Raw genomic sequence first — 113,206 nt, forward strand, 5'->3', positions numbered from 1 at the left:
ATGACAGCAAAAAGCAAATCAGACTCACATGCAGTAATCTATACAAACAAAATGGTAAATTGTGATGCTCAAAGCATGAGATAAGACAATTCCGTATCAAACTGCACATTATATATGTTAGTACTGCTATCCAAGACAGGCACAGAAAACTTCAAACATATACCTGTACCACCGCTTTTGCTCCTTATCAAATAAATTAATAAATAGTATTGATATCTTGAAGTTTCCGATTTTTTTTTTCGTTTTCTGAAACCATAATGCAGTGCTTGATGGTACCTAGTTTTTCAGTTCTCAGTAATTAATAATACCTATATATTTTTAATTAGTAAAGATAAAACACTACAAAGAAATAAACTTTGTTAAAAATGTTGTACATCCATATTTATTTAATAAACTTCATTACGTAAGCAATTATCATGCCATGCGATCGATGCATGAGGTATCTGTGTAGTGTTTTGTCAAACCTTTCATTGACACGAATAAACATTTCATATTGTCATACTGTAACTCAACTATCTTCGCATCTTTGAATCATATATGGAATCATTTAGTAATATGTTTAAATTTTACTTATTTCATTCTCTTGAAAATTGCATGTTCTCCTATTGTTTGTTATTTTTGCAAAACATTTTCAGCTGATCAGCCCATGTCGGCTATTTATATGCATCCTTGGGCAAGAAACTTTACTCTAATTACCTTGGCACTAAATGACCTACTTGTGCTGATCTGCTGTGAAACACCAAACCCACACGATACCTTAATGAAGCATACTCATGTCAATACTTCTGGAACACACCGTAGATATTCCGTAACGGCATAATGAATGAAGGAAAGTATATTATTTTAATTCCAACCATTGACATTGTCTAAAATACGAGATTGGACAACAACATATATTGCCAGCACACTATAATCACAAATGTTTCCCAGCAAACTATTATCTGAAGAATAAAGAGTATCTCTTTTAACTTACTTTCCGTTGAACATATTCAGTATTTGTACAAAGACCAATGGCAAGTTGGATATCTCAACTTTCCTCTCAGAGAGACGACATGTATGCATATGCATTTATTTACAATAATAGACGGCTCCAGAGAGCAATTTCCCAAATATTAGCATCTTGCGTCAGTCCCTGATGGGAATATCGAAAATATGTTAGTATACTAATTAGGTATCTGCCACCTCTCATGTGTTAAATAATCCCATAGTTAGATATAGCGTAATCCCTGGTTCACAATACTAAAACTTACACTGAGTACTCAGAATTGTTGATGATTGTCAGTCAAATAAGCAAAAATAGTCTCTCTCTGGTAGGCACACTCAAGACAATTTATTTTTCTTAAACATTTTTGTTTCCTTGATACAGTAATTTATGGCATAGGCAACGTTTGCTTTTTTTCCTCTTCCGTTTCCACCATTATGCAGTTGTTCACGGAGTCTAACAGTCAAGAAAGGATCGAATCATTTAGGAAATCCTACAAGTAAATGTTTCGTCCGATCTTAATGATAAATTAGCACCCGATACGTCCATTGTTTCAGCCTACAAGCCTTGAATTGTTTATATTGTTAAGGCCTTCAACCCTCAACAACAAATCCAACATCAAAATCTATAACAAGTTTGGGAATGAAGCCATACTCACGATATACAAACCATGAACAAAGGGAAATTGGCCCATACAAACCGAATGTTTTAGTTTTAATAAATTTCTCACATGCGCAATAGAGAAAATATTCCAACAACATTGTTAAGGTTTGGTAGCGACATAAAGTATACTGCATCTTACGAAAATATACGTTGTTACGGGTTGAAGGCATTAACAATATCAACAATTCCAGGCTTGTAGGCTGAAACTATGGACGTATCGGGTGAAATTAGAGTTGAATCTTTCAACATCAGATTTTTCACGGTGTTTGACCGCATTTGTAGCATTTCTGCAGGTGTTCAGACTTAATTTCGTCCTTAAAGACCAGAAATTACCGTGACCGAAGATAATCGTTTACAAAGGACGCTCATTTCTTCCGTCCAATTTTAATGTTAACAATGGTTATCATACATCCTTATACATCAATATTTGCTCAGATATTTTTTTATCATACCAACCTGCTTTGAATAGATAGATATGGTTGGAAATTACCGTATTCAATTTCTGACCATTTTATAGCCTTTTAGGTATTGTTTGCGGCATCTCATAATATTGTGGTTTTCTTTTCATGTTAATTTCGCTTCACTCATGTGCTTCTGGTACAAACTGTGCTGAGTAGAGGAATTGGATGGGGGTGGGGAAATTGAGGAATTGGATGAGTGTGGGGTGGGAAATATGATATGTGCTCTAACGTCAACAAAGGTCAGATAGGCACAATGTCATAAAAATCAGGCTATAATCATTTCCTGTTACTGTTTTCCATTAAATTTTTAGATATTTTCTTCAACGACAACGATGAGCTGTTTATTGCTTTTGCGTCATTTTTGCTAGTTCTTCGTTGCTTCTGCACAAATGTTACATTTTCCGTACAGGGTTCATGTATAATGCTAAACAATGACAGCAATGTAATTGTAATAGAAATAATACCTTTCCTATGGTTGTAGGGTTGTAGGGGGTTGTAGGGTTGTATGGTTATAGGGTTGTTTGTACGATACCAGATTCAGCCCAAACATAATCATTATCAAACATTTAATAACATAAATAATATATCCGAACATATTCGTCATGACAGTCCATAAGTCTTGTTTTCTAATGACCAATTTGTCCTTAAAACCATACATGCCTTATTTGTAAAGTGTTTTGTTTCTAGCATGCAGTTGTAATTATTTTATGAAAAAAGAAAAAAAATTAATTTACATTCGTATCCGGTTGTTTCGCTAACATTTTTAGGATTGTAAATTTAGTATTGAAAGGTCAGACTATTATTTTGCTATAGGAAGAAAACAGTGTTAAAAGAGATATAGTACAGTTTTTTTTTCCCTGTTAGACAAGAAAATAATGTAAGCATTTCATCTTTTAGTCATTTTAAGGACAAATCAATCTATTGCTAATGTCGTTTTAAATACGCGAACATCTAGTAGCACTAATGCTTTTGTTGAACATTCAAAAGTAATTAGTTTTGATTATATTTCTACGTACATGCATTTAAAAAAAAACCCAAAAAACAAACAAATGAATATATGTTTCAAACGGAAATTAGTCTGCTTCATATCAATGATATATAATGACTTCATTCATACATCTCAACAAAGATAAATTGCAACAGCCAATTTATCAAGGTTATATATGACAAAAGGTAAACCAGAAAACAATCAAACTTACTGTCGTCATCATCATCATTATCATCATCGGAATACATTTTTAGAAATATGTTTTTATCTATATACTGTAATTTTAAAAAGATACTATACAGGTACATATACAGGTACATGATAATTTGGGTGTTTTGTTTGGTGTTCTGTGGAATAACAACACATAAATGATACCATTGTACAAGATCTACTTTATAGATTATTCTACAGAACACTTCGTTATTTAAATCATACGAATTGCTTTTTTTATTAACTTTTATGCTCACTGATTAGCAAGAACTACTTCTACTCTAACGACCATTACCGTAGCTGTTATTGCTACTACTTCTACTCTAACGACCATTACTGTAGCTGTTATTGCTATTACTTCTACTCTAACGACCATTACCGTAGCTGTTATTGCTACTACTTCTACTCTAACGACCATTACCGTAGCTGTTATTGCTATTACTTCTACTCTAACAACCATTACCGTAACTGTTATTGCTATTACTTCTACTCTAACGACCATTACTGTAACTGGTATTGCTATTACTTCTACTCTAACGACCATTACTGTAACTGGTATTGCTATTACTTCTACTCTAACGACCATTACTGTAGCTGTTATTGCTATTACTTCTACTCTAACGACCATTACTGTAGCTGTTATTGCTACTACTTCTACTCTAACGACCATTACTGTAACTGTTATTGCTACTACTTCTACTCTAACGACCATTACTGTAACTGTTATTGCTACTACTTCTACTCTAACGACCATTACCGTAGCTGTTATTGCTACTTCTACTCTAACGACCATTACCGTAGCTGTTATTGCTACTACTTTTACTCTAACGACCATTACCGTAGCTGTTATTGCTACTACTTCTACTCTAACGACCATTACCGTAGCTGTTATTGCTACTACTTCTACTCTAACGACCATTACTGTAGCTGTTATTGCTATTACTTCTACTCTAACAACCATTACTGTAGCTGTTATTGCTACTACTTCTGCTCTAACAACCATTACTGTAACTGTTATTGCTACTACTTCTACTAATAAAGTGTGTGTTTTATATTTTTAACGTAGCTTTAACAATTTTAGTTATATCGCTACAATGTATACAGTGTGGCAGTTTATAGGGATGTCTAGCACTGGGACATCATGCCACAGACATGAGCGCCAAGCAAGGCAGCTGCTAGTACCATTTTATAAGTGTTTGATATGACTAATACCGGGTTCGAACCCGCGACCTCCCCATCCGCGGCGGACGCTCTAACCACTTAGGCCACCGGAGCGGTCTGCTACTGCTGCTGCTACTACTGCTACTACTGTCACAGCCATCACTACTACTATTACCAAAACAACTAAAATCATTGTAATCACCACTATCACAACTATTACTATACTGCTATTAATACCTTTCTGTATGAATAGTATTACTGTTACTATAACTTATAAATAATAATAATAATAATAATAATAATAATGATAATAATAATAATAATAATAATTACAACCGCATATTGGAATGCCCTTATTTAATGAGGTCAAGCAGGAAAAGTTTGAAATTCGGTCATTGTTCCAGTACCTGGCATCTGAGACAAAAAATTCATGTTTGTTTTTCTCGGTTGATGAATGAACAATGTTCACACCACCGGATATAATAAATCAGCTATTTATATATAGCATGTTTTCATTCAGTTCAACCGGTGTTTAGCATGTGCTGAAGATGGAAGTTTAGAACTAACATCATCTGAACTTTAGCTGGCAAACATGTGGGGACGGTTTTAGTAGATAACAGACATAGAACAAGGGAGTGACATCTTCCTGAATGAAAAGCGACGACATTGAGTCCGCTTTTAGGTTTGACACGCACGTACAAAGGTGTACGATTACACCATACTTGTTCCCGGACAACTTCATATTGATCCTTTCGAGATTAACTACCCAGAAATAAAAATATGTTGTCCCTAGTGCACGACTTTACCATTGATTGGTTGGCTGGGTATTGTTCAACAGAACATCAGCTATTGAAAGACTGTGTAAATCCGAGGCAATTCAAACAAACTCAGGGTATACGGCCGGTAGAGGTAGAATTCTGAGTCTGGCACGCTAGCCACTGAAACACGGGAGGTATTCTTTTGGAACATGAATAACTTTAGTACAAATAGATGACACGAGTTTAATATGGTTTGAAACATAGCTGTTATTTTGCTTTCTATTCATGAAAATAATAAAAAAATTAAAAAGAATTTCTTTTCTTTTACGTTTATGTCTAATAAAAAGAATGAAGACCTGTGCTAAGAATGGACGAACACGAATTTATTTTTTATGATGTCTTGCGTAGTTCAAAAGGGTAGCATGTGTAATTGAGCAAGAACGATACGTCATTTTAAGCACAATTTCCTTTGTATCGTTGTTATATAAGCGATAAAGGCAAATTTACACATTAGATTTCATAATCTATAACATATGACAGAGTCTAAGAACTCAGATGCATTTAAGAGTGTCTACGAAACTGAGATACAAGTGACAATGTCTCAGAACCTGAGCTAAATGTAAGATTGTCTAGTAATCAGATGTAAATGTAACAGTGTCTAGGAAACTGATGTAAATCTAACAGTGTCTAGGAAACAGATGTAAATGTAACAGTGTCTAGGAAACTGATGTAAATGTAACAGTGTCTAGGAAACTGATGTAAATGTAACAGTGTCTAGGAAACTGATGTAAATGTAACAGTGTCTAGGAAACTGATGTAAATGTAACAGTGTCTAGGAAACTGATGTAAATGTAACAGTGTCTAGGAAACTGATGTAAATGTAACAGTGTCTAGGAAACTGATGTACATGTAACAGTGTCTAGGAAACTGATGTAAATCTAACAGTGTCTAGGAAACTGATGTAAATGTAACATTATATTTCATAATCTATAACATATGACAGTGTCTAGGAACTCAGATACATATTAGAGTGTCTACGAAACTGAGATACAAGTAACAATGTCTCAGAACCTGAGCTAAATGTAAGATTGTCTAGTAATCTGATGTAAATGTAACAGTGTCTAGGAAACTGATGTAAATGTAACAGTGTCTAGGAAACTGATGTAAATGTAACAGTATCTTGGAAACTGATGTAAATGTAACAGTGTCTAGGAAACTGATGTACACATAAATGCAAAGACTAGTAACATTAACCAGTGAGCATGGCAAGTGCCCGTATGTCACCCTTTCTATAATGATGTTAAATGCGAACACACTCATAAAATTTCATGACAATATATTTAGAAGTATATGTCCATTTGGCCTTTGAAAATAGATCATGGTGATCTTGTTTATCCGATAGTAGTGTAGAAGAAACAATATTATAAAAAGGACTGGCATCCTCTAATAAATAATGTAAAAACCACGGTAAATAAATAGTATGTAGCCGTAATTATATGTAATTTGGTTACCAGAAAGGTACCTTTCAGCAGATACAGACAGCCTTAGTCACACAATGTGCTATCAGTAAATATTTTTGAACAAATCCACAATCTACAATCCACTGTCCAGGTCCGTACGTCATAAAACCATATGAGAGTAATTAGTTTTTTTCAAAACTAAAGGACACTCTTAATGGTAGAGTTTTGACAATGAAGTATGTTGTGCATTTGCTAAACTTGTGTCAAAAGCTTTGTATAGCTAAATGTTGTACCTCAGAGTTTTTGGAGAGGTGGAATGTTGACTCAACGCCAAACTCTTAATTACTTAGCAGAATATATTTTGCACGTTCTAAGCTCAATTTTCAATTAATAACATTGAGACGCTGCATCGGGCCGGCAATAATCTATTCTAAGCAAAATTGTAGCTTCTTTATGGAAACCTTTTATTGTCACGAGTTTATCCATAATCATTACTTCCAAAGCAACTTCAGCTGTACTTGACTCCAAAACGTTTGGAATAATGATACAATTAATATTCAAACAATTTGGAAAATGAATCAGGAGATTTACCTGTGACATACATACACTGCCGTAATAACCGCTAGTCTTGCACGTGGAAAGTCATATACCATGCTAGAATAATCCGTTTGAACGGAGAAGGACGCGAAAGATACTGAAGATTCCGGAAACTAATTTGATTAATGTTTAATGCATTTATTTCCCCGTTTTATCTTACTATTAAAAAATATTTTTAAATTGTAAACAGCAACAGGTAAATAAATTAAGCTGGATAAACCACTCCAGGCTGGAGCTATCTGACAAATAATGCATCCGCCCTTTCGGGTTTTGTTTTCAGGAAACCACTGCTGAGAGTGGTTTCTCCATGATTGAATCAAACAAGAGAATGCATGGATAGACACGGTGCGAAAATACTAAAAGCATATAGCAAAGCAAGAGAGAGAGAGAGAGAGAGAGAGAGAGAGAGAGAGAGAGAGAGAGAGAGAGTTACTAATAAAAATAATAACATAATTATGACAATATATACTTTCTGATTGAATGACTAAATAAAAGAAGAGAAATATTAAAGAACGGATGGGGGAGGGGGTAGTGGTAGAGGGAGAACAGTTATTGTTTGTTAAGTACTATTTGGTTCTATTGTTTCTTTGGTAGAAATATACTGACAGTACTGCCATTATATGATAACACTGAATCTATTCAGTGACTTTTTATGAGTTGAATTTCTCTCTCTCTCTCTCTTCCACAAAACTAGCTTTTCTTACATATCTTTCATCATGGAACTGCAATATCTCTCTTTCTCGAAAAAGTATCTATCTCATTTCAATTAATAAATGTTTTACGTCTTGAGAATATTTAAGTCATGCTTAATGAGTTTTGGTTACTTCTGGCTTTAATTCTTTTCGCAACTCAAATTTAGCAATGGCGAGACTTGCTCCAAAATGGCAAATATTTTAATATTATCGCTTTCTGAGGGATTAACATTGGTCAGCCGTTGCTGATGAGGCTTTTTTTCTCCCCCGGCTGGAGAACATAGTTCGGGGTTAAATCGCCGGGAGAAACGTGATTTTTAAAAGCAAAACAAAACAGCTGTCGCTGAGAGATCTCATGTGCAAAAAGATGCAGCAATATGCTGACACCAATTTAATTAGATAGGTTAGAAATTTATCATTTGCTCCAAGCCAGAATCGAACTCGTGCTGAGAGTAACAGCACCTATCCCCTTGCTCCGTAACACCAACGCCCAGACAGGTCGAATAAGCTCGAAGGTTAGGACTTGAGGCGCACTCGCTAGTCAAGGGAAATTTGAAACTCAGCTATATGGATAAAGTCACTGGATTTCTAATGAGGAAGCCAAGGTATTTAAATGAAATCATAATTATTTATCCCAAAAACGATTAAAGCGTTTATCCAGACCCACATTAGATTTTTTGGATACATTATTAAAAATTAACAATTTCTAATATTTTCTATTAAAAAAAAACAAATACAGCGAAAGCAAGTTTACTGAGCCTTCCCTCTCAATTCATGACTACGGCCTGGACCAGCAAAACATATCAATTTAACTGATTTCAACCACTCTGTCTGAATCAGCAATGAATGAATCATAGAAGAAAAAGATATGGTGTCAACATTGGCGGTTGCCATGGAGACATATTTTCATGAACTAAAATCATTTTACACAATTACCTTTTGGTTCCTAAGTCATTACAGTTTATCGTCCCATATTTGTATCTACAAGGTCATTGATTCGTCAGACAAAATGTGTCAGTGACATCTGTCATCATCTTCAGATAACCACACTTTGTTGTTGTTTTTTTTTTCTCGTTCAGTTTCTTGTCCTTTAGTACGGTTGGCAGATATTGTCACTTGCAGGGGTTCAGAAAGGGGACCAATCATCTATGGAGATATGTTCAGCGCTTCGTTTTAATGAAAATTTACAATAAAATTATGTTATATTTTCTTCACATATTAGACCTTTCCTTTGTTACTTTTTATTTGAACAAATGTAGGGAAACTAATTTCGTAACAATTTTATTAAATGAATTATGTATTTCTGGTGTACTTTAGTAACCTCACTTCATAACAACTGAGGAGTATATAAAGATTATGTTCTTGACATTTGCCGGTCGAAGAAAGAAAATTGGAGCTATCAAATTCGCAACAAAGGCATTGTATTCTGTGATCCGGTAATGCATCACTGTGTGCATAAATATGTAGCTTTTTAAAATACTTAAGAATACTAAGCTCGTGGAAACTTTATTTTGCTATCTTTCTTGTCTTTTTTTAAAACCTAAAAACATTTGTAGAAATGATTTATGGAAAATATATAACATTTCAAACAACTAACAATTATTTTCAGTGCTCCATGTAAGGGATGTGGATGAATCGAATTGTAACAGTTCTCATGTGGAAGCTTATTCTGCTTCTTTAGATTTTTTTTGTTATTATTATTATTATTATTATTATATCTGTATAATTTCTTTTTTAGTAGACAAGATGATTCCGCTATACGCAGTGGCTTTGCGCCTGGTCTATTTAATCGTAAGCCTCTCTATAACTGTTCGGGCTGTCTCGGTCCCCATTTATCAGTATCGTGAGCTCATTCTCCAAATGCACAACGACGTCCGGCGGATGGAACCAGCGGCAAACATGAAACAAATGGTAAGAAGTTTTCATTTAGAGTAGTCTTTTTCCAATAATAAAATCATGGCGAAACAGAGATAACACTTAGTAAGATCACACATGTTTAGATTTAAATTCGTTCTCATTCAGCGTTCGAAAGGACGGAAAACTTTTTTTTATGATAGCAATAACGCACATGAACCTTAAGTCAAATTATGTGCACATTTACTATAAAAGTATTTGGCTGTTACAAGATACGATGATACAAAAGTTTCAGGCTGCTTCAGAAATCATTTCTCTAACAGAGTAAGCTAAATTATGTCTGAAGGAATCGAACTAAATGGCTGTGAAAGAGGAAGTTGTAATAAGCAGGTTTGTTATAAACAGTCTCCTCTCTTTTTTAAATTATGATAGTTATGACAACATTATAAAATAGTGCATATGTTATTAACAAAAACAAAGAATCATCGTCACCGTTCTACCAGTAGTAAAGACAGTAAGCTAACCCGAACTTATGACAACAGCAAATATGTAAATAGATATTCAAAAGACAGCAATCATATCTGAGGCCACAGATCAATCAGGGAAATTTCATTGTGGCAAGCATTGTACAGTCCTCTAATGATTCATCAGCGCACCATCGTAATAATTCATTGCTGTGAGTTTTCTCAAACATTTTGCTGGCATTCCTGTTTTTCTTATGTTAACCATCCATACTTTTCAAGATGTATGATCCTTACCTAGAGGAAAGAGCTGCAGCCTGGTCGGAAACTTGTTATTTTGGGCACCAACAACGTGGTCTGGGAGAGAACCTGTCATATTTTTCAAGTACGGGGCGTGCCGTTCCCCCAGCGACCGTGATCCGCCAGTCCATACAGCTGTGGCATGGAGAGAAAAATCTATGGGGATACTCAACGACTTGCGGCGCCGCATGCCACTACACACAGGTAAGGCAGCTCATCGCTTTCATTAACAAGTAAATATTTTTTGTACAGATTGAATTTGTAAGTACATCGTCTTCTCAAAACTAAAGTGTCCCGTCCCCGTTTCCCTTTGGCTTTATTCTTGGGAATCAGCAGAACGCATCTAAGCGATGACTCCGACTAACGAAAACAAAAGTTAGTAATGCGCTTTTAACGTGCCAAGGAGAAAAGTACTTTTTTTGTTGGTTTATTCGCCACTTAAAATGTAACATTTACTGTGACCTGATGAATATATTGTGTAGTTCATTTTTATAGTAATGTGCCATTATTAGATGCGTAACAATATCGCTTGAATCGTTTGAACTATTTGTCCAAGAATATCTGATACTATAAAACCTCCTTAAAAGAACAGAGTATGACGTCACGAACGTTTTTTCTTTCTATTATGTTTTGTTCATCATTTACACTGTAAACACAAAGTACGAAATTTCCTGTCTCATTGTGTCTCAGAAAATGTCCAGAATAAAAATGACGAACCAAAATTTATATTTGATTCACTCGAAACTACTCTGACTACTACTTCCCGTAATCCATTTATTTCGGCCATGGAAATGCCAGAGAGGCATCTGTTGAATCGAACCACGAGATGCACTCATCAGAAAAATGCGACCAAACGATACTGAGTATGCGGATTGTGTCTTTGTTTCTTTGAGTCAAAGATAGTACATTCGTCAGTCAAGGGACTGGGTTGATTGGAATAGTAATATGGCGGCCCCCATCACCTGGCATAGTTGTGACTGCCACGTGCTTTGTACGCAGGGCCCAATGCATACGAAATACGTAATGCTTGCTGCGTCTTGCTCAGTCTTCTTACAACAAGATAATTACAATACAATAGCTCAAATCTCTCTCAATGCCGTGATCTGTTGGTCGCAAAAAGCAGCATCAAACTGCCTAATTCTGCCCTGTAAATATTTTCCGCTTATGTATTTCTATCCCCTTTCTGAATTAAAGAATCAACATCACTAAATCATTCTGTCTTTACTGAATTATTCATCTATTGACTGATAAGAGAACACGTATCATTGTTTTGTCTGTACTTCCGGTTCGAGGTTTGGCAGTGTCGAGATAGATAGATAGAAAGATAGATAGGAAGATAGATATATAGATAAATAGATAGATAGATAGATAGATAGATAGATAGATAGATAGATATTGTAGACAAATATTGTATGATTTCAGCTGGTGTGGGCTCAATCCTCAAGAGTTGGCTGTGCTCTAAGTTACTGTCCTGTTATGCAGGGTGCGGCATTCTCCACGAATTCTATGTACTTTGTCTGTTTTTACTCTCCAGCGTGAGTATATGCATTAAAAATTATCAACACTATATACAACAAAATATGCAGAAAGAATGAATAGCGTTTCTCGTGTTATTTAGCAAGTTAGACGATTATTTATTGCTTTAAGGTCAGAACTGTCAGAAAAAACGCCTCTGTATGTTCCTTTCAAGATATGATCTTTACAGTTACGTTAAGCTAAGGTGGTCGTTGTAGATATGGATTGTCTCATCTTTCTGCAACCTTTAAAATAAGTAGTATTTTCAAATTTTTTGTCGTGGTGTTTTTTCCCCGCAAGATTCATATCCCGCCTAAACATTCATCACTACTTTGTTGATTGAAATTGGGATGAAAACTGCTTGCGTGACGATAGAAATGACAATGTTCATTTATAAAGGTTGCCGTCTTTTCTTCATCGAAATTTTCTCATCGAGACTCTGTCTTTGCAGACCACCTAGAGTATTAGGACATCTGAGAGTTTCATAATGTCATTTGTCCAGTAATATATGTTGTGTATAAATGTATATGAAAAGACACGTTTACTGCCATTTTGTTTTGATTGAAAACCCGTTCTTCTTTCAGGGGTAATTATTACGGTCAGTATCCCTTTATACTGGGATCAAGATGTTCCCGCTGTGACCCCGGTGAGTTCTGCTTGAACGGACTGTGCGCCACCAGTGGTAGGTTTTATTATCTATTGAGAATGAGAGTATTGTTGGCCCTTGTTTGTCAGATGTGACAAGAGCAACTTCAAGCCAATTTACCTTGTGACTCTAACTTGTTGGAGAGAGAGAGAGACAGAGAGAGAGAGAGAGAGAGAGAAATTGGTTGGTTGTTAACACTGAAAAAAACCGTACACTAGGACTTACTGTCTGCTTCTTTGTGCAATTTTCACTGAAATAGTGCCGAATCATTATATGAGTTGTTTCTTTATTTATAGAATGCAACTCTTTATGTACTGTACATCCTTGCAGTATTTACTGAAAGTCATATTCTACCGGCACGCTCTGAATGCTGCGGAAAGGAAATATTTTACTTCAGCGCTTTGGGTAGAAACGCTACCGTCATTTAGAATGGATAATAACAGAGAAATGTTCTAGATGCAAATTTACTTGCATGATACATGAATAATAATAATAATAATAATAATAATAATAATAATAATAATAATAATAATGATAATAATAATAATAATTTATTATTATTATTTGTAGTAGTAGCGGTAATAGCAGTAGTTGTAGCAGTGATAGCAGTAATATTAATTGGCAAAATATGGGAAAATTATATTAAAACAATGACAAAAGCATTCTACTTCTTGAGACTTCTCACTAATTTGAACGCAAGAGTTGTCACCGTCTTTTAATCTTGACTCTTGTTCATCAGTATATAGAACGAGTTAAGGAACTCAGAGATGATTTATTTTTATTTTTACTGTATTCTGTTTCAATTGTATTCATTTTTATACCAACTATCCACAGTGAAGCTCGTGCATTTATTACCAACGTTCTTTCTTTTCTCAGTTAAATAAAATGCTTGACAGTTTATGAGAATCGGATGTTGAATAATTCAATCATGGCCGAGATAAACATTCTTTAGGGTCCTGTTTATTGGATTCACATCGATTATATTGGACAAATTTAAATATTTGACAGGGCCTGGAAAATTTTCTACAACGGCTTTTGGGATTCGTTTCTGAGACAGCTAAAATTTCCACTTCTTTACTTCTTTTTTATTTCAGGATACAGACGAAAGAAGCGATCAACAAGGTCAAGTTTGAAACAAATGTGTGCACATTGAAGAACGTAATCAATCGGAACATATTTTTGTGATAAAATTAACGAAATCTTTTATTCTAAACAATTTCTGTCGTGTAAACTTGTACAAATCATGCAATAAAATTTGGAAGCTTAAATTGTGTAAAAAGTCCTTTTTAATGAGTGCTACATATTGTTTGTCGGGACATAATTGAGTATGAAAAAAAATAATTTAAATATTGATTGATTGATTCATTCATTATTTATTCCTTGATTTATATATTGCCTCCCTTTTACTGTGAAATGTCCTAAGCAGAATTTAGGAAAACCGAAGCTATGTCCAAGACTATAGACAGTGTTAAAGTCAAGTGAATATCGCAGGAGGTATCACACACACACACACACACACACACACACACACACACACACACACATTTCATCATAATAGTTCTTGATGTATATGGTTTCAAAACAGACTGCTAAGTATATGTTCATTTTATTCGTACATGAAAGAACTCTCGTTACTATTGCAACAAAATAAAAACGCTTCAGGGCTAACAGCATTCCGATTATATATAATTCCTACAGGAGTAAAACAAGAAGAAAAGAAAAGGAAGACACTTAAATATCAAAGATTTATTAAATATTGCACAACAACGAAAACGGATAAAGTAAAAAGAAAACTAGATTGGAATGTTAAATTCCATCACACGTGATAGAAGAAGGGAATGTTTACAATCTTGTATGCAACATGTATTATGATGTAGCCAAATGTGATTGTTAAACTCAAGCAATACTGAAGAACCGATCACAGCTATGTGCTTGACTGTTGATTGAGTTTCTTCTTTGTTTTGCTGGAACGATGAATTTTTCTCAGATGCAAGAACCAGTGTATATATATATATATATATATATATATATATATATATATATATATATATATATATATATTAAAAATAACATGGCATTTAAAGTGTTGGTATAAAGCAAATTGATATACCGATACTATTGGTATATCAAAATGTGATCCACCAACGGCGCAATAATACGAATATATAAACATTCTTTCAGCTGCAGACCTTTAGATCGATGATGAATCAATCATTAATCATAAAAATATTAATAATCCCTGTTTTCTAAATGAAATTAAAATGGTACACAATTTCATCGGAATCCTTTCTTTCATCCATTCCCTATTCCCTCTCGTGCGTAAGGGACAAAATAACCAAAAATCTGGAGTGAGAGAGAAAAAAATATTGTGCTGGACGAAACCATTAAAACTCAACTTGTAGCAAGTAACCTACAGTAATCTGGTTCGTCGTAACGGTATGTTTACGCTTTCTTTGAGATCAATCTACATTGTTCGTAATATCAATGATACTTAGTTGCAATAGCCAGTTGACACTAGGCCTATATGTTAAATTTGTCGGTTACTAGGGACACACACTGTAGCGTATTTAATGCTTTGTTGTTGTTTCTTAAACCTATTATAATGTTCTAAAAATCCATTATTAATTATTAAATATAAAAATTTCAAATGGTCGTCACCGCCTCCCTCTCTCTCTGGATTATCATAGGCGAAAATCCATGAAAATACGAGCGTTGGGGATTTTCGCTTGTGTCATACGACGATATCTCTGGACCTATGAATGACGGTAAAATTTAGTCAAACCGTCCTAAGGGGTGGGGGGAGAGAATTGTATAGTCTCTTGAAAATGTTAATAAAAACAGAATAATGACTTAGATGACCTGTCAATATATGAAAATATTTTAATTATCTCTTGTTGGTTCGTCATTTCGCTTAGTTTCTATTCCACGCTAATTTCCATACGCCAGAACGTGAATGCCTGACAGTTCAGGTTCAGTGTACAAGAGGTTTACCGTGTTTGTAGTGCACTACTTTCTTCATAAAAACCCTATTTCATGTTTAAATCATGAGTGTGTCTTATATTGATGTAATAAATGTGAATAAAAATAGAAACAATACAATCAGCTTATCAATTTGCATATGTGATTGTGAACAAAAAGAAAAATCGCAGAACTACATTTTGTAGCGGGCACACTCAGAGGGATGCGAGATGTGTGGAGTTCATTCACTCGGTCAATAAACAGTTGCCCGGAGCATATCGTAACTCCATTCAGAGTGCAAATATGTGGATTTGCATGTGATATAAATAAAATATATGTATTGTACGTACCCTGTATCAATGATATAACACTCGCTTTATAAATTTTTAATTAAAAAGAAACTCGGCAAGCCTAGTTTCCTTTTAATTAAATATTTATACATCTCGTGGTATATCATGGATACATCGTACATACTATATATATTATAAAGGACACAACTTCTATTATAACAGAGACTATTATAAATAAAGTATTTAAAAACTGAATATGCTTGAGATACGCTATGTGTCTCCATGACGAAATGCATACAAAACAGACTTGATGATTATCATTTAAGACGAAAACAAATAAATAGCTCATCGGAAATAAAGTAATTTTAAGTTACAAAGGAGACTTATTACTGCTTTCACAATTTAAGAGGTTATACATATTGTGAAAACCTATGCATCTGGAGAAAAAAATTGTTCATTGCAACAACAAAAAAAGAAGGGAAAAAAGCGGGAAATGATCTGATATAAGGGTGCTAAGAAGTTATGGATACATGTCAAACTAGATATGATACAATTTATAATGTGTCAGAAGTGAAACTATGTCAGGTATATTTGTATATGAAATTGTGTATATTACACTTCACGGGAATAGAATTAGTGGTGTTAAATTAACTAGGAAAATATCCTTGACCATGTATGACGTGAGCAATAACATTCTAAAACAGGTGTTCGCCCTGCTTTAAACACTTTTACCACATTAAGGTTTTATCTGATAACAAGTATTGAGAGGTTCCATAAGTTATAAATATTTCATTTAATATCAATACGTTTTACTGTCATAAAAATTTCATTATAGATCAATACATTTTACTGTCATACAAATTTCATTATAGATCAATACATTTTACTGTCATACAAATTTCATTATAGAGCAATACATTTTACTGTCATACAAATTTCATTATAGAGCAATACATTTCATTATAGAGCAATACATTTTACTGTCATACAAATTTCATTATACAGCAATACTTTTTACTGTCATACAAAGTTCATTATAGAGCAATACATTTTACCGTCATACAAGAATTTAAAATGTCTCTCCCGATAAGTCAGCGTGTGATAAAAAGTGATTTCGGCATTAAAATGAACACCAATAATATAAATGAGCAGATTCATAACGGTGTAAGTAAACAAAATGATTACATTCATGACGGCAATAGTAAACAAAATCATTACATTCATGACGGCAATAGTAAACAAAATGATTACATTCATGACAGCAATAGTAAACAAAATGATTACATTCATGACGGCAATAGTAAACAAAATGATAACATTCATGACGGCAATAGTAAACAAAATGATTACATTCATGACGGCAATAGTAAACAAAATGATTACATTCATGACGGCAATAGTAAACAAAATGATTACATTCATGACGGCAATAGTAAACAAAATGAATACATTCATCACGTCAGTAGTAAACAAAAGTATAGTAACATAAAAACTCCTTGAAGCTGGAAGATATCATAAAGTTTAAAACGCATCCTCAAATTATACAACATAGTCTGGGTTTCCTCTGACCTTTCCCGCCCCATTCTTTTATATTTCCACAGTTATTTTGGGGTGATACGATAAAACATGATCCAGATCTAAAACATTGGATACGCAGAAACCACTCACCAGAATCGGCACTATGGATGTGCGAGAACAAGGCAGCAAGCCATGAGTGGGGCTCCAAGCGAAGAAATAGCATTGCGGAGTTGATTTCCGTCAGCAGCGCGGAGCCCTGAAAGTGCGGGGCCCAAGGCGGTTGCTTTGTTCGCCTTTCTCTATGACCGGTCCTGCCACTCACTTCCGGCATGGTGTGGTCGCTTTCAACTAGGAACATCAAAAATTAAGTAACATTGTGTCAAAACCTACTTGCCTCATATCAGTAAATATAATATTTATCTTGCACTCAAAAGATTTAAAACTTACTTCGTCTTTTCAATAACCCATTTCTTGCAATGCGTCAGCTCTAGATACAATTTTCACGGCCCAAACGTTTCTTCAATTCAGAAGACAAAGGGCCACGTGATACACACTCCTAATAAGGGGAAATGTCCGACTGCGATCGAATTCTGCTGCCTTGAGATTTAGCAATCACGTGACTATGCATTTGATGTATGGAGTAGTATTCCGTTCGTATATACTGGTTAATCGGCTCAATTGTCGGATGTTCAAATTTAAAACCTAAGTGTCTCCGCAGATAAAGATTTAAGTTATCGATTTCAGGTCGGTAGGATTCGATATAATGTTACGTTTTGCTAACTCCTGTTTAAATGTTTAAAGTGGCTGGCTTGTGAAAATTCCATGATTATGATACGCTCGGAACTCCCAGTCTACATAACTGTTCAAGCATGTAAAACGGGGTGAGAAAAGGTCTGAGTAAAATGGGATTAGATATGAGTGAGAATGGTCACGTTTGGAGCAAATATTCGCCATTTTTGCTCTTTGCTAAGCCAATTTTACAGTCGTGCTTTGAGCGTTTTGGCAACATCTTCATACGTTACCCAATCGCAAGAATTGGTCGATGTGTGTCAAGAAATCAGAGACAGTTAGACCGGAAAACGATGCATAATTACGACTTTAAGCTTATGGTACATCGACCCTAAGAGACATTCGTATAGACGTATAGCAAAATCACGAGCCAAGACATGAATTGAATATAAATCCGCCAGCTTGAAAAACTTTTGATTCAAGGTAGGTTTTTGCCTCTAATTTTACTGAACGCAATATTTTGTGAAAATAATGTGTCGCACCAAAGACACTAAAGTGTCAGCTATTTATGTCAGTTACATTTTTGTCTTAGCAGCTGTGATTTTATCAAATACTTTGACCAGTTGTTTCAATCGGCTGAGATCTAAAGCCAATGCAGAAATGATCGGTTACCCATTGGCTTGTGATACTGTAAGCGTTTCCAAGATAGAATACAGCTCAGTTAGAACACATTGACAAAGAACCCGTCATTCTTGTTCTGTAAATAAAATATGCCATGCACGAAACGTTAAGCAACGCTTTAGTAGATAATGAAACATCTCTAAACAACTTAACAAAGTGTGTACATAAAACGAGGGATATATAAAGAAAGTGACGCAATAGAATTTAAAGTTTTAAACTATCTTCCTTCATATAGTACACAGAATAGAAACAACTGGTTGAAGTTCTAATTTATTTAATACAACTCATTAAATATTTCATACTTTAACTGATGCAGGTTTTGCTAAATGTCGTGTGCATGGCACGTTTATGTCCATGATGTCGACTGTTGAAAAAGTTCTAGAAGTAAAACTTCTTGAACATAGTATGATCAATATAACAATCACAAAACCGTCGTTAACACCCGTCGGACTCAAGGATGTAAAATATGCTTTTTGGGTGTAAGAGGCGACTAATGGAGGCAAGAGCTTCTGTAGCTCAATGATTAACCAACGAAAGGATGCGGGTTCGAATCTTACCATCGACTCAGCCCATGTTGATTACATTGGTTACCGGGGTTGTTTCCTTTTGAAAGGCACTTTACTTAAACTTAAAATCTTACCTGTTCAGCTGTGCCGTAAAACACGTAACCAAACCAAACCAAACCAAACTAAACCAAGCCAAACCAAATCACATCAAACAACGAATCTTAGAACACAATGATGAAATGACATGCTAGATCATGACTCTTTTTTCTGTATATATAAAAAGATGATTCCACGAACTAGCTATAAAAAATGAAGAAAAAATAAACAATATTTCTGATCGTTCAAGTTATTGCATGGATCTTAGAAATCGATGAATTACAGCATTAGTTCTAAGGTTTCCGTAGTAATTATATTTCAATCTAATAGATAAATTGTAACCACTAAAATCGAAAAATCAGAACTATAATACTGATAGGGACCTTCATCATATACGAGAGGTGCAAAACGTCCAATTTTCCAGTGTGATTGTTGGTCCTGAAGTAATAACAGCGATTGGAAAGTCAAGTATTTACTCTGGAGCACTCCTTCAGACATGAGAAATGCAAAGGCAAAAGTGCCTGTATTCAAGTTATTAACGGTTAAATGTAATCTGTAAGGAGTGAAGATTATATACATAGACAAGTAAAGGTTGATTGCTAATTCTGTCCACATCAGATATAATTGATTATTTATTATTCTTTTACACGCATGGACTGCAACTCATTTCACACACGAGTATTGTAATGACTCTGGTTCTTTTCCTCCTCCTCCTCTGTCACCACCTCTGCCTTCTCCTTGCTTGTATCTTGACTGATGTTCGAGCAATGAGTCTGGCAAAAGTCGTTGCTTTTTGTTTTTATTAACCTTTCGTCCCGTGCGTTCTTCACCATTCTCTCTGTTCCGCCTGGAGTAACGGGTACGTCACTTTCGGGCATGATAGTGTCTGGCCCATTCTTATTATCACTGCCCTCAAATGGATCTGACGGTTGCGTTTCGCCAGAGTCTGACAAAGTATTAATGTTAGTCGAATCTTTGCACTCCGTTTGATAGTCTGGCTCACGTGCCTTTTCGGTAACTATTTCATTTTGTGTCCCTCTTATAGAATTTGTAAGCTCTCTGTCAGACTTGACAAATTCATTTTCTGTCACAGAGCTATAAACTGAAAATTCCACATCATGAAAAGTATCTGGAATACTGTTGCTCTTCAACACCATGTTCTTCTCTGATTTGTGCACCATGCCATTATGACTGCCTGATTTTTTCAAAAGAATGTTTGTGCCACCTGGGCCTTTCGTATCGTGTTCGCTTCTACAACATTCAAAACTGCTCCTAGAGTGAGTTGCAGAAGATTCGTCCATTATACTATTGTAGTATGCCGGATTATCGCTAGTGCTTGGTTTTTGTTGAACTTCAGCCGTAAGTTCTTTCCAAGCTTTTCTTGTGTTCGTGACCTCGATGTTTTCGTGTGAAATACAAACGTACTGTGGTCTGAACAGAATAACGTCATCGTGGATGTTACTGTCATCTCCCATGTATACCTGCCCCAGTTGGAATTCCGGGCTGATGTAGTTACCTCCCTCTACGTTCGGAATAGCAACCTCTGGAAAGTAATAATAATAATAATAATAATAATAATAATAATAATAATAATAATAATATTTAATAATAATAATACTAATAATAATAGAATAATAACGAGCACATGAAATTATTTTTGTGACTAAGAAACCGATCCACAAATGAACTCGGCCATACTCTGGTAGCTGTCTCAGAAATATTAAATCCAAATAGGTGGTTCGTTAGCAGAGGAAGTGAAAATGATACCACTGGATAGATCACAGAAAGTCAGACAAAGTTTTAGTGGACTTGAGAGAAGCCTTACCTTTGTCATTAAAATACACTTATTTGGAAATCTTAAGATTGGACATAATGAACAATAGAACGTGACAAAGAAAAGTTGCTTGGTCACAGCATACGTAGCAAAATAGTGACTAATTCAAAGAACAATGACATGTTTAAAAACAGAAATAGAAATTTCAACTGTCTTGGTAGCAGTAACATCCTATAAACTCATACTCTAATGAATCCGGAAGCGATACATAGTACAAAAGGTCTCTTTTCACACTAATAATTGGAATACTACCAATAGCCTTTGAGATCTAATTCCATTTTATTCGCAGAGAAGTATTGGGCTATTGTACAACATACTGATAATGTCGAACCCCCGATGCAGACAAATGTATTTATACTTTCATTTTGACTCCGGACAAATTGCTCTTGTATTCCATTAGATTACGTTTTAAATTAGCCGTTTAATGATATAAATTGTGAATTTAATACTATAAATTAACCGTACTTACAAGCGTCAAACATTATTTATGTTCATCAAATGAACCCTTAAGTACAAAGCCTGAAATGTATACTCTCACAAACATTCAATCAAGGAGTAAAAGCCTGCACAAATGCATGACTAATACAAGGAATCAGGCCAATTTGGAAACTCGTTAGATACGGTGTAAGGTAAGAAATTCTACCTGATATACCTCTTCATTTCATGGTACCACTTTCAGCTCAAACCAACTTGAAAACTATCATTTCATGAAAGGCATTTTTCAAACCCTTCCCATGCCTTTTTCAACTGCGAGATATCATGTTTTGCGGAACACTTGACTGAAATAGTTGTAGACAAACAGAATGATCAAATTGGAAATCTAAATACTTCAAAGGTTAATGCTCGGTAACATGAAACAAAGTTCTGAGAACAAACGACACCAAATGTAAAACAAATCAGACCAGTAAGTTTTGACTGATATAAATAAATTGCTTTCATTGATGTTTTTATATCTTATATCTTAACCTATACCCATTCAGTGAAAATTGAAAAGAACTTGTAGCCAGGATTCAAGTGTATATATTACCGTAATGTATTTCTGGGTCAGTGCTGTTGGGAATTCGGAAAGGTACCGTTGCCACGGTAACTGGAAAATTTAGCTCCAAGAGCCCACCTGCTTGATGCGATACGACCTTGACCTGGAAAAAGAAATATATTTTTATATTCTATTATGATTTTAGTACTATTTCTTATTTATTCCACGTACACATTATCCACTGTACATAGTTCGATCTGTTTTGAAGACTCGGCACTTTTTAAATTTTTGGTGTGATGAAGCTAAATTGAAGAAATCCTAATTAATCATTTACACAGTTAATAACAGTATCTTAATGCTGGTTGGAAAGTGTGTCTCTATTTTTCTATATTAGTATGATAAATCAGTCACCAGACCAGTAATGATATAGATCGACGGATTGGGTCTGATCTCACATATTCATTAACCTGTGCAATTGTGTAGACACATTTATCCGTAACACATGACTTCTTATTTTACGGTTAATTGATGTGTTTTTATCTTTCTCCAGCGATATGCTATATATATATTTCCGGATCAAATCCTGTATTTGACAACTAGCAAATCCATATAGAATAATACAACCCTACCTCCTGTTTCGAATTTCAAGGCTACATCGTGCAGTTCCGTCAGATCAAGCAACCAATCAGACACCACTTCGGCTCATTCCTTTATTTGAAGGTTTCGGTTGCTTTGGTAATGTGACTTGAACCAACTATTTAAAATTTTCTTTTATAGTGGGATTATGGTTTAGTTCATTTAACGCATAAACAAAGCCCAACATAAATGGCGGATAATATTTGTGGAGTCAGTCACATGACCAAAGCATCCGGTGGTACACATTTAAAAGGTACACACTAGAAAAAGCACCTGCATCATTTGTTTAGTGGCATAAAGATCCAATCAGGTCGTATACATATACAGAAACATATGCATATGCAAATACAGAAGTCTAACACAATTCATTCGCATAGGTCAAGCGGTTTCATAGAAAATTCTGAGTAAAAGGTTGGTAAAATATAGCAACACTTAAATTGTATCAAACTTTATTTGATTCGCAACAAATGCAAAAAAGCTGTTTACTCAATTAAATTGGCCAAAGTCTGTTGCTTTATTCATTATCGTCTTGAAAAGCTTTACTTAAAATGTCTAACAAGTCTTTTAAAAAACAGAATCATAAACATACATTAATCATGCAAATGACACGAAACTCTAGTCAGAACAACTAAATACGGACAAACCACTACAATCAATTTAATTTGCCTGAATTCAGTGGTTTCTGTTTAATCGCGCTAATTTATGGTGGGCGGGCGAAGAAATAGGAACAAGCAGGATACCTGAATTTACATTTGTAGCGTTAAAACAAACAAACATGCATAACCTTGAGTGTGTAGTAAATCTGGATGATGTTGCAGACTTCCAGCAATGTAGGTGGCATGGGTGGGACTCGTAGCACCTCGTGTAATCTATTGTAGGATACTGCATCAAATGGTTCCACCATTTCTGCCTCATATTCCCATACCTTGTGTGTCACAGTTTTGGCCAAGCCCAGTACGCCTTTGTTTATGTAGAATTCTACTTCCTGTAACCACATAAAATTGCATAACATGGTACTGTATACATCTTTGATAGGAGCTTGCTTTTCATTTATGCTATTAAAAGTGTCAGCCATGTTTTGCTTTAATGGAGAACTGGACGGGTTATTTTCCTTCACATTTTACCGTTTTCATTGTGGTTCTGTGGCAGAGAAGACCACTCCATGAGAAAGTGTTTTTTTAAAAAAATGAAGTATTAAACTAAAAGTTAATATTCCTGGATTATAGCAAAGACAGCGATGAAAATGATACTTTTGACAAACGCTTAGATTTACAGTTTATGATAATGCGCATGCGCACATTTTAACCAAAACATACACAGTCTTAAAATAGCAAGTATTTTGTTGCAAAGAGATCGAGATCATAAAGATGAGAAACGTTCTTCATAAGCCACAGTTTCAGGAGACTATAAAATATTAACAAAGCAGCCTCTCGACAAAATACACAGATCGTGTTGTAATTAGTTTCCAGCTGTATTTCATTTCAGCGTGAACCCTTGTTCCATTAACACTTATTTTGGTGAATAGGAAGTTTTATGAACCATTAAACTTCATCCTGGTCGATTATCTTACAGTGAAATAGAATCCCAATGGAATTATGAAATGTTTACCGGTCCATAAAATTTCATGTTCACCGATCCTAAGGTCTGTAATTGATTTTCATGATTTAGTGTACAATTTTGAAATAAAGTATGTTTTAGTAAAGCGGAAATGACATTTCCACTGCATGAGACACCACCATCATCAATAAAACAGACTATCACATCACAACCATACAAAACCGTGAATTATCGCAAATCATGTGACGTCATGACATGTGTTGTAAAAGCGTCTCTCATAGAAATCATAAATAGTATTTGCGATTTCTGAAAGAGGAAACCTATTGCGTCATCAGTGATACTTTGACTTAAACGTAAAGTTGAAATTACTAAAAGAATGCCAGACTCCCTCTGATTTAATTAATTTTAGCCGTATCTTTGCCTACCTGCATAAGAGTGCACAGAAGCCACACTTCTTGGTCGGTTCCATTATTTATCTCAGCCTTAAAACGGAGATTTTCCCCACAACAGTAAGCCGTTCTCTCCATTGTTGCCTTCAGAAGCAGTGGTCCGGCAGCACAACAGAGACAATACTTGCTGGTCTTGCCTCGCAGAATTACTGGTGTCTGCAGAATATTCAAAGGAAGAAATAGTAATGTCCTTTATTCGAATTCCCTATAGAGTTTCAGCTAAATGTCCTTTATTCGAATTCCCTATAGCGTTTCAGTTAAATGTCCTTTATTCGAATTCCCTATAGCGTTTCAGTTAAATGTTCTTTATTCGAATTCCCTATAGCGTTTCAGTTAAATGTCCTTTATTCGAATTCCCTAAAGCGTTTCAGTTAAATGTCCTTTATTCGAATTCCCTATAGCGTTTCAGTTAAATGTCCTTTATTCGAATGCCCAACTGTATTTCAGCTAAATGTCCTGTTTCGTTTGTCTTGCCGTGCTTCAGTTAAAATTCACCTCTAGTAGCCGGGGGGGGGGGGGGGGTGGGTGGGTAGGGGGAGTAGCGAGCATACATTTCTCGCTTGAAAATAATATTGTAATTTTTAACCCCCCAAAAATTAATCTCACATCGTGACCAAACATAAAACGCGATGCTGGAGCTGCCAAACAATAAAACTTTCTTTAATTAATTGATGAAATATCTTGATATAAACGAAAGACATTTTTTTTTAAAAATAATATAAAAGATGTTATATAACGACTGGGGAAAATTATTTTAATTGCATTTTATAGGGAAAGTATTCAGATGTGGTCAACGATGAATACTGTATGCATGGTAAAGGTGGTACTTCTCTTCGATGTAACATACATGGGACAGGTGTCAAATCTAAATATGCTTTATGTAAAAAATTGTGACGCTGATTAAGTTCGATTAAATATTCGAAATGAAGCCAGTAAAGGCTTTGCGATGGGACGAATTAATTACACAAAATATTTTAGAATTATTCTTCATTTAAAGAGAAACATGTTCTCTCTTGTTATTACTGATTGCAGCAAACTACCATGAACTGGATTTTAATATAACCGAGCAATATTTTTTGCTTACTGGAGTAAATTCAAGATCGCATGCTATGTCAAATGAACTCCTTTCCGATAATGATCGCATCATGTATGAAGAAAAATTGCATAGACAGGCAGAGATTAAGGTTGCATTACCGTTCAGTCGGGATCGAATGATCCCGCGTGGTGTAGCGCAATCTTCCAAGTGATTTACACGACCCTTTAAGGGATGTTCGGGATGAATTTCTTGTTGACAAAGCGGTTGATGCTTTTATAACATGGCACATTCAGCAACTGGATCCACAACATCGTAGTAATAGGGATTCTATGTCGCATCATAGAGTACGAGGACAAAAGTATTAACTATGATTGACGAATCGATTTCGCACGCACATTAAAATTATATTGACATTTGAACCAAACCGACAATATCTTCTCCGGGTTAAATTTGGCACGTTAGATGACGAGAATCAATAGGTTGTCCAGGATAAAATTTAGATTGGAAGAAATACTTTAGCAACGTCGTCAAGGACATGCTGAACTGTCCGCGTCGATCTCGACAGAAACGTTTAGTGGAATTGATCGAGTCTATTATCTCATCACCTCAGTCGTGTATGGAATTTACATCATGAACCAAATTCCGATGCGTGATGGAAAATTAAATCGTGTTACCAATCGAATCTAAGAACATTTCAACAATGCCGATCGTAGACATCAATTAACGGAGTTATGAAAATATAAAATTTTACAATGGGAGACTAATGTTTGACAAAATGAGCAAGCACTAAATGCGTGTAGATGGTCCCTACTGTGTAATTAAGTTTCATAGTTAAAAAAAATATTAATTCACCTCGTTGTCGCAGAATCTATAATTACATACAATGCTTCCAACGCCATCAACAAATGCAACCTAGGATGAGTATCACACACGAAAGATATCGGTAGAAAATAAGAGGCAAATTTACCGCGGGATCGTCTAACTATTGTGCTCGTGCACAAACGACGTCAGACATCAAACTGAATTGGATTTTCTCATCTGAGATTGTACACGCAAAGGTAAATTTGGGTCTCTGGAAGTTGTTCAAAACTTACATGGATATATCATTATTTATCGAGATGATTTTAACCCACAATACATTTCAATGCTTGAATACGTTACCATCAATTTGCTCTCAGTGATCAACAGATGCCCTCCCCATGAAGCCGTTAGTGTTGCAAATGATTTCTTCTACATCGTTCGTAAATATCTTCCGCAGGTGGAAAATATTCCCGCGTTTTCCGCGTTAGTCAGACAATGTTGTTTTGCACATAACAGTGTGCATATGACGCGGCCTTGTGTACAGCGTTGCCAGAATACTACAGAGCCAATGATTTCGCGACAATGTTAACTGCGCCAGCGGCCAAAGATAACAGGTACTTCACAAACGTTTTTAACTCTGCGGCGTAGGAAGATCTGGACAAACCACTAAAGCAATCACTTTGTTCTTAGCGGTGACAAAATAGTGTTAATGCCAACTCAGATATGAAGCCAACATGTATGCGCACAGATATATCATATTTTCTTTAAATGGAACGGCACTGACACGTAAACGCCATCTCGTACGAGACAAAAATATATCCCATGTGTAACAATCTGAGACGAAATTGGTATAGTCCTGAGAAATATACTGGATATGTTTCTCACATGGCTACTACACAACAACGTTCATTTGATTACATGTAAGAACAAGGACAACCTCTACCAATTACAAGAGATTCGCCTCGTGATTAGTTACGTGAACACAATGATTATTAAGACGCGTTCACCATGACTATCTAGCTAAGGATGAGTTAACATAGCATCAAGTTTATAGTATGCCAATGCGTAATTATATCGAAGAACTTCTATAAATTATTTTTATCAACATGGGCCCAGATTATTTAGTTGTTATATCACGATGATTGATCATTTTCAACACAAAATTTTCAATTATGTATACTTCACCAAGGAAATTTAAAAAAAAAATGTCCTATCCTGTTATTGTATCATCCTGAAAACAGTCGCAAATAAACTGTATTGGTGACAATTCCAGGTACAACTTAAACAGATTCTTGTTCTAAAAGCGATGAAATCCGCTTAAGAATCTATAGATTTCGTCTCAGTTACGCAGTTACGGTACATAGTGCACAAGGATAACACTATATCCGAAGCGTGTTTTGATCGCTGATGATCGCGTCTCTTTTCTAAAATTACAAACTTTGCTTGCCACCAATAATCGAAGAATTCTCCAAAATCCTGCCAAATGCGTTACTTTAATACTATTATGGAAGTGGAAACTTTCATGCTTCATAATCATGTACTAAGTTTTCCTTTTACAACTTTTGTACATTCCAGGATAGTCATCGTAATCGATCATAAAAATGCTAAATTTATGTAACAAAATATTCTCATATTTCCTCCGAAGGTTTAGAATTCTTGTTCTAGTTTTAAACATTGACCAGTGAAGTGGTTTGTATCTACATAGCTTAGTTACGTCACCTTACCAAATTGTAGCATTTCTGGTTTTCTCACATGCCACTTATGTGTGGACTCAGATTTACTTTAATTATAAAAAATTGTTCTGTTCAGTTTGGGTGTCCGAGGGCTGCCACACAGACCATTCATTGAATCCACTGCGCACATGTCCACGGATGTCAGTTATAAATGATGCCGCAAAACACAAATTGGAAGCACTCGCGGAAAGATCACTGCGAGAAAGCGACGTTTGAAGCTGTGAATTGCCTAAAACCAATTCTGGTCAAAGTGCAATTGCTAATCTAGCGTTACCAGGTTTTGTCAGCGGTAGACAACCCCGGCAACTAAAATGATAGTTAATTTAATAACATGGCAAAAATTAAAGAAATATCTAACGTCGCCTACGATATGGATAAACCTGTGCATTTTGATCGTAGTAGATTTTCATTATTTTTCTTGCAAAGCAAAATGTCTTAACGGTTGATGGAATTACAAGTTCAAGATACAAGTCGTTGTATTTTGCCACGTGAAGCTTTTATCGAAGTTGTAGATAAACTGGACAATTCTGGCAACAATGGTCCTGGTTTTGTTAACAACAGCTTGGCTGCGCTTTTTAACTGCGCACGATATATCATTGTCGGTAAAGAAATTTAAGCAATTATAGAAAACGTTGAGGTTACCAGGTCTCGCATGATACAACGACGAATACGCTCGTAGCGTTGGTTTTATCTGTGATATTGACCAAAGATACTAGTGATCATGCTAACAAGATACATTATCAAATGCACAAACCCGCCCATAATGATAATCGTAGAGTAAAACGAGCTAATCCTAATTTCAACCTGGGATTTTCATAACGTCTTGGGCATCCTAACAATACTGGACAATTTTCATGCATGATCATAAATTTAGTTTTTTTGTAGATAAGTTGTAATGTTACTTTTGGCAACAAACACACCGAGATGACGACAACGAAGTTATTTGACGTAATGTAACTTTCACCTAGTCGAGTCGTCGTTGAAAAACTCACGTTGTGGATGTCAGCGATGACACCAACGTTGACGGTAGAAGCGAAATTATTGTCGTTGATAAAATGGGGTGGGACTTGTAGCTCATGACTCGTGATGACTACGATAACGTTAATAATTATAGTTGCCAAGTTACTACTCACGAAGGCAGCCGGCACGACGCCATGCTTTTGTAGAAATTCATGTCATAACATACACGTATGACGTCAGATACCATGGACGCATCTGATGTATCGCTGAGACTAAATTGTAATTCAAAAAAAAAAACTTACGAAGACGTTTTAATTAATTTTGATCTAAATAATGTAGTACGTGTGTATTACATGTTGATGTCATATATGGGTCGTCATAAAAAAAAATTCTCAACCGTGGACTTCAAATCTCTCAAAAAGATTCCCCGACGTTGTACATCATCTATTACTTCTCGTTGGAATATTTACGTCTGTTAAGGTCTGTTAAGACAATCTATTTTCGACATGTATATCAAAGCACGATGAAATACCGCAGCGAATTACAGAGGCATCGCAGTAATTTTATCAGATAAAATGGCTATACTGGAACGAGTTGGCGGCCGTATAAAATTCGTTGAGGCACCCGTAACTAAAATGTGATCTGAAAGAACAAGTTTAGGTTAAGTAGCAAATTATCAGCTCGTCTTTGTCTTATCATATTTATCTGTGACGCTGTCGAATGTCCATTCATGCTCGGTGACATAATCCTCAAGCACGATTAATCGATCAATAATTTTATGTATGACATTATCGTCCACGATTCTGTCGATAATTCTTACTAAACATTGATTCAATTGTCGAGGTAGTATATTGTATTGCTTGATATGCCGTAGAAACATTGATCATTAATTCTAATGAACATTTGATCTCATGTTTAGTCACGAGATCAAGTTTAGCAGTCACACTAATGATACGCTGACGTGGTTGTAATTTTTGGTTTATTTTGCTGTTTACGTTTAAGTTTGAATTTAAGTTTTTCTTTAAGTTCTTGCACACGTTGTTGTTTATAAAATCCGTTGTTGTTTATAAAATCCGTTGTTGTTTAATTTGTTGCTCAAGTTATTTTGTTCACGTCGTTTTCGTTTTCGTTGCAATTTACGCTTATGTTTCTCTTTTTTACGTTGTCGCATTCTTTCATGTCATTGTTGTTGATTATACTCGGTACAGTGGTTTTTCACTTGATCACGATGTGAGATAAGACTATTTTTTCTCTCAAAATTACATGATAATTTTTCTCACGCGAGGAAAACAAATGTCCGCTTTCATCCCATGTTGTTTCTGTTGTGTTATATATATATATATATATATATATATATATATATATATATATATATATATATATATATATATATATATATATATATATATATATATAAAGTCGAAAAGGTCAGATCCATGACCATGACCATAACAGTTTATGTCTTCACTCGACGCTAAGACCAAGACCGCTGTATGTGACATGATGTCCCAGTGGTAGACATCACTTTAAACTGCCATACTGCAGACATCGTAGCGAAATGAGTGCAAAATTGTTAAAGCTACGTTAAAATCCAAATCACACTCACACTTATGTCGTTTTGAACACCTGATACATTAACTCACCAAATATTTCTCCTCCATGCAGTCGATGTGTGGACCAATCAGCGTGAAGTATTTCATACCCTGCGGAGGTGAGGCGTACGGAATGTCCATGATTACCCGGAGGTAGTATCGTATCGAACCCACTTTACTCTCGAAAGAACAAGGCAGAGAACTTTCAGGTAGTTTAAATTTGAAAGGATATACATGTTTTCCTCTTGGCAAGATAGGGATTCCGCCTTCATCGTTCTTGTCTGAAAAATGGTAGAGTGAAAGTTTAATAGAGAATCAACATTGGTTCAATTAATAAGTCATCAGTAATACCGACCGTGTCCTAAAGAAATAAATATCGGTTGTACCGTCTCTTCCTAGCTATTAACATTTCGAAATATCATTAATAATAAGTTTTTCTTTTCTCTGCATACACCAGTGTACTCTCTCCTACGGCCATCACACAGTGGAACGATCACCTAATGGAAATTATTACACTTTCTTTCCTGAATCTTTTCAAGCAGGAGTTGTGGAAACTAAACCACAACACGCTGTTTTAATCTTGTTTTATATGAAATTTCGTAGTTAATTGTTAAACTAGATGCAAAAAGGTAAAAAGAGAGACAATGCAGCCATGACCCGATTTAGAAGTATTAATTATGGTGTACAATATTTCCCACCCAGCTGCACTTCCCGACTGGTACACTGCTTAGTTATTAATTGGAGGTCCGAGCCCTCTACTGGTTTCGAGTTTATTTTACAGAAGAAAAGTTCCAGTCTAATACTTGTGAATTTGCTGCATCAACCATGAAATATTAATTGTAATCTTTTTAATGCGCATGTTAGTTGACAAATCAAGACACAATATGATGACTCGTAGACCAGTTAGGTAATTAAAAGTGATCGTGATTTCTCTAACTCTTTAATTTTATTCCAGTTGTATTCCATGACCCAACACAATGACTGGTTTAACTTAATTTAATTTGTATTGTATGATCTAACACATTGACTAGTTTAACTTAATTTAATTTGTATTCCATTATCTAAGACATTGACTGGTTTAACTTAATTTCATTTGTATTCTATGATCTAACACACTGACTGACATTTAACGAGAGTAAAGACACAGGCTCGTCGAAATGTCCCTATGTGTTTTTCTTGTCAATAACTTTTACCTCATGTTTTATCTCGATAAAAAATTTAAGAAATGACATTGGCATAGCAAGTTGTCTGGTGCATCTGAATGGTCTAATGTCACATACAAGGCACTCTGTTTAAGTGAAAGTCCACTTGCATGACCTGAGGAAGTAGTTAACTTGGAAGGACTACATAATGACCCAGAGAAAAATGAATAAAGCAAAGGTAAGATCCACAAATCATTCTTTAGGTGAGGCAGTGTCAAGGTCAGTCAAGGTCAATGCTTGAGTTTTTCCTTAATCTCTTGAATACGTCGAGCTAATGGAAACGAAAATAGTCGATAAAACTGTACCATCTATTATTTATGATAAAATTGGAAAAATCACTGGTGTTTTAACGATAAATACGACAAATAACGGCGGATGCATGTAACCAAGATTACGGCCGTCCTAATTTTCTGTAAGAGCTCTTTTCATGTCGATTATAAGGTAAATTAGTCATTTTAGTCCACATACATACATACATACATACATACGATAGAGAGAGAGAGAGAGAGAGAGAGAGTGTGTGTGTGTGTGTGTTTTAAGGAATACCTTTTCCCCAGATCACTTTCTTTTCATCGATGAAGTATTCATCGTCCTTCACAGTTCGTCTTTCACCAGCTTTGTTAATTTTCCATTCTGTGTGTGCTTTTCCTCGAAGTGCCAACCGAATGCCTGTGAATGAAATACTTGATTGCAATAACTAATTTTACTACTTGATTTATGTTCGCCTTGCAGAATACTGGTCATCCGACATATCATGTAGCCATAATGTCTTAAAAATGACATTATGACTTTTAGATAACTTTTTTTTTAACAGCTGTTATTTTATGAATTATTAATTTCTGCAGTTTATAATATGAGAAAAGTATGTGCTCATAAAATAAACGGCGCCATTTTACTTTTTGCAGTTTTACGCTCATTGGAAAGGTAAAAGAAAATTGTAAAAATTCCATACCTACTGGTTATGAGGATTAAGCGTTTGTATTGTACCCCTTATTCTATAATAACTGATACATTATGCTTTTCTCAACAAAGGTGTCCCTTTTGACAGAAAATGTTATCAAACTATGATGTTCACAAGCAACACTTAGATCTCAAAGATTATTATTATTATTATTATTATTATTATTATTATTACTACTGTTGTTGTTGTTGTCGCTATTCTTGAAGTTGTTGTTTGTATTTTAAAATTTTCATTTTCTAAATTTTCATATATATTATTTAATAAAATCTGATGAATTTTATAATTAGTACTTTTTTTGCTTTATGTCTTTTCAAATACGTAATTTGCGTTTCAGTGACATGATTTGTGTTTCCAAAGACGATCATCAGTCCGCCATCTATCCAAGTTTTAGTAATCGAAGTTAAGGCATTGTTCGACATTGCTCACGTTTTTGCTCGAAAACAAAACCGTGGTTCATATGCAAAAACGACCTTCATTGTACCTCGCAAACCATACATTATAGACCAAAATGTTAAATCGCGGCCAGTCATCTCTAGTACATTTTATAAAACACATTCTCAGATTTTTTAGCCGAATACACAAAAGAAAGAGATATGTCCTCCTTAATTTGACAAATCACCCTTTAATAATTTTACACTTGCATGCTTTTTCTTGTTTCAGCTTTGTATGATGCACCAGCAAAACTCTCTAAGCCGAATATTATTACTTCACGCCATGCAATACAAAACACGGCAAAAACACTCAATACAAAGAGTTATTCCAATCTAAAATTATAAAATAGATATGATTAAAATATCCAGAGAATTCCCTATGTTAAGAGGGTCCATTTTAAAAAACTAATCCATGCAATCAAAAAGCCTCATGAATGATGTACAGCATGACGTCTGCTCCTAGAAATTGGCTAATTTTACTCGGGCTGGGAAATATCTTCACAACACCGACTCATCATAACCAACAAATAAATATCTATAATCTAACAAAGCTATAAACGGAGACAAAATACAAATATTGCATACCCTTGGCTTATTATAATGAAATGCATAAGAGAGATTGTTGGCTGTTTTGTATACGGACGTTAAGATTTGCGTCCGAGGCTTAAGAAAAGCAAATAAAGTTTTATTCTCAGCTTATGACCTTTAAAGCTAAATAATTTCGCTAATTTCTGCGATCCGCATAAACTGCTCAAAATGAAATCAATACATTTCCAAACGATAATAGATCCGAAACCTGCTAAGAAGCATCCGGGTAAAATTAAATTGAAATTCTAAAAGAAATGCTTGCTTGAAGTCGACAGTGACTGTAAGACACATTAAAGTGTTTATATGATCTTTCTGAGCACTCATAAAGTTTTATAAGCTCTGCATCTGACCAGGACTTCATGCGACTCCTGATCATATGTAAGAATATTTTATAAAGTCCGGGTCTCATCAGGACTTCATACAATTTCTGATCATTTGAAACAATATTTAAAAAGTCCTGGTCTGGTCAGGACTTCATACAAATCATGTTCATTTGTAACAATAATTTATAAAGTCTGGTTCCGGCCAGGACTTCATTCATTCCCTGATTATTTGAACGATTTTATAAAGTCTGGTTCCGGCCAGGACTTCATTAATTCCCTAATCATTTGAACGATGTTTATATAGTCTGGTTCTGACCAGGACTTCATTCATTCCCTAATCATTTGTAACGATGTTTATAAAGTCTGGTTCTGGCCAGGATTTCAAATAGCCTTTAAAAGCAGAACAATACAAATCTTGTTGACAATTCATGGAAATTGCACAAGATGAAACTTACCCCAAAAATTGTGTGAATATTTTATGACAATAATGAGCCAGAGAAGGCACCATTAAAAAATTATAAACAGCTTTAGCTCCATGTCATCACAGAGCTTATGATAAATTGCTTGTCTAACACTTGAAGTGTCATTAAATCAAGGCCATCACTGGTGATCTATTTTCCCATTAGTAGTTTGCCTCTGGCTACTAATTTATTCAGAAGGCTGCTAAATTTGCTTCAATAATATATTTTGGCTATTGCTTTTTATGAAAAAAAAAAGAAATGTGTCGTGATATCAAACCAAATTTAGATTATTGCTGTAATTTTGGCGGATAACGGAATTGTTGACGTTTCCAAGTTTAACTTCTAGATGTATCATGACGTCTTAAACCTCAAATTTACACCCTACCAGTAATAAGCAACTGCATTTACACTTAGGTTTTTTTGGTACATTTACGTTAAATAATAATAATAATAATAATAAAGAAAGAAAGAAAGTTTTAAATAATGACATATCAAATAATCATCCCAACTTTAAAAAAATTGATCTACGAGTTACAACGAGTTATCTTGAGACTGTCAGGATTTCTACAAATTTCTGAAATGTAATTGATCACGCGGTCAGTGATTTCCTTCTGTTTCAATAATTTGCTTCAGTACCTTTCCGTCAGCTACTTACATGTAGTGCAGATATCACTTTCCAAGACAATATTAATTTACTTTTGAAATTAAGACTAAGAAGTCAACAACATTAAGACATGTAAAATTGTTTACAATATCAAAAGACCCCACGGATACAGCAAACTACAGTTCTGAAGATGGTATCAACTGGTCTCGTCGTATTTAACGTGTCTGCGGCAAACTTAGGATTGTTCCGATACGTCAGTCAATCATACTTTAGAACCCCTTCATCGCATACCTACAACCAATAGCAGGCCCACTAACTTGGGTCAGCTGACTAAGCACCTCCCTCATATCTCATATATACATTCAACAGAAGACTAACTAGATTCAGCCTTCTGAATGAGCACCTCTTCATCTCATGTCTTCAGCCTATAGGAGGTATACTAGATTGGGCCTGCTGACATTTCATGCCATTAGCCAATCGGATGGCCACGAATTTGGGCCCGCTGACTTAGTACCTCCTCATCTCGTACCTACAACTACAGGAAGGCTACTAGCTTAGGGCCTGATGACTTAGCACCTCCTGATCTCATACCCACAGCCAATAGGAGGGCTACTAGCTTGGGCCTGCTAACTTAGCATTTCCTCATATCATACCCACAGCCAATAGGAGGGCTACTAGCTTGGGCCTGCTAACTTAGCATTTCCTCATATCATACCCACAGCCAATAGGAGGGCTACTAGCTTGGGCCTCCTGACTTTTTACCTTCTCATCTCAGAGCTACAGCCAATGGAAGGGCTACTAGTTAGGCCTGCTGACTTAATACCACATCATCTCACATCCACTGACATTTGAAGGGCTACTTGTTAGGCCTGCTGAATAAGCACCTCCTTATCTCACACTTACAGTAAATAGCAGGGCTATTAGCTTAGGCCTGCTGCGAATAATTATATAAAGTTGTATAATTACTTCGGCTTGTGTACGTGTGTGTGTGTGTGTGTGTGTGTGTGTGTGTGTGTGTGTGTGTGTGTGTGTGATTTGGATTTTTAACGTAGTTTTAACATTTTTTTGTCATATCGCTACGATGTCTGCAGTGTGGCAGTTTACAGCGATGCCGAGCACTGGGGCATCATGCCGCAGACATGTAGCATGATGTTCCACCCATTCACATTATCCTGACACCAGGCTGACCAGTCCTAACACCTAACCTCTTAATGCTGAGCGCCAAGCGAGGCAGCTGTTAGTACCGTTTTTGTAAGTCTTTGGTATGACTCGGCCGGGTTCGAATCCGCGACCTCCCTAACTCGAGGCGGACGCTCTAACCACTAAGCCACCGGAGCGGTCTTCGTCTTGTGGAAATGCTCCAACAAAATGGACAACATTATAGGAAGTATCAATGATCTGGGCTGCAATACCTCGAAAACTATTGTTTTAATTCTGCTACAGGAATTTATTCTTTTTAATTTAAAGCAACAGGCCTTCAAAATTTGAATCATTAAAAAGGACTTTTAGCGGAAATGAGTGCTGGCGGTGCTTAGAGCAACTTCCAGAACTTTCATATCAAATCAAAAGCAAAAAGGCTAAAATATAAGTCATAACAGAACATGTTGATAACAGCGAACTTGTACAAGTATGTTAAAAAACCCCAAGTATAAGAAATAACATCAAGTAATATAAGAAAAAATACCAAGCTAAATATAAAACTTCGATACTTCCTACTCTCTTCTGATCAAAGTTCTCTAAAAATTAATTTGTAAACTCATTTTAATCTAATAAAATGCTTCGAGACATTCGGGGTCACTGCAACAAATCGTCACGGTATTTTTGAAAGAATCGTTGACATGCTAAAGCTGGAAGTATATACGCTTCTGTATTTTTCCGGTGAGCAATTTTGTTCATCTGGATTTTATATCACTCAGATGTAATCGATACATTACATCTTGATATTTGCATGAAGATCGATGCATCCAACGTGCCCGTTTCAACATTTTTCTAAAGAAACGATGATTGTATAGCAAACGTGTCAGACTATTACATCTGAATTCTCTGGAAATTTGACCAAACATATACAAATGTATTGATTTTTTATATCAAACAAATATATACTACATATGATAAAAATTACTGATATATCATATCATAAAAATTATTGATATTACATGTACAAATTATTGATATTACATGCCATAGAGATTATTGATATTACACAGAATACAAATTATGTATATTACATATCATAAAAATTATTGAGATTACACTTTGTGTTGTTTTAGAGATAATCCTACCTTTAACTTTTGTGTTCTCAGTCACGTCCGCGCAAACGCGCCCCTTGAGCATCTCTCCTGCATAGTAAACGTCTTTATCCAACTCTATTTCAAATCTCTGTACGTAATCCATTCTTGAAACCAAGGTGCTGCGATAATAATAATAATAATAATAATAATAATAATAATAATAATAATATAATATCAATAATAATAATAATAATAATAATAATAATAGGCTGCAGAACTAATAGAAGCCTTACTATGCATTGGCGTAGGTTAGACAAATTCGACCAGAAAGTTATAATTTTGCGTCAAGAACGAGGCTATCCTGAGATAAAATTATAATCCTGAGGGGGTACTTTCTGACCTGACACCGAATCATAAAAATAATTATTTTTCTCAAATCCTGAACGAAAAATCAGGTTCGAATGAATTCAAAATGTCTATGGTGAATATTGAAGTTTAAAACAGCAAAACACCCATTGAATATTTCATCATCGTAAGACAGTGAGTGTAAAGTTAGATTTACAAATGACGTTTAAGAATAGAACATAACAAAATTGCATTGATTTGACGTATACGAAAAAACACGCAGTCCCTATAATACACAATTCATATTCAATGCACTTGTGAATTAATAAATATATGAATAATGACGATAAAACATGTGTGCACATAAATCCTCACAGATAGACATTCAGACAGAGAGAACAAGACAGCGGAAGAAGATAATCTAAGTTGGAATGCATTAAACGCATATTTACCTAGATATTTTAGAGTTGTTAAATCTTCATTTTTGAACAATTGAAGTAGTCTAAGCACATTTTAGCGTAATGGCTGAGACAGATAAGGTATAACAATAAACATCGTCTGATTGTGCATTGCATATAGCCTGAGCAATGATACAAATGTTAACAGGTAAGAAAATAGTCCGCTCTTATTCGTAAGATTACTCGAGAACGACAAAATTAATTATATAGTACGGGATTAAACTTTGATCTAAATTTGATTTACATCTCATAAATAATACCGAGAATGTGAACAAAATAAAAATAATATTTCCAACTTAATGTTTTTTGGATTTAATATCGGATCACAGAAACTGCGTGTGTAGCTAGATCTTTCAGTGCGAAACGTCTTGTTTGTGGTACACCTAAACTCCACTTTTCTGCTAGTAATGTTTATCTTGATTATTGTGCAGGAATGGTCACGTGGTGATGGAACTCTGGGAGTTGTTGCTACTTGTATGATATGCCCACTGTAGAAGGTCAATAAAATCCCCGAGTCACGATCAAGGCGAACTGCGAGTCTGCAAGGATTTTTCCGCAATGGAGTTACGGTTAAAAACATTCCATTTCATAGGGAATGTGACAAAAATATTTATATAACTGTCCAGTTAATATCCTTCAATCGGGCAAAAGCAGCCATGTGAACGATTATTACTGACTAGCAACCATTAAGGACACGACTATTTTTAAAGTTTGTACGCATATATTGATAATGGTCGCATTCTTCATTGTTTTGTTTTTTTCTTCTTTTCAATCCGCTACTTGGAAATTTCATTTTGAAGTAAAAATAAATTTTTCCCCGCAAGGTTTTTAATCAGTATATTTATAATTGATCGTTGTAATGTGTTTATAACCAAAAAGTGCTCAGTTCCAAGAACGAAACTGACTAAAACTACAAAGTTGCGAAAAAACAGTCAATACTTTTAATTAAAACAAAAAAAAAAAAAACCAATAAAAAAACAAACACATACATGTCACAAGCAAGCCTTCTTATAACGAATAATTCGATATAACAAACTATCGATGCTATTGTTCCATTTAAATTCCATCATATTAAAAGGGACCCCGTGTGGCCGAATGGTGTGTGAGAAAGCTTTCTAGTAGCTTCCCGTGGGTCGGTGACTCTTCATGTTCTCTTCTTTCACCAAGGATACAGGCCGCCATGCATGACCTGCTATGTGATAAAAAAAGGCGATAAACACAAACAAAAATCACAATCGCCATCTTAGAAAGATCAAAATATTTACACATACAAAAAACAAGAACTTGACCTACAATCAGGTGGCATTTCTTTTTCTCAACAGTATCTTTTAATTTTATTGTCTCCACGCAAAATAAAAATCACGAGGCTCGGATATATCGGCTTTTTAGATAACGAATTGCTGGAATTATAAAATTTGGCGTGAAGAGTCTGCTCTTGCCAAAAGTGTGTGTGTGTGAGTGTGTGTGTGTTTATTTTTAACGTAGCTTTAACAATTGTATAGTCTTATCGCTACGATGTCTGCAATGCTGGAGGTTATAGTGATGTCTAGACATGTAACATTATGTCCCACCCACTCACATTATCCTGATACCAGACCGATTAGTCCTAACACTAACCTCTTAATGCCGAGGGCCAAACGAGGCAGTTGTTAGTACCATTTTTGGAGTCTTTGGTATGACTTGGCCGGGGATCGAACCCGCGTCCTGCTGTATCCGAGGCGGACTCTCTAACCATTTAGACCACACGAACGGTGTCATTTACAAACGGGCATATCGTTGCAAATGTATTGTAAACTGCAAAATCAATATTAAAGTAAAGCTACGATAACTTTCTGCTTTCTCTTTTATATGTCTTTTTGTTCGTTGATTGATAACAATAACAAACTCAGATTCGTGTCATATGAATGAAATAGGCTGTCGCAAAGGAGACAATAATTTGCAGACCTGAAAAAAAATTGTTACAATTTTAATTTCTTATCCTGTTTTTATCTAACGTCTAAGGAGCTTTCATGGCTCAATGGTTAATGTGCCGGCCAAGAGTGGTGCGGGTTCGAATCCTGCCCATACCGTGACGCATCAGCGTACTTGGTGTGTCTCTGGGCAAGTCTATTTACATCAAATGCCTCGCCACAATATACCCTCATTTGTGCAGATGTACAGTTAAACACCACTCATTAAATAAATCAGTCATATAGCCTCTACATTTGAACTTGTTACTTGACTTTCAATATAATTATTAGAGACGTAAATTGCATTACAAAGGTGATGAAGAGGAAACCATTGTCGACGTAATTATCCTGTATATTTTACTGCCCTACAATTTCCTAGAGACGAAATACTGCATAGAGTAAAACTCATTTCGATATGTTATTTTTTTTTCTAAATTGAAGATCGGTGTCTGTTTCAGAAGATGTACAAAGAAAAGGTCAGTGGTTTCTGATGTCATTTTGTTCAGGTTATTGACTCAATAATAACCTGACGACACTAATTTTGTTTTTCGTGAGAAGGGTACAAATAAACAAACGGTCTGTTATAGCCTGTTTTGTTAATCTTTATGACCAACCAACTTCCTGTCTCTCTCTTCTCCCTCCCTCCCTCTCTCTCTCTCTCTCTCTCTCTCTTCTCCCTCCCTCCCTCCCTCCCTCCCTCCCTCTCTCTCTCTCTCTCTCTCTCTCTCTCTCAAACAATTTCCTTTTTCTTGCATGGCTGATAAATAGATTTCTTTTTCCGTAACATAACAAAATCTTTGTGACCTCAAAAACTACATACTGTTGGCGCATGCGAATTTCACAACTTTATGGTAGAAAGTTATTAATTGAAACTCCGTAAAACCGAAACCTCAAGACCGAATTTATCTTCAGTCCAAAATTATTCCTTCTTTAATAACACAATTTTTCCAAGTAATTTGAAACCCCTCAACTCCGAATACCGACAAAAACCTCAATCCCAACTTTCTCCCCCACCCACCCCGCGCTCTCCACTACCATCAAAAACGAAACCCACTTCAAGCTTGGAAAGGTAATTTAGCCGCTAAATTCCTGGCACACGCAGGACAGTAACAGCTTAGTTATTGTTAGCAGGTACAGTAGTGGGCTTCTCGGAGAGACAAACCAAGAAAAGGTCCCAATTGCACGCTGGGTTTAAACAATACTTGACACGCACGCTGACAAAGATTAGGGCAGTGCTGTCCAATCCGCGGCCCGCGGGCTGATTTTAAATGGCCCGCCAGAGCTGGAGCAGCTATATAGTCGTTGCATTTCAGTTTTCTGCTGCGGCCCTCGGCTTCAAGAAAAACATTTTTCAGTGGCCCATGGTGTCAAAAAGGTTGGACAGCACTGGACTAGGGTTTACAACAGGCTAATCTGAAGTCTGTGCACTATAAAAGGCGTCCGCTTTAAGGTGAATTATTCATAACTAAATGCCTGTATGTAAGAAATATTTAAATCTGCTTATTATTTAATTATGAATGATGCTATTAATTTGTATAAATGATCAGTACTATTTTTTTCTAAATTAATTACCTGTGATAAGCATGCGGCATCACATTTGATGCTTTGTCGACTGATACCGTCAAAATAGTATTCTAAAAGCCAGATTCAATCAATTGATTTTGAAACGTAAAATTCTGTACATACATCATCCATGACTCATATTTTCTTGAGTCGTATGCCAGGATGTCAGAACGACCAGGTAAGCGTCGTATGACTGAACTAGGCTTACAGGATAAAATAAGTGATAAATGAGCATGAATCCGTACTAAAACTACATTAAAGAAACGGGGGGTTGGGGGAGAGTCGGCATCGAAACAGCTACCGTTTCGATATTCCAAAGAAAATGTAATTCAACAAAACTTATTTTGAAAACAACATTGATGCAAACAAGCATTGTTTCAACTATGAGTGCAGATTTGACAAATTAAATGATCTTGTGTGACAGTGGTCTAGTCCTGGTCAAGTTGGGACCAAACACACACACACACACACACACACACACACCCCTGAAAAAGTCTGAAAACCGAAATATTTTTAGGTTAGAAATGGATTTTAGTTTTTAGGGGCTTCATGTACAGCTATGTGCACTATGAGGACGCTTTTATGAAATAAAATAAAAATATGTAATGAAAATTATAGAAAAGGTGCATATTTTACATTCCTCTTATTCAGAAAATTTTGCCCATTCTTCTAGAAGGTTTTACAGTATCCGGTGGCAACGTCATGAAGGCATCGATTTCCAGGGAGTAGTATTGTCTGCTGAAAGATTCGTAATCATACTCTGAATTTCCTGTCTGATATGAACGAATGGTACTACTGATGACAGCGGCGGTTCTGGAAGGAGGGGAGGCCTCCTAAAACTAACACGAAGCAACCGGAAATTTCCTATAGTAAATTTTCTTTACAGTTAGATGGTTACAATTATGCCCTTGAAACGCTTTATTGCAGGAATTTCTAGGGCCTTCGCCATCAGGACACCACCTGGGGTTCCATCTCACATACCGCTTGCTTTCTTGTCCCCCCCCCACACCAACCCCACAGACAATGATTGCATCAGACAGTGTCTGAACTCAGAATCATTCATTTATTTTGGGGGTGGGGTGGGGGTGGGGGTGGCAACACATATCAGTACAAATTTTCATTTATGTCGAGGCATGATTTTTATGGTCAAAACAATGGCAGAACAAACGGCAAAATACATTCTTGTCTTGGCTGCTTTCCTGGCACGTCTTTCACAAGCCAGACGTGTGCTATGTTATGCTTTTATTAGATTGGTCGAATATAGATTTGACAGCTTAAAATTGTTTCAACAAAAAATGTAAACCAATATGTTTTAACAGATATCTCTTTAGAACAATGAACGCATGGTAGCTTTGAGAGAATAATTCAATAATGAATCCTTATCCCAATATCTTAAGCAACAAAAAGAACAACAAAAAGGGAATCATCAAACACATCTGAACTTTTGTGTTTAATCATATGACCGTATGTACTCGCTTTTAACTTTAGGTTCTATGCTGATTTATAAGCCACTACCGACGGTATTTATTTCGTGAAAAAAATCTTTAAATTTTTTCCTTTTGTTGTAATATTTGCAAAGTTTTTGTATATTTGGGTCAATCTAACTGTACATAGAACTTGAAAGCATAGACGTTCTTGTGGTGCAGAATGGTACCTCAGAGCAAAGGAGCCACATTATCACCTCAATATGCATGTTCTTATGGTGTAGAGCGGTACCTCAGAAGAATGGAACCACATTTCCACTTCATTTTCATATGTTCTTATGGTTCGCTCCAGTATTGGAGCACCGCTGAAAGTGGGGAAGACATGAGTTACAGGGCAACATTCTTTGTGCTACAGCTTTCACAAAGTAGAGAAAGTTAACACAAAAATGTCAATCAATTACTTGAACTGACATTTTTATTATATATCACTAATAGGAAAATCTTGTGTTGTCTGAAGAAGACAGCCGATGAAAATAACTGCTTATATGTTCACTCGAAATGCACAGGAACTAGTATAAAGTACAGTGTATATACATTCTGACATGTCCTTGAAATACTGCAACGAATTTTAAGAGCACCATACTGCATTAAACAGATTGAAAATCTTCAAGTTCTGCTTTTTGCGGAAAGTATATACATGCGACCACTTAAGCAAGTTTAAGACGCCCTTCTTAAACTATAAAGATGACTGTTTCCTAAGGTCTCCAGTACTAAAGCTGTCTTCACCATGTAGGGGCTGATCCTGGAATGTCGTTTGTTTTCGCTCGGTGGGTGTGGGGTGTAAACAAGTAGGCAAGGGGTCAGTGGGATGGATGCCCAGAGGCAAAGCCCAAAGACCCAAGAAAGCACCTATATGTTAAGCTTTCTTCCAGGGTGTAACGTTAACCATCTAACTGTAATGAAAACTTACTCTAGGAATCGTTTCGGTTGTTCACGCACATTTAAGGGGGAGGGGTATCCTTGCCCTGTAACGTGTCGCTCTAATAAAACAGTTTAAACGGTTTTTAAAAGATTATCTTTCAAAAATAATGCGTAAAACAAATTTTCCACGATTAATTTGTCAAATGTGCTGGCTTAAATTGCACGAGCGTTAATATTACATGGAAATTAATGAGAACTATTATACATAAGACATTATGATGGAAGGCGAGCTTAAACTCTGTACAACATTTTATTCCATTTACTATTGAGTAGAGTAGAAGGGCGAAAAACAATAGCCCGCCCAGAATTCGCCGCTGCTACTTTGTTTTTGACTCAGAATAATATTTCAATGCCCAGCCCTCGTTAAACAAAGTTTTTACAATTCGATTGTTCACTCATGGTTGCTGTGATTAGCTATTTCAGACTATTTAAGGGCAACAAGAATTTTCGACTAATAAAGTCAAAAAGAATTGCAGAGTATTAAGTGCAAAAATAATTGTAGACCATTAAGGGCAAAAAGGGTGGATTATTAAGGGCAAAAAGAGCTGTGGAGTATTAAGGGCAAAATAAATGTAGATTATTATGGGCAAAAGGAATTGCAGAGTATTAAGGGCAAAACGAATTGTAGACTATTAAGGGCAAAAAAGAATTGTAGACTATTAAGGGCCTAGAATTGTATAATATTGAGGATAAAAAGAATTGTAGACTAAGGGCGAAAAGAACTGTAGAGTATTATGGGCAAAAGAATTGTAGATTATTATGGGCACAAAGAATTGCAGAGTATTAAGAGCAAAAATAATTGTAGACTATTAAGGGCAAAAAAGAATTGTAGACTATTAAGGGCAAAGAGTTGTAGACTATTAAGGGCAAAAAGAATTGTAGACTATTAAGGGCAAAAAATTGTAGACTATTAAGGGCAAAAAGAATTGTAGACTATTAAGGGCAAAAAATGTAGACTATTAAAGGCAAAGAGTTGTAGACTATTAAGGGTAAAATAATTGTAGACTATTAAGGGCAAAGAGTTTTAGACTATTAAGGGCGAAAAAGAATTGTAGACTATTAAGGGCAAAGAGTTGTAGACTATTAAGGGTAAAAAGAACTGTAAAGTATTGTGGGCAAAAGAATTGTAGACTATTAAGGGCAAAAAAGAAATGTAGACTATTAAGGGCAAAGAGTTGTAGACAATTGTAGAACATTCAGGCAAAAAGAACTGTAGACTATTAAGGGCAAAAAAGAATTGAAGACTATTAAGGGCAAAGAGTTGTAGACTATTAAGGGCAACAAGAATTGTAGACTATTAAGGGCAAAGAGTTGTAGACTATTAAGGGCAACAAGAATTGAAGACTATTAAGGGCAAAGAGTTGTAGACTATTAAGGGGAAAAAATTGGAGACTATTAAGGCAAAAAGAATTGTAGACTATTAAGGGCAAAATAGAATTGTATACTATTAAAGGCAAAGAGTTGTAGACTATTAAGGGCAACAAGAATTGTAGACTATTAAGGGCAAAGAGTTGTAGACTATGAAGGGTAAAAGAATTGTAGACTATTAAGAGAAAAAATGAATTGTAGACTATTAAGGGCAAAGAATTGTAGACTATTAAGGGCAAAAAGAATTGTAGACTATTAAGGACAAAGAGTTGTAGACTGTTAAAGGCAAAGAGTTGTAGACTATTAAGGGCAAAAAAGAATTGTAGACTATTAAGGGCAAAGAGTTGTAGACTATTAAGGGTAAAAAGAACCGTAGACTATTAATGGCAAAAAGAGCTGTAGAGTATTAAGGACAAACAAAAATTGTAGATCATTAAGGATCGCAGCAATTCTAATTTTGACACATATCAAACTGATGTTGGACCATCAATATACGTTTATACCGCCACGGAATTAAGACGCAGCATTTTTTAATTACCACTTGCGATTTGTGCTCATAATTTTTAAAGGACAAAGTTCAAAACCGTCAGAGGTCGCAAGTAAGAGGTATACTGAACATGGTTTATCTGAAGTCATATGTTGGACCCCAGTTGGCAAAACAAATGCTTACATTCATTAATCACGTTGAAAGAGAATAAATGCCATTTTTTGTTCATTACTGTCTGTTACAATTACTACGTTAATGAACGATTTGATAGCTTGCAACTGATGAGGACAGACTTTGATGTAATTTGTAAGATATTTTTGTTCTGCATTTCTGAACCATTAAAGTTCGATTGGTGATGAAAACATACGCGGTAGGAGGGACATAGCAATATCAACATGAAGCTATTAGTGAGTTTCGTTAGTGAGGCTCGTTACAGCTTATATCAGTCTTTATCACTATATATCACTTTAAGACCGCTCCGGTGGCCTAGTGGTTAGAGCATCCGCCTCGGATGCGGGAGGTCGTGAGTTCGATCCCCGGCCGAGTCCTACCAAAGACTTATCAAAATAGTAGTAACAGCTGCCTCGCTTGGCGCTCAGCATTAAGAGGTCAGTATTAGGACTGGTCGGCGTGGTGTCAGGATAATGCGACCGGGTGGGACATCATGCTACATGTCTGCTAGGCATCACTATAAACTGCCATTCTGCAGACATCGTAGCGATATGACTGAAAAATTATTAAAGCTAAATTAAAAATCTAAATCAAACACACACACACACACTCTAACACACACCCTTAAGCAGTCAAACTGTTTGTGTTATTGAAATGGAAAAATTAGTTTGACTTTGATTACATGACAAATATAACGAGTAAATCGAACAGAGATGGTTTTTAGGACGATGGGGCCCAAGTATTTTATCTTTAATAACAAATGTACTTGAACTCATCGTATGCATTATCCTTAATGGACCACGATGATCAACCGCTTTACTTCTTTAATCCGCTTAATCCTCTGTAACCACGGTGCTCCACACCCTATCCCAGCAAGAGGTCAGTTGTTTTCCATCCATGGTCAGCGGTTTGACGATCGATATAAAATGTACACTATTTAGCAAGTTGTACAAGAAAAGCTTGAAAAAAGCAAAAGAGAACTGGATAGAAGAAATGTCCAAGGACAATGAGGGAAACTTGAAAAGGAGCAACAGCAGGAAAGCATACCAACTGGTCCATGTTTTAACAAGCACAAAAGAACGGCGGGTTACCTCCTTACGGGACAAGGCCGGAAACTGCCTCACAGAAGAAAAACGATATTATGAAAAGATGGACAGAGTACTGCGCAGAACGTTACAACCACCGAGCCACAATAGATCCAGAGGTACTGAACGTCCCTCCAACAACTAACAACGACAACCACCATATCATACGCGAAGAAGTAGAAGCCGCAGTGAGATCACTGAAAAAGTGTAAGTCAGCAGGAGTGGACAACATCCCAGCAGAACTAATCCAAGCTGGGGGAGAAGCAATTATTAGCGCCGTCATAAACATCTGCAACAAGATCTGGCAAACAGGAGTATGGCCATCGCCATGGACCCAATCACTGATCATCACCCTTCCCAAGAAAGGCAACTTGCAACAGTATCAAAACCACCGTACAATCAGTCTTATAAGCCATTTAAGCAAAGTCTTGTTAAAGATACTGCTGAACAGACAAAAACCACAGGCTGAAAAGATCATTGCCGAGGAGCAGGCGGGGTTCAGAGCAGAGCGCAGCACAACAGAGCAGATCTTCAACCTCAGGATATTGTGTGAGAAGTACCTCCAACACCAGCAAGATCTGTACCACGTCTTCGTGGATTTCAAGAAGGCATTTGACAGGGCAGTGCATGCAGCATTGTGGGCGACCATGAGACTGTACAACATCAATGTCAACCTCATCACAGTAATAGAGCACCTCTATGACAAGGCTACCAGTGCAGTATACTTCAACGGCAGCATAGGGGACTGGTTCAGAACGACAGTCGGAGTCAGACAAGGCTGTCTGCTCTCGCCAACACTATTCAACATCTTTCTGGAGAGAATCATGGCAGACGCGCTTGATAAGCATACCGGAACAGTCAGAACAATCACCAACTTACGTTTTGCTGATGACATTGATGGACTAGCAGGCAATGAGCAAGAATTAGCTAGCTTAGTAGAAAGCCTTGACAAAACCTATGCAGCATATGTCATGGAAATTAGTGCAGAGAAGACCAAAATGATGACCAACAACATCAAGGGCATCATCACTGACATCAGGGTCCAAGGTACAAAACTAGAAACAGTCCACAGCTTCAAGTATTAGGGGGCAACTGTAACAGATGAAGGATCGAAGCCTGAAATACTCTCTAGGATTGCACAGACAACAGCAGCGCTGACAAAATTGAAGCCCATCTGGAAAGACAAGAACATCGCACTCAGCTCAAAAGTCAGACTGATGTACTCACTTGTGATCTCCATATTTCTCTATGCCTGCGAATCATGGACCATAACAGCGGACTTGGAGAAAAGGATACAGGCTACAGAGATGAGATGTTTCCGAAAGATCCTCGGCGTCACATGCAAAGACCATGTCACCAATGAAGAAATACGGCAAAGGATAAGACAAGCCACTGGGCCTCACGATGACCTCCTGATAATAGTGAAAAAACGGAAACTGCAGTGGTATGGGCATGTCTCACGATCATCAGGACTTGCCAAGACAATCATATCAGGCACTGTACAAGGAGGAAGAAAGAGAGACAGGCAAAGAAAGAGGCGGGAAGATAACATTCGAGAGTGGACAGGCTTGACACTGAGCGACTACTGAGAAAGACGCAAAATCGAAAGGAATGGAGGAAGCTGGTTGTTAGGTCTTGTGCGGTGCCCCAACGGTCTTCCAGAATACGGGACTGATGATGGTGATGATGACGATGGGTGTAAGATAAATACAGTAGTTTTATAACTTGTACGATTTATATAAGATAACAGATAGTGTTTAGTTCCTGTAGTTGTACGATCGATGTACGATAAATATACTGGTATATATAGCTGTACCATCGATTTAAGACAAATACAGTGTTTTGTAACTAAATTATACGATGGACATATGATAAATACAATGTTTAGTATCGATGGTTGTACGATGGATATCAGATAAATACAGTGTTTAGTATCGATGGTTGTACGATGGATATCAGATAAATACAGTGTTTAGTATCGATGGTTGTACGATGGATATCAGATAAATATAGTGTTTAGTATCGATGGTTGTACGATTGATGTAAGATACAGTTTTTAGTATTTATAACTGCACCATCAAAATAATATAAACACGCTAGTATCGATAGTTGTACGATCGATATAAGATAAATACACTATTTTATATCTGTAGTTGTACGATGGATATAAGACACATACATTATTTAGTATTGATAGTTGTTCGATGGATACAAGACAGATACAGTATTTAGTATAGTATCGATAGTAAGATAAATACAGTATTTAGTTTCTATAGTCGTATGATCGAGCTGTAAGAGTGAAATGTCATAGTTTAAACTGTGATTGTTTAGATGCTGGTGATCTGTCTCTTTCTGTCTCTGTAGAACCTTTGTATTAGTAGTGATGTAAATGTGAAGATGCCGTTCCCGCTAGCACGGCATGAGAGGTGATAATAAATTTGGCACTGGATAGGGTGGAGAGCCGCGGGTCCTGAGCGACATCTGGTTTTCGTCGAGATGAGTTTTCCTCTAGGAAGGGTTATCTCCCTACATGAATTTTTTTGATCGTGGTAAGCAGACGAGCCTGAGTTTTTTTGACCTGTTAGAGACTTGCTTGTTAAGAGGCTTTTGCTTCAATGTACTTTGAAAGCTGTTGAGTACCAGCACATCATTCGTGATAGATTCCTATTATTTACACCATGCATTGATCAAAGAATCCGATTGTGGAGATCAATGTTCACTGGGGAATTGCTAAAAGACTGCTTTCAGTACAAGAAAATGAACCAACAGTTTCGATAGGTGAATCACCGCAAAGTTGTGTTTAGAACTGGATAGTTTGTCTTCTGGAAGAGGTAATAGAGCATATTAGTGTTTATTTACAGTCATGTTTGCGTGAAAATACACACACACACACACACACACACACACACATATATATATATATATATATATATATATATATATATATATATATATATATATATATATATATATATATATATATATATATATATATATATATATATATATATATATATATATATATATACACACACACACACACACAGAAATTTCACCGAGAATTGAAAAAATGCAACATTAAGCAAATACCTCGTTTTAATTTGATATGTCTAAATGTTATAAAATTTTACATTGATAGTTTCGTTATATTTTCGTGGCACAAACGTGAACAGTATTCTATGTTCAGAAAATGATGCTTTTTCTTTATTGTTTGAGAACTAGTCATAACTCTGACAATCGGTTGATAAATAGTGGTGTTGGTATTTTGGTATTGCACGTATTATGTAAACCGATTGTACAGCTGATAGATAAAACTTCTATATCAGCGGGGTAATTGACGGTATTACCTATTACACGAGGTGAAGCTGCTTTAGGTACATACAGATCGGTATCAATGAGCTATTTTTAGTAACTACGTAATGCTGTTTTCATGGTCCCAGAGCGTGCATTACTTTTATATTCCAAAATAAATTGGAAATTGACATGAATTACTGTCTTAAACGAGCGTGCACATTAGACACGAGACATTTGATTTTAAGACGCGTCGAATACAAATATGAATTACTGAGCTATAAAGGGCGGTCTTGAATTACTGGACTACAAATGACATGAATAACCGAACTCCAGAGGACGTTAATTAATAGCCAAGTGAGTACGTTAATTACTGAAATATACAGGACGTGAATTACTGGACTACAGAGGACGCTAAATTTTAAATTACTGGACTAAAGAGGATGTGAATTACTGGCATACATAGAAATTGAATTACTGGATAAATCAGGACTTGAATTACTGGACAAATCAGAACATAAATGATTGGACTAGAGAAGACGCTTGGTTTGAAATTACTGAAATATAGAGGACGTGAATTACTGGACTATAGAGGACGTGAATTACTGGAGATTGGAAGGTGCTTGGTTGGAAATTACTAGACTACAGAGGACGTTTGTTAGTGAATTACAAGACTGATGAACAACGGCGAACTTAACGAATAAACGTGATTTTGCAACTTTATGTTAGATAATTTGTGTCCCAATAAATCTAAATTAAGGGGAAAAGGAAAGAAATATATAGCCATGTAAAATAGTGTCATCACTGGGTATGACCAAAGTAGTTGGCGAGGCTTGCTGATTTTGTCTTTTTGGTACTCGCCAGGAATACGTTCTATATCTTTGATAGTCAAAAATGTTGCATAAAGGACATGCTTTACATGCTAATTAACTTGGTAATAAACTATGAATATACGTATTTCAAAATTACGCGTATCATTTTATGGGAATTTTGCACAAAATAACTCCATTTTTCACTGATCGTTCCCATTTAAATCTGGATAAGATTTAGCTTTCACTCTATAAAGAATGGTTCGCAGTTAAATCAGGTTGAAATGATGAGATTTAACTTTCATTCTCCAATGATTCCCAGTTAAATCTGGATAAGATTTAGCTTGCATTATCTGAAGATTCTCAGTTAAATCTGGATGAGATTAGCTTGCATTATCTGAAGATTCCCAGTCAAATCTGGATGAGATTTAGCTTGCATTATTCCCAGTTAAATCTGGATGAGATTTAGCTTGTATTATCTGAAGATTCCCAGTTAAATCGGGACGAGATTTAGCTTGCATTATTCTCAGTTAAATCTGGACGAGATTTAGCTTGCATTATCTGAAGATCCCCAGTCAAATCTGGATGAGATTTAGCTTGCATTGTCTGAAGATTCCCAGTTAAATCTGGATGAGATTTAGCTTGCATTATCTGAAGATTCCCAGTCAAATCTGGATGATATTTAGCTTGCATTATTCCCAGTTAAATCTGGATGAGATTTAGCTTGCATTATCTGAAGATTCCCAGTTAAATCTGGACGAGATTTAGCTTGCATTATCTGAAGATTCCCAGTCAAATCTGGATGAGATTTAGCTTGCATTATTCCCAGTTAAATCTGGATGAGATTTAGCTTGCATTATCTGAAGATTCCCAGTTAAATCTGGACGAGATTTAGCTTGCATTATTCCCATTTAAATCTGGACGAAATTTAGCTTGCATTATTCCCAGGTAAATCTGGATGAGATTTAGCTTGCATTATTCCCAGTTAAATCTGGAAGAGATTTAGCTTGCATTATCTGAAGATTCCCAGTTAAATCTGGACGAGATTTAGCTTGCATTATTCCCAGTTAAATCTGGACGAGATTTAGCTTGCATTATTCCCCAGTTAAATCTGGATGAGATTTAGCTTGCATTATCTGAAGATTCCCAGTCAAATCTGGATGAGATTTAGCTTGCATTATCTGGTGGTTCCTAGTTAAATCTGCCTGCTTTCTCTGATGGTGTCTAATTAAATCTGGATGAGATTTAGCTTGCATTATCTGAAGATTCCCAGTTAAATCTGGACGAGATTTAGCTTGGATTATTCCCAGTTAAATCTGGACGAGATTTAGCTTGCATTATTCCCAGTTCAATCTGGACGAGATTTAGCTTGCATTATCTGGTGGTTCCTAGTTAAATCTGCCTGCTGTCTCTGATGGTGTCTAATTAAATCTGGATGAGATTTAGCTTGCAGTCAGATTTCACAATTACTTTCAATCACAAGAAAAAGTTTGTTAATTTTGGGTAATTACAAGAAATAGACAATAACCGGAGAAAGGAAAGGGTAAACGGAGCTTGAAATTATTCACAAACAACTTTGCAAAAGGTTTGGTTATATATGTTATTAGACTGTCAATGTCACGACACAATTTTCAGTTTGTGCTCGAAGGTACTTTCGTTGATTGTGCATTTACAATGAACACTTGAAGTTCGCACATATCTCTATAATCCTCTCCATGTGTGTTTGTGCTCTGATGGTATTTACAGGTAATGAAATCTATACCTCAAACGAAAGATGTGTGTGATTCTTTATTTTACGAACTGTGACCTTCTTATCAGCATATACAATAAACAGATATTACCATCAGCACATACAATATACATGCATCACCATCAGCATATAAAATATACATGCATTACCATCAGCATATAAAATATACATGTATTACCATCATCATTACAATATACATGCATTGCCATCAGCACATACAATATACATGCATTGCCATCAGCATTTACAATATACATGCATCGCCATCAGCATGTACAATATACATGCATTGCCATCAGGATGTACAATATACACGCACTACCATCAGCATATAAAATATACATGCATTACCATCAGCATATAAAATATACATGTATTATCATCATCATTACAATATACATGCATTACATTATACATTATACATGCATTGCATTCAGAATATACAATATACACCCATTGCCATCAGCATATACAATATAAATGCATTACCATCAGCATGTACAGTATGCATGCATTACCATCAGCATATATAATATACATGCATTACCATCACATATACAATATACATATATTACCATCACCATATACAATACACATGCATTACCATCAGCATATATAATATACATGCATTGTCATCATCATATACAATATACATGCATTGCCATCAACATGTACAATATACATGCATTACCATCAGCATATACAATATATATGCATTACGATCAGCATGTACAATAAACATGCATTGCCATTAGCATATACAATATACACATATTGCCATTACCATCAGCATATACAATATATATATATTACCATCAGCATATACAATATACATATATTACCATCAGCATATGCAATATACATATATTACCATCAGCATATACAATATACATATATTGCCATTAACATATACACATAAATGCATTACCATCAGCATATACAATATACATGCAATACCATCAGCATATACAATATACATGCATTACCATCGGCATATAAAAATATACATGCAATACCATCAGCATAGACACTATACATGCATTACCATCAGCATATAAAATATACATGTATTAACATCAGCATATAAAATATACATCTATTACCATCATCATTACAATATTCATGCATTGCCATCAGCATATACAATATATATGCATTACCATCAGCACTACAATATACATGCATTACCATCTGCATATACATTATACATGCATTGCCATCAGAATATACAATATACATGCATTACCATCAGCATATACAATACAAACGCATTACCATCAGCATGTACAATATACATGCATTGCCATCAGTATATACAATATACATGCATTACCATTACCATCAGCATATACAATACAAATATATTACCATCAGCATATACAATATACACATATTACCATCAACATATACTATATAGATGCGTTACCATCAGTATACACAATATACAGACATTACTTTCTGAATATACATTGATACGATGCGAATATTTTTTTAACAAAGAGCTGTCAAATTCTAATTAATCGTGTTAAAAAATAAACAAAAGTTGGGGTAGCGAATGGTTTGCAAGTAAAAATGAACATTATATCCACCAAAATGGAGAAATTATTCATTCCTGCGATTATTGTATTGTTTTAAAGGGGAATAATACAATAGTTGTTGTGTGCTAATGTTTGCCTGAACACAAGTGAGTGGTGTGAACCAGGAATTTTATAGATTTCACAATGCTCCTGCAAATTTGTGCACATGCAAACCGTGAATTATCCTTACTCTCACGTGGTCAGTTGCTAGATAAATAAATTGTACAAATACTTTTAAAAATTAGCTTTACCCACAAACACACACGCAAGAAAAAAGAAAGAAAACTGTTTGATGCTTGAAGATGGCTGCGGTCTAAAAATCACACGTCACACTAATTAAATCTGACCTGATCTTGCCAAAAAACAAGGATGTACAATAAATACAATGCATACAGCTATATTTCCTTTCTAGAAGCTGGAAAATAAGCCATATAATTTGCGTTTAAAAAATGTAATTATTTCTCTGCGAAATGCAAGAGTCCTGATGCAGGCACAATGCTGACAGTGTTTATTATTATTATTCCTGCAGTTCCCTTCAAATAAAGATTTCCTAATTTGAAAATAATATTGCTTATCCAGCAAAGGCTTGAGGATTACAATGAATCATGAAAGACAATCTGAAATCGCATAAGCGCGAAAACTGCATATGTGTCTAACTCACGTGAGCAGAGTTAACTGCCCCTTTACAATTAAGTAAATTTTAAACATTGCCCACGAGACGGTCGGTCATTAGTACATGTAGACTATACAACTAATGACAGACAGCTGCTGTCAGACAGACCGATCCTGACGCGTGACTTACTTCTTCCGACAATGTGCTGTCCGAGAATAAATGTAATAATAATAAAAATAATAATAATAATACGTCACTAGTAGAATGAAATGAACTTTCATTTCAAAAGCGAGAATCTGTCACAAACACGAAATCTTATTATGAGAGCAGTTATTCGTTTGTCTTAGAAACTCTAATGCGTTTTCGATGAACAAAAAAAAAAAAAAAAAAAAAAAATATGTGATATGGTAACGTATGTCATTAAACCTGACCAAAGGGCTTGTTTTCCCGACTGATGACTCCCAAAATTATCTTGGTCCTGAATTTACTGACGGCTTCTGTAATGAAACATTGATTCTTCGGTTTCTTCTCGGGTTGCGGTTCTTATACTTTGCATATCTTTTCAGTCATATAAACCCAAGATTCCCATCGTACCACAACTTGTTTCCACATATGAAACATACCATGTAACGTTGTTGTGTTTTGGGGGTATGGTGGGTGGTTTAAAAAAAACTACGGACCATTTGATACCGGTTTGAAATTGATATGGCTGACGCGCATTTTGTGTTCAAGTTGACAAACATGGCTAAATACACAACCTACAAAAGAGGGTTAGGATGGTTTGAAATGAATAAAGGAAATTAACTTACGCGAAATATTATTCTTTATGAATTCAGTTTTAAAGATCAGCAAACCTCATTATTTATTTTTGAAAGGGATATGTCACCAGAATACATACATACATACATACATACATACATACATACATACATACATAGTGATTAATAAAACTAATTCTAATCTGTGAGCATATACGTTTCTTGACCTATGTTCGTTCTATCATATATTCTGTTTGCACGTTTTTTTTGTTGGTTTGTTTTTGTTTTTTGTTATCTCGAGATCAAAGAAGTCAACATTTGTTAAAAGCATGATCAATCTCCACGCATTATTTCATATTTTTCAGGATCTTAATATTCAGACTGATGTCCCAGATCATTTTCCACAACATATGGAATTGTGTAGAGAAGACATTTTGTAAACAATATGGCCAACTAATTCAATAACCTACTGATAATAAAGCGGCTTTGTATTTGATTATCTGGACTGTGATCGATACCATTTTTATTGTATTTGGTGTAACAAAACAATGACCGCACAAAAGTATACAAAAAAGAAGAGTTTTTACTAAAGACTTATGCAAAATTGCCGTTGTTTAAATCTGCCATTGTATCTCTTCATGGAAGGTGGGAGCAGGTCAAATCGAATAAAATGTTTCCTTTCAAGGTCATCCGTTTGGACATTTGGAAATCAAAGTATCAGGCATCTATACTGAATATGTGAACCTGATTCAATCAAACATTGCAAGTTGATTTTCTATTTTAGTATCGATACAATACAGAGTAATGCAGCTTCTTCTTTGTGTAAGATAACATTTTTTGTTTAAAAAAAGTTAAATTCATGAGTATGGAAGATACATTTCTTTTTTTTGTTGTTGGTATTTTGTGTGTGTATTGGGGCACATACCAGATGACTACAGACCCAAATTCACTAATGAGGCACAAATCAATGTCGCTTACACGTTAACTCATTATATACGTTTCTTCCCTTAATGAATGCCTTTTTGCTATATCAATATACGTCTATCATTCCAAAAAAATCCATCTTAACAATAAATAAAGCTTGGATCTGAAAATATCGCAACCTAAATGGTGTATATCAATACCTACGTTACTGTCGCTAGTGTAATTAGGAGCCAGTTCTGTCAGATAAAGATGAAAAATAAAACTGAAGATTGAATTAAAACGTTTCTGAATCAATCGTGTATACTCTTTGAGAAATCAAAAAGCAAATTTTGAATAATTATACCTTGAACATTCATTCACGAGACTTCAGAATGTAGGTTGCTAAGGTCATGATACATACGTAACCCTTATTTACGCACATTTTTATGCACGGCACTTTTTGTGTAAAACGAGGGTTTTGGGGAGAATAAAATGCGCCCAAAATTCACTTGTACATTTTATTATTTAAAAAAGCCAAGCAAATAAATGGTTGATGCATATCATATTTTACATGCCATATCATGTGATGTTCATTGGTTATAAAATATGGGAGACTTACGTTACTTGGTCCAAATAATATGAAATCAAAATTAGAGGATTGAATAAACCCTTCGAAAATGTAATCATGTTTCACATATGTCTGAAAATAAAATCTTGATAAATCTATCAAGTAATATTTTGACAAATTTTAGCATAAATAATGCTTAATAATACGTACGTTACCGATACATACGTGACAAAGATATACTAAAAAACAAAACACGTGATGATAGCCGGCCAACTTTGCATGCTGAAAAGGTGTCATTCCGCTATCTTTCAATTCTCAGTTTTAAAAATAAACCTTCAAGTACAAAGAGGACAAGCCAGTAAAATTGTGTTATACTCTATGTACTAAAGCCCACCTATAGGTAAGCGATTACAATTAAAACCTTTGATTGACACTTACGTTTTTATTGGACAGGAATCAGTGAAAAGGAAAGAGTAGATATCATACATTAAAGTATAGTGACCTCTTTGTGTATTCAGACTTAATCCAGAACAAAAATGATTATTAGTGTAAAATGAGTACAACTTAGATCTTCAGTTTAGCTCAACTATACAATTATTCATAAAAACACCATTAATATTGCATACATTTTTAAAAAGTTTTAAAAATGACTATGAATTACATAAGAATATTCGGTAACTAATGGTTGAAGGACTAGCATAAAGAGAACAAATCTTTAGTGCGAAGGTAAATTATAAACAAACTAGGAATTTTTTTAATGCAAAGGTAAGTTAGAAACAAACAATGAGTGTAAATATTTATTTAAAAAAAATAATTAATTTCAGCTATACTCAATACTTCACATGATAATTTCGTAACGTATTATCGATGTTAGTGTTATTAGTCCCCTACCGGTGAAACCGGGAGGACTCTAGGTTTGCACTGACTCTTTTTTGTCTTATGTTACGTGTTTAGGCTCTAATAAACAGTAGCTAGAAAAAAGTGAAGAAAACATGCTTTGTAAAATTAAACAAATAATTTAATTCCCTGAAAACAAACAAGTGAAAAATATAAAAATGGAACTTAGGGTTTTAAGAATCAAATCCAAAAATAATCAAAGAATAATCAAAGAATTAAAAATTAGAAGTCTTAATAATATAATGTTCTAAAGAAATTTGAGTTTGAGTCCCGATGAAAATCCAATATGGAAGGCGATGACGTATACTATAGCTAGTATAGTGCTGTTGTGTCTAAAGTTCTTTGTTATTCCACAATCATTTTCCGGTGTTTGAATTCCGAATGAACTTTAAAGAAATGTCTTTGTCCAAGAATTATGTATGAGCACTAAAATATTTCCAGGAAAACGAATTAATCTTTTAGAATCCAAATAATTTGAACAAAGATTAAAATGTAACCCCAAACTGGTCACAACAAAACGAACACCTTGACAGCAAGTGTTTTCAAGCCCAAACTGACTAAATTCTCTATAAACATCGGTATTAAACATGACTACTGCGTAATTCAGCTAAAAATTAGAATTTCGAAATAGAGGCTGTTTGCATCTAAAGTCACGTATTCCCAGTATGACCTTGACAAGAACCAATCATTTTACTTTAGAGCAAGATGAAAATTGAAAGTTGTTTACTTGACTCACTGGTTTCTGAATCAAGGTCGGGAACTAGGCCAGCTTTAGGTGTTTGCGACAAAACATTTAGATCTAACTAATTTCTGGAAAATGCTAAATTCCAGTAAACAAAATTACATTACTTTAACATGTAATATTTTTTTTTATAAAACTTACAGACAATTCAATTAAATCAAATATAAATTAAATCAAATATACATAACAATTGTTATTTTTAGAATGGCCAAAACAAGAAAGGAAATACAAAAGGTCTACATGGAACGCCAGACGGCTAAAGGTCCGGAGTTCCTCCAAAGAGAGAGAGCTAGGCAAAGGCAATAGTATGTGCCATCGTCACAAGTAAGTAAGAAGAAAAGGGAGGAGAGAAACATGAAAAATAACTTTAGAAACAGACTTTCACGGCTGAGAAAAAAGAAAAAGAAGAAAGCAACGAAAGCTTAAGTGAACAGACCAGCGGATATGACAGTGATATTGTACTAAGAAATGAAGAACAGAATGATCACCTGATAGTAAGGATACAATTTATTACTAAAAGTAACAAAGGAAAAGCTTTGCAGATGATCAAGCGAAGGACTTTTGCGCATTCCCACAAACATATAGGTATTCTGAAATCTGACGTTTCAAACCTGAGACGTAAGATAAAGACAAAAAATAAGAAAATTGAGCGACTAAGTACAAAAACTCAGACTGTTGACAGCACCTAAGAAATTAACACCAAGTAAACGAGCCGATGCAGATGTTGAAAATTTATATCTGACCCCAAGACGATGGAATCTTGTAAGAACAATACTCCTTGTATGCAATGCAGTTTTGTCTGAAATAAAGGTGTCAAAACAGTTACCATAAACATTTTATAAAATACGTTAGTCATTTTGTTTTATTTTAACAATTTGGTGAATTCACTTAATTAAGCATAACATTTTAATCATTTTATCTTCCTATAAAATAAGTCATAATGATTATATCAGATCAATGATCATGTGAATAATGATGATGTTCAACTGTCACATACAGTAGGAAATACTAAAATGACAAATGTACGTGCTTAATATGGTTAATTAAACATATCTGAAATAAGTTCATGCCATATTTTCATTACCAAAAGGGAACCAAGAAAACTGAGTGAAAACAATTATAAATTTAATGAACATCTCTTGTCGTGTGTATCTGATACATACGTTATATTTTTGGAGTGACTGGAATGGCATACACATTTTAAACTTTCGTGCTTATATTTTGAATCGGACACTGTTATGATTAGAAGGTATTAATTTGGCAACTTCAAATATTTTTGATGTTTTGAATAGTCATTATTATCAATTTAAATGAAATTTAAAATAATGTTTTGAATTAAATTTATGTGAAATTATCGCAAAATACCTGATTATACAATTGTCAACCATTTTCCCGGTATAATTTTATTTGTAAATCATAAACAATACTTTCAAATGCGAGATCTCTTGTAAAGTATGTATTTTGCTTGAGAATTAAGGTTTTGAGACCATATTTGTGAGTAAACGTAAACAAAATATGGGTCAATTGGTATTGTTGAAATTTGTACAGTTTGCATTTCAGATATTTCTCTGTAAAATAGGCGAATAAAGTTGTTGTATCTAGATCATTTTTTCTTCAATTTTTATACGTTTAATTGTGCATTATTTGTTAATTTGGATTTACAAACAGCTGAAGAGTAGTTTTACTAAAAATATTTTTTATTCAAGGTTAATGATTAGTGAGGACAAAATAAATACGTGATGCCATTTAAATAATTTTAGCACAAGTGCGATGAATTCACTCTGTAACTTGATCCCTAATTTTGTTTTTTGCAAACTATTTGCTTTAAGTTGTATAACACTGTCCTGCTTCTCGTCCATCACATATGGTAATAATGTGATTGGGAACAAGTAGTAAAGTGGGGCACCCTACGTACAATGGGAATTAGCATTACAGGGACCCCTGGGACACTCTACGTACAATGGAAATTTAACATGGCGAAAAATCGTGGGTCACTCTACGTACAAGGGGAATTTAACATGGGGAATAGAGTTTGGGCTTGTTTAGGGACAAGGGGAATTGAACATGGGATATTTTTTTTTTTAAATTTTTTTAAAAAAGGGGTAGGCAATTGAAAGGCTATCTCTTTTCGAGAAATATGGCTGGCCCTGAAAAGGGCCTTTTGGGTTTTTTCTTCTTTTAACTTCTTAACTTTTTCCACCATCCTCTTATTTTGTCCATCATTCCTTTCTTCTTCTTCTTTTCTGTTTCCGGCATCCAGTCCGGGTGACCCATGGCCCGGAACTTCTCTTGGATTTTCATCCAGTTTGTGTTCAGTTTTTCTAGTTCTTCCTTTTTTTTTATTTTCTTCTTCTTTTCTTTCCTTTGACCACTTTTCTTTGATCTTCTTGACCTCTTCGGTCAGCACATTCCTCATTAGTTCTTCAGCTTTCTTAAGTTTTTCTAACCCCCACTTCGCGAAACACCAATCTGTCCATTCTGCAATGTCTTCTAGAAAGCACCTTGCACTCGTCACATGATCTATTGCTTCTTTTAACTTACCCACTTTCACATACGGTGGGTTAATTAAACCTCTGATTCTCTTCTCCTCATCCTCTATCATTTCTTTTACAATATTTACGGATAAGTGTAGGCTGGTTACTTGTCTTGAGACGAAGTCTTTTGTCACTGCATACCTCCATTCCTGTTCAACCCTTTCTGCTACACTCAATCCATCTACCATCCAATACCAACTTCCCATAAGATCGTTATATAAAGCTGAAGCTGCTGGCATCTTCTTGTTTGCTTATTCCTTAGAATGGGCTCCAATGACCAACACAGTTAGTTTTATAGTGAAAGCGCGTACGTGATGGAAAACATCCCCCTAAAAAACATAAAATTGATCTTACCTAGATCATGATCAAACAACGCGCGGACGTGAAGGAAAACATCCCCCCTACTTTTTCATTTCATATAATAAAACCCTAACTATACTCTTCACATACGCTTAGAAACAATAAAAAAACCCATAATCTACTATTCACACAAACTTACTTGATTAGTTACAAACACAAACACAAACAGACAAACACATACACTTCCACTATTAATAAAGAGTTAGTGTTTATATTCACACTACTCTACCTACACACATTGGCAAATCGATCGTTATTTCTTTTCTAGAGTATTGGGTAGCCCTGAAAAGGGCTGTTTTTTTTTTGTTTGGAACTTCATGGACACCTGGTTAATGGTGGCACCTTCCAGGCCTGGCGCCACATGCACATCTTATCCCCCAGTTACTTTTTACCTTTTGGGGGGAGAGAGCAGAGGCAGGATATGTCGCTTCAGAATCCCAATTTTCGCTCTCTGGGATTCTGAAATTTCTTCTTCTTCTCTCCTTTTCCTCCTCCTCTTCTTTGTTTCTTCTCTCCTCTTTGTATCTTCTTTCCTCTTCTTCTTCTTTATATCTTCTCTCCTCCTCTTCTTTGTTTCTTCTTTCCTCCTCCTCTCTTATCCTTCCCTCCTCGACAATGGCTTCCGCAGCCAGTTCATTTAATATGCGCCTGGCATATTCCAGATGCACATGAAGTTCCAACAGTTTCTCCAGTCTCGTGTTCATTTTTGGTGTTGATCAATCAACAAGGGTAGCTGGACTGCCGAACGAGTTTCAATTTATACTGAAAGCGCGGACGTGAAGGAAAACATCCCCCTAAAAACATAAAATTGATCTTATCTAGATCATAACCCATCAACGCGCGGACCTAAAAGAAACACTCACTCACTTTTTTATGCTACCCATCACTATTTTAAAATTTTTTATAAATCACTTCAATAGACTATCCACATACGCAAAGCAATCCAATCTAACCCCAAATCTACACCTCAAACACCAAAAAAACATGATTTTAATCTACTATCCACACCAACTTACGTGAACACTTACAAACACAAACACACAAACACATACCCTCTCATTATTTTTTTGAAAAAAAGAGTTAGTGTTTATATTCACACTACTCTACCTACACACATTGGCAAATCGATCGTTATTTCTTTTCTAGACTATTGGGTAGCCCTGAAAAGGGCTGTTTTTTTGTTTGCTATGGCATTCTTTTTTTAGTTTCTAAGAATGCGATGTCCTCTGAGGATAGACTTTCTGGCGATAGGTCTGCTTCTTCGGAAAGAGAAGAAGAACTCTTTGGTGTCGATACGACAATCGACAAAGCCTCTGTCAGCTTCAGGTTGCTGCTGCTGTTGTTGTTGTTGCTGCTGTTGCTGCTGTCTCTGACGTCTGTACTTCTCTGTCCATTCTTCTTTTTCCCTGTTCATTTCTTCTCTAAAGAGCTTTTCTATCAGGTCTTCAGTGATTTTTAACATTCTCACATTCTCTATTTCTTCTGGCTTCGGTATCAGACTGTGTCTGACCCTATGCAAATTCACGTAGGCTTCGTTGAGTTTAGCTAGTTTGGAGCACATCTTCGTAGGAGGATGAGTCGACAATGGATGGTTAGACTGGAAACAACCCCGGTTCTTAAAGTCAAAGCGCGGACGTGAAGGAAAACATCCCCCACACGGTTTTCGAGCCGCAACGTTTAGTGAGTGTCATAAGAGGGATAGTAAGAAATGAAAGAGCATCAATCCAACATTCTTATAGCTAAACAAAAGACAAAGGCATTTTTTTCAAAACACAACATTTTTTATTCAAAAATCACTTAACACTAAACAACAACTCTAACATTTTTAACAATAATCCAACAATATAACATCAAACAATCTTTTCAAATCACAAACATTTTCTTCTCAATTGACAATCTACTTTAAACAGGGTTGGCAACGTTCTGAATGAAATTGTGATTTCCATTGTTGGAAGTCATTAGGCCATTGATGGACACTACGTTTCCTAGCTTGAGACAAAAGATAAGCATAATGGTCACAAAACCATCGGGGCCCCGAGTGGCCGAGTGGTCTAAAGCGCTCTTCGTTACGGATCATTGCCATCTCACCTCTGTCTGCGGCGGTTCGAGTCTAAGATTCAGCCAATGTGGGCATGTGAGAAAGCCTGCCAGTAGCTTCTCGTGGGTCGGTGGTTCTTTCCGGGGTTTTCCGGGTTCTTCCTCCACCATTAATACTGGCCGCCATGTATAGCCTATCGTGCTGAAAAATGGCGTTAAACCCCACAACAACAACAACAACACAAAACCATCGATCTACTTTCACATCATTTCTAGAAGAAGAACGAGGATCAAAATGAGTCACTAAATGTTCTAAGGAATAGCCCAGGCTGCGATGATGCAGAAAATACACACAGTATTGTCCACACACCAAGGAATCTGTGCCTTGCAATTTCACGTTATTGAATCGGGTAGTCTGAGCATTTCTTCTCATAAAGTCGATGATATCGTCTTCCAAAGGGGGCAATCCGTACGAATCGAAATATTCCACACATCCTTCTTGAGGAAAGTAGACGGCTACCCAGTGGGTTCCTGGGAGATGACTGTCGTCCGTGTTGATCACGTAAGCTTGATGGTCTTTAGGTTTGCGATGAGGAAGTTCATCTTTAGCACAGACGACAGGATTCCAAGAAGCCGTATACGAACTGTGGTTCAAAAGGTAATAAAGTTCCCAGGTATCCATTTGTGTGGTTTTTTTTCTTCACAAGTAATAATAAGTCGTCAATTCGATCCTGACTTTTTGCTTGAAAATGTCTGACGAATAAACAGTTATTCGTTCTGTTTCCTCACTCTGATTCAGGAGAGCTTCGATACGATGGATCTCTTGAGTGGTTAATGGTGGACAAGAATGTTCACGCAAGTCTTTATACCACTGGTGCAACACGTCTTTGTCCGAGATGAGACTCCAAGCTTCGTCCAGATACTCGTCCAATTTTTCTTCTTGACTCAACATTAGGCATTTATCGTGTTGAATTTGACTGGGATGATCGTTTTGACATCCATAGCAATTTTTCTTGATCAATTCCGTCATTTTTTCGACCAAGTGTTTGGCAAAACAGGAGACTAAATGGGCTTCTTCTTCTGGCCATCTTGACTTCATCATGATCACTTCTTCTCCCACAGTCTCCTTACATCCCATGTCCAAAGTTTCTCCACTAGGTAAAGAGGGATAACAGTCTTCCATGGCTTCTAATAGTCTAGAATGACTTCTCTCAAACTGTTGATTTCTATCGTATTGTCAAATTCTGCATACAGGATGACGTTCAACGTTGGATCAGCAGGGTCTCGGTTTGCAAACTGAATTTCCACACGAATCTGGCCTGATTTTATAGGGTGGAAATGTCCCTCGTCGCTGCCTTGGTCTGGAGTGAAATCGAAAGCCCACAAAGCATAGCCTCCTGCATAATCGTCGTACGTAATCCCGTGACTGGTGTTGGTCCCTAACTGTCCCGTGGCTTCGTACAGGGACAAGTACGATCTCAAGTAATTGTTCTGGGCAAAGTTAGGCTCAAAGGGTCGGGTACACAAGGTCTTGCCGTCGCGACTGACTTCGATCTTGGACACGCTAGAGTGTCGAAACTCAAAAGGATTTTCGTTGTGAAGTCCATTGAAAGCTGAATTCCTGACGATACCAACGATCAAACGTTTGGGTAACTGTCCTTGGAACAGATGATCTTCGATCATGGATCGCTGTCCAGCAGGAATGGTGAACGTTTTCACTTCCACACGTCGTATGGGATACTTGGCGGTCGTTCTGCTCAACGTCTGACTGATGTCGTTTCCCACTTTAGGTAACACTTCCACACGGCGTACGTAAAGTCTGGCTTTTTGGATAACAGTTTTGTATTCGTTGGCATGGGCCATCAAATGGAAAGCGGCAGTGCTACGATTCAGTCTCAGGCGGATATCCACGCCGTTCAGCAAATACTTTTCTTGTAACCACATGTCCAAATGCAAACGATCCATCAGTTCTAAACTTCGCCCTTGCAGAATTTTAGTTCTACGTGTGTTAAACCCCACATTGTGATCATTGTCATCTTCTGTCAGGGCTGTGTCGTTAAACGTGTTTGCACCGGCCGTGTCAGGTTTCCATACTACGCAAGCATCCAGATGAGTATTCTTGGCTTCTTTTCCGTACGTCAAGAGATTTTCCAGGTAGGCACGATACGGGTAAGTATCCATGCTGCTGCTGACCAGTTTGTTATTCAAGTACAAGTCCACTTCACTGAACAAGGAATGCATGAAATTGTTAACAGGAGCTACCCTATCATTGGCTCCGGGATTGTTGTTGTCCGTTTTGATCACTTTCACTTTCAAATATAGGTAACTGCTATTCAGATCGATGTAATCTTCGGGTTGTCCTTTGATTTCGAACTCGATGGGAGCGGAATCCGTCAAAGAGGAGACGGGATGAAATTCCACCCACTGGGATTCTTGCATCGTCATCATGGTGAAGGGCATGGCAAACATATCAGTTCCCTCTTGGAACAAGCACATGACTCTCGGTGCATCATTTTTTTTCTGTGTCTCAATAATCGAAAACGTCTAAGTCTCGAACGGTTCTTCTTTTCTTGGCTTTTCTCGCTTGAAGTCTGGTGAAAAGGTGTTTTCTTCGTCGTCTCTTTCTGCCTTGTCCTTGCTGAATGCCTGACTCGGTAGCGTGCAGGGCATTTATAGGTGTGTCTCGTCGGCCTAAAATGTCTTTACCCGTTTGCAGCAAGACATTTTTGCCTGCCCTCATGAAGGCTTCTTTAGGGTTTTGTTTGTCGATGATGACATTTTGGAGAAATTCTTTGCCTTGCGTCAGTGCCGCATCTTTCAAGGCGTGCAATCCGCGTGTCACCATCGGTTTCAACACCGGGGCCACCGAACGAAAGGCCGATTTTAACATATCTCCTAAACCGTGTCCTCGCTGTCGAGCAACCCCTCGGTACACTGGATACATGACTTACGAGTCGTGAGAGAACCGTTTTCGAAAATGGAGTTTCACCGTGACTTTTCCTTTGGTGAATGGAATATTTTGTCCCAAATCTCCTTTTATAGCAATGTTGACCGTGTCCAAATACGACTTGCTGACAGGCAAATAGTGAGGATGGACAAATTCGCGGTGGACGTGGTAAGTGTTTCCACCTTCCTCGTCAGTGGCCGTGGTAGAATTTACTTTGAAAGGAATGACACGCAGTAACGGTACAGAGGTGTGTCCCACCACGTTGTACTCCACCACATCGGAGTACACGAACATCAAATTCAGTCCTTGGTTCAGTTCTACCGGGTAACGAAAATACCTTGCAAAACGCATGTCGTTGTCAATCTCTGCCATTTTAATAATTTTTTTGGTCTGCTTATCCGTGACCAAATTGAGGTCTCCACCCAAAATGTCATACAATCCAGGGCAAAATTTAATACGTATACTTTTTTCATCACTTTCAAATTTGATGAGTAGACGGTGAGACTGTTTGTGGTACTCGATGGTGACACGTTTTTTCGCTGTGGTCAGAACTTTGTCAAAGGTTGCATAGAATTTGTCAGCGATGGCCTCCACCAGATGTTGACCACTAAAATAATGGCCTGAATTAATTTTAAAGCGATAAACGAAAAGAGGAGGAGAAGAGTCACTGCTGCGGGGTAATAGGTCCTTTGCAAGATGTGAGTTATGTTGAGGACTGCCCGTCATGGTTTGCTGCAGTGCTGGGTCCAAAATTTCGATGTCAAAAGTGTTCTGAGTTTCAGTGATGTTTTTGATTTGTGTTGGGTGAATCATTTCTACCAAAGCCACTTCCCAATGGGCTTCGTGATCTAAGGGGATGGCCTGAGGTAATTTGGCCGTGTAACAGCACAACGTGTTGTGGGGAAACACATCCATGGAACTGTCACTGGGTAAGGTTAAGTAAAATTGGTTTTGGTGACTCATAATTCCAGAGTTCTGTGGCTGTCCGAGGGGTTATTACTGGACGTCAGAGGCGTGTCTCCGCCCAAAATGGGGTTCTGGTTGTGGTTGGACTGGTGACTGGCACTGGCACTGGACACAAAGTTCCCGTGGTTCCCGTTCGAGGAGAATTTCAGGGAGGGATTAGGAAGCAGGTAACCGATGCAACTGCTCAATAAAATGGTCCACAATTGTTTGTCTCCTTGTTGCAAACTCAAATTGGCAATGGCTGCCCCGATGACACAATACACCACGAAGATTTGGCAGAAAAAGACGATTTGCGTTTTAGGCACACGTTCTCCACACCACACCCACAAGGGTTTGTTTTTGTAAATCTTGCACAGAAGAACTAGGTGAAGAAGGAGTGGTCGACGTAGCTGCGTCTGCTGTGTGAAAGGGCATGATGGTCACTTCTTTTATAGTCGATGACTTGCGAAGCGTCGATCCAAGAATCAAAACTGGGTGGATATCCTTTCCAACGTACTTTGACTTCTTTGACACGTCGTTTGCCCACTTTACGGGTTCTGCGTTCGAGAATGCTTTCGATGTCGTACACGTCGTCTTCTTTTTTGGTGACACGTTGTAACTCGGGCAAATAAAACGTTCCTTTGAGCACTTCTCCGTTCATGTCTTCCAATTTATAGACGACAGGATGACGGCCATGCACTCGTCCAGTGACGCGAAACAATTCGGTCGTCCAGTTAGGTAAGTAACCTTTGTCGAAAGTGCGTTTGGTTTTGCCAATGCGCACCCAATCTCCTACGGCCAACTCTCCACTTTTCTTGGGGACAGCCCTCGTCGGGGACGTACCAAACAGACGCTCGAACACCAGCACTTCGTTCTCGGGAGTCACGTCTTGCGGGGCACGTCCGATGCTTCGATGGTAAGATTGGTTGTACGCTTGCACCAGGTGCGGTAAGATGTCGATGTACTTCAGAGTGTGGTGATGCGTAAAATATTTCCACATGCGTTCTTTCAAAGTGCGTTGAAAACGTTCCACGATGCTGGCTTTGGTTTCGGGATTCTCGGTGGTAAAAAAATGAATGTCACGTTTCTTTAATTCTTTTTGGAAAGCTTGGTTCAGAAATTCGGTGCCTTTGTCCGTTTGCCATCGAAGAGGGTGACGACCGCTTTGTTTCAACACCCGTTGCAGGGCTCGCACTAACTCGCTGCTCGATTTGGAAGTCAAGGGCACGACCCAGGCAAATTTGGAAAAGACGTCGATGACACAAAACAAATATTTGTAGCCACGATTGTAGCTGGCCAAATGAGAGACATCGGCTAAATCGACTTGCCATTGATGATCGATGCCTTCCACTCGGGTGCGACTTCTGGCAAACTTGCGTCGAATGGGTTTGTGCAAAGTGTAGGTAGCTTGTTCTTGTAACCATCGTTGCACTTGAGGTAAACGGAGACTTTTCAGTCGCGTTTTGGCAGCACGATACAATTTTTGAACTCCTGCGTAACCTGCAGGATGCGAGGGATCGTAGTAAATGCTGGCATAGACTTTTTCCATTTTTTTTTTTTTGTGTTGGTTGGTGTGTTAATAAGTCACCCACTCTTCGGTGATGCTACTTTGGGTGGGTCGAAAGGGTGGTTTGGAAACGAATTTACGTGTCCGATGGGCTACGGGAGTAGACGTCGAAGGTAGTGGTGGTGGTGGTGGTGGAGGTGGCAATGGAATGGCTTTGGTTTTCTTTTCTTTTTTCACTTCTGGTTTCCCTTCTTTCTTTTTCACTTCTGTCGAAGGAGGAGTGGACATCATCTTTTTAACCCAAGCTTTCATTTCTTCTCGTTGGGGTGTGGGGGACGGGGTCAACAAGGATGCTGCAATCTTACTCGAAATGGGAGCTGCTGACGGTGTTTGAAACACTTCTCGCATCTCTTCTTCCTCAGGCCTTCGTGGGGTAGCATCTCTGGTGACCCCAGGGGATGGTAGTAGTGGTGGTGGTAATGATGATGGTGCTGGACTTTTCATCAAGGTCTTAAAATCTTTCAGAGTGGGTAAAGCTGTTTCGTCTAAAGCTTTCTGGTGAAAGAGTTGCAGTCTTTGCAAGAGTTAACCGTACTTTTGCGATTTTTCTGTTTCGGACAAATCTTGGCGATCCATCAAGGACTGCAATTCGTGTTGTAACTGGGACATCTCGCTCAAATTGGGATTGGGAGGTAAATGCGGGGTGCGTTGTTCTTGCCACCGATGGTATTCCATCCATCGTTTGTAAGGCACTAAAGCTAGTTTTCGTCCTTCCATGGGGTTGTCAGGGGTGGATTCTGAGATCTTGGGACTTCCGAAGGCCTTTTTATCTTGCTCCCACCAGTCCTCCCAACATGGTTCCCAAGACTCCTTTCAGTATGGGGCCTAACAAGAGAGGTAAAATGCCTCCACGTTGGACCAACATCTTCTTTTTTTGACGAATGGGAATTTTCTTTTGAACCATTTTCCGAAGAACGTGACGATGTTTGCCTAAGCATTGTTTCTGGTGTTTGGACAAAGGGATCGTGCCTTTTAAAACGTTCAAACAACATTCGCACACGGTATCGATGACCTCTTTGGAGGCCGTTTGAATGAGTTTTTTTCGTAGGGGTGGAGAAGCTTTGGACAGGACAGATAAAATGTCCCCATGTTTGGCTAAACGTGGTGGCAGTCCTTTCCTTTTCTTTCCTTGGGGTTTTCTGGAGGGTGACATCTTTGCTTGTGGGTTCCGGGACATTCACCAAACAGACACTAACGTCGATGACTTAACACACACCCTTTTATCTTTTTTTTTTGGGACTATCGCTTTGTCATAAAGGTGACAATGTTTTTCCCAAAATCGCCAAGGAATCCTCCCCTTTGTTGACGCCTCTTTTTCTTGGAACGACTGTGTCTTTTCTTAGGGTAACGTCGATGCTTGGCTAAGCGCTTTGTCGGATGACGCGTCTGCCTTTGTCTCTTTCTTTTTTGGCTTCTTGGAGGTGACATCTTTTACAAGTTCACTGATACCCCTACTTGGTCTCAGGCCTTTTTTATACTGGAACGCGTCGCCACTGATTGTCTTTACGTCGTATCAGTTTGAGGACAGGCATGACACGTCGTGCAGGGGTACGCAACGGACTAAATCGAGCCAGTTCTTGCTTGGACAAATCCAGTAAACTTTGTAACATGCCCGATCTTTCATGGACTTTGATTTTGGGAGAAGGTACTTTGTGAGCAGCAGCCACTGCCGCTAAATTGGAGGGCCCTGCCACTGGGGAAGTTCTTTTGGGGGTCATCAACGGAGAAGTTCTTGGTGTGTTCAACGTCTCCAAGTACTCTTCAGTTCCTGGTGTCATCAACGGAGAAGTGGACAAACGTGAGGATGCCGGAGACGCAGTCACTGCCGTGGCAGGTCGTGGTTTGCGAGTGTAAGGTTGTGTCCTGGCCGAAGTGCCTCTCTTGCGACTAGTTTTCTTCTGTGGACTTTTCTTTTTCTGGGGACCTTTTTTCTGTTTCTTTTTCTGGGGGCTTCTTTTCTTTTTCCGGGGTGGTGTCTGGTAAGAGGAGGGTCCCGCCACTGGAGAAGTTCTCCTTGGGGACCTGGTCTTTTTCTTTTTCTTCTTGGGGCTTCGTTGGACTTTTGTCTTGGGTATAACTTTGGGGGCATTAGGATCCCATCTTAAGAGTGAGCGAACGATGACCCCTCCTAGAGTACCGCTCCCTCCAGGTTTCAAAATGATTTGTTTTTTGGTTTGAGTGTCGATGCGGGGATCGGCCAGTTGGACCAAAGCAACTTTGTTTCAATCGTAAAAGCGTTTGGTTTGATGAGGAATCTGAATGATTCCTTGGAGTATTTGACGTGCCGTCACCGTGAACCATCGTAAGACTTCTTTGAGACTAGCTTCTAAGACACGAGCTCGTGTTTGTGGATTTTTTTCTCGACTGATGCCATACAAGGCACGAATCAATTTGACGGGAAGATGCGACTGAAGGGACGTCATGTTCACACTGTGTGAGACAGACGAGAAAGGGTCTGAGGTTTTTATAGATTTTTTTTATGGGGAGTGAAATGAAGTCGAGGACGGAGACGTGTACAGGACAGGCCCTCCGTCTTGGCACCAGTGGTGAAACAAGTGGGTACGAAATCGCAAATCCTCGGGGGTCGTAGGTTTCAAATCGACGAGTAAATAGGCGTGTGGCGTTTGAGTGGGTCAGCCAAGGCGTTCCTAACTGTTTGGCTAAGACTTGCACTTGCGATTTATCTCGAGGGCTTTTAAACAAGACCACGTAATGCGCATTGAGACTGATGGTGCGATGGGCTTTACTTTGTTGAAACAAATTTTGGGTGATGTAAATGACACTGGCATTACGGTGATGCCCTTTGCGCGTGAACCACAATTTAATTTCTTCTTCGTCTTCTCCTAACATGTCGTCGAAAATGACCAAATGGGTTTGACGGGAGTCAGAGACGATGCCGTCGTCTTCTTTAGGAATGCCTTCCACAAACACGATGGAATCGCCTTGACTTTCTCGCAAGAGGCTGTACGCCGATTGCCACTCTTTGTAACACCACACGATTCGTTGAGGTGGTCGATCGATCAAATGATGTTTATGTTCGATCAAACGTTTGACGAATTCGGTTTTGCCTGAACCGCTAGGTCCAGCAATGAGCATGTTAAAGGGATGGCGAAGATACAAAGCCTCCCAACTGGCACGATCTAAGTGTTCGTCGATGACTTTGACAGTAGAGGAAGAGGGAGCAGAGACAGCAGAGGTAGCCATGGTGTGAGAAATGTCACTTGTGACACGAAAACAAACAAGACAAGAGTTTATATACTTTTTCAGAACACGTTTATGGAATGTTTTTTTTTTCAAACGTGAATACGAAAGACAAAAATACATAAAAGCCAAAGGCTTAAGTACAAGGCTAAAAAGCACATGATAACTATGAACGTGGAATAAACACAAGTGTCTGTACAACATGTTTTGGGTAATGTTCTAACCAGTTCTATAGTAGGGGGTAAGGTCACACAAGTGTCCTCCCGAAAGGGTCTTTCAGGCCTGTCCACGACAGTCCCGTCCTGGGTGACGGGTTCTTCTGGCACCGTCACTAACACGGGTTGAAAAGTAACTTTTTTCCTTGAACAACTCTCGTGCATACTGGGCCACTTCTTGGGTTCAAGCCTCAAAACCCCATTCTTTCCAGGCACGGACATCTGTCCAATGGGGATGTAAGTCACAAGCTACACACACATCGTCATACACGTCTTGGGTAGCTAAAAGTTGACGAATCTTTTTTTCCTGTTGAGGTCGAGAAGTATCCAGATGAAAACGCAAGGCTTTGAGCAAAAGGAGTTTTTCGTGACCATTTAAGGCCATTGAGGTGGTAAGTACTGATCGTAAAGAGTCCACAAAGAATCGGCTGGTAAACGAAATCCCAGAAAACAAGTCACTAAGACACACACCACTTGTCGTCCCAAATTGAATGGATAAAGTTCTTGTAATAATCGATGGTAATGATCCACGGTTTGAATATGGTCATTGATTTCCTTCCACGGAATCTGTTGGATTACATGCGATAAAAGTCGTGGCATGACAGCCTGTTTTTATAGTCTCTTTGTTTCGGAAACAATACACGTACTTTCTAGCCAGACATCTTCGTTCTCCAGTAGGGAATTTAAATGTTGCATACTGTAACCGAAACGTCAGACTTCGTTTAGAAGTTTCCTCTTCCGCTAAGTAGATTCCACGTAAAATATGTCTGTAATCCTTTACCTTGTCTTCCTCAGTGTGTTGTAGTAGGTGAATCTCGAAGTAACCAAAATAATCAACACGTGGATCATCGGGAGCCTGGAAGTACTGAACAAGGTCTGACCACTGAAACAATTTCTGACGAATCAGTTCTCTTATACCATTCAGGTACCAGTGCTTAAAGATCTGGTGACGTAACGGATGCAACTGTTCTTTACGTTTCACTTGTATTTTAACTAGTTCTCGATAAATGCGTTCTCTCAACTCCACAGGCAAAGCACGAATGTTCTCTTGTAAAGTATCCATGAACAGATTATTATGGTAAGAAGTTACTTCAATGTCTCGGTCCCACTAAGGGTAATTAATGACAATTCGGTGACCATCGAGCATGTTCTACGTAGGCCGAATCTTGCGGTTCCCAGTGGTGAAGTGACACACCGCAACTGAAGCACTTGACTTTATCTCCTTCGCCCAAGTAGAAAAATCCGGCTCTGGCTAATTCTTCGGGGGTCGGTCCTCCCAGATACTTAGGCCATTTTCCTTTGAACGATTGAAGACGATTTTCAAAGTCGCAGTATTCCGACAAACGCACAGAAAACGAATATTCGTCTTTCACAGGTTGGTTTCGATGAGGGTTGGGTGACAGGAACAGGAGTTTGCTCAAGGCTGGATGACATCCGTAGGGGGGTAGACGTGAAGGTGAACATTCCCCTTTAAACCCGGTAAAATGTCTAAGAGGACGAGCGGCATCGCTTTCGCATCCCTCAGGTTTGACACGCACAGCATCACTTTCCATGATAGGGGTAGGGACACTAAAGTTCCCATGATGCTTTACGGCATCGCTCAGGTCACAACGTACAGCATCGTATCCATCGCAAGGCTCACAATCGCACTCGTCTGCAAACTCCGTTACGCAATTACAATAGTAACCACATGGACAATCGCAGTTTCCTTTCGGACATTTTCCGTCGCAATGCCTGGGTCTTATCCATCCAATATTAGTCACACTAGAGGAAGATACAACTTTTTTACAATCTCCCAAACTGGAACAATGTCTCTTTCAAAGTATTCATCTTGTTCGCTCGGTCTTGGTAGTCACAATGAACTATCGATCTTGACCATAGCCCCCTTTTTATACTAGTCGCAATGCAGTCTCCAGCTTGTACATCTTTCCTTTTTTACGTTTTTTATGTCCTGTTCTGGAAGGTACCGTCTCTAAGGTACCGTCAACATTGTACCGTAGTGTGATGGGTGGAAAGGCCATAGAAAGGTAAGGGCAGTGCGGAGACCATCGAGTATGTTCCAGAATAGCTGAATCTTTATAGATACATATATCCATTCGTAACTTCAGTCCGCAAGCGAAACACTGTACCTCGTATCCCAATCCTGACTCAGGTCCCAAGTAGACAAATCCTGTTCTAGCTAAAACATGCGAAGAAGGTAATCCTTCCCTATCCGTAGGCCATTTCTGAAACGTGTCCAATCGACGGGCACAATCACAATAGTCAGGTAAGAAGACTGGAAAATGGTAGGGTTTGAACTTGGAGTTCTCATCGGGTTTCTCACTCGATTCTTGCTGTGGCGAAGTCATCCTTCTGGTGGGTGGCTATCCTCTTACAACCAATGTTTTATACCAACGTGTCCATACGGTAAGGTGAAATGATTGGGAAGTCGAACTCGCTTCTGGTACACGATTTGATAAACTTTTTCCAAGGGTCGACTGACGATGTGGTGAGTGGGTAAACGTACAATCTTGTTCGGTTGGTAAGTGGTCACTTTAAAGTTTCCATCCTCTCCCGATTGCAAGGCTTCTTTCAATACCCCAAAGTTGACCACTCGACTGGTACGATGATTCAGAGTCAGTCCTTTCACTTTGCACGTCGTGTGCACTTCTCCTTGTTTGTCACGGTATTCGTAGCCGTAATTTTTGGGACCGCCACTGACGAAACTTAGAATCTTGTCGTCGGGATGCTCGTCTGTCCAGGCTCCTAAACGGTCTCCTTCGATGTCAGGGTGATGTTGAATCGGGTGATGGATGTAAATGCAACTGTCCGTGTCAAAGTACAGGACGCGTTCTTCTAACAGTTCTAAAGCTTCGTACAATTTTAAGCGAGCATGGGCTGTCACGTAAGCCGCAATGATGACATTTCCAAAAGGGTCGTCTTGTACAAAGTCCAGATCTTCTTCGTAATTGACCAAGATCAAATCCTCTCGAACGACGTCCACGTGTTTCATGTATTTGGTTTTGTCGTGAATCATCTGGAAGTAGCGGGAAGGTTCTTTCAAATATTCCGTCTTGGGTAAACACGGTCGTTGTGCCATTTTACCCCACAAGCAATTTAACATCACTTTGGCAAACGATCGCCTGCCTTCGTTTTTCTCGATGTGGTCTAAAGTGATGCCTTCTTGTTCGTAGTATTTCTCTTTGAATTGTATTTGGTCTTCGAGAGTGTGACACCAGGAAGGATAGCCGCTGGCTTCTTGCTTCAGTTTCAGAAAGGCATCCACGTAGTCAGCGAAAATGCCTTTCTGAGTAGGGTCACCCTTGTGGTATTGTTGTGTCTTGGGAAAGTGGCAAATTTCGTACACTTCTAACAGTTGGTATCCCATGTCCAGAGCTTTGAACAATTCTACGCTGACCCAGGTTCCCGTCAAGGCCCGTTCTTCCTGGCTGTGCTGACAAGGTTGGTCTTGGTTGCACGTTTCGGCACAAGTGCGGCACAAGGGAAACATCATTTTGCCTTGACAATGGTGAGGTAAGACGGGATGGTATAGGTTCGTGGGAGGCAAAACTTTGCACTTGATCAAGCCTTCGTATTGTCGAATGTTTTTCAGGTCGATGTGTTCCGTCAGCAATTGTGGGTGCCCTACAGGAAAGCGACAATATTTGCACACGTAGGGATACAGCGAACACACGTCCAAGTATTTGATTTCTTCTCCTTTCTCTTCGTCGGCTTGGTACAGCAAACAGGTGGCATTGGTCCTTCCTCCGTACAAACTATCCCTCAGGTTCAGCGGGTGCGTGAACTGGTAACTTTCCACGAGGCGTTTAAACTCGGGATCGGTTTTCATACGATGATCGTATTCGTGTTCCCACATTTCCACCACTTGGTATCCTTCCTGTTCTAACTTTAGGCGTCGCTGACAAGTGTCCTGGTACAAGTCTTCCATGGTCCGTTGTAAAAACTGATTTTTAGTGCTACGGTCAGGGTAACAGACGGGACGTCCGTGAAATAAGCAGCCGTTAAACTCGTACACGATCTTGGGGTTTTCTAAGTCCCAGCCATCCACCGAATACGTTCCGATGGACTTTTCACCCCCTCCGTTGCGGGCATGCTGAATCCATTTGTCTTCCTTGTCGCACAAGTAATGTAACCAGCGTAGGACTTTGACCGAGTATTGACGCTTGACATAGTGGGTCGTTTGAGGGCTGATGACAGCCACGGTGTTTTCAGGCATGAATCGTTGGCGGTACACTAAGGAACACGCTTTGGCAATGGTGCAAGCTTCTTTCAAAGGATCGACCCCTCCGTGTTCCATGAACAGTTCTCGAAATTTTCCACAGCAACGCCGTAAAATGTCCACGTCGGAACAACAATACTTTAGCATTTCTTCCTGAAAGTCGAAAGGGTCCGAGCCGTGAGCCTGGTACCAAGCGTAGAAAGCTTCTCGTTGTTCGGTACGCATGTTGTCGGGGTCGTAATAGTGAGCCTCAGGTAAATGGGGTAGAACGGCGTGTTGATTGGCTTCCGTATTGAAAAAGTGTGGAAAGTACCCTTTAGCCATTTCTGTCATTCCAAACGTTTTAGGCATTCGACTCAAAGGCATGGCCAAATAGCTCAGCGAATCTTTAAACTGTACTTGTCCCACTTGAATGAAAATGATTTTGGCTCCGTTCAAAGTCACTTTAGGACGCTCGGTGCCTTGTTCCGTATAGTACCTCAAAAGAAACTGTCCATCGTATCCGGAGAAATTGTGAGCCATCACCGTGGCAAGACGATGACAATCTCCGTAACGTTCGATGTCCTCTTGGCTCCACGTCTTGTCGATGGGGTCTAAGACCCATTGGGCAAAATCGGCTAACGTGTTCGGTCCCCGAAAGATTTTTTCACGCCCTCCAGGAATCTTGCTGCAGTGAGGGCAATGACTGAAGATAGGTTATTGAATGCACTTCTCGCACGCTCGATGAGCCACGCAAAAATTAGGAATGTGAATGCCGGTCTCTTGCATGCATTCGAAATCGAAAAAGATGAAATTGCCTTTCTTCTTGTGACCGTCCTCTTTCTCTGGTGGGGGTTGTTATTTTTGCACGTAGCATTGTTGTTCTAAGTCCACGATGTGGTGACAAATGTGACATTTTTTCTTTCCTCGACATACGTGTGCCTTGGCATTATTGGTAAGTATGCCTTGTCCACACGTAGGGCACAATCTCAGCAGTTGACAAGCGCATTTCTTCTGTGAACCTTGTGTTTTCAGATGTTGTTGGTAACAGGTAGGACTGACAAACGTGCGCTGACAAGTCGAACAAGGCACTGGTTCTTCGCTCAGACAGGGTGGAGAGGCCAAACATCCTGGGTATTTCCATCCACAATGCTTGTGTTGCTCTCGATTGTTATAACCATAATCACATTTCTCACAATAATAAGCATATCCCAGGAATCCAGTGATACTGGTAATGGTATCCAAATGGTCATCGTGATGATAAACATGAATGTATTTTCCGTCCTTAAAATCTTGGCCTCGAAACAACAGAGACCCACGCATTTCTTGAGGGTGCACTTTCAAGGTGTAGCGTGGAGCTAGGGCATCTTGCAATTTTTGCATCTCAGGAATGCCACAGGGTGTGTCTTTGGACAGTCCGGCTTGTTGTAACAGGAGTTCTGCTTCGTTTCGTTGTTTGGCTCGATCAGAACGTTGAATAGTGTTCCAGGTTCTTTTCCATTCTACCGTGTCGTTCTTGTTGGCATAGGTTCGTCCCACCACGATGGCTCGAGCTAAACACATCTGGTCCTGAGGGTTGTTAATTCGGACGAGACTTGTTTTGGTGTTGCGAAGGTCGTCCACCAATAACATCTTTTTGCGTCCAGTCCCTTGAGGAAGAGAGACGTGGGCCATTTTCAGTGTGGCTTTACCATCGGTGATGTCAAACTGGTCATTAGATTGTTGTACGTGTTGAATCTTGTCCATGATTTTGGAAGGGGTTAGTTCTGCGGGTCTGCTAAACTCGATCCAAACAGGGGATTTCAAACCGTCGTGATCTATGGATAGTGTCAAGCGATCGTCTTCTTTGGGTTGACATTGTCGCTTGAGTGCAGTGAGCAAAGAATCCCACATCTCGGTGATGAACCCTTCTGCTTTCTCCAATGGTACGTCGGCCTTGAAATCTTTAAACTTCACCGTGTAGGTGTAAGCCGTGGTTCTAAATTTTCTAGAGGAGCGCTTTTCCGTCTCTCGAATGGAATAGTATTTTTCAGGGTTGACTAAGGGTGACGAACTTGGTTTAGAGGTTTCAAATTCTGGTTCACTCATGTCCTCTTCAAAATCACTGGCATGAATTTGTGCCAAGATTTCAGCTCTGGTACGAGGCGATAGATCACGTTTCTGCCTCTTACTTTCTTCTTCTTCTTCTTTCTTCTCGAATGAATGGGATCGTTTCATCTTGAGTGCAAAACGTCAAATGACTCAAGTGTAAACACCATAGACTAATTTATAGTCATGGCTAACCAGCGTATATAAAAGGGTGTGTGTCTTGTTCTTTCACTATTCATTTCACTCTCAAGCCGAGCACAACGATGGAAGAGACTGCCCAGATGGAACGTTTCGTCAGAGCTTTGCGAGGGGTCATTAGAAAATTCTCTTCAGACCAGCCGACGGACTACTCTCCTTCCTTTCGAGATAAAAGTCAAGATACTTGCTATATCTGTCAGAAGAAAGGGCATTGGTCTTCAGAGTGTCCAGACCGTCAAAAAAGAAAAAAAACAGGGGATAAAAAAGACAAAAGTCAAGATACCTGTTATTATTGTAAAGAAAAAGGACATTGGTCTCCAGATTGCCCAAAAAAGAAACAAGAGGAGTCAGAAGAAAAGAAGGATTCTTCAGAAGAAGAGAGGGATTCTTCGGAAGAAGAGAGGGATTCTTCAGAGGAAGAAGAGGAAGAAAGAAGACAATTCTATTTAAAAGAAGCAAAGAAACAGGAGAAGAAAAGAAGAAGGGAAGAAAATGAGGAAAAAACGGTGAAGAAATTCAAAAAACAGAGAGACTAAACAAGGAGAAAGAAGAAGTCAATGAACTTTTAATTAAAGTGTTCTGTGGTGAATTGTGAATTGGATTGTAAAAAATGGATAAAAGAATAAATTAATGATACAAGGTAAGTGTCTTTGAGTTGTGATTTTAAAATAAGAAGCTACACTCACGCACTCATACACAGACACGTACTATAAGGGTAAAATGTTTTTTTTTTTGAGTTATTGGCAAATTGAAATTGTATTTCTTTTCGAGAAATGTGGGTGGCCCTGAAAAGGGCCTTTTTTATGGTGTAGGGGTGAGTTTAAGCAATCAACTTTAACTGCCTTAAGCCTTTGCCACGGCCAAGGCCTACTTCTGGACTACGTAATGTTGATGATGATTGAGTTGAAATCACTAAGGGTGGTACGGTAGGCTTAGTCACAGGGTTAACGTGTTTCGCTCGGGAAGGTCGAATTCTCTTCGGTCGTAATAAAGAAGTCTGATACATTTGTTTCAGACTTCTTAACTCCGCTGAAATGTCCAACAGTACCGTGACCGTTTGATTTTCACCCTCTTGTTTCTTTGCTGCTACTTCTTGCTGTTGCTGATGTTGTTTTTTTCTTGCCTCTTCTTCTTGCTGCTGTTGCTGTAGGAGAAAAGCTTGTTCCGCTTCCTTTTGTCGTTGTATAAATTTCTCCAATTCTTCTTTCTGTCTCTGTCTAAAATTCTCCACTTGCGGTAATGAAGAAGGTAACGCAGGTTCCGGAACAAATTCTTGCGAGGAGAGAAAATCCACAAAATCCCAATTCACCTCTTCTGAAAGTAAGTCCGGGTTCCCTTGGGCAGTCTCCCCTGTTGGTGCACCCCAATGGATCGTTTTCTGAATTTCCGTCATGTTGAATCACTGTCGCATAGATTGACTGCACACAAGAGCTAGCGAATCTATATAGACTACGTGACGTCACAGACTGCTCTCTTCGGATTGGATGCGGGCTGACTGAATTTCGTAACGCGTGTTCGGATTGGTGAATGAACTCAATCCGTTTCAATCCTACCTGTACCTATAAATAAGCGCAGTTCACTGCATTGATTCACCTGTTCTCGTCGCTTCAAGATGTGGACCGATGTGCAATCTTCTACGCTTGTGTCTTCCATGATGTTCAGGACAGACATGCTCATGTATGTCCGATCCAAGTGGACCATTGTCCACAGGACAAACACCAGTCTGTGGATACGTAGGATCTACGTTGAAAGACAAGGATGCCTGAAAAGAGTGCTGATTTACGGGCCAACAGTGAGACGCAGCCTAAGGACAAGAAGAAGACCAATGCGGTGCCCTTTATGTTAATGAATACATTAACATAAACCCAAAGGCCCTTTTCAGGGCCAGCCATATTTCTCGAAAAGAGATAGCCTTTCAATTGCCTACCCCTTTTTTAAAAAAATTTTTTTAAAAAAAAAAAATCCCATGTTCAATTCCCCTTGTCCCTAAACAAGCCCAAACTCTATTCCCCATGTTAAATTCCCCTTGTACGTAGAGTGACCCACGATTTTTCGCCATGTTAAATTTCCATTGTACGTAGAGTGTCCCACGATTTTTCGCCATGTTAAATTTCCATTGTACGTAGAGTGTCCCAGGGGTCCCTGTAATGCTAATTCCCATTGTACGTAGGGTGCCCCACTTTACTACTGGAACACTACATCTCGTCTGGCAGAGAGCGTCACCTTGAAATGCACCCGACCCCCACCCCCGATTTTCTAGCTTTCTCAACACGTAAAAAGTCAAAATAAACCATAGCATGAATCATCTATAATAAAATTTAATTATAAACATGCTAAATTGAGAAAGTTAAAAGATTTCAGCAAAGTAAGCTTTTCGCCTGCATGAATGATGAAAGTGTAAAATATCAAGTCTTGTTTTCCATCTTAATTTATTTCTTGCACAAAAGGTATAATACAGAAGAGATCATCTATCGGACAGATATCGGAGAAGAGTGAACAGACATAAAAATAAACAAAATACTAAACCCACAATAATTTGCATATATTTTCAAAAATCAAAAGATTTATCAGTCCAGCTAACTCCTAACTTCCCTTCATCGGACTTTTAACAAAAACTTGAAGTCTTTAGGATCTTCTCCCAGTTGTAATATTATATCTTTCGCCGTTTGATTAATGAGACAGCTGAAAGAGATACTTTCAATGACTGGTAATGACAGCAGGATCAATCCAAAGACATGCTAATGATGATAAAGTGTATCGTGATCAGAATATAAAATCAAAATGGTTTATTATTGGAAAATAAAGTTTATCAGGAGAACAAGAACAGCTATTAATGAATTTTAAAGACAACCATTTATTTTTGTTATATAATGAGAGATGCATTTAAAAATCAACCAGCACCGTTGAACACAACATTAAACTATATTAGGTTTGTTTGTCTGAAGTAAAGGAGATGTTTTGTAGAGTCTATATAATACAGAAAGAAAAGGCGTTTGAACTTGGTACATACATCGTATATAAAAGTTTATAATACGTCCTTTCGATCCTCGTGTGTTTTGGATTTAGAATAGGCCCGCTGCATCCTCCTAAATGTCGTTAAAATCGAACCAGGCGCAGCGTTGGTTATGTGGTTAGCGTGCCGGACGAGCACCCGAAACGATGCGGGTTCGAATCCTACCAGCTACTGTGGTATGACTTTGGTCATTGCACTTTACTCCAATAGCCTCAGCACTAAATGAATGTCTTCTTTTGTTGTGCCGTGAAACAAAACCAAACATACTATCATGAAAATTTTGTTTCTAACAGAAGGCTTGCCAGATAATTTACATGGCCTATATAATATCATGAAAATTTTGTTTCTAACAGAAGGCTTGCCAGATAATTTACATGGCCTATGCCGGTCTCGATGATAAGAAGAACACAGTTGCTCCGTAAGCAGTATTTCTTTTGGGATGTACTTTAATCTACACTGATTGTTTTGAGAAAGGTGACGTAAAAATGACCCTTCCTTACTAGCATTTAGCACATTTTCTAACAGGAGTTGTCCTTTGACGCCATTTAGACATGTTTTTCCTGTCCGTGCCAGGACACTGAGGCAGAAAACTGCACACAACAAAAACCCTGAGATATAAGTCCACAAGAAATTAGCTCTCATTGAATTGAATTTAAGTACCACCTGAATATTTTATGAGCGAGTATCACATGGAAGGAGTCTCTTTCCTGTAATTACATATCTAACCAGTCATGAATAAAAGAATATTTTTCTATGCAAAAATGCATTAATAATATAAGTGTATTTTATGGATAAATGTTAAGAAAAGTGACAAAACAGCACTTCAGGGAGGTTGTTCATCGTCAGTTCAGTGACTCGACCAGCCAGTTTTTCAACAAACTAGGTAACTAGAAAGAAAATAAATAAATTATTCTGTCTGACTTTCATTGTATATATACTTGTTAAAATTAGTAATTATCCAGAGAAAAATGTAGGAACGAATTTCTAAAATAGTTTCTCACACCTGATGCAGAAATACTAAGTTGTTTCTGACAGGTGCCATGCTCAGGTAATCAGGTCATCACCATGTTAGACTCTAAATCATTTCTTTATTTAGCTGATAATTTCTGGGTACTCGCATTTAACTTTGGAGTTTTACATCGCAGCAACATGCGAATGTTATATCGTGCCATGGAAAGTTGGGTAAAGTGCCTGACCATATACTCATCACGAATTGGCCTGATCCGATGATGGCAATCGATCTCGCACTGCTCTAGTCGTAGGATTAGGCCGGGATGGCATGCGCAACTTAAACCAATTATACACGTGATAGGTAGAAAACAATACGACCTCGATATATTTTGAATCCGCGGCCTAATTCATATACTGAATCTACCTAGGGTAGAGGCTAATACTGGCAAGCTACTTTTAGTACTAAGTACTGATGATTTTCTCTGCAAGTATTACGTTAGTGTTCAGAGATTCGTTTACTTTAGAATGGTTTACTGTGCTACATTAACGTGAACATACGAAATAAAAAGGCGACCTGTGTGTGGACGTCATTCTAACGCGATCAATAACAAATTACGCATAAATTACCAGCAGAAAAGAGTCTTAAACACTACAAATATTTGCGTTTGAGTACAGCTGACGACAAAGCGCACACGAAAAACTATACACAAATGTGATTGATGTAATGCATATGATGGTGATAGTGATTATAGCGATAACTACGACGATGACGATTATGCTTTATCATCCAACAAAATAACAATGATACAATCCAGAACGGAGCAATATAATAAAATCACTTATTTACAAAAGAAACCAAAGTTAGGTGGCAAATTAATAGATTATTGGTAGCTCTCATTACAACAAATCCGACATTCGTACGTGTGAAATCTTTTTACAGCTCTGACATAAAATTATTTTTCTGTGAATAGAGCATTTCAAACAGTACAGAAATTCATGTTTATTCGCAGAATTCAAGATTTGAATAATAACATGTTCAGAATTGTTTGCGAATTTATAATCGATAATGAAAACCTGTAATAAGTTCATCACGAAGTAGTTGCTGGGCAAACATGTAGGACGAGTTGTTTGCCAATCCTGTAGGACGAGTTGTTTGCCAATCCTGTAGGACGAAATCTGGGCTGTTGGCCAGTCCTGTAGGACGAGATTATATTTTAATAAATGGTGACCAAAAGTTCTCATTGTGCCATTTTCTCTTTTACTTAGCTCGCCACACTCCTTAGGAGTTTACGATGAGAGTATCAAACGTACAACAGTCTGGTGCTTTGTTGGTTTAAAACATGTAGCTCAGACACGCATTTGAGGTACTATATTAATTCTCACCTAAGGATTTCACGACTCTGTCAATACTTTAAAACGAGGCGTTACTCTATTTTCCTCATATTAGCTACTCAGTTTCTTTACATAATTCAATGTCCAATAACTCGAACAGATGAGATTACCAGTGATAAAAGTATCGCCACATTGAAGGGCGTTGTCCCATGTGACTATTTTAGGAATGATTATTTCTCTCTTTTGACATCACAGAGTCAACATCTGGACAATTAGTTTCTGTAAATAAAGGTTACACCTTTATTTTTACATGCACGGCGTTCTGGGATAATGACGGTGACAAGATAATCAGAAAGACAACACGCCATAAGATCTGAATTCAGTCATTAAACAGACTGCAATCAGATCTGTAAGTCTCACCAGCATGTTCGAAGCTATTGAACTTGATAGAAAGATATGTTCACCGTGCTGTGATCGGCAAGAAAATAACTTGGTAGAACAACGATGTTCACTGTGCTGTCAACGGCAATTAAAAAAACTTGTTAGAACAACGATGTTCACCGTGCTGTGAACGGCGAGAAAATAATTTGGTAGAGCAACGATGTTTACCGTGCTATGAGCGTCAAGAAAATACCTTGGGAGAACCCCTTATGGATCTGGTCTAATCTCCAGCAATGATTTGGTGCAATTCAGATCAGAATGGCTACCATTGAACTATCAGACTCCTAAAACGTACTTTTTAAACGTTTCGCTATCAAAGTGATAGCTGATTTGCTTTTTTCCTAGCACAGATGTGCGGCGAAACTGACATACTTCCAACACATAATTATCAGACATACTTCCTCCAACACATAATTATCAGACATACTTCCAACACATAATTATCAGACATACTTCCAACACATAATTATCAGACATACTTCCAACACATAATTATCAGACATACTTCCAACACATGATTATCAGATATACTTCCAACACATAATTATCAGACATACTTCCAACACATAATTATCAAAGACCACGGCTTATTCAGAATTGTCACAATAGATATCTTTGTTTTCAGTTTTGTTTGTACATGCCAAATTCCAACGTTTTTTTCTCAGTCGTTTTTACAGTCATTGAAAACACAAGCCAGGTGGCATGAGAACGTATATATATATATATATATATATATATATATATATATATATATATATATATATATATATATATATATATATATATATATATATATATACATATATATATATATACAATAAACTGAAAACGATCAGTGCAAAACTAGTATCTGACTAGCATGAGCGCTTTTGACTCTTAATGACTCTTTTTCAAAGGCAAATACAAAACTTAGACAAGACAAACAAATAAAACACAAAAACCGTTGTGTTTGCAAAACTTTACATGGCTGTCGGAGAAACTGAAAAGCAACACAAAAGGACCAACCTTCATAGATCTGATTGTAGGATAAAGAAGCTGTACAGAAGCCAGGTCGCAGAACACTTCCCCTCCCCTGACCACACTTTCAGTGATATAACACTTATTGCAATTGCTCACAACCCCAACTGGAGTTCCCAAACCAGGAAGGAAAATGAATCTTACTGGATACGCCGCCTTATAACATTGAAACCAAACGGTTTAAACCAAGAGACTAGAAAAAGACAGCCATGCACACATAAAATTATCTTTTGCAACCGATACATTTTCTTTTAAATAATTCTCTAAATTTGCTTAATAACCTATAATTACTACTATAACCGTGAAATATCTGGGATATAATTTGTGCTTACACAAATTGACATAAATCAACAGATGTCATTATTGCTCATCGATTTCTAGGTTAATAAAAATATATTCCAGCATCCGCAAAATGTTGAAGTAAACTTGTTGAAACATAATAAATTTAAAGGTTTAATTCCTGCAGAAGCAGCCATGTAAAGTTTTATAAACTCAACGGTTTTTGTGTTTTATTTGTTTGTCTTGTCTTAGTATTGTATTTGCCTTTGAAAAGGATTCATTAAGAGCCGAAAGCGCTAAGGTGGTTGATCCCTGGAAAATTTCTTAACTTAAGGCTATGGTGTGACTTTTTCAGCTATTATTGTTTACTGTTTAAAGATATGGATATATTTATGAACTAGGTGTTTCGGGCTTCTGCTGCTCTTGAAATTGATGTCAGACATGAACACCTTCCATAGTTACTCTGCATTATGTTGATAGTGAAATACCAATAGTTGGCTAGGAAGAAGAGCTAGCCTCCCATAGCAGTAAACACATGGGGTTAGGGCAAGTAGAATGTCTCAGAAATGGCTTGGATGACAACTATTTTCAATTACATCAGCCTGTTTAGTACACACTGTTTTGCAGAATTGTCATCTAAGACAAGGGCTTTTGTTTGCACTCTGAGCATCACATGGTGTCAAAAATGACCTTCGGACATGCAAAATGTAGGTATGAATTTGGGATTGGGGTGCATAAACTTCTGCTATGAACTGCCATTGACTTCTTTGATCAAGTGGATAATATTCTTATGCTTTGTTTTAATATAGGTATCCAAAAATATGGTAAATTTTGACCTCACTTGTGTAAATGATGTTTTATACTAGGTCGCTGATTGCAGCATTAAATTTGTACATAAAAACTGGCCCCTGCCCCCTAAGGCTAGTCAGATACTAGTTTTTCACTGTTTGTTGTCAATTTGTTGCATTTAATCAATACTGCCACACGTGATCCGTTACTGGATCCAGTGTACTTGAAAGGTCTGTTATTCTCCATAGGATTCATGTTAACAAAAAATATGATAAGACCAGAGAGACAGACAGATAGACAGACAGATATACAAATAGACAGACAGACAGACAGACAGACAGACACACACACACACACACACACACACACACACACACATATATATATATATATATATATATATATATATATATATATATATATATATATATATATATATATATATATATATATATATATATATATATATATATATATATATATATATATATATATATATATATATAGACAGACAGACAGTCAGATAGATAGATAGATAGACGTATCGGGGGACAGAAATATATGTAGATAGGAACCAAGAAAATCTTTTCTATAAAACAATAAACTTACATAATTAGTCTTCAGTGCTAGTCAAAAAACTCTGGGCACTGACAGAATTCTTGATCTATATACCTCATGTTATATGCCTTTGTCACGTTGTTTTATTTTTATGTTTTCTTAACCCTTAAGGCGTTGACGTCAATTACCTCTCGATTACATCAAGTCATATAAATCCCGCTGCAGAGTTTCGTAATTAAATATGTCAAAAATATCAATATTCATGCTAATGGTTTTGATCAATTCCCATAAAATATGGAAATTGTGTAGCGAAGCGTCTGTGTAAACAATATCGCTAACGCCTATAATCTGTTTGGCTTGGGTTTGGTGTTGTACGGCATAGCAACTCAACCAAGGGCTCGCCACGGTAGCCAACCTGACGATTGATCCAATGGTACAATTCGAAAATTCATCCTTAGGCCTGAGCTCAGCGTGCTAACACCGCTGCGTCACCACAGCTTTTATCTCCATTAGTTGCGTCTTCCGGTAAACAGGAGGGAGCATCGGGTCTATCCTACATCTTGAACCCGTAGGAAGATCCTTATTCACTTAATAAACATAGTGTAACAATCGACTAAGTGACGATTTCTGCCTAACTTGACAAAAATGATAATACTGCACAAATGTGTACGTGATCATACATCTACTAGCCATGGGATTTTCATTAAATTTTTCCCATATTTGTTTAAAGTTTAGGTAATTCGCGAACATATCCCATCGATGGAAACCTTGTGGATCATAGTCTACGGATTTGTAACCTTGCCTATCGTTGTCGATAGCGAACATATCTCACGGATTGGTAACCTTGCCTATCGTTGTCGATAGCGAGCATTTCTTAGAATGTTTTTTTCTTCGGGTTTCCCCTGGCTTAAAGATTACATTTTACTACCACTCGGATTTTCGGCTGCCACTGTAATGTATGTTACTTGTTTTAATAGCTAAAAATGATTTTAAGTGAATAAAGTGAAAATAGATGGCCATGACGGTAAAAATAGAAGAATCACGTAACGAATCATATTACGCACTTTAACAAATACAATTTAACGAAAAATTGGTTTTCTGTATACAATAATAATAACCTATGAAAGAGAGTACCTAGGTGCCATGATCCATTCAGAACGTAACTAAAAGAGAATTGATAATTCGGGATACAATCTATCAAGAAAATTATGAATTTTGTATTGGAAATTTCTCTAGCCGACTAGATTAAGAATATAAAGAAAAAAGAATGAGAGTAAAACCGTGTGCCTTAATTTTGAGAATGACGTTAGTATAGAAGAGAATACGATCCTATTTCCAGGACAGGAGCTGATTTGAGTGCAGACGGTTTTGTAAATGCCAACAACATCTACTAATTTGTGGTTACATTGTCAGAAGTAAATAGATATTTTTTGTGTCAGTTATTTATCCTGCACACAAATACCGCAAGGTCGATATAGATATTCCAGATTGTTTTGTAAATGTCAACAGTATCGGCTTACTTGTGGTCACATTGTCAGAAAATTAATAGATGCATATTTGTAGCAATTATTTATCCTGCATACAAATACCACAAGGTCGATATTGATATTCTATCAGTGATGTATTATTAAATTATGCCTATATTATGTATATTTAATTTATATCATTTGTTGGCTTTTATTAATGATTATATGTCATGTACATCTGTATTTCGTACTTGACCTTGTCCAATATCAAGTTAATGGTCTACATGACAAGTGACATTTATTTTGCAAACATCATAATACATATCAAAATATTCAGATCATTATTAATGGTAAACATGTTTACTTCAATTTTAGTCCGAGTTTCCTCTGATCCTTGCCACCCCATTTTTGATATTTGGACATTTTTGTTGGGGCGTAGGGTAATCCGCTGACAGACGAGACGAAAGTACATCGTTGCTGAAATTTCACCTGGATCTGGCCATTTGCATTCCTAGTCACGTGACTATACAACTCTCGCAACCTACATGTCAATGACATCAGAGGGCATACAGTCACGTGATACCTATCACTAACCTTTTTTTCAATTGTTACTTTGTATTCTAGGGAAATATATTTTTTGTTAAATTGTATATAACTTGTTGGTTTTCTGTTTCTTAGTTTAGGACCATAGAGTTGTAATACTTATATACGCTGGGAGCGTGTCAAAATAATTACATACTGCCATTATGCCCATGTCCATGAGGTAACAAATTTATTGTGATTAAAATTCAAAAAGAAAGTCTAAACAAGTAGTTATCTATATGTAAATATCTCAGGCTATATGAGAAAGTCTATTAAAGTTCTTATATAAATCCAGAAACTGTAATAAATCGAGGCTTCAATGTTTGATATTTATCATATGACCTCCAGAACAGAGTCACTATTTTCTATCGTTATCACATATATTTAAACATATATTTAACCACAAATTCTTTTCTTGATGCCATATATTTTGTGCCCATGGCAAGATTTTTAATGTTAGAAAACCAATATCCATTGATATTCCCAAGAGAGGCTTGTATTCTCGATAGTTCTTTCAGTGTCCTGCATTTTCCTTAAAGAATAAATGATCGTTTGCACGCATGCACATCACCATTTCTTTGTAAATTGGTATCAGATTAAAAACTGATAAGAGGTACAAACTTGATGGTTGAACTACTTTTCGTATCAAAGGAAGGCATTTCTATTCTTCCTGAAGAAGAAAATAAATCATTATAATTACCTTCCAAATGTCCGCAAAATAAAATCAGAGTTTTAAATAAAGTCTTCCTGAACGTGGGGGACAATTTAAGGAATTGCATGGTTTCAGTGTGATTGGAATCAAATAAACCAATTTAAAGCAGACAGGTTAAGAGGATACGGGAAATGCAGTCGAGCTATGCGGTGCAATGGCGCGTAATAAAGGTGCGGATATCGCATATTTAATATTCTAGGTAGAAAGTCAAATTGACTGCATCATAAGAGCACGTTGATCATAGTAACAATGGCAATAATGATGACATAACTTTAAATCTTGATATTGATTTTCTTAAAGAAATATTATTAGGGTACTGCCGAATGCCGATATTTGACTGTGAAGATTTCGACATCCAATTCTGAAAGAACACATTGGAAATCAATTAGTTTTTTTTTTCTCCTTCAGACTTCAGATTTCTGCAGCGGATGAAAAGAGTATGCAGTCGCATATCTAATATGCTCTTTGAACTTAATGAAGGATTCTAGTTATCTAGTAGTAGTAATGTGTGTGTGGCGGGCGGGGGGGGGGGGCGACGAGTAGTATCGTAAAATGGGTCGGTATAGCGTCAAGGGGAAATTTAACATTAGTCCATAATATTAACATTGGGGCATTGTATGGAGTTAATGGGAAAGCTAGTTTGAAAACATCCATAGGAATTACGTTAGGGATCTGGATGATGTCAAGTGGGTGAAATGATACATGAAAATGTCGATAAAATGATGGGGCGGTCTAGAGTTAAGTGGAATAGGCAATGTGAAAAATAATGGCGCCTACTGACCAGCACCCATACTGATCAACACCTGGTCTTAATGATAGCATCGACAGCACCCATAGCTACTGACCAGCACACCCTCTTTATGACTAGCATCCACACCTACTGACTTTAATACCTGTTTTGCTGACCAAAAAACCCAACCTAAACAACATACATTTGTGTTGACAAAGAACCAACATCTACTAACCAATACCCAACCTATGACCCATGCGGATTTACTGTCCAACATCTACAACTACTCACAAATATAATGTCTTAATGACCAGAACGCACGCTTACTAACCAACATATAGTGTAATTGACCAGTACCTATATCTACTGATTAGTATATATACTGACAATCACCAGCATTTACTGATAAACACATCTACTGACCAACAATCCATCTTACTGACCATCATCCATAACTACTAACCAACATTTGCACCTACTGACCAAGACAATCGTACTGACCGGCACCCACAGCTACTGACCAGCAGCTACATATACTAGCCAACAAACATATCTACTAATAAAGACACTGTCCAACAAGCACCTTCATCTACTGACTAAAACACAGCTTAGCTGCCCAACTCCCACCTCAACTGACCAAGACATATGCGGTCGAGACTAAACGTACTACTAAAATTACTAAACTGACTTCTGTACTGTTGTACCCATATTTAAATCTATGGTGAGTCGAGGATTGCATGCTTTAACATAAAAGTCTCCAAAATGTGCTCAATGATAAGCGAAGTCCAAAACAAGCGTTACTGAATGCTGAGGAAGATGAGTTTATCCAGACAGGAAAAGAGCCCTTGAGACATCCAGACACACCTATACAGTCACTTCATACTCCTTCGATTCCATATAGTAAACCTCCACGCCACAGACATAACAAGGTAGAAGAAGACGTCGAAAGCCATTCCGAAGGCATAGACACGACAGGAAAAACAGTAAGAAGCAAAAAACTCTCTAAGATTTTGGACGCTATTTATTATTAAAAAATGATGCATCGATTATATTCTTGCTCGTGTTTCCAGATTGAACTAGATCTGTTTGCAATGCTCATTAGGATGATGACACTGCACGAATCCTAGTAGGAAGAATTATATCCTGTGCCATCTCTGACCACATTAGCTCCTATCGAGTTTGAAAGGATAAGCCGAAGATTGGACTGATATGAGTAACACTTACTTCTCATGAAAGTTAAAGTTATCAAAACTGAAAACACCAATCCTGGTGTCCATGCGAAGGTGGTTCAATGATTTCATGCATCCGTTGTTCAGTGAATCGAACTTGTACTTGAACAACAAATTCATTAGCAAAAGGACGCTTAAGTTTATCGAGCTTATCTAGAGAATCTTCTGACTTACGGAAAATAATCTGAGAACACACACATCAATGTTGTGTGAAACTGATACATTGGGCGCATTTAACTAAACAGCTTTGACAGAAGATGGTCACCCTCACAGGGTAGGATCTAACGACCGACAATAGAAAATCAAACAAGTGCATAGTTTAGAAATGATAGATCATATTCACTTTTAGATTTAGTTGCATGACAAACGTTTCTGAAGAGAGTGAATGTTCTTCTGAAACTGAATCGAAGTAGCACCGTGTTCCATTTGATGGTTCATGGTAACGTGTGCAAAACCAACATCAAATAAACATTGCGAAACGTGAGACGTGTTGAAATCTCACCAAACGTTGGAAACGAGATCAGTAAAGTTCTGACCAGAAGTACAGCCAAGTAATCCATACAACGTGTTGAAGTCAAAACCTTTATCAGTGCTTCTGGACACCGATCCAAGATTGAAGAACTTATCTTCCAGAATCAGCTCCATAAACATTTGTTCAGTAGTATTTTAGCAATGGTATCTTTAACTGAGCTTATGATCAAAACCCTTATTAGTTCTCATACTTCAACGTGGCTAGGAGAGAGATAATCTAAGACGACCAAACGTTTTGTACCAGACCCTTTGAACCTAACAGTGGTCAGAAGAATTATCTGAGATCTTAACTGAGTCTGTTTGAAGCCATCGGACATTTAGGGACCAATTGTACTAACGGCATTTCGTACGACGATTATCCAGAAGGGTCTTGTGTGGGAGGATTTAATTTCACTCCAGTCCAAGTCCTCGACAAGGGACATTTCCACTCAGTAATATCAGGCCAGCTTGGTTTGGAACTTCAGCTTGCATTAGCACCCAAGAACATGGTTAGTAAGATCTGTTTGCAGATTTGGTAATACTCCTGAAGTAAAGATAAGTAACAATTGACTTTTTTTAAAATGGGACACGACACCATAGCAGACACATACAATTTCTTAAATGAGTAGCAGAAAAGAGGAAAACATAGAAGAAACAACACCCGTGTTACGATGGCCATGACACAAAAACATTTTGTCTCCTGTTTTGCTCACCACTTAGCTGAACGAATCATACTCCTGCCAAGAAAACTGTTATGGTTGTCAAGTCGATCATCCTTGTCATCAACTTTGTCCAACGTTTGATTACGGTCAAGAGGAAAAGTTCATGAATTATCTTAACGAAGTATGGACTCTCTTCCTTGAAGAGACGATCTTGAAATAGTGGTATAAAGACTTGGGAGACCGCTCGACGCCTCAGCTGATTTCCTCGGAGATGAAACGAATCGAAATCTTTTCGCAAATAGGCACCAATACTTCCCGTTCATCAACTTACTTAACCGATCACTACAAGAGAGAACTAATTTCCTTTAGGCCAGACAAGCATCTAATAGAAGTCATCGATAAAACGATATAGGACATCAAGAGGATATTGATGGACGGGAATAAGGAAACCAAGTACTAATGAGAAAACAGAAGCAGCAACTGCTCAACGAAAGTCCATTAGAGACGGAGACAGAGGAAAGGATAGCAAGACGATTGGAATTTTTAGTTGGACTGGAGCAGCACCAATAGCAACAGCAATATCAGCTGACAGTAAAAGCCTATAGTCTCTTAGAAAGAGAATTATGAGTTGGAGTAAGATTAATCCAATTTCACGTGACTCGACAAAAGAAGCCGATAAAAAAAGCGCCGAAAAAAATAGCAAGAAGACCGAAGAGTGCCGACAAACGATCATTAAAATTTATATTTTTGAGAAAATAGTTTATTATAGAGAATATTTAAAAGGTAAAGATGTTGTTTTCGTTGTTTTCATTAACATATTTCTGGAAATTAGATTTTTTACAAAATTATTTATCCATTTCGCAAAATAATATATATGTCACAAATATTATATTAGATAAATAATTTTTAAAAAATCTAATTTCCAGAAATATGTTCATGAAAATATAACATGTCTCAGTATTCGAGTATCAGTTATATAGCTAAATTATGAATAATGTCACTTAGATAATGCCTCAGTGGAATCCTTCCAAATGTAGGCATGATGGTCGGCAAAACTTTGTTCAGCTAGACAGTATTTTGTTAAAACTTCTGGCTGGTGGACTTCGGACTGTTGCCGTTCAAGTTCTATTTCAACGTGGCCTTGCTCTGGACGGAAATGCTCGATCACCAATAGGTCGAAATTCTCCTGGGATCTGAACATCAGAATTATGTTTTCATCCACTGGTCCAGAATCCCACAGCAAGAAAGAATCTCCTCTAGCCATGATTTGTAGTCTAACATGATTCCGGATGTCTCCAACGGTTTGTCGATTAGAATATGGCAGCTGTTTCTGTTACCTTGGGCGTATGCCGGTGAAATGACTGTCAGCTTCCAACGATATATAGCTTGTAGTTTGTTGAATTATGTGTTTTGATATTTCGACTCCTTCTTCTGTCTGTCCCTGCATTGAAGATACGAGTTAAGGCGCACTGTTTTGCTTGATTATGAGCGTGATTGTGTTCGGATGATGGCAGGACATTGTCGTTCAGTATCTTCAATCTTCCACGGCAGCCATCTTTCTAGAAACATCTCCAGGATGTAGTCCATCTGCATTTTCTCAATCTTAACCGTCGACCAAACAAACAAATTACCGTATAGATTTTACAATCCGCAGATTTATAATAAGTAATTAATAGGTTTAATATAAGATGCATCATCTTTTCTCTCATCTTAATTGACCGTTTTGCAATATCTAATTGGCCTAATAAATTTTCATATTTCATACGCGCTGCGCTTTTTTGGCGGAGCCCTTTTGTTGGGCTGAAAATGATTGATTTATTTTGCCGGCGCTCTTTGGTCGATGCCCCTTCCTCTCAATTTTAGATTATCTATCTATGTCAACAGATGGACTACGTACAAGTTCAGTCAGAGTTGTCACTATTGCAGAGTCCTGCAATGGAGGTCCGCGACAACCTTAAATAGCTTTCATGAGAGTCACAAAGATCTCTCAGAAACAGAAGTGCTACTCAGACATTGCCAAAACAAACTGTAAGTTTTATGTTTAATATTATATGTGTTTGCTTATTCCTTTATCTTCAATACAAAACGCAAGCTGTCTCCTCTCCACTCTTTTGTGTTTTCGTGTGTGATATTATATAAATATAATAGAATGTTTGGGGGTGTTAGTGTATGCATTCCTACCCTAGTCCGCCTGACACTCAACTTGGGTTTGGATTTGTGGGGCTGGTGTTATGCATCATCTTACAAATTATGTGATGGTGAGTAGGTTGTGTATGTGTTTGTAAGTAGAGATGGGTGCTGGTCAGTAAGACAGCGTATTGGTTAGTAGGTGGACGTGCTAGTGAGTAGTGGTGGGTGACGGTGAGTAGGTGTGGAATTTTGGTTAGTAGGTTTAGGTGCTGATGAGTATAGGCAGGTGCTGTTCAGTAAGACTTTTATTTGGTCAGTAGAGGTGAGTGTTTGACAAACAGGATGGATGTTGATCAATTATGTCCATGTTCAATTTTCCAGAACAAAAATAATTTATGGTCACAATGGGAAATATATTATTAAGTTTATATTCAAATACTCTTGTTCCTATACCCTTCCTTCATGTTAAATTTATGAACATTGTTAATATTACTTTTCCTATTGTCGCCATTGTGCCAACAAGTGTTAAACCTTTTTACTTTGTAACATGGACTTCCCACAGTCGTCCTTGTGTCATTAATTCAAGTTGGAGTCCGTAATTTTAATTTCCACTGACATCATAGTTCGGTCTTTGTCTCCATGATCTTCTGGTCCTAAATTATACTGGACTAAATGTTGGGACTTTGAGTGAAAATGAAAAGGATGGAAATACTCAGGATGTGAATTTTCATTTAGAATACCACCCGGTCCCGTAATTATGAAACTCTTCAGCATGAGTGTTCGTTCATGCTATACTGAAATATTGATAGCTGCCATTAAATAAACAAATTGGAATGCAAAGGATTAGAACATGACAGATGTGTGTTAAATATACAGTGTTTTTTAGCTGGTTAACTAATGTAAGACTTATAATAAATGCAACTTTTCATTTTGAATGCAGACGAGAATACCATAGTTGCAAAATTCTCAGATACAACGCACTTTGATGACATAAATTCAACATAAAATCGGCGACGTTCCTAGCTGAAGTGAGATTGTTATGAACAGAATTATTTTGTTCTCGTCAAGAAGTATCTTGTAAATACTTTCCTAAACGTCCTTGATGTGCCAAGCAAGATGACTAAAACAATAGACTTATGTGGGTCTGATATCTCCCATCCAGCTTAATTAACAGTTAACCATTTCACTAAGTAAATGTATGTAACAGTGTAAGAATATAACTGTGTAAACTAATTCTGATTTCTGTATTATAATAATTCCATTTTTTTCTTCGTGAAACGGATTTTCTGCAATACGATTGGCTGTAAATGGTCACATGATACTGATCTGGAATTTTTACGCATCGATAAATTCTGGGACTATTTTCGGTTTTTGTACTGTTTGCAATATAAATAAACATTGCAGACACGTCATTGTGAAATATTCTTTGATCGAAATGCATAGTTCAGTATACAATTTGGCGTTCGTCTGCTACATAGTCGAGCAAATTAGTCATTACCTAAGATGTTAAGTATGAAGTTGCCAAATAAACGTAACTGTGACAGTAGTCACATTTCATTTCACATTAAATCACTGAACGGGTCTTGTTAAGTATTAACGCTGTGGAGAATGATATAAAATGTTATTCCTGTATATACAAGTTATTTAATTTTTTACCTTTATTTTAGTAAGGGATAGCATCATTTTGTTCATATGTCCATGTTGTTCATTGATAAAATCCATAATGATTTAAAGTTTGATTGGAAATTTAATTTAGCACATTAGTTCAGTCCGTAACAGTTATTATTTAAGGTCATGGTCATCTGACGTATCAGATAGGACTGACTAAAATTGAACAAGAATGTTGTAAATGAACTAAATGTGTTGGAAACCACCGGTAGCCATTGCCTAAGATGTAAAGTATGAAGTTTCCGAATAAACGTAACTGTGACAGTAGTCAATATGTTCTTGTGATTCTGTACCGGTTATGTAGGCCTATTATGGGGCGATGTGAAGCGGCGAATGAACGGAAACTACGAGCTACTTAAATTGGAATGAATTGTTGATGAAATACGTTGATTTGACGAAAGAAAGGACGAAATTGGATTTAAAAGGATTAAATTATTATGGTTGGGTATTTATCGATGTGTATATTTTACCTAATCACTCACAAAGTTAACATAAAATCATTCGGACTTTAATTAATTTGTGAGTGATTAGGTAAAATGTATATATCGATAAATACCCAACCATGGCCATTAAATCCTATATTCATTTTACATATTGTGCATACTTCCAAAAAATGAAGGCATAATTAATAATCATAGTCTCTTGCTCATATGCGAATTTGTCCGAAATCTTAAAAAATAGAAAACATTTTACAAGTTTAACCTAAAATGTAAGAAAAAATAGTTACTAGATCTGGAAAGGTAACAAACCCAGCCAGTCAGATGCAGTCTCGTCAAATTACGTTGATCGCACTTATAAAACATATCAAGACAATGATTATATACAATCTTATTTATTAAGTTGTAGTAAAATCCGATTGAAATTCGGTCTAGAGAGTGATAAGCTCAGCCACTGGGATACAAGACTATCCGATAAATAGGAGCAGACTAATCATAATTAAACGCATTCATTAATTAGAGGATTTAAGAGTATTTAATAAGTTCTGTCAGTGTTTAATCATACAAATAATTGCTATAGTTCTGATCATTTTGACCAATCACATTCTTCGTATTCGTGGCTCTGACTCATAATCAAAGCTAACTTCCTCGTGGACATCAATCCCAAGTAGAGCCAGGCAGTTTTAAGTTGTTGTAGTAAAGGGGGAGTTTCCAGGCTATTTTAAGCTGTTGTAGTAAAGGGGCAATTTCCAGACTTTTTTAAGCTGTTGTAGTAAAGGGGGACTTTCCATGATATTTTAAGATGTTGTAGTAAAGGAGGAGTTTCCAGGCTATTTTAAGATGTTGCAGTAAAGGAGGAGTTTCCAAAATGAAGAGGCATTACAATGAGACTTGCATTTGGCAAAGCTGTAATGTCTACCGAATCAACCTGTTTTGAAATAAGTCTTGCAATTTAAATGCTAATTTAGCTTTTGCATATGCAGGGTCAAGAGGAAAACTGGAGGAAATGATGTTCTACATGGTTGAGAAATATATGCGAGAGTTTAGCGCTGTCGAAAATATATTGCACAAAGCCATTTTGAAAATCCATTTATTGGCAATGTTGTAGCAAAACCAAAGATGCCTTCCAGATCTGAAATATTTCAATCAACGTTGAAATGAAAATAGGTATTATTATTATCATTATTATTATTATTATTATTATTATTACTGTCAAGGTAAACTATTTCTTTTCAGCATTAGATTTACAGTTTGCTGTCATTCTCTATCGTGAGCACATTGAAATTCCGATATAAATAATTCAAAATGTACTAACTGCGTTTTTCAATCAGGCGGCTTGTGGAAGAGGTATCAGAAGTACTAGTGATATAGTTCTAAATCCACGAACACTCAAATAAGACAAGTAAATTCATGCTGATTTCCTATCCTCGTAAAGCAAATGAACGGTACGAGAAAAGAATGTAAAAAACAGTTGTAATGTTCTGAGTCACAACTCTCTCTGTGTCTCGTATACAAACATAAACACACACACACACACACATACATACATACATAAACACACACACACACACACACACACACACACACACACACACACACACACACACACATACATACATACATACATATATATATATATATATATATATATATATATATATATATATATATATATATATATATATATATATATATATATATATATATATATATATATATATATATATATACTGTGACAGAACATCTTGTGTATGTAAGTGATATGATTCACTTGAGGCATGCATGAGGCTATGAGTAGTACAAAATGGTTACACTTGTGTCTCTTGGCATGTAAACCAACATGAACTTCAATCGCAAAGGTGAAAATTGGAATAGACAGCTTATTGATCTTCATTTGATGGGTTCACCAAAACTCACTAAACTGATTATTCTGTGTATGAAAAATAATATGACGTCACTGGGAACAAAACATGATAATCATAATGGTGTAAAATCAATAGGTTATGAACATGCAGTTATTCTAGTTTTCTAAGTCTAACGTCAATTCTGTAAAAGGTAAAAAAAAAGGATTGAGCCCATTTGAAACATTTGATGGGACTGGGTCGACTTTCGCATAAATTGACAAAATTGCTCCTCGATGTTTTTCTTTCATGGTATATAAAAACGAAATATGCAACTGACCCTACACAGTTAATAAGGATAAAGATCAAGTATTTTTTGATAATTCCTTATTTCAGCAGAAGATGACATTTCATGTTTTTTTATCACCAAGTATGCTGCTAACAAGAAAGAAAATAATGTCCATAGTTTTAAATGCAAGTATGTATGAACTCAGTTGGAAGTCAGTATGAACTCAGTTGCAAGTCAGTATGAATTCAGTTGCAAGTCAGTATGTACTCAGTTGCAAGTATGAACTCAGTTGCAAGTCAGTATGAATTAAGATGCAACTCAGTATGAACTCAGATGCAAGTCAGTATGAACTCAGTTGCAAGTCAGTATGAACTCAGATGCAACTCAGTATGAACTCAGATGCAAGTCAGTATGAACTCAGATGCAACTCAGTATGAACTCAGTTGCAAGTCAGTATGAACTCAGATGCAAGTCAGTATGAACTCAGATGCAACTCAGTATGAACTCAGTTCCAAGTCAGTATGAACTCAGTTGCAAGTAAATAGTCCACTGGCTGCGCTATACATGCCTGGGTATAACATGACTGGACGCGTGGTCTAATCAAGAAATTGCAGTGGGGGTTTTCGCCGACTTTGAAGTTGCCTCATTGGAGTAAGAATTTTGTGTCAGCCAGTTGGCAGTAACGACTGACTGGCTGTGCCAGTATGGAATTGGCACATGTTTACCGTCAAGTATTAGACTTTTGGAATGGGGGAATGAAACTATAAAATTTTGCTAGCGAGGTGGAAAGCAATAGCAGCAACTGGACATGAAATAAAAATTAATAACTCATGAGCACATACGTGTTAGATAGATTATTACTAAATTTTAGAACACCCCGCTGTAACCTTTTTGCATTATCATTATAAGAAAAAAGAAAGTTACCTGTAAACAATAGACCAGTGGAGAAACCCGCTTAAAATGATTTTTAGGAATTAGTTTATCGAGGTCGGCCTCTTCAAATATAATAATCACAAATAAACATTACAATTCTATTAAAACTTAACGTTTTTTTTCCCTTTCTTCCTCTACAAATAAGAATTGTGGCAAAGTCATGGCTTATTCCACCGTGCTCTATCCACTTATTCTGTATAAAAAGCTTCCAGTTTTGAAATAATTATACTTTATAGAAACGAACATCTGCGACTGGAATACACGAGGCCTTAATAATTAGTCAAGACTTTAGGACAATTTCTAACTAACTTCCGATTTTGAAGAGTCTCCCCATTGAGAAATATTTTTCTCCTCTCTCTCTCTCTCTCTCTCTCTCTCTCTCTCTCTCTCTCTCTCTCTCTCTATATATATATATATATATATATATATATATATATATATATATATATATATATATATATATATATATATATATATATATATAATTCCCGCATACACTTTTAATATACTAGGTAAATGAAATATATGCTTGTAAATACAGCATACATGGAGAGTCAGGAAATAAGTACAATCGTGTCAAACAAAGAATGATATCGTCATCTCTACACTGGCACCTACAAATATTTATCATCCAATCTTACATGCTGAATATTATTAATGGATCTAGGAAAGACAAACCCTTGAGACCATCGAGCTGGTTATTTTGTGAAAAGAGATATTGGAGTTTGAATGAGATACAAGACAGATGTAAAATTAACGTTATTATCAGTTTATTGTTGAGGCAAAATGTTTTTCCTTCTTTGGTTTCCCCAGAGACTTTTATGAAAAATTTGCCCTCTAATTCCAATAACTTTCATATTATGATGGTTTGAGCTCTTGCTTCACTTTCTTGATTAAAACGTTTGGAGAATGATGGGCCAGGGATGACATCACAAAATCGTGTTGTATTTATGGCTTTCTTTTATCTGACTAAGAGCGTCCATGAAGGTACACGTGGTGGCACATTGATTAGAGTGACGGACTTTCAACCATAAGGTCGTAGGTTCGACTCCTTCTCGTATTAGCCCAGATCAGCTGTTGTGATATGTCCCTGAGCAATGCACTTTACTCGCATTGCCTCGGCACTGTATAGCCTTACAATTGTTGATATGCCAGTAAACATCAAACAAGCAAAGGAATGAAGAAGCAAAACAACAAATAAAACACGAAATACAAGTAAACTGTATTTTCAACGATCCCTATTTAATGGTACTGATTTTTTTATTATTTAAAGAGACCGAAGACAGACATTGATAATAGAAGGCACTTACACGAGCTGTTCTATTGTGTTTGATACCACACGGGACCTGCAAGCAAAACAACCCACGTTTATGCTCCATATAACGGATAGTTGAAAATATGATCGCAAACATTAAAGATAACTTTCCTAAGGAGACTGAAAAAAAATTGTTGTTTATACTAAGCTTTTTAGGGCTTTATTGTAAAATTCTGATTGGCAAAACAGAAAGACGCTGTTGAGGGGATTCAAATATATTCGTAACTGCAAACATATTCAATCAGTTTGTTTTGAAAATAAACATTCTATTACAAAAGAATAGCTGATTCATTAACAAGAGGCCCAAGTCGACCTCATATTGCTTATAAGACATACATTGGACTAAAACGTAAATGTAATAAGACAGGCGCCATAATCTGAAACTCATGTTGGGGTACTTTCCGGGTATTTTGTAGAATTGGGAGGAGAATGGCATGTAGTTTAATTTTATTTCTAATTTGAGCAACTTCAGCTGGACTAGATGGATCTTTGGCATCTTTTTTTTGTATGAATCTGAAAGTTGTTCATGTAAGAACTATATTAAATTTGATCTGTTATTGTAAGGTACTTTTCGAGATATAGTCGTTCTATGATATTTTATACAAATATTAGCAATGATTAGTATGGCTGATTTAAGATAAGCACTTCTGTACGTTTCTCACCCGCTTGTTACGAACGCCACTCTATTGTGAAAGGAGCCACTCCAGACAAAACTTTGAACGAGCATGGCCTATGAAACATTCTACTGCGTTTTATAAAAACCGGCTTTGCCGTTCTGAAGAAAAAATTGAAAATATATTTTTCACATGTTTGTTCTGGAACCACGCCATTGCTAGATGAGCCGCATTGGACAAAATTTTGATAGAGCGTACTCAAACGCTTTTACCAAGTTCGATTACAATTGAAGCAACCGTTATAGAGATTAAGTTGAAAATAGGTTTTCCATCGTATTGATTAGGAAGCTAGACCGTTGTTAAGTCAGCCACCCTGAATTTTTTTTTTATATAGCTCGTTTTTCACCTGTCTTGATCTGAAATGTGTCAGTCAGTAAGTACGTTACCAAGTTTTACCAATGATCTGCTCTTTCGTTGTGCATCCTAAACAATGTTGCAGAATTATGTTCCTATATTTGGATTGAAAAGTTAGTTTTGGTTTTAATATCAAAACACTGGCAAAAGCCATATGAAAATCTACAAAGCAATCACAGTCTAATACATATCACTCAAGCGTATCACATTAAAAAGGTATTAAAATGTTAGTTTTTCGAGAAAAACAAGTTAGGATTGGAAAATCAAATCGAGGTTTTGAAGGAATCTAAGAAGGAATAATAATGGGAGAATTACTAAATCTTTAGCACTGTCTATCACTTCACCATTTTACAATTTTTGAAAAACTTGTTTTAATCTTCTGTCTTTTTTTTATATTCCTATACTTTGGCCAAAGTTAATGTTTCCAGCACTGACTATGATGACGGTCGGATCTGCTAAACTGAGAGGCTCTCTCTGCCCAGTATGATGAACAATGACGGAGGACGAGTTTCATTTTATTTTAATTTTACTCATATAAAGAGGGAAAGAGTTAACTTTTACCTCTTTATTTGATAAATAAACCAAACACTGTTAGCTAAATACCACAATCCTTCCCGCCAGCGAGTAACTCAAGTACGTATGTACTAATCTGGATTAGGAAACTTTTAAACTTTTTAGGGTCAGATGTCAAAAGGTAAACTTCATCTTCCACAAGTTAGCTTACACTATACGCCGTTCACTGCTTGCACTGTTGTTACACCGTTCACTGTTTATATTGTAATGTATATTCAATTTGCATTGTTTGTTAGATAGGTTTTTTATATATAAAAAGTGTTATTTTATTACATGCTTTTGTAATGTAACATTGTATGTTGAACTTAACCTTGTCCAAAAATCAGGTTTATTTTGTTCTTGACTTATTGATCTTTAAATTTTATTCTGTAAACAACTAATGCATTGCTAAAATATTCTCTTTGTGTATGGGATTATTATCAGGATCACTATTAATAGAGGTAAATACGCTTGTTTTGTTTTATTTTGTCTTGGTATTGGTTATTAAAATTCCCCTACAATTTACATGCTGTACCTGATATTGTCCTGGCTATATACTATAATTTTTTTTGTAAACATTAAGAACTTTCTAGAAGGATAATCTCCATTAGTTAATTTGTTTTTAAGGAAATGTTAATTGTTACCTGAGGTCAAGTAGAGGATTATATAATCTTGTCACTGGAAAGATTATTCACTCATGCTCAAGATCTAGCAAGATCAATTTGTTTTATTGTTGTGTTCAGTGTTAATTTGAGCTGGAATTTATTTCTTCAAATTATTTACTTCAGTGATTAATTTCCCTGGAAATGAAGAGCGCTCATAATAAATATTCTTGGCTTGATACATTCACTGGGATTTATCGTTGATTAAAATATGGAATTATATTAGTGTGTTTCAAAAAGACTTGGCACATCAGCATTAAATAGGTCATCATAGATATATCAACACTTCAGTGTTGGTCAATTTGGATTTATATAAAGTTTATTCAGAACTTTAAATTAATTGGACTTGTGTCTGTAATTCTGGGATTATTTGGCGATTTAATTGGCAATATCATAAGTTCTTTTTTGTTGTCATTTTCACTTTGTGCTCCAGGGAAATAAATTATTTGCTGGACTTTACAAACTTGTTGCTTTTCGCTCTTTTCTGTTTCTTATTTTAAGAGCATAGACGCGTAACAACATTCGTATGCATTTATTTTTAATATACTCCATGTGGGGTCTTTATTGAAGCACAAGGTCTTAAATCCCCATCATTTGAAGATTTCACTGAACATTTTCATACGCAAGCATCGTTTATCGCAACTTGTATTCTTTGTAATAACAAGATTGTTAAGCTTTCCTCCCCTCCCCCGAAAATAATTTCTGCCTCTTATGGATATTAAATTTCATATGCTATTTATTGTCTCACTAATTAAATTTTTAAGAAAGAACAAATGACTGATTAACCTCCTAAGTGCATCTTGTTTCAAAATAAGTCATAGTTAACAAGAAAGTTGTATTGTCTCTCTTATGCTCTGAATATACACAAAACATGCTTCTCTCTCTCATTCTCTATCTCTCTCTCTCTCTCTCTCTCTCTCTCTCTCTCTCTCTCTCTCTCTCTCTCCATAATCAATAAGAAAATCGAGAATTGGACGATTCAATGCATAATCATAGTAATTTACACTGGGTTCAATATTCAGTATTTCCCCTTAGAGGGAAAAATGAGACCAAGCGGCTACCAATGCGGACAATAATTTTAGGGGAACGCGTTGTGGCGGCTGATTGATGTCATTAGACTGTTGTGTTTTGCTGGCTGACCAAAGTGTACATTACTATTTTATTTCTCAAACGAAATATACAGAGAAAAAATGTTCTCTTATATTTCAGGCAAAATGAAAACTATTGAGAGAATAAGTAGCAGAGAAAATGATAATATGAACTAGATAGTAAATAACAGTCCTCAAATAAGGTTACATATTCGTGTGTGTGTGTGTGTGTGTTTGATTGTGTGTGTGTGTGTGTGTGTGTGTGTGTGTCAGAGAGAGAGAGGGGGGAGGGGGAGATTTATCAGCACATAAAAAAACATGTATAGTCATATCAAGACAAAGAGATTAAAGTGTTTTGGCTATGCTCGACCCGGCCTGGGTCTGCAAGATTATTTGAACTCGTATAATCAAAGAGAGAGAGAGAGAGAGAGAGAGAGGGAGAGAGGGGGGTTAAATACATTTCGGGCTCTCCGCCACAGTGGTGTATCAGATTTACACAACTATTTGTTTATATTCTAGCAAAACCGCGGCATGACGTCATCTTTGTGCCAAATATTGCATCTACACCTGTCATTAATCTTTCATGTCACAAAAGCAACACAACTTTTCACAACGAATTGATTCTCAAGCAAGTCAGTTAGTTAAGCAGTGCAAGTGTTCGATTCTTCCCCTAATACTACTTGGCGACAAGAAGCATGATATAAATTTCGTAGGAAATGTTACTAAAATTACTAGCCAATAGTTTTCTTTTTGTGTCTCCATATTATTTTAATACCATATGAACATATCGTAGCAATATTGAGGAAAGGAAATCATTTAGAGAATAAAAGGAACACAACAAGCTACTCAGGAAATAGCTACTTTAACAAAACTTTAGATCCCCCCCAAAAAAAAAATTAAAAAAGAAGGAAAATTTAAAGATTCTATTGAATAGGTAAAGTATAAATTTTAGAGAATTTTAGAGAAAAGAACTAAAACTGGAAGAAGAATTTTTTTCTTCTTCAGAAAGTCTTAAAATCACCAAAGGATTGGAGGGTCTTGAAAGGTCCACTATCTTTACTGGCATTGTTGATGTGGTTCGGCCTTCGGATTCCCAAACACCTCGATAATAATACATCAGAAATTAAAGCACTGAGTCTAATTTCTGGTTATATACTAGTATAGCTAATAATGACATATTCTTCTAATTTATGGAATGAGGGTCGCAATGAGAAAGAAGCAACTAATATAACCTCCGGTCAAAAAAGGTGTCCATTTTAATCATGTGGGAAATTTAATTTTATATGGTATGTCTTCCATTATCCTTAATGATGCAGTAACCAGTGCTTGAGCTGTTACTATCGCCTTATTCACTTCGCTATCAATCGATATCTAAAGTATCATTTGACCTGGATAGCGCGGGAAAGACTATTCACTTACATTGAGTGTCTAGCCCAGCTTCGAGAAATAGACTGAGAAAAATAAAATATTTCTAGATGGGTCGAAATAAAATCGTTGACCCCAGTCGATGGACCTTCTTTTCATCAACGTGGTCGACGTTAAGTGCATTTAGTGTAGCTTTAATCTAGTACCAGGGACAGATAACAACAGTGAACAGATTTTTAACAATACCTGAATGTCTTTCAAGATTTTTGACTGAAAATTCGTTTCTTTAAAAATTGAAACAATAATCAGACGAAAATGACTTACCTCAGATACAATGGCGATCATGAAGAGATACAGAATTCGACACATTCCTCTTCCATTTTGCAATAATTCCACTAATGACTGTTACAGAGAGGTTGCTAACAATATTTCTTTTCTCCCTTCTACAACCAGCTCAAGCGGACAGAGATCGATATTTATTAACAGAACTTCAGATTCACTAACACACGTGTAATGCACATGCGCAAAAGAGCACAGTAGTACTACTAGCTTGCTGATCGTCTGTGCAAGCTAGTTGGGGAAGAATTTTGCTGATTTATTTTTTATATTTCCTGTGTTTTATAACTTACAGATTTCAAGTTATTTTTATTTTTGTAAATTTTTTTTTTACCGAGAACAAAATCTGGAATCTTTGGCTCATTTAAGATGCATTTGATAAAGGAGATAACATATAACGTGTATACGACCGTATCAAATGTAAGTGATTACTAGTAATTTTCCTGCTCTGTTATCAAATATGATCCTGTTCAATTAAACTACTTGAAATTTGGATTCAAAATGATGTTCGTGGTTTAGACAAAAGCTCTTAATACCTGATTTTTCTGTATTTATTTATTCTTATGATTGTGTTTCATTTGAAAAGAAGAAAAAAACTTGATGTCTCAACCTTCTGGGACAGTCCTTATTAGTGACTCTCGCTCTCTCTGATGATGATTTATGTGCACACAGGTTTGTTTTGTATCTCCAGGGAAGGAGAGATGGAGAATTTAAGATGGAGTGCAACATACATATATTTCCCTAGGTAATTAACAGTTGTTAAGTTTTCATTTTTGATTAATTGTTGTAGTTTGTATATGCCAGGTTTCTGTCAATAATGACGATCAATATATGATTTTCTTTGTGAGAGCTATAAGAGACAGATTAAGACAAAACGATAGCCATCTTCAATCTTAATATTTATACAAAGTTACCATTTCTTTACATGGCGTTCGCTTCCTTCATGTCTACCAGTCTCGATCTTTAATGCTTGTGATAAAATCCTTAATTTACATAAATCCTTTCTGTGGCTGGCATTCCCAATTTTTCATGGACAGAAACATGTCTTTTATATATTTTATACATGTATGAAGCTTTCGAAGCAGCTACTGAACTTCAGTCAGAATGAAATATGTCTTTATGTCTTTTGTTAAAAGAAATAAAAAGGATGATATACGGACTGACTGAGAGCAAACTAGACTTCACCAAATCCTGAGATCAATAGAAGTGTTCTCGTATTAGGAATCCAGTTTTCATCCTTATTTTTTTCGCAGTCGGTCAGCATTATTTGATATAGTTTGCAAAGAATAAAATTTTCTATGTTTAGCAACTTGAACCAGTACTAAATTATGCGTACATATCTATTTAGATAAAGTGGATATCGGCCCAACTCTCCATTCACAAGCATACTGTTGGCAGAAAGTTTTACATCTATTAACCGCTTGCAATGTTATTTTATTTACCCGTTCTATATTGTTCGCTTTCAAAATCCCCAAATTTTGCAGCAATAAAACCAGTGCGGGATTTAGACACAGCGAGGCCCTAAGGAATGGGAGTATGTAGAGGCCCTATTTGGTATAAAATAAATTTGAAAGGCCCACTCAGACTGTGGGTTCAGACTGTGAGGCCCTAAGCTGTAGCTTGTTTAGCTTATGCATAAATCCGGCACTGAATAAAACAAAATTTTAAACCCAAAATAATCGAATAAATGACACATTATATTCACTAGACATTGTAGATTATCACTATTATTGCATTTATTGCTTTGACACCTTTTACACCGAAACCAGCATCTCGTCATAAATATTTAAAATTAATCACAATGTTTAGAAACACATAACCGTAATTAAACGAAACGTCTTTTAACTCTTTATATATTTATCTTTATCGGGTATTTGTGATAACATTCTAAATGCAAACCAACCTGAAATATTCAGTCTCGATAATGATACAATGAATTACACAGACGGAACCTACAAGTTACAGAAAAATATTGTGGACCCCCTAGTCCGATACTCACCAGAGAGAAACTGAAATATGTATAACATGCATTTATTGAATTTAAAAATGAATAATACTATTAATATTTTTAACCGAAGGGTGGGTGTAGACGCGGGAGTTGGAAAATGCACATCCAGTGAGAAGAGTCTAACTTATGATCTAGTTACGAATTTAAGTGGCCTCCAACTGTGAGAATAACCTTATTCCTTTGCTTTCACACATTCACTGTATTTTAACATACCAAATTAGAAGTATTCAAACATTTTATATGCCTTAACATACCAAATTAGAAGTAGTCGAACATTCACTATGCTTTAACATACGAAAGTAGAAGTATGCAGATGTTCACTGTTCTTTAACGTACCAAATTAGAATCAGACATTCACTATGCTTTAACATACGAAAGTAGAAGTATGCAGATGTTCACTGTTCTTTAACGTACCAAATTAGAATCAGACGTTCACTGTTCTTTAACGTACCAAATTAGAATCAGACGTTCACTGTGCTTTAACGTATCAAATTAGAATCAGACATTCACTGTGTTTTAACATACCAGGTTAGAAGTTATCCATTATTGTTCTCCTAATTCCTAAACAACAAATTCCTTTTTGCACTAGTAAATGGTTGTAGATGGTGCGTTGTATCCTCCATACTGACTAAACACTGGTTAAATGCTATGTTGCTTGAACTTTTTTTGGAATTCAATAGTGTACTGAAATTTGATTTCTTTTCCAGCAGATAAAACTTATTTTTATTAAGAGGCAGAATGGAATCTCAGTATCAGCAGGGCCGGATATGGTCAAGTGTTGGGAGGGGTGTTTCCAAAATTTCAAAAGAACCCTGGCTTTCCTCTAAAGGCCACCAAAGCAAAATTATATGTGCCTATTTACTAAAAGTGTGTATAATACCCAATAAATGTGCGCAAAAATAAAACGATGGTCAAATTTCTGGAAACCCCCTCCTCCGATATGGCCCTGAATCAACATTATCTTTTTAAACTCTGGTTTAAATTGTGTTACATGAAAAGAAGAATTATTATTTACCCGGCTTCACATTTACATCCAGCAGCATGTACTTTTCCAAATACTTTAGACACGCATGCCCAAGCTTCATAATCAATTTTCTTCTTAGAATCGTTTGGCAACGATGGAAATACTTTGGCCTTTACATAGCAATGCGAGCATTCCTGCAAAATTTTGTCATATGCAACTGAATGCACATGTCTGTCTTCATAAAAAACTTTAGCCTTCGACTGCTTCTTGGCATTCATCATTTTACAATCAAAAGTTCTTGAACTGTTCAATACAAGATAATTGTACAAATCTTCTGTTCTGAACAATGGCAAATGAGTCAAATCACTATCCTATAAGCCGTTTAAAGTCCATGGCTCCGGAATCTTTTCTCCGAGAGGCGTACAAAATACTTCTGCATGACGTTTGTTGTCATTCTCATTGTCGTCTATTTGTATTTCATGCAGCGTACGCGTGCCTAAATTGACAAGTCCTTGAGCACGCTTGATCAATTCAGATTTATTCCCTGACTCGTGTGCATCTCTATCTCTTAAATAAACCTTCAATTCACGAACTGATAGCTTTTCAAAAGAATACGGGTCAGCGATTCCTTTGTTAGACGTCATTTCATCTGATTTTTTGCTCACCGGAAGTAGATTTAACAAATAACGATAACTCGCGCAACAACCCTTCTTAAACATGACTATCCGCGCATGACACTATAATTAGCACATGGGCAGATAATCCTGCTGACATGCAATATACCCTCGACATTTTTAATAGATATTGAGATAACTTCAAAATTATAATAACCATAGAGAAAAAAGATTACTGCATTTGGCTCAAAAAAGTTCAAACATACCTATTCAATATAAAAATTGCCTATATTAATATTAAAAATGAATACAATTGCTTAGAAAACTTATATTTCACAAGAATAAAAAATTCTCTAATGGCCTGAAAACCTAGTTTCCATAACTAACAATGCTATGCTGTTATGAATATATACGTTGTGTGTTTAATTTTTGTTGTCCATGATTGTAGATTGTAAGGGTTATTTTGCAAATAACGTATTGCTCAGCTAATTTTTGTCAATGATTGTAGATCATATTTTAAGATAATTATCAGTTATAAGTAAACAAGTTTACTTGGATCTGAGATCAGGACATTGGTTTTACCCTCAGAAATTCACGGTTTACCTGATATTTATTAGGCTGATTCGCTAAAGGTTTACTATACAGACCTGACATTGTTTACAGTTTAGAGTAATTTTCCATCAAGATGACATAATATTTTCAGAAAACGGTAATTGCGACATAGATCAAGTAGGGAGGTATATCAAATTATTTACATAAGAATTATTCATTCCTATCTTCACATTTGAAGTGGAATAAGTCATGTTAGGTCTCTTCATTTTTAATTTGAGAGGTTTATTTAAAATTATTCATTGTAAATTACAAAATGTTTATTGACTTTAGGACTAAATCAATATTTTGGAATTATTGTGAATTTATTCAAGGACATTCCGGACTATATCATTGTGATACATCAAAACTATTGGTACATAAACACATTTAAGATTATTGGCACATCAACACATTCAAGATTGGAATTTTTATTCAGAGCACCACTGGAATTCATTTCGAACATGATAATTTTGGTATCGTGATTAATCTTTTATGGCTATTTGGTATTTTATTCCCAATATTGTAAATCCTTGCTAAACTTTCACTTTGTATTATAGGGAAATAAATCATTTGCTGAATTTTACTAAACTTTGTTTTACATTCTTTCCTTTTACTAAGTTTATGATTAAAGAGTTGTAACCATGAATTTATTTAACAAACGTTTACCCAATTTATATTTCCCTATTTATTGTCAGTTAAAATTGTTTGATCAGATCACGATATCGATTTTAAAATCGATGCTTGTCAAATTTGGGGATTTGTAGGATCGGACAGATTTTTTAAAAAAAACAATCTCTCTTTCCTCAAAACTATATTGAATGTCAAAAATATACGTACTATATATATGGTAGACGATGAAATTGGTCGATTCCCCTTAATTATTAGGATTAAAAGTCACATGATAAACAATTGGGCCGGATTCGTTACTGATTATAAAGAAAAATAACATGTATTATCATAGGTATTGGTAAATTTGTGTGATAATTCCTAAGCCATTAAATGGATACTAGACCTAAAATCTATATCAGATGATGCAGGGTTTAGTTACATTTGGAGAAATCAAAATTCTGGAGCAGTAAAATGGTTTACAGAAACTGTGGAACCTTGACTAAGAGATCAATACAGACAAGCTTGGCAGCTAAGATCAATACGTCATCTAAAGGCCTTAATTACATATTATTTAA

General features: G+C 36.8%; 2 protein-coding genes and 1 pseudogene across 2 annotated transcripts; 1 reads left to right on the forward strand and 2 right to left on the reverse strand.

Annotated features, from left to right (window-relative positions):
• The first annotated feature begins 9,352 nt into the window (after positions 1-9,352).
• LOC149808059 (peptidase inhibitor 16-like) lies at positions 9,353-14,004 on the forward strand. The gene is made up of 6 exons (XM_089973141.1): positions 9,353-9,408; positions 9,711-9,883; positions 10,570-10,791; positions 12,010-12,122; positions 12,687-12,784; positions 13,843-14,004. Exons 2-6 carry the CDS (start codon positions 9,719-9,721, stop codon positions 13,899-13,901), a joined length of 657 nt encoding a protein of 218 aa, XP_089829267.1. The 5' UTR covers positions 9,353-9,408; positions 9,711-9,718; the 3' UTR covers positions 13,902-14,004.
• A 475-nt stretch (positions 14,005-14,479) lies between these two features.
• Positions 14,480-107,939, reverse strand: LOC149808060 (uncharacterized). Its single transcript, XM_089973177.1, has 8 exons — positions 107,834-107,939; positions 37,953-38,080; positions 32,849-32,971; positions 31,152-31,381; positions 24,955-25,134; positions 23,757-23,957; positions 22,388-22,499; positions 14,480-21,069 (listed from the first exon to the last, which is right to left on the reverse strand). The coding sequence occupies exons 2-8, from the start codon at positions 38,062-38,064 to the stop codon at positions 20,195-20,197; spliced, it is 1,833 nt and encodes a 610-aa protein (XP_089829303.1). The 5' UTR covers positions 38,065-38,080; positions 107,834-107,939; the 3' UTR covers positions 14,480-20,194.
• A 2,925-nt stretch (positions 107,940-110,864) lies between these two features.
• On the reverse strand, positions 110,865-111,461 carry LOC149808061 (uncharacterized; annotated as a pseudogene).
• Between the last annotated feature and the right edge of the window lie 1,745 nt (positions 111,462-113,206).

The sequence above is a fragment of the Sinohyriopsis cumingii genome, chromosome 1 (assembly GCF_028554795.1).
Source record: "Sinohyriopsis cumingii isolate HCF-2022 chromosome 1, ASM2855479v2, whole genome shotgun sequence".
NCBI lineage: Eukaryota > Metazoa > Mollusca > Bivalvia > Unionida > Unionidae > Sinohyriopsis > Sinohyriopsis cumingii.

Coding starts and splice junctions, on each gene's coding strand:
- LOC149808059 (XM_089973141.1), top strand. CDS start 9,719: ATGATTCCGCTATACGCAGTGGCTTTGCGCCTGGTCTATTTAATCGTA. Junction 9,884..10,569: donor CGGCAAACATGAAACAAATG/GTAAGAAGTTTT, acceptor ATACTTTTCAAG/ATGTATGATCCTTACCTAGA. Junction 12,123..12,686: donor GTCTGTTTTTACTCTCCAGC/GTGAGTATATGC, acceptor TTCTTCTTTCAG/GGGTAATTATTACGGTCAGT.
- LOC149808060 (XM_089973177.1), bottom strand. CDS start 38,064: ATGGATTACGTACAGAGATTTGAAATAGAGTTGGATAAAGACGTTTAC. Junction 31,382..32,848: donor GAAAGTGATCTGGGGAAAAG/GTATTCCTTAAA, acceptor ACCATTTTTCAG/ACAAGAACGATGAAGGCGGA. Junction 23,958..24,954: donor TTCTGTGCACTCTTATGCAG/GTAGGCAAAGAT, acceptor ATGTGGTTACAG/GAAGTAGAATTCTACATAAA.